Here is a 144179-nt window from a genome sequence, read left to right as displayed (position 1 = left end):
AAGAAAGAAATGTGTAATTTGGGGAAAGAGCTCCCTTCAGATAGTAAGATAAGTACTAGTTCCAGTCTAACATGTACATCACACACACCCACACCCCACCAAGAAGAGACACAAGTTTTTATTATGCAGAGTAAGATCATAAATCCGAACATAAGCACATTGATTATAAAGCTACAAGCTTAGAGTGTCATATCTTTTCAACTCTTCATCAATTCAAACTGAAATTCATCTACTGAAATCATCTATATGAGGCTGTTAAGTGTTTCAGACTATATACTCATGTCTTCTTGGAATTTACAACCTATGTCAAGGGGCAGAAAAATATTATCTCTTCTTCATGATGAGTCTTAACAACAGTATGTGTGTCCTTTATTACTGTTACTTTTTTTTGGCTTTTTTTTCCCCTCAAAAGGCTACCAAAATAAGTTACACAAAATACAGAATTCAGTGGACTGTATTTTAATCTGTTTAATTTAGAAAGTTTCAAACATCTCTAGTTGTTCATCAATAGAGACAAGATTACTCTAAAAAGCTCAACATTTTTCTATAGTGCCCATAAATATGCTCAACATTTTTATATATATACATATATGGAATATATGTATATATACACATTAATGTATAATATATGTATATACACAAAATAATGTATATACACAAAAATGTGTATATATAATTATATACACAATTATATACAACATTTTTGTGTATATACATGTATATACACAAAAATGTTGAGCATTTTTATGTATATATACTATATATACATATATACATATACATACATATATACGTATATACATATACATACATATATACATATGTATATATACGTATATATACATAAAATGCTCAACATTTTTGTGTATATACATTATATACACAATTATATACAACATACGTATATATATGTATATATACATATACATGTATGTATATATATGTATATATACATAAAAATGCTCAACATTTTTCTATAGTGCCCAATAAAATAGAAATGTGAATCATTTTTACAGTAACTAACAGAAATTAACTTTGATGAAGCTGTTATCAACTCTCATTTTTTAAATAGGGTCATTAGATAGACTTGGAAAACCCCAAAATATTCTCCTGGTGCTTAAAAATTTCTACATCTCTATATATTTTAGCCTTCTTGTGAGGACAATTTGCTTAGGTGGGGACTTAGGAAATTCAAGATGGTAATATGGTTTCTTCCATGGCCAGAAGAGAGAAGAGCATATCAGAAGACTGTTTTTCCTGAGAAGAACTTCCTCCTGCTTCGCCTTTTGGGACAATGGGGAGAAGTCCTTTCACCTCCTGTTCTCCATGAGCAAAGATTCGGTCTTCTTTCCTAACTCCCATCCCCAGGGTAAGCCTTGCCTCTTTTGTCAGTATAGACAGTCCTGAGGGCCCCCAAGCTCTCTGAATGATGAGGTTAGGAAGAAAGTCACAGGAGGCTGGTTCACTGAAGGGCACTTTGAATCGATTGTTAACATGTGTTCGGTATGCAGGTCAGTGAATGCTGGGAGTGGGCTCAGGTGGCTCACTGAAGAAGGTTACTTCCTTGGGCTACCTTTGACCTCAATTTAAGCAATTTATTTGTAGTTGGGATAATGTAGTGATAACATGACCTTAAAGTAAATTGAACAAGCCCATTAACAATGCAATGATCACCCATTACGAAGCCCATTTTTTACAGGAAATCTACATTTAGGTCTTGGGTAGAACTTGATAGGGACCAAGATGGTAGAGGCATGGGAAGAAATTGCAGAAACAAGGTTTGTTTTCTGAGGAATGAATGAGTCAGTGTTCCCAACACTCCATTTCATTAATCAAGCTGGCAGGAGCACCAACAAGCTTCATCACAAACAAACAATTAAAATGGCAAAAATAATACATCTAAATTCGTGGGAAGTATGGTTTAAATTTTGTAAGATTTTAACATACTCTTAATGGATTCTTTACTGACTGTGCCAATGATATGTTAGGTAACACTTCTTTGGACAGAAAAAAAAATCTCAAGGATTTACTTCTTCATTACAGACTGTATATCCCTTATTCTCTTAAGAATCTTACTTCTCAGGTTTACTGAACTACACTGATGCACTTATGAAACTAAGCTCATCTCAATTATTCTTGTTCATGATGCTAAAAATGAATTCCTTAAGGTCATATTGTGTTCTATTGTCTACACGTTTTGTTGTGCCATTCCCAAAAAGCTCTAAGTAACTAAGAATGATAAGGGTAAACAATGAAATCACTGAATGAAAATCATATGTAATATTTCAAAAATTCAGAGAATCAAGGAGTGTTCTTTTCATTTTACCCATAGAATATGAAAATGATAAAGAAAGTCAATGACTAATCCCAAACTCTTGCTCCAAGAACAGGCAAGTGATATTTTAGATGGGTATGGATGGGTATCTAGAACATTCAATCTCTAAGCCCTAAGCCTTCAACACCTCTGTCTCCTACATTGGATGATTCAGTGCTACAGTCTGGTTTACCTAGTCTCCACTTACCTGGAACTCTTGCTTAATTAATCTATTATGTATGTCTAACAAGAGGACTTTCCCAGAAATGCTACAGCCATCTCCTTCTTGTGAAATACTTTAGAAGAAAGCTCTTCCTCTGACACCTTATTCAGCATAATAGTGTATCCTGTGTAGAATAATATTACATTTTTCTAAGGATTGGTTATCTGGAAAACTCGACTATCCAGATCACAACCTTGAGTAAATAGGAAGATAAAAGGTCAGGTGAGCCACAAAAAGAATCTAACAGAATATGCTCACAAAATCTTACGTCTTTTACCCACAGAAAAATTTCTCTGGCCATCACTCAGGGCTTATTTAGTTTGATTTTAGATGCAATTCTTCCATGTTAATCACCCGGCTTCTTAGTCACATCAGAAGGAAAACAATAGATATACCAAGGGTAAAGAGAAGGCTGAGCCGCCTGGGTGGTTCAGTGGGTTAAAGCCTCTGCCTTCCGCTCAGGTCATGATCCCAGGATCCATCGGGCTCTCTGCTGCTTCCTCCTCTCTCTGTCTCTCTCTCTGCCTATTTGTGATATCTATCTGTCAAATAAATAAATAAAATCTTTGAAAAAATTTAAAAAAAAAAGAGAGAGAGAAGGCTAAGAGAAACAGACGAAGTAGCAATAACCAAAAATAAACCCAATAACTGCTTTGGATGCAGAAGTGAGAACTTCAAAACATCTGTCAGAGTAAAAGCCACGCCATTGTGAAGCAGATTACAAAGGGAGGGTGCAGACAGGCTTCTGCCTCTCAACCTCCCCTGAGGCCTGGGGAACAGAGTCAGCGAGAATAGGTGGTATTATATTTTGAATTCACCAAATAAGAAGGCAAAAATGTGTACCACCCATTCCGTCATGGTTTCCCATAAAAATAGCTTCAATAGAGAATTTCGTTCATTCATTTCTTAAATAGATTGAGAGTGTTTATCGTGTGCCAAGCTCCCCACCCACCACCCCCTGCCTTTTGGTTTTAATTTTAGATAACTGAGCGCTGGAAGATCAGCTATCATCCTAAGGATATTCTCCGAGTTAATCCTACACTAAGCCAGGCCATAAAATAGTGGGTCACTGAGCCAACCCACAGCCTTCTCCTTTCTGCACTCTGCAGCTGCCTCAGGCTACTCTCAATGGACTGTTAATGATGTGACAGAAAAGGATGATGAGCCACAACCCAATAAAACCTACTGCTTCAGCTACTGTGAGAAATGACAGATACAAGGACCTGGGAATGTACTTCTCTCTGTTCTTAATATAAGGAACAATACTCTCCTTTTTAAGTTATGGGCTCTACGAATCTCGTAACGGATTGCCTTTCTTATTTTGTCTTGGTACCACAAAGCTCAAAACTAAAACTAGTGATTCCACTTCTTTTTTTTTTTTTTTTTAGAAATTTATTTATTTAAATAATCTCTATACCCGTGTGGGGCTTGAACTCATGACCCCAAGATCAAGAGTCGCACGCTCCTCCAACTGAGCCAACCAGGTGCCAGTCCACTTCTTAGTAATCTAGGGGATTTCATGGGCATGATTGTGTGGACTGCATTTTGTTTCCAAATTTCTTTTTGCTATGTTGTTTATTTTTAAAAATTTGTGTAGAATGTAGCATGTGCTAGACATTGTTCTAAGCACTTTACAAATATTAACTCAATTATTTCTCATAATTATGCTACTTAGTAGGTACTATTATATCCACATAGAGGTGATTAAAAACTGTGGCACTGAAAGATTAGTTATCACATAGGTTTTTAATCTACATAAAATATTTTTGGAAAATAAGAAAATATATAGTAATCCATAAATAATAAAATTAAGGGGAAAATACACTTATGGATACATATCTTTATTTCCCATCAATGTCCAATATACAAGAGATATAAATACAATGCTTAAATTCAAGTGATTTTGGGGCGCCTGGGTGCTCAGTGGGTTAAATTCAAGTGATTTTAAATGTTTATTGGATTCTTGAGGCCATTAAAATACACATTGATCTAATCAAAGACCCTGGGGTGGGAAATCAGTAATCTGATGCTTCAGAGCATACTGCGTCCTGGCCTTCTGAGGGATGTGCTTCCCACCTCTTTATGAGGAATCTACAGTACCTAGCCCCCTGGGTGGCTCCGTTGGTTAAGGTTAAGCATCTACCTTGGGCTCAAGTCATGATCCCAGAATCTCAAGAGAGGGTCCTGCTTTGGGGTCCTACTGAGCAGGGCATCTGCTTCTCCCTTTGACCCTTCCCCCTCTGGTGTGCTCTTTCTCAAATAAATAAAATTTAAAAAGAAATCCATGGTCCCTATACATGCCCTGGTGAATGGCCTCAGTCACTCATTACTTAATGGTGTTATCTGTGCCTGAGATTAAGTATTCTAAGTCTTCAAAAGTCCTGAGAACCTCGGAACAGAATTTTCCTGAGTATGCTAAGGATTCTTTTTGAGGTTTTTAAGTGCAGCATACTGTGAATACTTCCTTGAATTATTAAAAATCATGGGACATCTGGGTTAATTAGCAGAGAAATCTGAATGAATCTTTTACTCCCAAAACACTTTTTCTCCTGGGTTGATATTATGCCCTTGAGTTTAACTCTGGACAATTCAGCAGAGGCATTATGGGCTCAGGTAAGACTAATCCCACTACAAGAACAAAATGGTAAAAAAGATACTTTTTGACTCTTTATTCCCTTTGAAATCAACCCAGGAATGAATACAAAACAGAGAGTCAATTTTTGATGACACTAAAATAAATTCACATTCCTAAACCATATTTAAATCAGAAGTGAATAGTGAAATGGTCATGCATTTACAGATAAAGAAAAATCCCCATGTTGCATCACCACTTCCTCATATCAGGGAGATCATATGATAGTTGTCTTTCTCCGCTTGGCTCATGGGGGCTTAAGTGGGTAGGAGAAGAATCCATGAAACAAGATGGGATAGGGAGGCAGACAAACCATAAGTCACTCTTAATCTCACTAAACAAACTGTGGGTTGCTGGGGGGAGGGGGGTTGGAAGAAGGGGGGTAGGGTTATGGACATTGGGGAGGATATGTGCTTTTAGGTAAATTGGAAGGGGAGATGAACCATGAGAGACTATGGACTCTGAAAAACAGTCTGAGGGGTTTGAAGTGGCGGGGGGGGTGGGAGGTTGGGGTACCAGGTGATGGGTATTATAGAGGGCACAGCTTGCATGGAGCACTGGGTGTGGTGAAAAAATAATGAATACTGTTTTTCTGAAAATAAATAAATTGGAAAAAAAAATAAAATAAAATAAAGAAAAATCCCACATAGATACAGTGGAAAGCAAGTCAGTTTGCCTGGAAGCATTTCTGAAAGCCTCAGGAATGGGAGTAACAAGGTATCAAGAAAAGCCTGGGTGATTCTGGCAACTAAGAACCCAAGTCTCCAGTCAAAAACTGGCCTAGAGAAACAACCTAGAGATAAATACTTCTGGAGAAGACCAAGAAAGAGTGACAACTGGGCACCCTACTGACCTACAGTGAAGCTTGTCCACTGGGTCAACAAGACCTAGCAAGCACGTGAAGTTTTCAGTGAGCCTGAGTCTTCACGCCTAAACATGAATGAGAGACCTAAGGTCACCAACAGGTCAAGGGACAATGCTTCATGAATGAGACCAACCCCCCACTTTCATCCTACCCTCCCCCCAATCCTAACCTGAGCTTAAAAGGTGCTGGGGAAGGGGAGAGGAGGATGGAAAAGCAAAATACAGGGAAAATATTTTCATAATCACAGCCAAAGAACTGAGATCCATTTTTTTTTTTTTAAGATCCTGAGAACAAATGAGGAACTCTGGAAAACTAAAAATCTAAGACCAGGATTCAAGATACTACTAGGAGAACTGGAAAGTAAATCTAAGAAATCACCAAGAAGACAGAACAGAAAAACTAAGTAATGAAAATAGGAGAGAAAAGGTTTATTTTATTTGGTTTGATTTTACTTAGAGTCTCAAACCTGGATGTGAACACGGACTCTCAGCAGTTGCAGAAAGACTAAACTGAAAAATAATTTGGAAAAGACAAAGCAGACTGCAGAATGACAAGCAAATGAAAACATGAAACCACTCCTGGTGGGGAAGTTGGGCAAAGTCATACAAAAAGTGTCACAGTGCACTACTTGTCCATTTAAGAGAAATATTTGAGAATACTAATGGAAACACTCCCTGAATTTAACTAAAACTTGTGCTTGCACGATATTGGAAAGAAGAGGTGGATGAAAGAAAAAAGAGGGCAAAATTATAATCTGCTATAAAAATAGAAAATGCTTAAAATTGATGAATTATGAGAAAGCAATAAATATATAAAAATACACTGGTAAGGGGCACCTGGGGTGGCTTAGTGGGTTAAAGCCTCTGCCTTCGGCTCAGGTCATGATCTCAGGGTCCTGGGATGGAGACCCACATTGGGCTCTCTGCTAAGCAGGGAGCCTGCTTCCCTCTCTCTACCTGCTTCTCTGCTTACTTGTGATCTCTGTCAAAAAAAATTAATAAAATCTAAAAAAAAAAAAAATATGTATATATATACTGGTAAGTGCCAGGACAAAATCTTACAATTTAAGGTGGTTGCTTTTGAAGAGTGGGTTCTGCTGTGAGGGTCATAGGAACTGTGTGGAGTTTTTTGAAGCCTTTCCTAATAAAACTTTTAAAACAGGAACATGATTATCCTAAAAACTGAAAAATTCAATTACTACATCTACATAAATTCCTTAGATCACAAAAATGACTATCCTTTGATAAATGGCTACCCTTCACAGAACACATATGGATAGTATGATGATACATCATAAGGAATTACCCAGGTAACAAAGTGAAATTTAAGGTAGTACTGGTCAAAACCTAGATCTGGCTACATTTGAGGCTGTTGGCACACGTCCTCTGTCAACTTACACGTCTTTGGATTGTTTGAGTTCTACTTTTCTGAAACACAATACGGAACTGTTAGTCTCTGAAGTAAATGCTTTAGGACAGTGTGTTTCAAAGTTTTTCCTCAGAACCTGGACGGTTTCTCAGTTCACTAAGTATCCTCAGTCTGATTGGCAATTAAGATATTTTTTAATGCTTACAATTGTTTGCATGTATTTCACAAATTTAAGCATTATTCTTTTTTTTTTTTAATTTATTTGACAGAGATCACAAGTAGGCAGAGAGGCAGAGAGAGATAGATAGAGGAGGAAGCAAGCTCCCCGCTGAGCAGAGAGCCCAATGTGGGGCTCCATCCCAGGACCCTGGGATCACGACCCAAGCTGAAGGCAGAGGCTTTAACCCACTGAGCCACCCAGGCGCCCCACATGTATTTCACAAATTTGAAATTTATAGTGAATTTTAATTTTTGCTCAAACTTCTTTATGTTCTAACAGTTTCTAAACTTTTAGAGTTGCACAAGCGCTATTTGGACTGATCCCAAAATCTTGCTTAACATTCAACTACATTGAAATATTGTCTGTTCAAGGTGTTTTCAAATCCATTGAGGATTTTCATTTAAATTTGTTCAATTTGAATTTTTCATCATTACCATCCTAATTCAAAGAAAATATATCCATAGCATGAAGTAGTTCATTAAAGATTAAAAGGAGGGATGAAAGTGGTTAAGTACTGTGACTCATAAAAAAGGTAGGAATATAAAAAGGAATATAAATATAAATATAAATCAGAAAATTGATCCATGCCAGCAGTCCCAAGGCGTTATCTGTTAAAACACTTGTGGGGCGCCTGGGTGGCTCAGTGGGTTAAGCCTCTGCCTTTGGCTCAGGTCATGATCTCAGGGTCCTGGGATCGAGCCCCGCCTCGGGCTCTCTGCTCAGTAGGGCCTGCTTCCTCCTCTCTCTCTGCCTGCCTCTCTGCCTACATGTAATGTCTGTCTGTCAAATAAATAAACAAAATCTTTAAAAAAAAAAAAAAAAAAACTTGTTTATGGTGGCATATAGCCCTAGAGGGTTTCATGTATAGTGACTGTTCTTGTAAACTTCACCACAGATTTGTAAAACTATGCAAAATAATGCCATCTAATACACAGTTGCTTAATTTTTTTTTCCCCCCCGGAGGGCAGATGAATGACCGAACTACATACTGGTATTTTATACCTGTCACCTTTTACAGCTGTGAAGCCTTTAAAACCAGGGGAGCCTGGGTGGCCTAGTGGGTTAAAGCCTCTCCCTTTGGCTCAGGTTGTGGTCCCAGGGTCCTGGGATGGAGCCCCGCATCAGCCTCTCTGCTCTGTGGGGAGCCTGCTTCCTCCTCTCTCTCTGCCTGCCTCTCTGCCTACTTGTGATCTCTCTCTCTCTGCAAAATAAATAAAATATTTATTAAAAATAAATAAATAAAAACCAGAAAAGATCAATGTCATATGATATATTGGAAAGAATTATTTTAAAAAAAAATGTTCAAACATGTTTTACCAGGTATCAATAACTTCTATAACATTATGAAAATACAACAATGTGATACTGCCTCAGAATGAGATATATAAGCTAGTGAACAGAATAAAGCAAGAAACTGACCCAAGTATACGTAGGAGCTTGATATATCATGGAGATCTGTTGAAAAGTTTTCTAAGGATGAAAGCACTAGTAGGCCTGGCTCTTATGGAGATGTTTCAGACACTATCTATTTACTGGCCCCACAATTCCTGTGGACTCACTGGCTGATCCCACCCACGTGGCCCAGACCCCCTCCTAAACAGCTAACCACACTGCCACACCTGACAGGCACACATAGCCATTGCCAGCGCCCTTTTAAAGTGCCTTATCTTCCTAGGTCTCCCAGAAGGTGACCTCAGCCAGCCCCAGAACACTTCCTAAACATCCCTGTCACTGGGGTCTAGCCCAGCACATTAAAACACCTATACAAGTTGTAGACAGACCTTGCAGCAAGCCCCACTGGAGGCCTGTCTTGCTCAGCAGTATGCTATAGCAGTCACAGCCAGGCCTGTAGCCAGCTATCCCAAGGGTTAACACCACACCCAAGTGGGTCCACAACAGTTGCAGCCAGGCCTCTCAGAGGGAGAAGCCGGGGTCAAGCCCCAATTACGAGTGCCCAATAGCTGTCACAGCCAAACAGACAGCTGCACCAGAGAACAGTCCTACAGCAGTGAGTCTGCAGCAATCACAGCCCAGCTACAGCAGGAAGGTGCATTCAGCCCACACAGGGGGGTCCTGGGACAGCTGGCTCAGGCTACAAGAAGGGTTTGTGTTACTGAACCCCAGGTGGGCTGCTGAACCCTTTCATGTTTCTGCCTGCCTCAGGCACTTAAAGGCCACTCCTTTAAGATAGAGAGATATAACTGATCTACCAAATACATAGAAACAAACAGTTAGACAAAGTTAAGGGACAGAGGGATATGTTCCAAATAAAAGAACAAGAAAAAAAAAAAAACTTCAGAAAAAGAATTAAAACCAAGATAAGTTACTGATCACATAAAGAGTTCAAAGTAATGGTCATAAGGACCTCAACAAAAGAATTAAGGAACACAGTGAGAACAGTGATAGGAGCTATAAAAAAGAACCAATCAGAGTTGAAGAATATGAAAACTACACTAGAGGCGATCAATAGCAGATTAGATGACACAGAAGGACCAGTCAGTGAACTGAAAGACAGTGTGATGGAAATCACCCAATCAAAACAAAGAAAAATAGGAGGAAAAAAAAAAAAAAAGAAGAAGATAGCTTAAGGGAACTCTGGAAGAACATCAAATGTATTAACATTCACAAAATAAGGGTCCCAGAAGAAGAGAGAAAAAGGGTGACAAAAACTATATGAAGAAATATCAGAAGAAAATTTCCATAATCTGGTGAAAGAAACAGACATCCAGGGGTGCCTGTGTAGGTCAGTCAGTGAAACATGGAACTCTTGATCTTAGGATTCTAAGTTTAAGTCCCACATTGGATGTAGGGATTACTTAAAAAATCTTAAGAAAAAAGAAATAAACATCTGAATCCAGAAAGCAGTAAGAATCCCAAATAAGTTAAACTCAAGGAGACCCACATTAAAACACATTATAATCAAAGAATCAATAGTTAAAGAGAGAATCTTAAAAGCACCAAGAGAAAAACAACTACTTACATACAAAGGAACTTAAAGAATATTGGCTAATTTTTCAGCAGAAAATTCATAGACCAGGAGGAGTGCAATATATAAAAAGTACTGAAAAGAAAAAAATTATCACCAAGAATACTCTACCTGGCAAGATTATGACATCTGTGTAAAATTTAAAATTTTAAATTCAAAGAGAGATAAGGAGTTTCCCAGACAAGCAAAAGCTAAAGAAGTTCATCAACACCAAGAAATTTTCCTTACAAGGAACATCTTGTAAGACCTTGCAAGAACTGTTCAAGAGACCTCTTAAAATGAAAAAAGAAAAGGTCCTAATTAGAAAGAAGAAATTTATGAAAGAAAAAAATTTCACTGGTAAAGTTAAACATATAGTAAGGGTAATGGATCAACCACCTATATAACTACTATGGAGATTAAAACAATAAAGCAACAAAATAATCTAAACCTATAATAATTAGCCAAGGGATACATGAAATAGTGAGATGCAAAATAGGACATCAAAAACTTAAAATGTGTTGAGGGAGAGTAAAAATGTAGTGCTTTTAGAATGCACTTGAACTTAAGCGACCATCAAAGTAGACTGCCCCACATATAGGACATTATATATGAACCTGATGCTAATCACACATCAAATACCTATTACAGATACACAAAAAATAAAGAGAAAAGAATCCAGGATGGCTCAGTCAGTTAAGCCCTCTGCCTTTGGCTCAGGTCATGATCCCAGCGTCCTGGGATTGAGCCCCAAATGGGACTCGGCTCATGGGAGAGTCTGCCTCTCCTTCTCCCTCTGCCTGACACTCTGCCTACTTGTGCTCTCTCTCTCTTCTCTCTTTCAAATGAATAAAGTCTTTAAAAAAGAGAGGGAGAGAGAGAGAAAGGAATCCAAGCATAACACTAAAGAAACTCACCAAATCACAAGGGAAGAGAAAGACCAAAAAAAACAACAACAACAAAAAACAAAAAACCCAAGAAAAAAATCAACAAAATGGCAATAAGTACATATCTATCAATAATTACTTTAATTTTAAGTGGACCAAATGTTCCAATCAAAACACATAGGGTGGTTGAATGGATTTAAAAAACAGAACAAAACAGACCCACATATGTGTTTCTATAAGAGATTCACTTTAGATCTAAAGACACACACAAACTGAAAGTGAAGGGATAGCAATTTTCCCATTCAAATATAACAAAAAAACAAAGCTGGGATACTAATACTTACATCAGGAGAAATAAAGACTGTAACAAAAGACAGAAAGAGGATATACCACTTGTGAATATCCATGCACCCAACACAGGGACAACTAATTGTATACACTTGATCTTAGCCAAAAGACCAAGAAGCAACGGGGGCAACTAAATGTATACAGCAAGTACTGACAGACATAAGAGAAAAACGGACAGTAAGACAAGACTAGAGGACTTTAGTACCCCACTTGTATCAATGGATAGATCATACAGACAGAATGTCAATAAGAAAACGTGGGTCTTCTATGACATCAGGCTAGATATCTGGCCCAATGTAATATTATATAATGTTATATATTATATATAAATATTATGTGTAATATTTATATAATAAAAATAATACATAACATTATATATTATAAATAAATAAAATTTATTTATTAATACATTTATTAAGATGAATTTAATGGATTTATATAGAACATTTATCCAAAACCAGAGGAATTTACATTCTTCTAGATGCACAGAGGGCATTCTCTAGGACAGAGTAGATGTTAGGCCACAAAACAAGTCTCAATAAATTTAATAAATTTAATAAGATGAAATCTGAGGGGCATCTGGATGGTTCAGAGGGTTAAAGCCTCTGCCTTCAGCTCAGGTCATGATCCCAGGGTCCTAGGATCAAGCCCCTTATCAGGATCGGGCTCTCTGCTCAGCAGGGAGCCTACTTTCCCCCTCTCTCGCTGCCTGCCTCTCCGCCTACTCGTGATCTCTGTCTATCAAATAAATATATAAAATCTTTTAAAAAATGAAATTTAATTAAGCATCTTTTCAACCACAGTGGTATGAAACTAGAAATCTATTCTAAGAAAACTAGAAAAACACAAACATGCAGAGGCTAAATAATATGCTATTAACTAACCAATAAATCAATGAAGAAATCAAAGAGGAAATAAGAAACAACCTTGAGGCAAATGAAAATGGAAACACAACTTTCCAAAATCTATGGAACTAAGCAAAACTAGTTATAAAAGGGAAGTTTATAGCAAGATAAATTCAAGAAATGAAAAAAATCTCAATCTTAACCCTGCACCTAAAGGAACTAGAAAGAGAACACAGGTTGGTAGAAGGAGTGACATAATAAAGATCATAGCAAAAATTGTGAAACAGAGACTAAAAACAACAACAGAAAAGATCAGTAAAACTAAGATGGTTCTTTGAGAGGATAAACAAAACTGGAAAAACCTTCAGTCCAACTCATCAAGAAAAAGGAGAAAGGGCCCAGAAATACAAAAGAACAAGAATACTACAAACAAACCTATGCCAAAAATGGGACAGCCTAGAAGAAATGCATAAATTACTAAAACACAATATTCCAACACTGAGTTAGAAAAAAATGCAAAATCTTAACAGATTATTAATAATGGATAGAATCAGTAATCAAAACACTCTCAACAAAAGTCAATGACCAGACAGATTCTAAGGTGCAATCTATCAAACATTTAAAGATGAGTTAATACCTCTTCTTCTCCAACTTTTTCAAAAAAAAATAGAAAATGAGGAACTGCCTGGGTGGCTCCGTTGGATGAGCGACTGCCTTCGGCTCAGGTCATGATCCTGGAGTGCTGGGATCAAGTCCTGCATCAGGCTCCCTGCTTGATAAGGAGTCTGCTTCAGCCGCTGACCTCTCTCCTCTCATGCTCTCTCTCTCTCTCTCATTCTTTCTCTCAAATAAACAAATAAATAAAATCTTTTTTTAAAAATAGGAAAGGAAGAAAACTTTCCAAACTCATTCTATGAAACCAGCATTACTTTGACACCAAAACCAGAAAAAGATACTGAATAGAAAATTACAAGCCAATATCCTTAATGAACACCACTGTAATTGTCCTTAACAAAATATTAGTAAACTGAACTTAATAATACATTAAAAGGCTCATACACCATGATTAAGTGGTATTTATTCTAGGTATTGCAAGGATGCTTCAATAATCACAAACCAATCAAATCCCATTAACAACAAGAAGGATAAAAATTTTATGGGGGGGTATCCGACCCAGGAAGCAAGTCAACAGAACCCCAAAATGAGGTGAAGGAAGATCCCAGGTCCATCAAGCTAGAGGCACCCCCCACCCCAAACCATCTGTAAGGCTTGGAAGAGACCCCTTAAAGAAGATGAAATTGGAACCTAATGTGTTTGTACCTAATGTGTTCAAACATATTAATTGAAGAGTCACGCAATTCAGGAGGCGTTTGGGACTGAATTGAGTACATGAAACCATGTAAATGATAAACAAGACACTTAAAAACTCCGAGGAAGACAAGACGTGTCGATGAGACAGAATAACCACGATGTCCCCCATGATGGAACATGGTTTCTGTTTAAAGTGATATCTGTAGAGGGAAGACCAGCATAGGAACTCGAGGTGGGGCTTAGATGGAGGGGAAATTGAACTAAATCCTCTTCTTTCCAAAGGAAAAGTTCATAATTAATGCCTGAAACTGTAAGATTGAGAAGGAGCCATACACACATTGTAATGAGGTAAGTGTGGACTACAGCCATAAAATCAGGTAGGAGAATTAAAAAAAAAAAAAGAAAAGAAAAGGCTAGTAACCAATGTGAGAGGTGAATGAGTCAGACAGAGGACTACTCTTTTTCATAATAGATTTGTGGAGATATTTAGGTCTTTATACTATGTGTACTTTTCATTTCAATTGAAATTAAGAAGCATATTTCAAATAGTCGACATGCAGACTACAAAATCATATCTATTGTAATATAAGAAAAAAATTTTAAAAAGGTATGAATTAAAGACATTGATTTGGAGCAAGAAATTTCTTCCTTGAGCCTTAAACAATGAGTTTATTTAGATAGAAATGAAATTTGGGGCTTGCATACTTTTCAGCATTCATCACATATGCTTAACTCTATTGATTTCCAAGTCCAGAGGGGAGAAAAGCCCTGTGTTTCGTTTTAAAGTAGTTTGGACAATGATCTTATCTAGCTTATGTTAAGACTTCTCACAGTGCACGTGATTTCCAGATTGTCTTATTTCATATGTAGTATATCCTCAAATAGTTCTACCTGAACACATCCTCGGGGCTGAAGACGATGCTAGTTTTCCTTGCCCACTCCCTGTACCTAACCAGCTTTCACCCAATTTATAAATGAAACGTGTGTCCCTCACTCAGCCCTAGTCTTACCACGGGACAATGCCATAATTTGAAAAAAACCTCTGGAGCATCAAGCCACGGGACAAGTCAAAATACTGCTTAAGCAAGTGAACATCTCTAATGAATGGGTAACACTCAACTTTACAAATCAAGTAGCTTTCAATTCTTTCTTACCACCATATAGGAGATTCTAAACCAGTGGTCAACTACCAGACCATTAAAACATTTCTGATGATCATCATTGTGACTGTCTGCATATGACAGGGGACGAGTTTAGGGAGCTCTGTTACTGCCTCAACAAAACACCTTCCATTTCTATCTACATATTTATGTGACTGTGTGTCAGAGTAAGACACACAGTCACATAAATATAATACAAGAAATATATAATACAAGAAATAAAATTGATGTTGAATTCTGTATCATTCTACAATAAATATATCCTCATCTATCTCATCAATATCTACATTTTGAGTACAATTTACTTCTTAGGTTTAATCATAATCAACACTTATATTTATGCTATCACACTTAATTATGTATTAATAATAACTAATAATTATGCTTACTTGAAATTTTTCTAGACTCTTCCAGTTTGTATTTGTTGCAGGAAAGTTTTGAGAAGTCAATCCAGAAAAACCTACAGATACATATGTTGTGATGGGAGTGGAATTTACACAGAAGAAAGTAGAAAAAAAAATTTCTATTTTTCCTTATAATCTTTTTAAGGATTACAAAGGTGTTCACTTTTTAATTAGTAAAATTAACTGGGTGCTCAGTCTGTTAAGCATCTGTCTTTGGCTCTGTTCATGATCTCAGGGTCCTGGGATGAAGCTCTGCCTCAGGTTCTCCACTCAGCGGGACATCTGTTTCTCCACCTCCCTCTCCCCTCACTCGTTCTCCCTCTCTTTCTCTTTCTCTCTCTCTCTCTCAAGTAAATATATCTTTAAAAAATAAATAAATAAATACAAGGACGAGGCCAGGCAGGGCAGAAGTACCACCCATAAAAAGCACAAGTTCCTTGGGTCTGCCCTCCTTTGCTCACCACTATCTAACTTTTAAATGGATGGTGATGGCTACCAAATTGCCATGTATTTAGATTTCTTTGCTATATGGAAAAAGTTATATGCATTTTATTTTAAAAGGTCAGTATATAAAATATATCAGAAATGATCTTTTGTTACATAAAAATTATGTCCCTATCTGGAAAATTTTTAGATACCAACTTAAATAAAGATATTTAATTTTAAAAATCTTTTTTAAAAAATATTTCATTTATTCAGTTGTCAGAGAGCGAGCGAGAGTGTGTGTGTGTGTGTGTGTGTGTGTGTGTGTGTGTGTCTCAGGACACTGAGATCATGACCTGAGTCGAAGGCAGCCACTTAACCAACTAAGAGACCCATGCATCCAAATTTTAAAAATCTTAAATTTAGTTATCAATTCTCTGAGGGGATTCACAATTTTTGAAATTATTTTTACAGGTCTGAGAGCATAAATTTTGCAGAACACCTGCTAAGGTTAATGGGTAGAGTCACACCGCCCTCTTGTGGTTATGATGATGGAACGCATAATTTGGACATGAGGTTTTTTGAAACACAGGAATTCCATTTTCTTCTTGTAGCATTGAATAAATAGCAACTTGTAGAGATCTCACATATTCTTACTAGTTTTATGAAATGTGAGTACACTGAAAGGATTTTGAAAGTTAAAATATGACAACCCAAATGGATCCAAAAAATCAGCTTACTTGCCTTCAATAATTGTCATTCGGTATTGACTAAGTAACAAGATTTCCCCTTTCCACAGACATCCAGACCATCCATAAGAGTCCAGAGACACAACACAGACAGTCCATCAGCTGAATGCAACATCAGCCTATAGTTTCAGGTTGTTGTCAGGACAAATATGGTGCTTTAACTTTATTCAAGCCTCTGCTCAGCTCCTTCCCTTCTCATCCCCTTCCTCCTACCTCTTCCCCAAGAGAACCAATGCGCAGGTGCTGTCAGCAACTAGGATATCCATTATAGAGGACATGTAGCATAGTAGATGGAGCAGGGGATAATGAAACTTCCAACAACAGTACCTGAATTTTGATCCCACCCATCACTACCTGTGATCTTGGTAAAATTCATAGGATTCTCCTGGTGCATTTGTCCAATAGTAAAATACCAGCCTCACAGATGCCATGTAAAACCGTTTACAACCATAAAAACACGTAGGTAACATGCTCAATAATAACAATAAACTGTAATTATTGCTCTTTTACACCTGAGGACTATTAGGCAGTCCGCCCATGAGGAGGATACAGATTATAGTCCCAGGAGGGTCACCTAGGGTATCTTACTCATTTTTATTTACTTAGTCACAGCAATGCCATCACATGTATCTTCCTAAGTGTTTTCTCTCCTACTCTGAGAGAAATATTTCACCCTTGTTTATCTTTATTAAACTTGCTCCTCTTTTCCCTTCCTCAGGTGATTGATCCTGGTTTATGATGAAAAAACAGATGCAACCTCCACGAATACTGACCTGTCAGCAGTCACAGCCTGGTGGCAATGCCACACTCACTTCTTTTGCTATGGAGAGGACCAGTTTCTCCCCATGTAATCTCAGACTCTAGCACGCTCATGTTCATGGAGGCTTGATCAGCGCAATTACCCCTCTCCTATGCAGCCTGTTGTCTCCCTTTCTAATGAAATATATCCTCAGGTATTTGCTTCTCTTTCAATCAAACAACCTCCACCCCCAAAATAAAAACTGCCTTTGTACTCCACATAACCCTGTAGATAACAATTTCTTTCTCTGTTCCCCTTCATCATTAAACATCTTGGAAGAGTTGTTCATAGTCATAGTTTCTATTTCCTCACCTCACATGTTTTCTTCAGTCTACTCTTTATGGAATAATGTCCTTCTCCTTGACTGAAACTTGACAAGGTCAGAAATTCAATTCTGATACCAATTCCAATACAACTTGCTCTGTTCTTAACAGATTCCTTAGCAGCTTCTGACAGTTGACAATGCAAAATGAGAAGAAAAAAAAAAGTAGGGTATGTGTAAATGGTATCTTAGGGATGACTTGGTGGTAAAGAATAAGAACTCACTCAAAGTAACTCAAATAGACAAAGATTCATTCTTTAAAAAAAAAAAATCTCTATTATCTCACCAACTTTTGGGACAGGAAATACAGCCAAGCCCTATAATGTAATTCATTAGGCCGCTCTGGGGATGCATAGTCTCTTGTTCCTCCTGCTCTCCCCATCTCTTCATTCTTATGCTCCTTTGAAGATTTCCGATATAGAACTTTCTAGGTCAAGAGTCCCTAAGTCTCTCACAGTAAATTTCCATAAGAAAAACCTGATTAGTGCAAGTTTGAAGTGTACATCTTTTCTCAGTTAGCACCAGCCAAGAAGTGGCAGGCTCACCATGAGGGTTAATTTTTACATCAACTTGCTGAGGCTATGGCGCCCAGTTGTTTGATCAAATAATAGTACAGATGCTGATGTGAAGGCATTTTTAGATGTGATTAATATTTAAGTGAGCAGACTTTGAGTAATGCAGATTAACTCCCTCCCCCAGAATTTGAGTGAGCTTCATTCAGTCAGTTATAAGCCTTGAGAGCAAAGATGGGTTTCTCAAAGAAGAAGAAATTTCTCAAGTCTGTAACCCTAACTTTCCAGCCTTCTGACTTGTCCTAAGGATTTTGGACTTACCAGCGTCCATAATCATGTGACCCAAGACCTTAAATTAATCTCTCCCTCTCTCCCCTCCTTTTCTGTATTCTTCCTTCTCTTTGTATAAATACAGGTAAGGTGACAGGAAAGGAAGTAGGTATGGATAGAGGAGATAGACATTGATTCTCTGGAAAACACTGACTAATACAGTCACAAACAGCAAGTTTTATCATAGTGGTCTCTGTTATTGGAGATGAGCAGAGTGGCCCCAGCTGTATTATACATATGATTACCAGGGAATCTCAAACTTATTTATATTTATAGTCCATTGTGCATGCTCAAGTAGAAATTTGCATATGCATTAACATCTGTTCATTACTATTTAATATAACATCACCAATTCAAATATTATTACCTAATAAATATTTTAATCTCTTCTTTAAAGAACTGCCTATATGTTGACATTTTATAGCTTCAAAGACTAGAATTAAAATAGAGAAGATTCTTTGGAACCCTCTGCATTCTTGGAGGGAGAGAGAGGCGAAGGTTTAAAATATCCTATATATCCATCTTGGAAGGCAAGATGGTGGAGGAGTGGGAAACTGAAATAACATTAGGTCCCAGGAGTTCAGCTAGATGGTTATCAAACCATTCCAAAAACCTATAAATTTGACACAAGATCAAAGAGAAGAGGAGCAGCAATTCCAGGAACAGAAAATCAACCACTTTTGGGAAGGCAGGACATGTGGAGAGGTGAATCCAAAGCAATGGGAAGATAAACTGTGGTGGGGAGTGGCTGGCTCCCGGCAAGCAGTAGAGCAGCAGAGCACAAAGTCAGAACTTTAAGAAGTCTGCTCCACTGAGGGACATCACTCCAGAGGCTAAGCAGGGGTGGAGCCCTCATGGGGACCATGTGGTCTCAGGACCTGTGGGGTCACAGAAATACCAGAGGTGTCTGAGTATGACTGAGCTGCCGGGTATCAGAGAGGGGAAGCTGGTTACAGAGACAGAGCTGAGGAGTGAGCTCTTAGCTCAGGGTTACCTTAAACCATGTCCAAGGCATAGTTGGGCCACTGTTCTTTGATCAGGGACCCTACAAATAGCAGATCTGGGGAGACTTTCTCCTTTCTCCTCTGGGAGGAGCAGTGAGGGAGCACTTGACAGGAATCTGCTGCGTTTGGGGACTCCAAATGGGGCCGTGTGTCAGTGATAGAAACTCAGTCACAGGCTGGGTGAGCACAGAGCACAGCCAGAGACCAGGGAGACAGGAGGGATTGAGCACTCTTCTCTGAAGGCGCACTGAAGAGTGGGGCCCCGAGCTCTCGGATCCTCTGGGTGGGATATTGGGAGGTCGCCATTTTCATTCCCAGAGCTCTACGGAAAGCACTCAGGGAACAAAATCTCCCTAGAGCGAACATGAGCAATTTATTTAGGCCGGCCCCTGGCTGGGGTGGTGCAATTCAGCCTCCAGCAAAGACATTAGAGAATCACTACAACAGACCCCTCCCTCAGAAGATCAGCAAGAACATCCAGCCAAGACCAAGCTCACTCATCAAGGAGAACAAAAGAATTCCAGAGGAGGGGAAAGCAAAGCATGGAATTCTTGGCTTTCTCCCCATGATTCTTTAGTCTTATAAAGTTAATTTTTTTTTAATTTTATTTTTTTTAAAGATTTTATTTATTTATTTATTTGACAGAAAGAGGTTACAAGTAGGCAAGAGAGGCAGGCAGGAAGAGAGAGAGTAGGAAGCAGGCTCTCCAGGGAGCAGAGAGCCCAATATGGGGATTGATCTTAGGACCCTGGGATCATAACCTGAGCTGAAAGCAGAGGCTTTAATCCATTGAGCCACCCAGGCGACCCTATCTTTTTTCTTATTCTATTTTTTTAACCTTTCCTCTTTCCTCTTTTAATGTTTTAACTATTTTATCTTATCAATATCTTTTCAAAAAATCTTAAATTTTCATTGTTATAGTCATATCTTATCCCTTCATTGCATTTACCCTTATTTTTTTAAATAGATACAGGTTTTTTTTTTTCTTTAAAATTTTGGGATACAATTTCTTCTAATAGATCAAAATATACCCTAAATCTAGCACATGACTCTGTTCTAGTCTCCAGTATGATCGCTTTCTCTTCTCTTTTTTTTCTAACCAACTTATCAATTCCTTTTTTATTGTCATCTTTATAACCATATTCCATCCCTTCATCATATTTATCCTTATTTTTATATATACATAAGTTTTTCTTTCTTTAAAATTTTGGGAGGTAGTTTCTTCTAAAAGACCAGAATACACCCAAAATCAAGTGGGTGGCTCTGTTTTATTCATTTTATATATATATATAAATATATATATATATATATTTTTTTTTTGTTTGTTTGTTTGTTTGCTTGCTTGTCCCCCCCCCCTTTCTTCTCCCCTGTTTTGGGTCTCTTCTGATTTGGTTAGCATATATTTTTCTGGGGTCTTTGCCACTCTTTTAGTATTCTGTTCTCTCATTCATCTATTCTTATCTGGATAAAATGACAAGACAGAAAAACTCACCACAAAAAACAAAAGAACAAGAGGCATCACCAACAGCTAGGGACCTAATCAATATGGACATTGGTAGTATGCCAGAACTAGAGTTCAGAATGGTGATTATCAAGGTGCTAGCTGGGCTCAAAAAAAGCATGGATGTTACTAAAAATCCCTTTCTGGAGAAATAAAATCTCTTTCTGGAGAAATAAAAGAACTAAAATCTAACCAAGTTGAAATTAAAAAAGCTATTAATTAGGTGTAATAAGAAATAGAGGCTCTTACTGCTAGAATAAATGAGGCAGAAGAGAGAATTAGTGATGTAGAAGACCAAGTGGTGGAGAATAAAGAAGCTGAGCAAAAGAGAGACAAAAAACTACTGGACAATGAGGGGAGAATTCGAGAGATAAGTGATACCATAAGACAAAACAATATTAGAATAATTAAGATCCCAGAAGAAAAGAGGGGCAGACAGATAGAGAGAGAAAGTAGGAAGCAGGCCTAATATGGAAATTTCCCTAATATGGAAAAAGGAATAAGCATCAAAATCCAGGAGGCATAGAGAACCCCCTAAAAATCAATAAGAATAGGTTCACACACCCATCATCTAATAGTAAAACTTACAAATCTCATTGACAAAGAGAAAATCCTGAAAGTAGCTGGGACTAGAGGTCTGTAACATACAATGGTAGAAATATTAGATTGGCAGCAGACCTATCCACAGAGACTGGCAGGCCAGAAAGGACTGGCACCATACATTCAGAGCACTAAATGAGAAAAAATATGCAACCAAGAATACTATATCCAGCTAGGCTGTCACTGAAAATAGAAGGAGACATAAAAAGATTCCAGGATAAATAAAAATTAAAAGAATTTGCAAGCACCAACCAGTCCTATAGGAAATATTGAAAGGGGTCTTCTAAGCAAAGACAGAGCATAAAAGTAATAAACCAGAAAGGAACAGAGACAATATACAGTAACAGTCACCTTAGAGGCAATACAATGGTACTAAACTCTTATCTTTCAATAGTCACCCTGAATGGAAATGGGCTAAATGCCCCAATCAAAGACACAGGGTATCAGAATGGATAAATAAACAAGATCCATTGATATGCTGTTTACAAGAAACACTTTAGACCCAAAGACACCTCCAGATTTAAAGTGAAGGGGTAGAAAAAAATTTACCATGCTAATGGACATCAAAAGAAAGTTGGGGTGACAATCCTTATATCAGATAATTAGATTTTAAGCCAAAGACTATAACAAGAGATGAGGAAGGACACTATATCATACATAAAGAGTCTGTCTAACAAGATCTAATAATTTTAGATATCTAACATGGGAGCAGCCAATTATATGAACCAATTAATCAAAAAATTAAAGAAACACACTAACAATAATACAATAATATTAGGGGACCTTAACACCCTTCCTCACTGAAATAGATGAATCATCCAAGCAAAAGATCAACAAGGAAATAAAGGATTTAAATGACACACTGGACCAGATGGACATCACGGATATATTCAGAACATTCCACCACAGAGCAACAGAATACACATTCTTCTTTAGTGCACAAGGAACACTCTCAAGAATAGATTGCATCGTGGGTCACAAATCAGGTCTCAACTGGTACCAAAAGATTAGGATCATTTCTTGCAGATTTTCAGACCACAATGCTCTGAAGCTAGAACCCAATCACAAAAGAAAATTTGGAAAGAACTCAAATACATACAGGCAAAAGAGGATCCTACTGAATAATGGGTCACCAGGAAATTAAAGAAGAATTGAAAAATTTATGGAAACAAATGAAAATGAAAACACAATTGTTCCAAATCTTTGGGACACAGCAAAAGTGGTCCTTAGAGGAAAGTATATAGCAATATAAGCTTTTCTCAAGTAACAAGAAAGGTCTCGAGTACATAACCCAACTCTATACCTAAAGGAGTTAAAGAAAGAATAGCAAAGAAAGCCTAAGCCGGGTAGGAGAAGAGAAATCATAAAGATCAGAGCAGAAATCAATGAAATAGAAACCAAAAGAACAGTAGAACAAATCAAAGAAACTAGGAGCTGGTTCTTTGAAAGAATTAATAAGATTGATAAACCCCTGGCCAGACTTACAAAAAGAAAAGAGAAAGGACCCAAATTAATAAAATATGAATGAAAGAGGAGAGATCACAATCAACACCAAAGAAATACAAACAATTATAAGAACATATTATGAGCAACTCTACACCAACAAATTTGACAATCTGGAAGAAATGGATGCATTCCTAGAGCCATATAGACTACCAGAACTGAACCAGGAAGAAATAGAAAACCTGAACAGGCCCATAACCAGTAAGGAGATTGAAGCAGTCATCAAAAATCTCCCAAGAAACAAGAGCCCAGGACCAGACGGCTTCCCAGCAGAATTCTACCAAACATTTAAAGAAGAATTAATACCTATTCTCCTGAAACTATTCCAAAAAATAGAATTGAAAGGAAAACTCCCAAACTCATTTTATGAGGCCAGTATTCCCTTGACCCTAAAACTAGACAAAGACCCCATCAAAAAGGAGAATTACAAACCAATATCTTTAATGAACACAGATGCAAAAATTCTTACCAAAATACTAGCCAATAGGATCCAACAGTACATTAAAAGATTATTCAGCATGACCAAGTGGGATTTATTCCTGGGATTCAAAGTTGGTTCAACATCTGCAAATCAATCAATGTGATACAATACATTAATAAAAGAACTAGAACCATATGATACTCTCAACAGATGCTAAAAAAGCATTTGACGAAGTACAGCATCCTTTCTTGATCAAAACTCTTAACAGTGTAGGCATAGAAGGTACATACCTCAATATCATCAAAGCCATCTATGGAAAACCCACAGTGAATTTCATTCGCAATGGGGAAAAACTGAGAGCTTTTCCTCTAAGGTCAGGAGCATGGCAGGGATGTCCACTATCACCACTGCTATTCAACATAGTACTAGAAGTCCTAGCTTCGGCAGTCAGACAACAAAAAGAAATAAAAGGCATTCAAATCGGCAAAGAAGAAGTCAAACTCTCACTCTTTGCAGATGATATGATACTTTATGTGGAAAACCCAAAAGACTCCACTCCAAAACTGCTAGAACTCATACAAGAATTCAGTAAAGTACCAGGATATAAAATCAATGCACAGAAATCAGTTGCATTCTTATACACCAACAACCAGACAGAAGAAAGAGAAATTAAGGAGTCGATTCCATTTACAACTGGACCCAAAACCATAAGATACGTAGGAATAAACATAACTAAAGAATCAAATAATCTGGGGCACCTGGGTGGCTTAGTGGGTTAAGCTGCTGCCTTTGGCTCAGGTCATGATCTCAGGGTCCTGGGATCAAGTCCCGCATCAGGCTCTCTGCTCGGCAGGGAGCCTGCTTTCCTCTCTCTCTCTCTCTCTCTCTCTCTCTCTGCCTGCCTCTCTGCCTACTTGTGATCTCTGTCTGTCAAATGAATAAATAAAACCTTTTAAAAAAAGAGAATCAAATAATCTGTATTCAGAAAACTATAAAGTACTTATGAAAGAGTTGAGGAAGACACAAATGGAAAAACGTTCCATGCTCATGGATTGGAAGAACAAATATTGTGACAATGTCTATGCTACCTAAAGCAATCTACATATTTAATGCAATCCCTATCAAAGTCCCATCCATTTTTTTCAAAGAAATGGAACAAATAATCCTAAAATTTGTATGGAACCAGAAAAGACCTCGAATCGACAGAGGAATTTTGAAAAGAAAGCCAAAATTGGTGGCATCACAATTCCAGACTTCAAGCTCCTATTACAAAGCTGTCATCATCAAAACAGTATAGTACTGGCACAAAAACAGACACATAGATCAATGGAACAGAACAGAGAGCCCAGAAATGGACCCTCAACTCTATGGTCAACTAATCTTCAACAAAGCAGGAATGAATGTCCAATGGAAAAAAGACAGTCTTTTCAATAAATGGTGTTGGGAAAATTGGACAGCTACATGCAGAAGAATGAAAATGGACCATTTCTTTTCACCACACACAAAAATAGACTCAAGATGGAAGAAAGACTCAATGTGAGAAAGGAATCCATCAAAATCCTTAAGGAGAATGCAGGCAGCAACTTCAACCTCAGCTGCAAAAACTTCTTCCTAGGTACATTGCCAAAGGCAAGGGAAGCAAGGGCAAAAATGAACTATTGGGACTTCATTAAGATCAAAACCTTTTGCACAGCAAAGGAAACAGTCAACAAAACCAAAAGACAACTGACAGCATGGGAGAAGATATTCACAAATGACATATCAGATAAAGGGCTAGTATCCAAAATCTAGAAAGAACTTATCATACTCAACACCCAAAGAACAAAGAATCCAATCAAGAAATGGGCAGAGGACATGAACAGATATTTCTGCAAAGAAGACATCCAGATGGCCAACAGACACATGAAAAATTGCTCAACATCACTGAGCATCAAGAAAATAGAAATCAAAACCACAATGAGATACCATCTCACACTAGTCAGAATGACTAAAATTAACAAGTCAGGAAATGACAGATGTTGGTGAGAATGTGGAGAAAGGGGAACCCTCTTACACTGTTGGTGGGAATGCAAGCTGGTGCAGTCACTCTGGAAAACAGCATGGAATTTCCTCAAAAAATGGAAAATAGAGCTACCCTATGACCCGGCCATTGCACTACTGGGTATTTACCCTAAAGATATAAATGTTGTGATCCAGTGGGCATATGTGCACCCGAATGTTTATAGCAGCAATGTCCACAATAGCCAAATTATGGAAAGAGCCTAGATGTCCATCAAGATATAAATGGATAAATACACACACACACACAATGGAATACTGTGCAGCCATCAGAGAAATGAAATCTTGCCATTTGCAATGACGTGGATGGAACTAGAGGGTATTATGCTGAGTGAAATAAGTCAATCAGAGAAAGACAATTATTATATGATCTCTCTGATATGAGGAATTTGAGAGGCAGGGTGGGGGATTGTGGGGGGTAGGAAAGGAAAAAATGAAGCAGGATGGGATCCAGAGGGATAGAAACCAGAAGAGATTCTTAATCTCACAAAACAAACTGAGGGTTGCTGGGGAGAGGTGGGTAGGGAGAGGGTGGTTGGGTTATGGACATTGGGGAAGGTATGTGCTATGGTAAGTGCTGTGAAGTGTGTAAACCTGATGATTCACAGACCTGTACCCCTGGGGCAAATAATACACTACATGTTAACAAAAATAATTTTTTAAAAAAGATTTTAAAAAATCCTATACATAAGAAAAGTTCATTTGAAGGGGGAAAGAGGTGGAAAACCCAAGGACAAAAGTGAGAAGGATTCCAACTCCCTTTATGACATCAGGTAGTCACCAGTAAACCTTTACTCTTGCCTCCTTCTTTCTAGAATAGCAAAAACAACCTCGAATTCCATCCTAAGCATTCATCTAAATGCTAAAATTACTGAAGAAATATAGATGAGGTGCTTTGTTTGGTGTCTTTTTTTTTCCAAATCATTTATAATTAGAGTAAAACCATGACTAACCAGAATTCTACTGACCAGAAAATGAGTGATGCAAAATCTGAGGTGAGGAGAGACGATCTGAGGGGTTGATTAAAAAAAAAAGCAGAGATCAAGGTGCTAGCAGACACCTGGCCTCTGAAAACAACATTTGGGCGAGGTCACCATTCAGGGACAAGGAGGTGAAAACCATCCACAGAAATAATGTACTTCAAGGGGCAAAGGTCCGTGGGATTGCTAAGGGTGAACATGCAAAGAAAACAAGTAGAGCTGGTACATTTTTACATTTTTACATTTACATTTCTAACAGAGAGAGAAATCTGACATGAGGGAGATAAAACATCTGCTACTGTTTGCCTCTCCGTGACATTTTTCCTCTCTCATTCTTGCTGTCCAAGTCTTAGCTTAGCTTACCTCACTTCACTGTGGAAAGGGGGAGCTACTGCCAGCTCCAGGGTAAATCCCAGTTGAGCTAAACCAATCACTTGTCCTCCATTTGTTGTGCCACAGACTGGGCTAGGCATATGCACACGCACATAGAGGCATACAGTGCTGGCTGATGAATTATTAGGGGAAACCCAGTGACTTCTGAGAAAGGTACCTGTGCTGATAAAAAAAAAAAAAAAAAAAACACAGGAAGAGAAGCCCTGGTTTTGCTACATGATGCTTTTCTTAGAACAGCAAAAGCAGCAATGCAGTGATGAAGGATATGGTCTCAAGGAAGGCAGAGTAACAGAGGAAGTAATCTGGGTTCTCAATTACATCACTCAGTTGTTGGTAATTACCCTCGACAAAGTACTTTGGAACTATGGGAGGTCAATTCCCCTCAGTGTTCAGAACAGTTGAGAAAGATTTTCTGTTACTTTACTTGCTGCCCGAAGTGGAAATTAATCCTTAAATACAGTCGGTGTTAAAATCAAGGCAAGTGAGAATCAACAGTGTCAAATGCTCTCAATAATTCAAGAAGAAAAATCACTGGTCTAGATGCAAACTGAAAGGGAAAAAAAATAAAAATCTTAAATTTTGTTTAAGGTACATGCACTAATTTAATGCATGCAGCTGAGAAGGAAATTCTATGCATGCTTGTATTACAGTAAAATCAGAGAAAAAAGAATGACAGAGTATGGGATTTGGTACAAGGATTTGAACTTATCGATTGTGGGGGATGCTTAAGGAGTCTCTGAAAGGCAGCTGACCTTGCATGTGATGTTCGAGTTTGACGAGCATGTGTCAGACAGAATGGGAAGGGAAGACAGACCTAAAGTGAGGAAGAGGGGAAGAATCCCAAACTCACAAGCAAGAGCTGAAGCCAACAAAACAGACTGAACAAAATCAGTCCATTTTTATTGGTCCTCACATTCATTGAGGGAGTATCCTGCAGGAAGTAGGGCCTTTGATCAATCCAAGGGGTCAGAAACAGGTGCAGTGCTGGCCACTGCCCATGCTAGGAGGTGAGTCAGCAGATAAGTGACAGGCTGCATAAAGTACAAAGGGTGCCTCTTCATTCTACTCTCCAGATCCCCTCAGAAATCTGCCTTGTGGTCCAGCCTTATTGGCAACATGGAGAAAAGGGAATTCTCAGGAATGTAAGGTAGACTAACCAAGTTGACACATAACAGAGTTACCCACATTTGCCAGTCTCATGAAAGAAAGAAAGTCTGTATTATCGTGCTATTGCTTTTTGCTAATCTCATAGAATGGCCTTTGGAAAGACCATTTGATATTTACATGTCAGTAGCAGACTACTAGAGTCTTTTCAGACCACTTTTTTTGCAAAATACTTGCACCTGCTCAGGCCCCTTCCTATTTCAGTTAGAAGTTACAAATAAGGGACCATTTATCACCACTGGACTATACCCTGAACTTGCTGTGTACGGAGATAGTGAGAAGATAAATACTGAAAAGAGTTGCTTTTAGAGATACACATTTCTTGCTATGATGTTAAGAGAATTCTACCAAACTGGGGTCCTTTACTCCCAATTTTGCTCAGATATATCAAAAATACTGTTGTCTCAAACCAGAAAATTTAACCCCATAATGAGGGTCATCTAGAAACAAAATAAGGTGAAAAAAAACGCCTAACACCTGAAAAACTTATTTTGCCAAACATGTTTTCCCATGTTATGACTAAATGAAAGACTAAGCAGCAAATAAACCATAGATATGCTCAGGGGGAATCTTACTTCCTCCCTCTCCTTTTGGCCCTCCCCGTGGCTCACGTTCTCTTGCTTCCTCACTCACTAAGTAAAATCTTTAAAAAATAATTTGGGTTTGGGCGCCTGGGTGGCTCAGTGGGTTAGGCCGCTGTCTTCGGCTCGGTTGTGATCTCCAGATCCTGGGATTGAGCCCCGCATCGGGCTCTCTGCTCAGCAGGGAGCCTGCTTCTCCTCTCTCTCTCTCTCTCTCTCTGCCTTTCTGCCTACTTGTGATCTCTCTCTGTCAAATAAATAAATAAAATCTTTAAAAATAAATAATTTGGGTTCAATTAAAGATATCATGTAGAAGTTAATGATAGATAATAAATTGGGAGGAGATATTTACAATATCTTAAACCAGCGAAAGACTTATTTTCTAGCATCCCAAAGGAATGATAATAATCAATAAGAAATCAACAATAAAATGAGAAAGGCAATAGGAAAATGAGCAAACTAAATAGGCAATTCACAGAGGAAACTCAAAGGAATATAAAATACAGGAAAAGATGCCCAAATTTGTTAATCCAGATGTGCTAGTAAAAATGAAAAACTTATAAAGGACATATGAAAGGATGCTCAAGACCCTATATTATTAGGGATATTTGTCAATCAAAGTAACAAGAAGATGTCCCTACACACCTATCAGAAAGGCCAAAATCCAAAACACTGACACCACCAAATGCTGAAAAGGACGTAGAGTAATGGAAACTCTCATACACTACTGGTGAGAATGTACGACAGGGCAGTCTCTTTGAAAGACAATTTGACAGTTTCTTACAAAACCAAACATACTCTTACCGTATGATCTCTTTGATATTTACCCAAATGAGTTGAAAACTTAGGTCCATACAAAAACCTGCACATAAACATGCACATGAATGTTTATTCGAAAGCTTCATTCGTAATTGCCCAAACTTCGAAGCAACCAAGACCGTCCTTCATTCAGTATGTGAAGGATAACTGAACTGTTACATCTAGACAATAGATTATTCTACAGCACTAGAGAGAAATTAGCTATCAAGCCATGAAAAGATAGGAATAAACTAAGTTGCACATTACAGAATGAAAGAAGCCAATCAGAAAATGCTACATACTGTGTGATTCCAGCCCTAGGACAGTCTAGAAACAGCAAAACTATGGAGACAGTAAAAGGATCAATGTTGCCAGAATCGAGGGAAAGGAGGGACGAAAGACAGAGCATGGAGACTTTTTAGGTCAGGGAAACTGTTGTGTATCACACTATAATGGTGGATACACGTCATGCATCTGTCCTAACCCACAGAATATGAACCTGTAAGATCGGGAACAGGACAAGGATGTCCACTCTCATCACTTTCATTCACCACAGTACTGGAAGGCCTAGCAGCAATTAGACAAGAAATAAAAGGCATCTCAATCAGCAGAGAAGTAAAACTGTAACTACAGTAGAGGGTAACTACATTCAGGGTGGTGAGCGGTGAGTGATGCATGTATTTGCAGATGACATGACACCATATGCAGAAAACGCTAAGTACTCCATCCCAAAGCTATCAGAACTGAGAAATGAATCCAGTAAATCTGTAGGATATACAGCTAATACATAATAATTACTTGCTTTTCTGCACACTAATAATGAGCCATCGGAAAGAGAAATTAAGAAGCCACAGTCAACTGCAGAAAGAATAAATATCTGGGAATAAATTTAATCCAGGAAATGAAAGACCTGTACTCCCAAAACTGTAAGACAGTGATGAAAGAAATTGACAAAGATACAAATAAATGGAAAGATATATCATGTTCATGCATTAGAATATTGTTACAATGTCCACACTACCCAAAGCAATCAACAGATCCAATGCAATCACTATCAAAATAACAACAGTATCTTCCACAGAACTAAAACAATCTTAAATTTGTATGAAATTTTAAAAGACCATGTATAGCCAAACAATATCGACAAAGATAAAAAAGCTGGAAGTATCACAATCCCAGATTTCACAATCCCAGATATACAATAAAACTATAGTAATCAGAAGAGTATGGTATAGACACACAGATCAAAGGAATAGAACAGAGTGTCCAGAAAGAAACCCAGACTTACATGGTCAATTATTCTATGAAAAGGAAGCAAGAATATACAGTGAGGGAAAGGCAGTTTCTTCAAAAAATGGTGCTAGGAAAACTGTACAGCTACAAACAAAGGAATTTGACTGGATCACTTTCTTGTACCATACACAGATATAAACTCAAGATATATTAAAAACCTAAATGTAAGACCTTAAAACTTGGGCAGTTAACTCTTAGACATTGGACTTAGCAACATTTTTCTGTATCTGTCTCCCCAGGCAAAGGAAACAAAAGAAAGAAAGAAAAAAAGGAATTGGGACTATGTCAAACTAAAAAGCTTTTTAACAGTGAGGAAACCATCAACAAAACTGAAGGGCAACCTACTGAATGGGAGAGGATATTTGCAAGGGATATATTTTTTAAGGGATTAATATCCAAAATATACGTTGAATTCATACAACTCAACACCAAGACAACAAATAAGTCAATGAAAAAATGGCCAGAGGACCTTAAGAGACATTTTTTCCAAAGAAGACATTCAAATGTCCAACAGGTACATGAAAGGATCCTAAGCATAACTAATTATCAGAGAAATGCAGATCAAAACCACAATGAGCTATCACTTCACGCTAGGCAGAATGGCTAGTATCAAAAAAGACAATCCTCTTCCAGTGTTGGAGGGAATGTCAACTGATGCAGCTACTATGGAAAGAGTACACGAGTCCTCAAAAATTAAAAATAGAAATACTATATGACCTAGTAACTCCACTATTGGATATTTACCCAAAGAAAATGAAAACACTCTTTTGAAAAGATAGGTGCACGCGTTTGTTAATTGTAGCCTCATTTATGATAGCCAAGGTATGGAAACAATGTAAGTGTCCATCAAGGGATAAGTGGATAAAGAAGATGTGTATGGGTATATATCTATACACACACGTGTGTATACACCAACACACACACAATGGAATATTTCTCAGCCATAAAAAAATGAAATCTTTTTTTGTGACAACATGGATGGACTTAGAGGTTAGTAAGCTAACTGAAATAAGTCAGAGAAAGGCCAATACCAGACGATTTCACTTCTATCTGGAATCTAAAAAGTGACACAAATGAAAGAAAGTAATGGATTCATAAATACAGAGAAAAAACTGGTGGTTCCAAGAGGGGAGGGAGGGTGGTAGAGTAATGGGCAAAATAGGTGAAGGGGATTAAAAGGTACGAACTTCCAGTTATAAATAAATAAGTCAAAAAAGTAATAAAAATAACATATTAAGTCATGGGGATGAAAAACACAGTACAGAGAATATAGTCGACGAACTTATAACAGCACTGTATGGCGACAGAGGGTAACTACATTCAGGGTGGTGAGCGGTGAGCGATGCATGTACTTGTCAGATCAATGTATTGTGTTCTTGAAGGGAATACAATTATGTCAACTATACTTCAATGAAAACAAGCATAAAAAAGAGTGTAGTGAGGCGCCTGGGTGGCTCAGTGGGTTAAAGCCTCTGCCTTCAATCAGGTCAGGATCCCAGGGTCCTGGGCCTGAGCCCCGCCCAGGGTCCTGGGCCTGAGCCCCGCCCAGGGTCCTGGGCCTGAGCCCCGCCCAGGGTCCTGGGCCTGAGCCCCGCCCAGGGTCCTGGGCCTGAGCCCCGCCCAGGGTCCTGGGCCTGAGCCCCGCCCAGGGTCCTGGGCCTGAGCCCCGCCCAGGGTCCTGGGCCTGAGCCCCGCCCGCATCAGGCTCTCTGCTCAGCAGGGAGCCTGCCTCCCCCTCTCTCTGCCTGCCTCTGCCTACTTGTAATCTCTGCCTATCAAATAAAATAAATAGAATCTTAAAAAAAAAAAAAGTGTAGTGAGGAAAGAAGGAAGGGAGGGGAGGAAGGAAAGAAAGAAGGCCTGACCCGGGGAAATAAACTGCTGAAAAAAGGGAAAAAGCCGTCAGAGGCCTCTTCATTTCCTCCGCCCCCACACGATTGCTCTTCCACTCTGCGCACCCCCTGGTACCCTTCACGTCTCCGTTCCAGCTCTCTTGCTGAACTTCTCTTTTTCTCAGAACCTCTCCCTGTCCTCCTCCTCAGAACTCGTTAGAATCTGCCCCTTTAAAATGAGACCCTATGAAGACTCTAATGTTAAATCCTTAATTTTGCATATCCCCTGGACTAAAATTTTCCCAAAGCAAGCAAGTTTCCCCACAAATTTGCGGAGGAGAGCTGCCTGGGGGTGCTCAAATAGTTAAGCGTGGGTGCAGGTCATGATCCCAGGGTCGTGGAATGGAGCCCCACGGTGTCTCCCTGCTCGGCGGGGAGTCTGCTTCTCCCTCTGCCTCTGCCGCCCTACCTGATTGTGCTGTCTGTCTGTCTCTGTCAAATAAATAAATAATTCTTTTTTTTTTTTTTTTTTTTTTTAATTGCTGAGGAATTTAACATAGTTGTTTGGACTTACCAACCTGGTTTCTCAGACTTCAGCCCTGGAGGAAAACAGCTAAGCAGGACGATTCTGAAAACTTTCTGAAGCTGCAAATGAGAGGCCAATCCCCTGTCCTCTTACATGGTCATGTTTGCAATCACTAAGTGACTTCACCTGGCAATTTCTAGGGCTTTCCTGAAACCTGTTGACTGGAATAAGATTCAGGTTTGCACTCAGTGAGCCTGTGCACAACTCTTACATTTGACTCCAAATTGTTTTTAAGGAAACCTCTAGCCTTTTACCATTACTGAATCCACTCGGGTTGGCTTCGGCTCTGTGTTCATTAACAGGCTGAACGGAGATCTTTACTTTCTAGTTAAAACGACCAGGATGAAATGGGAAACCACGTCCACTCTAGCTTGGGTTAAGTGAGTACATCTGCTCATCCTCCACCTAGGCGGTTCAACTAAAAGGAAATCCACTAAAATCCTTAATTTTCAACTCCAACAAATGGAGGCCCCTAAACGAAGCCAAACTTTGTCTGGTCTTTGTCTTACTGCAAAAGCTAGGACACTGGGAGAAAGATTGTTACCCATTTAAGCTCTCCAGGAGCCTTCAGCCCTCCAACCAACCTTTTCCTGATTACAAGACTCTGAGGAACTATAGGAGCATTTCTCCATCGTTCTCCAGGTTGGAAATGAATCTGTTTACTGACCCTGGAGCTGCACTGTTGGGAGTTCAACGTCACTGTTGTTATCAAACAGTCCCTGCCTCGATGGATTCAAACGGTTCAAATACCAGGGTTTCTAATAAACTTTAGTGCATTCCTGTCCCTAAACCTATTCCCTTTTATTTACACCCTCTGAGAGATGCTCAACCTTTTCTCCTGACTTCTCTCAGCCCTATCCCTTTATTGGGCCAAGATTTCTTAGAGAAATAACACGCTAAAATTTCTTTCTCCCAAAAGGGGGAGATACTTCTAGAATTTGATAGTAGCAACCAAAATAAGGCAACCAGATGAATCAAATAACCTTTCAATATCCTTAAGTGCTCCATCTGAGACAACAGGAGACCCAGTAGTAAGGATTCTAACTGTGGATCCCTACTCAATAGGCTGTAGGGCATCAAGCCCATAATAAAAGATTATAAGATTCAGGGGCACCTGGATGGCTCAGTTCATTAAGCAACTGCCTTCAGCTCAGGTCATGATCCTGGAGTCCTCGGATCGAGTCCCACATAGGGCTCCCAGCTCCGTGGGAAGTCTGTTTCTCCCTCTCACCTCCCCTCTCATGCTCTCTCACTCTGTTTCTCTGTCTGTCTCTCAAATAAATAAATTAATAAAATCTATTTTAAAAAAAAAGATTATAAGATTCAGGGCCTCCTTACTTCTGCCCTGGGGATAGGATTTGCCCATATCGCCTTACTTTTATTTAGGAAGGAAGACATTACAAATAGACTCTAGTACCCCAAGGAATGACCAAAAGTCCTTCCTACTTCTCCCAATATTTAAAAGCAGTTTTAGACGATACAGAGTTACCTGGAGGCTCTGGTTTATGACAAAATGCCGAGGACTTGCTTTCTCTGATCCCCTTCTCAGGCCTCTTCTCATGGAAGACCGCAACCACCTATTAAACTTTCAGCCTTAATGCGACACAAAGTCTTCAAGGAGGAATTGCAGTTTTCTCAAACTAAACTTTGCTATTTGGGGTACCTAATGTCAGAACAAGGACTATATTTAAATCCAAATATACACCTTGAACTTACTCAAACCCAAACCAAGTGCCATTTACAAGGTTTTCTTGGTTAACAGGTTACCAACTCTTATGTACTGACATTTGGAACTGTGTTTAAAAGGACCAAAATGGTAAATATTATGCTGAGTATGCTGATCCGAAGGCTTTGGAAGTCATCAAATCTTTGGAAGTCCCTTCTGCCCTTGGTTATCTTGGCCCAACGGTCTGAACTGTCTTAGGCGGGCTTGCGTTTTAGCTGCCAGCAAAACCGCATCTACCTGTATGACAATAGTGATGCCTCTAGAATGCCACCAAGTACACGGCTCTCCAAGGAACCCACAACCAAACTTCTGTCGTGGTCCACGGAGATGTTCCTTCAAATGATAATCTAGAAAAGTTGACTAGAGATGCCCAGCCATTGGCCCTAGAAAAGGAAAAACAGTATTGGAATTGTAATAATTGTTCGTTTGGTTAAAACAAGAAAATTCTGGCTTAGGCCAAATGGTAATTCAGTCCTTCCAGAGACTCCAAATTTCTCATTACTGATTATATCCATGCATTGAATCACTGGCGTTCTGAAAAAATGATTCTTTCTGAACAGCAGTGGAGGGGATATATTAATAAGGCTGCAAGGAGTGCCTGCTTTGCTTGCTTGTTTTTTTTTTTTTTTGGCCTCTTGCTGAAATACAATTTAAGAACACCTGTTCATACTGCTCCCAAGCACTTTAAATTCCTGAATGGAGGTTTGATATTTGGGGCACCTCATTTCAGAGCAAGAAAAGCTCTTGATCTACTAGAAAAGATCATCCCAACCTGAAGAACTCTTCTCTGGACTTCGTCGTGCTGGGGGAACTCCCTTCACCGAGCAGGTTTTCGACAGGTCCGTGCTGTTTGGTTGGCAGGTTTTACAACACTTCACTGTGTTGTAAATTAGCAAAATTTGCAGAAACCCTTCAAATATCCTGGCCAAAGGCACTGCCATTAATCCCTAATCTCTAGTCTACTCCTTTTGATGATATCGTGAACACCTGATTGTTAAACTGTGCTTTAGAAGAACGATCTTTACACAGCGTCCCGAGGGGACAAAGACTTTAAACATCTCACCTTGCAGCTCAGATTTTGTCTATTGGAAAAGATCTCTCCAGAAAGACTTCATAGTGCAACTCTGTTGGAAAGGCCCCTTTCGAGTACTGTTAACCAACCCTTATGCAGCCAAACTCCAAGGAATCGACTTTTGAGTACATGTGTTGGATCTAAAAAAAAAAAAAAGAAAAGAAAAGAAAATCACCAAACCCTGACTGATCCTGCACACCAACTGGTGGCCTGAAAAATGGATTTCCAGGAATTGAAACAAGTGAAGGAGAGAACTTTCCCCAAAATGACAGAAGCCTGGTTCTGTTTACCTTCTCCTTGTTGTTACTTCTTACCTTATTTGCTTCGTTCCTTTCTTGACCCAGTCTGTTGCAAAAAAGATGAAGCCTCTCTGACCCGAGGTTCTGTTACCAGAAACTCCAATCTACTCATAATGTCAGGGATCCCTTGGTTTTATCTGTAAGCAATTTCTGTTTGATCCCAAGACTTATCAGTTTAGGCTGTTAGAGTCAGAGGCTCTCATCCCTGTTTTAACCTTCCTCTAACCATAACCTTGCATGCTCTTTAGCTGGTTGACTTCAAGTCTGGCTCATGGTTTAAAACTATTATATACATACAAACTGGGGTCATTATTCTGCTATATAATCATTTTTGAATTTTGCACCTGTTGCCTGTCAAATCTCTACAGAAGTGATACACCCAGTAGGGTGCTTTTAGCTCGGCACTCACAGATATTCTCCAATGCTTCCAACTTTTTAAATTTTTTTTAAAGATTTTATTTATTTATTTGACAGAGAGAGATCACAAGTAGATGGAGAGGCAGGCAGAGAGAGAGGAAGGGAAGCAGGCCCCCTGATGAGCAGAGAGCCCAATGCGGGGCTCGATCCCAGGACCCTGAGATCACGACCTGAGCTGAAGGCAGCGGCTTAACCCACTGAGCCACCCAGGCGCCCCTGCTTCCAACTTTTTAAGGTACAGACCTCAAATGGGAAATGCCTAAGAGTTCTCCCTCATTACCTTTCTTGTTACTCAAATGTGGCCTCACAGGTTTGAAACCTGTGCATTTTTTCCCTCTGATGTAGAACAGGACAACCAGTAAATGTCCTTCCTGGCACCAAGGGAAAAAAACCACTAAATATCAAAAATCTAATCTTGAGCAGCAATGTTTTGAGCAAAGATCTTAATCAGAAGTAGGAAATGTAAAAACAAATAAAAGAAACCTCATGTAAGATGGAATCGGGAAACCCTGAAGCATGAGCTTTCAGGCAATGCTAGGCACCATAAAAAGCATACCTTGCATTTCCAACAAGAAACTTACTTTACATATCCCAGCCATGGGAAGGAAGAATTTCTCCTCATTTGGCAATAGCCCAGCCAATGAGAACTCTGAAACAGCCCTCTCAGCTTTCTCCTTCCTTCTGTAAAAGCAAGCCCCTCTCCTCTGTTCTCCAGACATGCCTCTGGTCCACCATAATTTGCTTGTCCTGAAATGCAATTCCTCTGCTATTCCCGAATAAACTCATTTTGCTAATAAAATAGCTGGCTCTTTTGTTTAAGGTCAACAAATATGAACGACTTAGAGCAGCTACAACAATTTGGGAAATGTACAAAGTTCAAGCACCTGACTTCAAGAGTTAGAAAGAAATAGTAATCAAGACTATTTTATTTTAGCATAGGGATAGGTAGTCAGTAGAATATACAGAAATAGATGCACACATGTGGTCAACCGATATATATATATATATATATATATATATATATATATATATATATATTTTTTTTTTTTCCAGATAACTCAGTGAGGAAAATTGCTCTTCTTTGGAAATGATGCCAGAGAAACTGGATAGCCACACAGCAGGAAAAATGAGCCGCAACCCCTAGCTCTTATCCTACAGAAAAATAGTACAAGAAAATATTTTTGACTGTGGGGTAGACAAAAGCTTATATGGATGGGATACAAAATGTATGAAATATTAAGGGAAAAAATTGGAAAATGGACTTCATTAAAATTTAAAACTTGTTCTTTGAAAACTACTCTTAAGAAAAAAATGGCAAGTTATAGCTTTGGAAAAAGTACTTACAATACATACATCTAATAAAAGACTGGTATTTAAAATGCTTACAGAGGATATTGATAATCTGAGAGGATAATGAGAGCAGCGAGCATATGCAAAATCTCTAGCTTCTGCTTCATTTTGTTGTGAACCTAAAACTGCTTTAGAAAATATAACCTAGGGGCGCCTGGGTGGCTCAGTGGGTTAAAGCCTCTGCTTTCGGCTCAAGTCATGATCCCAGGGTCCTGGGATTGAGCCCCGCATCGGGCTCTCTGCTCAGCAGGGAGCCTGCTTTCCTTCTTCTCTATCTGCCTGCCTCTCTGCCTACTTGTGACCTCTGTCTGTCAAATAAATTTTAAAAAAAAATATATATATATATAACCTATCAAAAAAATCCCATAATCTATTTAAAAATAGTACAGAAAAAATGCTTATAGCTCAGTAACAAGAAAGCAAATAATCCAACTACAAAATGGGCAAAAGATTTGATAAGTATTTCACTTCAGACATATAAATACCCAAAGGCACATGGAGAGATCAGTATCAAATTAGTTATCAATAACGTGCAAATTAAAACCATGTGACTACATAACATAACTATTATAATAACTTTAAATAAAACCTACCATAGCTAGTGCTGGCAAAGATGCAAAACAACAAGTGCAACTTTCATGTATTGTAAAATGGTACAGCTATGTTGGACAAGTTTGACAACTTCTTTAAAAGTTCAGTGTTTAGCATATGATTTAGCAATTATTTTCCAAGGTATTTATCCAAGAAATGAAAACATATGCACAAAACAACTTGTAAAGGAATGGTCACAGAAGTTTTATTCATATGAACTAAAAGCTGGAAACCCATTAAGTGAGCAGTAGAGCCATACAATGGAGTATTATACAGCAATAAAAAGGAAAGAACTACAGATACATGCAATAACAGGAACTAATCTCAAAAACACTTTGTTGAACAAAAGAAGTCAGACAAAAAGTGTGTGATTTTACTAATTTACTTATTAAACTACATATATACCTAATCTGTAGTCATATAAAGCCAATCAGTAAGTGGTTTCCTGGGCACAGTTCAAGTATGGAGATTGACTGGGAAGAGTGCAGTAAAAACTTCAGGAAATATTCTGTATCATGATTATGTTAACGTATACATTTCTCAAACCTCACCAAATTGCACACATAGGGTGCATGCAATTTACTGTAGGATGTATATTATGCCCAATAAACTTGACTTTAAAAAATCCATTTTAGGGCGCCTGGGTGGCTCAGTGGGTTGGGCCGCTGCCTTCGGCTCAGGTCATGATCTCAGGGTCCTGGGATCAAGTCCCGCATCGGGCTCTCTGCTCCGCAGGGAGCCTGCTTCCTCCTCTCTCTCTCTTTGCCTGCTTGTGATCTCTCTCTGTCAAATAAATAAAATAAAATCTTAAAAAAAAAATCCATTTTAGAGTGCCCCTTCTTAGGATACAGTTATAAACATTCCTCCTAATTCTAACAAGAAAAAATAGTTAATCTAAAAAATCATAGTTTTATTTGAACCCATTAGAGAGTAGAGACCACCAGACAACAAAGTGAACTGAATTCTAAAAAAAAAAAAAATGACAACATTCTCCAAGGGAAGCTGATCTAAATGAACCATATATTAGGCAAGACAAAAAGAAAGAGTGCAAAAAGCAGTAAGAATAGATCAGTTAGAGGCACCTGGTTGGCTCAGTTTGAACATATGACTCTTGATCTTGGGGTCATGAGTTTGAATCCCATGTCCGGTATAGAGATTACTTAAAAATAAACTTAAGCCAAAAAGAAGGAAAAGAGTAAGAAACCGGTTAATATTTAATGCATTTTTAAAGAATAACTGTGCACTAGACTGGTGCTGTACTTTGCAAAAGCAGCAGAAACAGAGATGCTACAAGAAATGTTAAATTTTTGAAAGAAACACATGGATAAAGTCCATCTGTCCAAAATACTAACCAGCAGCTTGAGATAGTTCAATTTCATCATTAAATCCCACCACATTAAAAAAAAAATAAATCCCACTACAAGTTGTTTTTTGATGGTTTCTCTGATTAAAAAGTACTATATGAGGAAGTAAAAGTAGAATAGGTAATGAAGGTGGCAGTCTCCAATCTGATTCCATGATTTAAGAAGTTGTACAACAGGTTCATATATCCCAAGAATAAGTACTTGTGGTTATTTAAAGAATATTAAAAAAATGTCATTTTTTTAAATACTCAGAAATCTAAGATTAGAAGGGAACTTCCTTGACAAGATAAAGGTCATATACAAAAAGCTATGGCTACTACCATAATCAGTGTTGGAAGAACAAATTTATCCCAGATGGAAATAAGGCAATGAATGTCCATTCTTACCAACATTATAAAAAAGATCTTAGGAAGTACATTAAGGCAAGGGAAAAAAAGGCATAGAAGATTGCAAAGATACAAATAAAACTTTTTTCACAGAAGATATGATAATCTATGTAGAAAATCTCAGAGATAATCTGGAAGAAGCTATTAGAACTAGTTATTGAGTACAGCAAGGTTACAGGAAAAAAGTTAATTCCAAAAATCAATAAATACTTAAAAATTCAAATTAAACAGGCACAAGGATGGTTCATCAACTCAGCATTGGACTCCTGGTTTCAGCTCAGGTCATGACCAAAGGGTTATGGGATTGAGTTCCCCCATCAGGCTCCATGTTCGGCTAAGAGTCTGCTTGGGATTCCCTTCTTTTTCTTCCCCTCCTTCTGCCCTCCTCATGCTCTCTCTCAAATAAAATCTTTAAAAAAATTGTAAAAAAATAAAAAAGAGCATTTATAAAAGGGATGGTTCTAACAATTTATGTAGCCAGATTTGTATAGTGAAAAAATCACAATGAGAGAAATTAAAGACATAAATAATGGAATACATACTGTGCTCCTAAGTAAAAAACTGTCGATATTTTCCAAATTGATTATATGCTCAATATAATCTCAATCAAAATCCTAGCAGACTTCAGTAGAACGTTGCAATTGGACTCTAAAATGTATGTGGAAAAGCAAAGGAATTTAGAAGGCCCTAACAATACTGAAGAAGAACAAAATTTAGAACTCACATCACCTGATTTCATAATTTATTGTTTATTTAAAGAAAGATTGTATTTATTACTGAGAGAGAGAACATTGAGAGCCCAAGGGAGGTTGGGGGGGGTTGTTGGCAGAAGGAGAGGAAGAGAGATAATCTCAAGGAGACTCTGTGCTGAGCACAGAGCCTGAGATGGGACTCGCTCCCACAACTCCGAAATCATGACCTGAGTGGAAACCAAGAGTTGGTTGCTTAACTGACTGAGCCACCCCGGTGCTTCCATAATTTACTAAAGTGCAATAATCAAAACAGTGGTAAGATGGTCTTTTCAACAAATAATATCCCAAAAATAAAACCAAAAACTGAAAACAACCCCACACATACCTTTTGTTCATACTGTACATTATATACAAAAATAAACTTGAAATGGATCACAGACTTAAATACAATTCCTAAAAATATAATCCCTTTAAAAGAAAACATGAGAAAAATCTTTGTGATCTTGAGTTAGGCAAAGATTTCTAAATGCAAAAAAGGAACCACAGAAGAAAAAAGGGAAAAACTGGGTTTTATAAAAAAAATTTTTGAACTCAACCTTTCAAAAGATACTGTTAAGAAAATTAAAAGACAAGCCATAGGGGCACCTGAGTGGCTCAGAGTGGGTTGGGCCTCTGCCTCCAACTCAGGTCATGATCTCAGGGCCTTGGGATCAGACCCCGCATCAGGCTCTCTGCTCGGCGGGGAGCCTGCTTCCCCCTCTCTCTGCCTACTTGTGATCTCTCTCTCTGTGTCAAATAAATAAATATAATCTTAAAAAAAAAAAAAGAAGAAGAGGACAAGCCATAGACTAGGAAAAAAATTTGCATTTATTTGATATGTGAATTCTATAAACAATATTATTTATAAAATTGGAAAAATTTTTGAAGACTAGAAATAAGAATGACAAACACATTAAAAGATGTTGAATACCATTAGTCACTAGAGAAATGCAAATTACTTGTTACCACTAGACACCTACCAGAATGGCTACATGAAAACAAATAAAAACAACAAACACTACAGTACAAAATGCTCACATGGTTAAAGGGTAACAAGAACTTTCATCTATAGCTAGTGGGAACATAAAATGGCATATCTGCTTTGGAAAATAGTTTGGCAGTTTTCTTATAAAATAAAACACGTACTTTACCATACAACCTAGAAGTCCTACTCCAAAGTACTTCCAAAGTTTAGAATACGTCTACCCAGAGATTTGCATGTGACAGTTTATTGCATCTTTAATCATAATGGCCAAATAACTGGAAGTCCAGTTGGTGAATGGATAAACAAACTGTAGCACATTCAATATGAAGAATGGCACTTAAAAATAAAAAGTAATGAGCTACTCTCAATGCAAAAACACAGATGAATCTCAAAAACACTATACTAAGTGAAATCTTGGCTCGAAACTTATATTTTGTATGACTCCTTAAAATAACATTATGGAAAATGTAAAACTGTAGGAACAAATCAGTGGTTGCCAGGGACTAGGTATTGGGAAATTAGTATGGGATAACTTTTTTGAGGTACTGAAAATGCTTTTGTATCTTAAATATGTTGGTGGTTGAACAACTGTGTAATATGTCAAAGCTTATATACAATGTATACCTTAAAAGGATGCATTTACCTTATATAAACATGATCTAAATTTTTAATGGGAAAATATCAAAAACCAGCCAGAGAGGGAATTTTTTGGCTATTTCACCTTAAAGACATGTTTCTCTTGCTTTATGGTGTTTTTATAAGTTGTACTCTTTCCTTAGGAGTAGAATAGGACAGTCTATCATGCCACCAAAAAACATTTTTCCTATCAAAAGATAAAGGAACAGACATATTAAAATGTTTTATATTTTTCTATTACATACCACATCTCTGAATATCTTTTCACAAAGTATCATTATCTTTCTAAGCAGTCATAAGTTACAAAAACAAGTTTTTCATTTATATAGAAGCATAGTGTTTTAAGAGGGGAATTAACCTGTTATTATTCGTCAATAAAATAAATATTAAAATCCCTAAAATCCTATTACTTGAGACCTTTAATTTCTAGATGAGACTTAGGTACTTCTATATGTTTCAGGTGATTTTTATTAGTTGAGTTAAAAAGCAAGAGATAGTAAAAAGACTCTAGTAATAGAAATACTGATAGGCATATAAATGTTTCCAAATATACCAACAGATCAGGTAATAATTGAAAGACAAAAGTTTAATAATTCTTGCCACTTATGGGACATGGCATTTCTGGGAAAGAACCAAAATAATGAAAAAAATGCAATTGATACATGAGGCATTGTTTTAGGTACTTGGGTTACCTCAGTGAATATGAAGTCCTTCCCCTAAGGAACATACATGTTCACGAGGAAGCAGCCAGTGACAAATGAAAAAAAGAAAAAGAAAAAAAAAAAAGTCAAGCAATGACAAGTGCTAGAAGGAAAAGAAAAGGGATTAAAAAATGATTGATAGGGGCACAGCACCAGTTTAGAGACTTGATGTGACATGTGAGCAGACTTGACTTGAATTATTTAAGTGAGGGAACAAGTTTTGTACAAATCAGGGAGGGATAAAGGCTTTCTTGACTAAATGACCAACAATGCAAAGTCCCAAAAGTATTCTTTGGGGTTTTCTAAGCAATAGGAGTAGTGTGAGACAGAAAGAATAGAAATAGCTAGGGATTAAGTGCCACATATTATAAAGTTATGATTGGCAAGCCCATTCATTTATCAAAAATTATGGAAGATTGGCCGTTGTTTTGTTCCAAATTATGGAAGATTGGCTGTTGTTTGATGTCACTGGTGGAGAAGGGCTGAGTCTGGTTTTACATACTTTCAGATTAGATACCTATTAGATATCTAAGTGGAGATGAGTTCAGGGGAGTAGTTGAAGCTGAAGATATTCAGCACAGAAATGGAAAGATTAAAGGAAAACAGTAAAGTTGGTGAGACAGAGGACAGAAATAATAAAAAAAAAACCATTATGATAGTAATACCATAGGTTTCCAGAAAGTACCAAGAACTGGTTGAGGCAAGACCTGATCTAAAAATAAATAAAACCACACCTAAACTCAGCATAGTGAAATAGAAGAAAACCAGAGACAAAGCAAGTTTTGAACGGTAAAAAGAGGAAAAAAACAATGTGTCAGGTCAATTCCACAGCTTATCAACAGACTAGAAACCCAAGAGTAGTCTAAAATAATAAAACTACAATTCAATCCACATTTCTGGCAGATAATGTAGATCATCAATGCAATCAATATTTTAGCTCATTTAAGAGAAGCATTATGAACTCAAGTTTTGTTTGGAGACAACCTATACCATTTCAATTTAATATTTAGATCAACTCAAATGCAGATTGGGACATAGAATTAAAAGCATCTTATTCATTTGGGAATTTGAACTACCAGTCTTATTTCAAAATAAAGATGGGTTAAGTTTGGTGGTTTTTTGTTTTATTTTGATTAAAGGACAAGGTGACTAATGGCCTTTTAGGATAGAAAATATGGCACATGAAGTCCCACTGAAGAATTTGTATAGGTATTTGGAAAAAACCTGGAAGTATATTTTAATCCTACTTGACCAAATAATCTTATCTTTGATTCTTTAATGTAGTTAGTATCTCCTATCCTTAGGTCTTTCTTTATAAAGAATCTAAAGATATCCTATAATAAAATCAATCTATTTGGTTCTTAAAAAAAGAAGAAAAAGTTAGCATAAAGCATCAATCAAATCAATTACTATAGCCATTGCCAGGCGAAAATATAATTTCAATTGTTTTGTTTTAAACTTTTAACAAGAAGTTTTTTTGACATTATTTTGCCTCGGGATATTTTTGTTGTACTGTGCCTAGTTGCCTGTCCTTAAACATTTTCATCACAAACCTTGCATTAAGTGCTACAATATATGAGTCTTGAACTTCAGTAATGGGGTCTGATAGTTGTTTACATTAATATCCTTAAATATCAATTTAGAAACATTTAAAATTTTTTTTGCATTACTTGTTAAGTAACAAACTACTTAAAATTTTAACAAGCCACATTTATGAGTTCGTATTACAATTTCAAATGAAGATGGGTAAGTCCAAAAGAATCCCATATTTAAAAATTAGCTGCTTTTCCCTACCTACCCTTACTCCCAAATCACTGTACTTCTTGCAAAACAATTACAACTATAAAACTCTATTATTATTTAGTCAGAAAGAGTAATGAAGATAGGAATTACGCTAATTACCCCAGTGCATATTCTTTAAATCCCACAGAAATGAAATCAGTATCAATCAGTGTATCTATACAACCCTTTCATTATTTAACTAGAAAAATGGATTACAGAAATTATCATATATGTAACTTACCATATTTCATGCAACTATAAAGGTTTGTTTTATTAAGCCACTTACTCTGAAATTAATGAATCATTCACACTCATTTTCGACAGCTTTCCAGTCTAAAATTATTTTCTAACATATCCTGAACAAAGAATATTTTCTTTATAAGCAAAGAGGCCATTGCTTTTAATAAGAATCATTTATTGTATATTATTAAAGTGGAGGTTAACTGGTACAGTACTATGCATAATCTCTCACCCTTGAAAATTTAAACACAAATGAATAAAAATAGCAAAGCAGAATGAGCATGTAAGACAAAATTTAAGCATATTTTATAGAGAATGTTCCCTGTTATATCTATGCACTAATGTTCTTCTCCATTGTGTCTTAATAAGTTCATGGCTTATTCCTTTTCTACAGGATTGATGATTTCTTACAAATAATGAACATATTTTCCATCAATTAATGTTACAAACAGTTTTAGATTTTTCATTCAACTCAACTAATTAAGTGACTGAAATATTCAACTAGATATGTCATTAAGAAATTAAAGCCATTCCATTGCCTCAAAATATGTTAATATTGTTCTTCTATGAAATCTGTACAATAGGATATAACACAAATATCCCAGCTACAAAATGAATTAAAAATGCCAACCCTGATCTGTTTTCTGTGTTAATATTACAATTTCATTAAGTATTGTATTTCCTTGTTAAATGATATCTTATGGAATAATCATTTATACTCAATATGGAAAAAAGTGGAAAAGCTTAAAAAGTATACTGGCACTAAACTGTTTTATCACTTTTATATTTAATTATAAATTAATGTTTAAAAACTGAGTTACTTTTGCTATGTTATCTGATATGCCAGGGAAAAATAGATTATTATTCTTCAGGGTAACTAAAAGTGGTATCACTACTCCCAAAAAAGGGGGACAGGGAAGCTTTGTTTCGTACAGATAAAATCTTAGACCTAAATAGATAAAAGAAAAAGGTCTAAAAAATACACCCATCTATGAATAAATTTCTGTAGACTGTTCCCACAGTTAATCAACAGGGACACATTTAAGAATATTATAAGCATATACCAATATACTTATATTTGTTGAAGTTAAGATTCAAATTCGCTACAGCATAGCACACATCCAATGTATGCCACACTGATTCAAAAATTCCCACTGAATATAACAAAATAAAAATCTGTGAATAAATATAAGGCGTTCTAAAATAAAATCTGCAGGAAACCAACAAAAGTCCAACAAAGATTTCTATGATCTCAATTTTACTTCATAGATTGTTCATATAGTCTTCAAAATAGATTTAGTTGTAGTGCCACACATTGACAATAGTTAACTGCTTACCAAAATACCTTTTTCCTGGTAGCTAAACATTATCACTTTAAAAAAAAAAAAAAAAAAAGTTAAGTGCTTAAGGGAATAAGAATGCAGCAGAAAATTACAGGAGCCCACATATCCTTTTTCTTAAATTTAATTTGTCATATATAAGGTTTTTATATACAATCAGTGTGCATTGTAACAGTTTATATTAAAAGTCAATCAAGTTTATCTAAAATGTTACCTGGCTGCATAGCACATTTGACATTATTGCCCACATGAAAAGGGAAAACAAATGGATTTACAATAACTTTTGGCCATTTTGGATTCTGAAAAGTGTTCATACACCTACCCTTTTAAACCAAATGCATCTGAAAAAAATGTTTCCAGAGCATGCAGTTTAGATTTTACATATTATCTCACCATTTTGTTACTACAAACACAGTATTTACTAAAAAAGAAAAAAAAAAAAAAAGAAACAACATATATCTAATAAAATAGTCAATATAAAAAGAGGACTAATGGAATTAAGTGGCCCCTTTCCCCATTTTTTACATTCTAAACAATGATTCCATCAGACAAATCATTAAAAAGTGTTATTACACTGATATTTTCAAATGATAAGAAGGCCTGAGTTGGTAGGGAAAGGAACAGTCAAAAAAAGCCTGAGAAGGGAAAGGAAGTAAGGAAAGCTCATTTTAATCCATTTACAATAATTTACAGCCATTTGTGTGTATGTGTGTGTGTAAAAAGGCATAATAATAGATCACAAACAGGAAATTCCTGGCTATTTTACAGATATAAGTACAGAATTTAAATATTCAAGCTTGTGATGAAAAGCGGCAAGGTGGTCGCAGTGTACAATGTAAACAAGTAGCTTTGGAAAGTGAACAAAGTCCTTGAGTGTTTTTTCTTTATTAAGAAAAGAACTCTCTTTCATTCCTTCCTGAAACATGATCACAGGTCAGAGTAAAGTTCATATACAAACATAATTTAAATGGAGGTCAGTCTAAAATCACTGACTTAAAAACAGTTTTATCCAGCCTATATGGAAGGGCAGTGTTGAGGTCCCTGTAATAGTAAACATTTTCCATTTCTTTAAAAAAGAAAAAAAAAAGTACTACAGTATTTGTAGTACAGTGCAGCATAATCCTTAAATATAAAAATATTTTCTCTTCTGTTGGGATAATAGACCTTGCATCCTGGAAAGAAGTAACAATACTGCTACTGATAGAAGATCTGTTTATATCTTTCAAGTCATGTAAGGCAATTACTGTGTTGGTTTATGATATATGGCTAAAAGAAAAGTCCAGAAAGACAAAGTATCAGTTTTTGTTATGTTTTCCGACTACTCCAGGTATGCTCAGGTGTACTTTTATGTTCAACTGAGTGTTCAAATGGAGATCTGGAGCCATAAGATCTCTGATCTAAAGGTGATCTGGGGCCACTACTGGAAGCTCTGTGGTCCATTTGCCAATCTGAATGATACCTATAATCCCTGGAAGATTTATGGTGTGTATATTCAGAACTTGCCCGATGGTCTGAATGTAACCGATGATCTGAATGAGAACGATGATCAGAATGAGATCTATCCTTTAAACTTCCTTCCAAATTTGACCTGTGATCTCTACTCCTGTGATCATCCAGTTTTCTGTGTTTCTCTCTATCACTGTAATACCTAATAAAAGATAAATGAGGGATTAAATTAATAATGTGAATTTAAAATTTCCAAATAAAACAATTAAAAAATAGAACAAAAATACTTTAAGGCATCTTCTTAATTGGATATAAGCTCTGTGTTTCATTACAGAAACTTCCTAAATAAGCTTCAGTCATTGGATCTATCTCTGCATGCCTTGCTAGAAAAATGATTCAATTCACAAAACTGAAGTGAATCATACAGAATACCTCAGGCAGCAGCTTATTTTATATGCCCATTTTATTTTTTAGTTATTTTTTTAATATTAAATAAAATTTTATTTTTAGTTAAAATAACATACATACATACATACATAACTTATACATGGTATCACATTAGCTTCAGGTGTACAACATAAAGAGATTTGAAATTATACACAATATGGAATGCTCACCACGGTTCAGTGTAGTTACAATCAGTCACCATACAAAGTAATTACAATATTGACTATTCCCAAGCTGTACTTTATATCCCGATATAAGTTTATATTTACATAAATCCATAAATTTATAATTTTAATATATTACATAATATTATATAATTTAATATATTAATTATATAATATTTAATTACCTAAATTTATTTTTAAATTATATAAATTTATTAATATAGATATATAAATTACTTTTATATTATAATTATCTGAATTTATATAAATTTATAACTGCAAGTCTATACCTATTAGTCCCCTTTACTTAATTCACCTATCCTCCCAATGGCCCCCCTCCCTTCTGGCAATCATCGCTTTATTCTCTGTATTTATGAGTTTTGTTTGTTTTTCTGGTTTTTTTTTTAAGATTCCAGACACAAGTGAAATCACATGGTATTTGTCTTTCTCTGTCTGAATTATTTCATTTAGTTCAAATGCCCATTTTTCAACTGGCTGCTACTATCCTATGCAAAAGTTATACTAATGCATTTAAGTTGTCTGGAACTGGAGATTAAGATAACGATACAGAATACACTTGAAATCATAGCCTTTTATGAACTTTTAACCAGAAAAAAATAAAGACCTCTAAAATGCAGTCTGTGAACTAATTTGTCAGAAGAGAATTTTCATTAGTTGGGGAAAGGTTATTGTTATAAACAACATAAAATTATGTTCCATAAACCTGTGAAATTATAAAAATTTACTACAACAAATAGATCCTTTTGTTTTGTGTGCCTCTTCTAATTCTAAGAGCAATTCCAGAATTGATGTATTTATGACAGTGCTTCTATGACAGAAGAAATTATTGCAGTGAGCCTAACTAAAATGAAAAAAAAATCTACTAATTTCTCTATTTCTGATCTTTACTTATTCTTCTGTTTTATCTTTTGCTCTTCATAATTATAATTAACTGATTAAAGTATTCCTTTATCAAATAATATATTTTGTGATTATATTAGGTTTTTTACTACTTAGTTTTCAAGTAACAACAATAAACAGAGAAAACTTCTGATTTCAAGACTTCCCAGACTGTTGTGATTAAATATAAACTCAGTAAAGGGTTTTCAGATCAGTTAATTTTTCCCGTTTTTTTTTAATGGAATACAAAACTCCCCCCATCAAATTTCAGTCATATTCCACTGAGCTTTTATTTTAGTCTATTATTGTATTTTGAAGAGTATTTGAGCCAATAATCTCCTAAAATCCACCAATAAAAATGAATCTTATGATTTATTATAGCACTCTGATCTTAAATTACGAATTAAAAAAAAATTTATAGAAATTCAGTTCTCAATATTAAAAAAGGACTATGTATCAATTTTTTTATTTGTAAACAAACACCTTTATTTCACTTATGATTTGTAATGATTACCTGAATACTAAACTGAATGATACAAAGTCGAGTATTGCAAACTTAAAAAAAAAAAAAAAGATATGAATAAGCAAAATTTCAAAACTAATTGTCCAGTTTACCTGCTTTCTTGCTTGTAATGATCCCAGTCACGATGATCTTTACCATTACTAAAAGAAGAATAGGGTCTTTTCCTAGAGTCACTCTTTTTATAAGAATCTCCCTGATGTCGGTCTTTATGATGATCATGATACTGAGATAAGTGTCTATCAGATGAATAACTGTCCCTGCTGCTATCATCATGATTTGTATTCTCTTTTAATCTTTCCACATCTGTTAGATAAAAGAGTACAGCTTTGGTTAATGACGCGTAAAAACAAACAAAGAGAAAACAGACAAAAAAAAAACATGGTACAAAAGTAACTTTGCTGCTAGATTATAAGAATGCCTAATTCAACTCCAGAAAAAAAAAAAAAAAATCAGTTGTTCAACAGTTAAATACTTTAGAAATGGTCTCTAAAGGCAGTGTAGTAAGGCCTACAAAAGGGTTATTATATTCTGAAATGTGTAAAAATACAACTGAAAAATTTAAGGCCCATTTTCTTCTCAGACTATACTTTTGTTGCTCTTGCACCCGCAGAACACATTATTATTAGATTTATTTGTTTTAAGATTTATTTGACACAGAGAGAGATAGAGAGGAGAGAGCACACGCAGAGGGAGCGGGAGAGGGAAAAGGAGAAGCAGGCGCCTTGCCAAGCAGGGAGCCCAATGAAGGGCTTGATCCCAGGACTCTGGAATCATGACCCGAGCTAACGGCAGATGCTTAACCAACCAAGCCACCCATGCATGCCCGAAATAACATTTTTTAAAAATACATTCACTTTAACAATTATTCTATAAGTTCTAGAAACTGACAAGAGGTTGATTTATGGGAAGATTAATAAGCTAAAAGGATTACTGTTTAAGATAACAAGATTTGATATAAAAATGTGGGTATTACATAAAACAAACCTGAAAGAGGAAAACAACTTTTAAATTTAGTCTCTAAAACAATTAGTAACACTTACCTGGATTTCTAATCACTTGAGCATTCAAGTTGCTGTTCTGGTCATTATTTTGCTAAAATAAATGCAGATACGTAAGAATCTTTAAAGTGGCTTCAAATACCCTTACAAAATTGGAAAAAGAAAAAAAATAACCACCCTAAAAAGAAAATCCTGATGTTGAAAGAAGTCCTCATATATTAGAATGTATAAATGTATCACTTCCAGATACCTTTTTTAAAAACAGACTATCTGTCCCATGACTTTCTTTAAAATGAAAAAGTTTTATTTAAAATTGAAAGAATTCGGGGGGGGTGGGAGGTTGGGGTACCAGGTGGTGGGTATTATAGAGGGCACAGCTTGCAAGGAGCACTGGGTGTGGTGAAAAAATAATGAATACTGTTTTTCTGAAAATAAATAAATTGGGAAAAAAAAATTGAAAGAATTTTAGACTTACAGAAAAGCTGCAAAAAAAGTACCTAGAGTTCCCATATGCCTTTTACCCAGCTTCTCCTAATGTTAATATCTTACAAAAAAGCACAGCATAATCAAAACTGAGTAATTAACGTTGGGACAATACTATTTTCTGAACTAGAAACTTTATTCAAATTTTACATTTTTCCAGTAAAATCTTTTTTCTGCTCCAAGACCCAATATGGTATTCATATGAAAAATGAGTTTTCATGTTATCTTAATCTCCTCCAATCTCAGACAGCTTTTTAGTTGTTTTTTGTTTGTTTGTTTGTTTGTTTTGTTTTCGATGACCTTGACACTTCTGTAGAGTACTAGACAGTTATTCAATATAGAACATCTTTCAGTTGGGGTTTGTCTGATATTTTTCTCATGATCAAACTAAGGTATGCATTTTTGCTAAGAATTCCACAAAAGTGAATGTACTGAGGGTTTATGCTATTAACCCTGATCAAATGTTTAAGGTGGTTTTAAAACACTTTGGAGGAGATACCCTTAGACTATGCCAATATCTTGTTTTCATGACCACTTATTTAAGCTTCCTTCAGAAGATCCTACCTGTAACAGCATTTATTGTGCTCTAACACTGATTTTGCATTTCCTTCATTCCTTCTACATTTATTAACTAAATTCTTCTATATGGAAGAATGTCTGTTTTAATAACATAAACTAACGGAAAAAATATGATGCATTAATTTACCTGAGATTCCTGCCGTTTTTTAATAGCATGTTTGTATAATTTATGTAATTTTCTTGCGTCAAACTCCGTAAACTTAGATACAAAAATCCACAGGTTTCTAGAAGAAGAACAGGTAAATCAATCTGGTGGAAAAAATTAAGCCTTTTCATGGAACCCCTAACCTCTAGACAGAAACACACATACACACATACTTGGCCTTCTATGGAACAAAGCCTAAGGACATTATTTCTAGTATTTTTAAAAACTTTATATGGTTCAGACTCCAATCTTTTTAAGTAATCTCTACATCCAACACCAAACTCACAGCCCTAAGATCAAGAGTTCCATGTTCCAAAGACTGAGCCAGGCTGGTGCTCCCATATGAATAAGACTCCAAATGAAATTAAACATTAAGTTTTACTTCTCTTCCAAATCCTTTCATTTTATAATCTTTTAGAATGAAAAGTAGTAATCCATCCTCATTTGAAACCAAAAAGTTATAAACTTACAAATCAGGAAGGGACTCATATCATGGGCTCCTATTACTATAAAAGAAATAACCTATGTTAGTAGTCTGACTAAAGATACCATCAGATAGTGTGGATTAAGCTTGTTTAAGAAGGGTCCTAAAGAATGTGTTAAAGAGGGGTGTCTGGGTGCCTTTGGCTCAGGTCATAATCTCAGAGTCCTGGGATCAAGCCCCATATCAGGCTCTCTGCTCAGCAGGGAGCCTGCTTCCCCCTCTCTGCCTACTTGGGATCTCTGTCTATCAAATAAATCAATAAAATCTAAAAAAAGAGAATGTGCTAAAGAGCAACTGTATGGGACCCATTAACAGAGAAACTTTAAATTTGGATCTTGAATATAAAAAGATAATGTGGCTATATTTCCCTTTAAGCCTAATAAATATATATAATTGAACTTTACTGTATCCCTGTTCTATAGTTCTGTGGTTTGGGAGTCATCATGTGAGTTCAAAGAGCTTGAGATGTATAGAATTCTGTTTTATGGTATTTAAGGAAAGCATTAAAACTCTAGTATATATACTCCAGCTATAAATAAAAGATTAAGGCAAATAATATAACATAGTACTTTATGATTATTTCCTCTCCTTCATCATAATATCTTTTTTTTCCCCAGATTTATTTATTTCAGACAGAGAAGAGAGCGTGAACAGGGAAAGAGGCAGAAGGAGAGTTCTTGATCTCAGAACCCTGAGATCACAACGTGAACCAAAATCCAGAATCAGATTCTTAATGGACAGAGCCACTCAGGTGCCCCTCCTCATAACATATCGTATCATTCAGTTGAAAAATATACAATGCCTTATATATAGTTTATAAAGGGTTTCAAGTACAGATGATGTTATTTTACAGATGATTACTAGTAATCTGATAGGACTAGTAAACTGATAGGACTGGGTTGTGGTCATTTTGAAGTATTCCTAACTTGTCTAGTAGCTTGGCTTAACACTGATCTGGATCTGGTAGTCATTAAGTGATTTGTATATTATAGCAGCTCAGATTTACAAATTTTAAGATCAATTGTGTTGCTGCTGCTTCTAAAATAAAGGGGAAAGTAAAAGTCTGCATTTTATATTGCTTGATAAAATTAATTTTTACAAGGCTGTATACTTACACCTAGCAGATGAATTGCTAAATTTATATTAACAATAAATTTATTTATTTGGTACTGCAAAATTCTAAAGTTATTACTAAGAAAAATTTGGAGAACTGTAGAAATTTCTAAAAATAAAATGCAGCCTGAATTTTAATAGAAGTTTCCACTACCTTTTTTTTTTTTTTTAAAGATTTTAAGTATTTGAGACAGAGAGAGAACACACATGAACACAGGCAACAGGCAGGTAGAGGGGCACAGGGAAAGGGACAAGCAGACTCCCCACTGAACATGGAGCCCAATGCAGGGCTCAATCCCAGGATTTTGGGATCATGACCTGAGCTGAAGTCTGGTGCTTAATTGACTGTGCCACCGAGCCAACCCTTCACTATTTTGTGTTTAAAGGAAGAGGTGCCACCTGTGGCTTATCATGATGTATAATTAAGCAATCATTCACAAATACAAAGTTTTAAAGTTAAAGGGAAAAAATGAAAACAATCGCCCTCAGGCTACCTCTTTAAACATTATTTTGTTACCTAAACTTCAGAATAAGAAACTGAAATAATAAGACACAAATAGATGGTTACATAATAACAAATTTCATGTTTCCTGAAAAGCACATCACTTACTTTCTCCACTGCTTGATTTGTTCAGGATTTGCATACTCTTTCAAACATTCTGTGATATGGTCTCCAATTTTTATTAAACACTGTCTAGTATGCTCCAATTGTTCTCTTTCTGAAAGGCCTTTTTCAGGCCTATCAAGTTGTTTCAAAGCTGCTTTGACAGGCCTCATCCTTTCTTTACACTTTAAATATGGGAAAATAAGAACACGTATTAAAAATAAGAATTCAACAAAGATCTATTTTCTTCAATACCTGTATAGGAGTAAATATAATACTATTTGATGCTAAAATAAGCATTAAAGCTTGCATCGCAGCTCTTAAATATCAGGGTTTTTTTCTCTCAGATTTTCTTCAGAAAGTAAGGTTTTCCACTATCATTTAAAGTCAATCTTTATGTATGTTAAAGCTTTGGGTTTACTTACCTTCTATAAAAATGTTACTTTATACCTTGTAACACATTATTAAGCAGTCTTAAACACAGAATGTTAAAAAATAATGTATCTCAAAACACAACTTAGTATCTTAGATTCACTCTAATATAGAATAAAATGTAAAAAATAAGGATCTTCATAAAATAAAAATGCTGGCAAAGCTATTAAAACCAATGTAGCTATAAGTATAAACTGTCTATGCTTCTAAACCTTTGGGACAAAAGAAAGTAGCTGAAGAATTTTGCTCTTATATTTTGGCTGGTCAGGAAACTGGGAATGCTTGATAGGAACCAACCTTTTCCAATGCCTACATATCACTGGCATGCCAATAAAAGGATGATATATCAAAAACTGTATGATTTAGTTAAAAGTCTAACATGTGCAATAAAAGCTATAACCTTAAGCCAAAACTAAAATAAGAGTATTACTAAAAAAATCAAACTATACAAATTTTATTTATGCATACAAATGCAAAACAAATGTAAAATGAATAATGATATCCTCAAGAAGCAAAGCTGGGTCAGTTCCCAGAATGTTAAGGATGGATCAACTACAGAAAATAAATTTAGCTGAACCAACATCATTTAAAGAAGAAATCCTCATATCATTGCCATGGAAGGGCCAGTCTTATTAAGTATCTATATATGTATGGAATCGTTTCTGAGTATTTTATTCTGTTTTATTGACTTATTTATCCAAATGGCTTGGAAGTTATCCATCTTCTGTCAGGAATAATTTAAATAATATTAGAATTACATGCTTTTTAGTTAAAATCAGAATTCTGCCAGGCCTGTTGTCTTTTTTTTATTAAGGGAAAATCTTTTCCTTTCTAATTTCCAGCATTACTCCTCTCTGTTCTCCACATTTCCTGCTTCTTGCTCGATTTTGGTAGTTTATATTCTGCTAGAAAATGAGTCATTCAACATATGTAATTTGAGTGCATACCATGTTCTAAGCATTATCCCAGACCCAGGAAATAGAGCAATAAATAAAAGAGATCTTGCTTTTGTGGAACCTGTACTCTAGTAGGAGAAAACAGCCAATAAGTAAACAAGATGCAGTGTGTTGGATGGTGACAAAGAAAAATAAAGCAAGAAAAGTAGAGGAATTTCTACTTCAAGTAAGACTTCAGAGAAGAGTGATGTTTGAGCATCTATCTAAAGAAAACGACAGAGTAAGCAATTTTAAGCAGAGAGAAGAACAGGTGCATATGTTCTAAAAATTGAAAGTTCAAAGGAATAGTATAAATGCCAGCATGGCCGGAACCTAAAAGTAGCAAGAGATGATGGGAATAATAAACCAGATGCAGTATCTTTTAGCCTATTATGAATCTTTCATCCTGAGTGAGGGAAAGCCACTCTTTGAAGGATTTGAAGCAAAAAAATAAGCAGGGGTGACTTTACCCTCTCTATAACAGTCATTATCACTCTGGCTGCTGTGTGTGGAGTATGCGCTGAGGAATGAAAAGGGTATAAGCAAAAGATGAGTGGGAGCAGTGAAAAATAGCTAAGAAGCTTTTGAAATAATTGAAGGCAGAGATGGATATAGCTTGAAGTAGTATGGAAGAGCCAATATGATTTGCTCATTGACTGACAGCGGTAAAGAAAAAAAGAATTCCTGACCAAAATCTATGCTAAGGCCAAGGCCTGAAGTTGGGAATTGGAGCAATGATAACCAATATTGACAAAGCACTTGCTAGGTATTAGAAGCTATGTGTTGTGTAAAGTCATTTCATTTAACTTTGCTAGTAGACCTTTGCAACACTATTTATTTTACTGAAGAAACTGAAGCTTAGAGTGAAATGACATCTGTCAAACCCAAGTCTGACCTCAAAGGCTGTACTCTTTCTTAACTGTTAAATTACATAGGATATTGAGGAGACAAATCAATAAGACACAAAGAAAATCAAGAGGTGTCAAATTAAGCAAAGATGTAAAGGAAAATGAAAATCAAGAAAAGACCACTGAATTTAATAATCAGAGCTACTTCCAAATAAAATTTATATAGCAGTAAAATCCTAATCATGTGAGCTCAGAAAGTCTGGCTACAGAGTCCATGTTGAAAACTATTCCATTCTTCTCTCCATAATACAAGCGATTTTAAGATCAATCATAAAAGTTGATGGAGAAGAAACTCGTGCATTGGGCACAACAGGAAGTTTTCCATTTCAGCAGTTATATGAACCAGTCAGAAGACTAAGGAGGAAATGTAGGCAAAGAAAGGTGGCAAGAGGTACTATTTCACCTAACCCAGTAATGAATAGGCAGAGTAAGGGCAGCAGTTCAAAAGAGTTCAGTCTTCACTTCAGAAAAGCAAAAGCACACCACCACCTCCCTATTTCCACCCAGTAGAGAGGCTTTTTATTTTATTTTTTATTTTTTTATTTTTAAAATTTATTTATTTATTTATTTGTCAGAGAGAGAGAGCACAAGCAGGCAGAGTGGTAGGCAGAGGCAGAGAGAGAAGCAGGCTCCCTGCTGAGCAAGGAGCCCGAGGCGGGACTCAATCCCAGGACCCTGGGATCATGACCTGAGCTGAAGGCAGTGACTCAACCGACTGAGCCAGCCAGGCGTCCCTAGAGAGGCTTTTAAAAAAAAAATCAACAGAAAATGGAGAGAGGCTAGATTAAGAAGCAGGTCACAAATAGAAAGGTTAACCTTAAAAAGATGCTGAGGGATCCCAGCATGTAAGAGATAAAAATGAAAAGTCCAGAGATATGTTCCAATAAGTATGATGGAAAACAGGAATAAGAGTAGCTTATTCTGACTGTTTCCAACATTCTTAAGGATTGGAGGGATGTAAACAGGCAAAAGTAAGAAGGAGAAAAAAACTGGAGGTAGGAACTACTATACTTAAAGAGCATGAAAAATATCTGAAGGTGTATTAGGGCATGCCATGGAATTATCAGGAATGAATAAATAAATGGGTTCAATGATCAACATTCTCTAGTTAGGGTACAAAGTTGAAGAAAATGGGAAAAGAAGGTAACCGGGGCATCCAAAACGGTGTAGGAGGTAAAACAAAAACGTAGTTTTAGAAGTGAAAATTTCCATCTTTCAAGTATAGCATTTGATTAATACTAGCAATAAAACTGACTTAAGATTATACCAAAACACCAAAAAGATTCAGATTCTAGAGATCCTAAAGAGAAAGTATTCTTTTTTGTAAGATTTCATTTATCTTTTTAGAGAGAGAGAGAGGAGAGAGAGCACGTCCAAGTGCGTAAGAGGGAGAGGCAAAGGGGGACTTTGATGAATATAAAAGCATTGACAGCATGTAAACCTAGTATTTCTTAGCCAAGTTGTTAGTTAAAGTGGTCTATGAATCTGTACTAGTTCACAAGAAGGAATAGGCAGAAATTTTAGAAACGTTTCTATGAATTTGACAATGTAATTTTATGTCTACTAAATCTAGTAATACAATGGGGCTTACATTTTGCATTTTCCCCTTATTTTCACTTTTCTAATGAAATAATTTCACTAATTGTTTTTTTTGTACTTTCTAAGAATACTGGTCTTTAAAAGATGGGGGAAAAAAAGCTAGTCCTATTCTATAGATAAGAAGCAATGTTACAAAGATAAAAGGTACAGGAACAGGAAGTTTATAATTCTAAAGCTGAAGGGGAAAAAAGTTTGCTACAAGCATTCCCTAAATGCCTCTCCTTAAAGTCTTTATTATAGAGCTTTTCCAAGTTAATTCTAAATTTAAGAAAAACTTCAAAATTTAAATCTATTGCCTTTATCAATCAGAACTGTAGTACTACCCAATTCAAATACACTTCTAAATTAAAAGCTCCAGAAGATAAAATTGCCAATTAAAATACTGTATGAATTCTTACTAATAACCAGCAAGTCCACTACTTACAATGCTGAATGTCTTCTGATCTAGCTCTTCAGATTCTTCAGATATGGGAACTGGTTCACCACCTGCAGTGATATGAACTGGAGCATCTGACACTGAAGATTTCTTGGATCTTTCCTTGCTATCAGACTTGGATTCGCTCAACTAAAGAAAAAGAGAAAATAAAAACAAAAGTCCAACAAAAACAAAGGAAAAATGATTAACACTTCCGGAAGACAATTACTGTCTTACTTTATTCTACAGTGATTTGTTCACATTCCACACTCTATTTTATCTTTCTGGAAACCAAAAATGGATCCACTCTGTAATGTTACCACTCTGTAATGTTTTTTAAAGGTAAAGCTTTAAAAACAAACAAACAAATATTTTTCTCCTTTTCTAGATACCCATATGTATTTTTAAAGGACTTGGTTATTCAGGCTAATTTGGGATGATAGGCAATTTATTTTCCTAAAATGTAAATATGCTGATTGTGTCACTTTCTAAGTTTATATTATGATTTGCATACCTTTTCTTCCTTTATGTCTTTTTCTTTCTGTATAGCTTCTTTTACTTTGTTTTCTCTTTTCTCTTTAAAATCTTTTTCCTTTATATCTTTCTTATCCTCTTTTTCTTTTAGCTCCCTTTTAAGTTCTCTTTTATTCTCTTTTTCTTTTGCTTCCCTCTTTTCTTCTGATTCCTTCTTTATAAAAACATCTGGCTCAGGTCTTTCTTCACTGTCTCTTTCTGTTTTAATTTTTTTATTTGGATGTTTCACAGAAGTGATCTCATCCTGAAAAGGGCAAGTATGGCCAATGTATTACTAACCAAATCTTGACAAAGACTAATTTCTTTTCTTTGCAAGACTATGGATTGCATGTACGTGGATTCAGAAAGAAATAACCCAGAATCCCGTTAATAATGATACATGCAATGTTCCCTTCCTATAAAAACTAAAGTAAACCAGTCCCATTCAAAATTCAAAATAAAATGAAAGGAAACAGAACCTCATTTAAACGACTAATGTTTAAAAAGGAAGGACCTCTGCTCTATCCCTCTTAGTCATGGGTAGAATTCTGTTTCATACATGAGACTACGTAATGAACTACAAATAAGGAACTTTAGTACCTTAAAGTAAAATTTCAGGTCTTAGTACAAATTTTAAATATTAAATATACTAAAGCATGCTATGTGCCTTTCTAATATAAATATAAATATATTAGATATTATAAATATCCTTCTAAAACACATTCTTACCTTTTCATCATCTTCATCGGACTTCTCTGAAGGCAGGGGTGAAGAATCACTCTTTATTTCTTCTTTCACTTTTATAGACTTCATTGCTTTATTCTTCTTAGCTCTTGCTTTTCTCCTCTTTGACCCTCCCTAAAAATAATTATTTTTATTCTAAACAAATCCACAGATTCAGTTAAAAGAAAAAAAAAAGATTCTTGAATACTAAATCTAAAAAGCTAAAAGAATGGATATTCCAACCCAATCCTTAGTCTAATCACAATATGCTACACCAGTCTTAGAAAATCAACAAAAGTGATATAACTTAATGAATCAAGTACATATTATGAATAACAGGAACTAACGACAATTAATCATTCCCTTAAAAAAGGATTAGAGAAAAGCAGAAGCTGAAAGAAACAGAAGGAAGGTTTTTCACCTTCCTAAATTACTATTATCTTAAACTAAATTTGATCCTACCAGAGATAGCATTACAAATATTTTTATTGGTACATAGGTAGTTACTGACATTGTGGTTATAATGCAAATGGTTAGAGGCTGTTAGTTTCTAATCACCTCCTCTTCAGTGTATTTTTCCTACTATTTTGGACCCCCTGCCTCTAATAAATAAGCTCAGTGTTCTTTATGCTGTACCTTTAGCTCTCCAATACCACCAAATAAAAGATTAATAGAGGCCTGATCTCTTAAAAAGTACACCACTTTAAACAGCTTGCCCCCAGTACCTATCCAAACATTAGGAAAAAAACCTGGATCCCACTTCTGAAAAAAGGACATAGCAGTTTTAACAGGAATGCAGAGAAAACTTAGGGCAAAATGTCATCAAATGCAATTAAAGTTATCAAATTACAGAAAAATACACTTATAAGGTCATATTAGCCTCAGATATCTAGGGCTTTCAGTAAATAAACTAAATTTATCTTACTGAAAAGTAAACTGCTCTTTAAGCATCTAAATTAACTTACTGCACCAGAAAGCCTCTGAGCTTCTTTTTTGGCCAGATCTCTACTAAGTAATTTGATGAGGTAGTCCGCACGTGTCTGCAATTGCTTTGCTTGTGGTTTTTTATCAGGATCATCTGGAAGGATCTGGAAAGAAATTAATTTTTTCAGGTTGTTTTTAATAAATAATATGAGAAATTTATTGCCTATATATAAGGCTTACACATTTAAAGAAACACATAATTCACTGCAAGTTATAACTATTAAAATTTGAATGCAATAAGAATGAAAAATAATTTTTTTATTTATACCTACACCATAGCAAAGATTTCATTTGCCTGGGCATGAGTTCTAAATAAATACATGAAAAAAAAAACCCTCCATTCAAAATAATAATATAAAGTGTGAGGTTAGAAATTTTTTTCAAATGTCCAAGTATATTTAGCATCCAGTGTTATTAAACATTATTTTTAGATTTCTTCCCTCTCTTAGTAACAGTATATTTAACTATAAAGTATACAAAAATTCATCAAATACAATGTATCAGCTATGTATGTGACCTAAAGCATGTACTCTGAAGAAATTTTTACATTGGGAATTTAAGCTATTCAAGTTTGGCTTCACAGATAGCAAATGATATAACACCAATATCAAAAGTGACTGTGAAGAAGTAAAATATAAAAAGATATATGATAATAAGGCAATGCTTCCAGTGTTTTCCAGTCTAGGCAAAAAAATGATTTTAGTTGTGGTAGTATCAAATCACTAAAACCCCTAAACACTGATAATTTTAAGAAAATCATTTTGCTCTTGAATAATGTGACAGAATGAGAATTTTACTTTAAACCTACTAATATGAAGAAAAATAAACCTATGCCCTAATAAAAAAATATAATTTCAGAGGTAAAGCAAAATCTGAGACATTCAAATTCAACCCCTTCATGAAAACCAAGAAGCCAAGGTCATACAGCTAGTTGGAACCTTGGTTTCCTATCAATTGAGTTTATTTCTAACATAATTTAAAAGCAAAAATCTAATTCAGTATCAGTAGTCAAGAGAAACAAGAAATATATAAGTACCTTGTGTGTTAAACTGAGGTCAGGATCCATTTTAATCATTTCCCAGCTTCCATATCCATATTCATAGATACCAATTAACAAATTGGAATCATCTTCTTTGCCCCAGTCTATATCAAAATGAGCTGCCTTTGTGTGGCATGGGATCGTATACCTGTATCAAATAACCACTTTCAAGTTTATAACTGCCATATTTTTTTTTAAGATGTTATTTATTTATTTGACAGAGATCACAAGTAGGCAGAGAGGCAGGCAGAGAGAAAGGGAGGAAGTAGGCTCCCCACTGAACAGAGAGCCCAATGCAGGGCTCGATCCCAGGACCCTGGGATCATGACCTGAGCCGAAGGCAGAAGCTTAACCCACGGAGCCACCCAGGTGTCCCTATAACTGCCATATTAAAAATTAATTTTGAAGGACATATTTGAGTTATTGGAACTTCAAAATACTATGCCTTATTTATTTTTAAAAACATGTCATTCAAACTAGCCAATGACATAAGACTTATAACAAATATACAAATTTGAATTATTGAATAACAACAAATAATTTACAATGGATAAAGTAAACAACTCACTGCTTTCTTTCTTCTGGATCTGAAGGAATGGATTTGTGCAATGGTATTAATTCTTCTTCGTGGGAGATGACGAGCTTGGCATTCACCTGTACACCTGATATTCGGAATGTTGGACCCTTCACTTTTCCAAGTCTACCACCTTAATTTTTTTAAGACATAAAAAAATGAAATATACAATTCTACAAAATACAAAGATATGCTATTACTTATATTAATAAGCATTACTATTTAACTGTATTTATAAGTATTACTTATTTATATTACTGAGGGGTGGCACTTGCTGCAAACCTTAAATTTCACAAGATTTTTCAGTACATACTATAGAGATTACAATAAAGCAGATATGGATTCAAAGAAAGCATTTCACAGAAAGTATTTCCATAAATGTTTTATCAATTGCACAAGATACATCTATTAATACTCTTACCTTCTAAATAAGTGTTCTAAGCATAATTTTTTTCAGTATACATTACTAAATCTTAGCTAAATATTTTCATGTAAGTAAATTACAAAATAAGCATAATTAAATAACTATGCCCAAAGCCATTATCACATAGGCACACTATCTTTTCCCAGCCATCTATACTAAAAATACAGAAACCTCTGATATTAACAATTAGTTAGAATACATCAGACAAAGAGAATCTACTGCTTTCAAGAATACAATTGTTACCCATTTCCTATTACCCAGTATGGTCCTGCTTTGTTTTTCAAAGCATCTTTTAAGAATAGGTAAATACCCTCCTAACTCAGTAAAAGCATTATTTGAAACTTCCATTTACCTCTCTTTTTAAATCACTCTAATATTAAATTAATTAATTAATTATATTAATATAATATAATTAATATAAAGTGATTAAATCACTTTAATATTACCTGTTCGTTCTGTTCCCGAAGAATTATCCTTTAAAGCTTTAATGCAACCATTATGCACCAATTCTCCTAATCGTCGGAGGTCTGTCTCTGACTTATCAACTAATTCAGCATCCCGAGCAATTGCATCTAATCTGTTAATGAAATAATACAATTTTCAGGTAAATATGGAGAATAAAGTGGTAGCATTTAAGACACAGTAGTTTCACTCTACCTCAACCATTACATGTCACTCTAGATGCCCTAAAAAGTCTAGTTCACATAAATGGCACAAGATACATAAAAAAGGAGTTCAAATTTAAAAAGTTGGGAGGAAAACAATTTATTTATGCATTTATTCAAGAGTAATAAAGATAACAAATTCATTATAAAAAAATGGTATGCTTCCAACTTGAAGATTATATAATAATTCTATAAAGCTTTTCATAACCGATCAAATCTTAAATTCTAAAGTGGCTAAACATTGTAATAAAGATGACCCTTGAACACAGGCTTGATCTGGACAGGTGCAATTATATGTGGACTTTTTTTTGATAAATATAGTAACTCTAAATATCCAAAATAAAACAAAAAATATCTTTAAGAGGGAGTTCTAGAGAGAAAAAATAGAATTGAGCCAATTTGAGTCTTTGCCACTGTATATTCAGACATCCGGCCTTCTACAACAAAGGACAAAGAATATTCAAATCACCAACAATTATTGAGATTAACCATTAACTTAAACACACACACACACACACACACACACACATACACCCCTGTCCTGATAAACTAAATTTTAAGCATGAACCTTTAGGAACCTTTAGGAAAACTTTGTAAATGATTTTTAAGCAAATTTAATGAAGTAGTTAAAGCCAATAGTAATATATGTAAATAAAGCTGAAAGCACATAACACACGTCCTGTGATTCTAAGAATGAAATATTTACCTTTCCAGAGGGCCACCAAATTTCTTGTAACTCTTGATAAACCTAACAGAAAATAAATGTTTGGTTTAAATGTGTTATCCATTAAAAAATAGATTTATAAATATACAGAAATAAGAAAACAGCTGTTAGTGCAAAAATTAATTCAAGGCACTGTTACTATTAACACAAATGAAGAAACTATGCTAAAGACAAAAATGTTAAAACATTAATATATACCAAATAAGACAAGACATATTTTAACACCCAGCATGATGTTTAGAAACCAATATAAATAAAACAATAGAAGCTAAATTTTATTTTAGAAATTACTTTATTATTTTCACAAGACAAGTTCAAGGCTACCACAGGAAGTATGTCCAGAATTATCAACCATACTACACCTCCTTCACATTCCAAGTATTGATAAAAGTTTACTGAATAATAGCTTTATTTCAGATGTATGGTATAATACCAACAATGGAAAATAAAAATTTTACTTAAGAACAAAGCTACCAAGTGGTTGATGGATGAGGGAAAATATCCAGGAAAAGTAGAAGCTGAAATGTTCTTCAACTAAAGACAGAAAGTCCAGCAAATCAGGTGGTCATAAAAGTACCCTTAATAAAATCTAACAACATATTTAGTTTCTGGTAGAAAGAATGAGGAAGAACTTTACCGGTCAGGTCTATGATTTAAAAGAAAAGAGTTAAAATGGCTTGAAAGAAATAACAAACTCTCAAAATATAACAGTAAGCAAACCTTTTTACAAATTTCATAAGCAAAAATATTACATAAACAAAAGCAGGCTGATATCCCATTCCCCTTATATAAATGTATATAAAGAAAAACATATTTGAAAGAAAACTGTAATTTATCCTACATGACTATCTTACCTCAATTCTTACTTGGACATATCAGAAATGCTTTTAACATTGCTACTTTCAAAAAGCAAACCTCCTCAGTGTTAAAAAAAAAAAATACTAGAAAAATATGGAACTAAAGTAGTCCCACATAAAAATAGTAATGTTGGGAGTCATAAATGCAGGAAAAAATTTTAATAAATAAATCCAATGTACTAAAATATACGCTCATTATTCAAAAGGGTCACTATTCTGAACCACATTAATAAAACTAAAAAAATTTAGCAGTCTAAGTAGACTAACAATAAATAACATGCAGAGATTAGATATCAAACTTTATTTTCCATAGCTATAATGAAGACCCAAAAGCAGAACCATCCAATTCCTACACAATTATCATATATTTGCCTCCTCTAAAACCTTCATTTTAATTTTGATAATTATGGAAATTTGTACATTTAAATTTCACCTTCTAATAAAAGCAAGTTGAAGTAAAATAGTCTTATGTCATCTTACCGCCTAATTTCTGCATCACTAAATCCTTTGATATTCTCTCGAGGAATAGTCCGTGGTCTTCCACGTTTCTTTGGCCTTTTCCTTTCTGAGATCGAGTCACTATCAGATCCAGAATATCTCCTACTTCTACTGCGCCTCCCTTCACTTCCATTAAAACTAATCTGGAATTGGAAAACAAAAATTTATCCTACCTTAGACTAAAGAAGCCTTCTAACTCTAAGAGCAAAGAAAACATTACAAAAGAAAAGATTAAGAGAATTAACAAATTCAAATGTCTGTATATCAAAAATTTTTCTATAAATAAAACTAAAAAAGCCAACAAAACAGAGAAAAACATGTCAGGTTAATGACCAAGAGTTATTAACAGCCCCAAACATTTTTTAAAACACTCTTAGAAAGAAAATACAAAATTGTCTTTTTTTTTTTTTTAAAGATTGATTAGAGAGAGAGAACGCTCACATGTGAGAAGGGGAGGGGGAGAGAAGAGGGAGAAAGAATCTCCGGCAGACTCCCTGCTGAGAATGAGGCTCTGATGCCAGATCTCACAATCCCTGACATCATGACCTCAAAAGAAACCAAGAGTCAGATGCTTAACCAACTGAGCCACCCAGGTGCCCCCAAAATTGTTCTTCTGTAAAAATGAGAAAAATTATTAATAAGCGATTAATCAAATAGCATAAAACATAGAATTAACCTCAATGGTAATTTTTTTAAAATAAGAATTAAAGCAACAGTATTTATAACACCAGCTATTTAACAGAAATAGCAAAACGTATCTTTATAACTCTCTGGAATTTTTCTAAAGTCACAGTGCATTTTCTGAACCCCTAATATGCTGAAAGCTAACTTAAAGTAAAAGACAGTAGTCAGTTCTTCCTCATTCTAACCTCCTTTCATCCTTTCACAAGAAGCAATATAATGCTGTGCTTCCTGTGTACTATAAAAGGAAATCATCATGGGGTTGGCAGAAATAAACACTAACAAGAAACTACATACATGTCACTTTCAGACAAAAGACACTTTTTTTTTTTTTTTTGGCTCCACTTCTGCCTATTGATAGGATGCCCCAATCCTAACAACAAATCTCAATTACAAAATCCTAACTCCTCTTATACAATCACAAGGCAATCTAATAGTCTAAAATATAAGGAAATACAGCAGAGTTTGTAAGAAAAGAAGAAACTTGAGCATTGGTTCGCCTGTGAAAAGCATGAGTTATAAGCAGGCAAAAGAAGTTAGCTAAAATTTGCTAAAGGCTTCATTTGGGTGACTATAAGAATATAGGATCCCTGGAAATGAAAGGCATGGAGAATACAACTTGCACCCCCTCTCAGACATTCCTCTGCAAAACTCCCAACAGGTGCTCATGAGTAACACTGGGCAGGAGATAAGAAAAAACTTTCTTTCCAGATGATGGCTTGGAGAACGAGAGTAGCTTTCTCCACACTGAGGGCACCTCACCAAAAGACACAATACAGTTGCAGGAAAAGAAAAAGAAAACAAAACACTCTACCCCTGGGGGAAGGATAGCAGAACAATGACTAAGCAATTCCCTCATTTGCCTCAAACTCAAATTTTAAGGAGGCACCAAAAAAGCTCAGTAATCAAGACAAATAATCTTGTAATTGAATATTCTAAAAAACAAAAGTTAATTCAAACAAAAAAAAATCTAGTGTTGAAGTTTCTTTCCTTTTGTTGCAGGATCTCATGTAACCTGGCATGACCCTGTTACCATTATTTAAAATCTCCTATTTTGGGACGCCTGGGTGGCACAGTTGGTTGAACGACTGCCTCCGGCTCAGGGCGTGATCCTGGAGTCCCGGGATCGAGTCCCACATCAGGCTCCCAGCTCCATGGGGAGTATGCTTCGCTCTCTGACCTTCTCCTCGCTCATTCTCTCTCTCACTGTCTCTCTCTCTCAAATAAATAAAATAAAATCTTTAAAAAATAAAAAAAATAAAAAAATAAAATCTCCTATTTTCTTCATTTGGGTCATAAAATAAACAGCAATAAACTTAAAAATTCACATCACACAAGGTATGCTGATGATGACAGAATTAAACTAGAAATCAGTAACAAAGATAATCAGAATAGGGGGGAGGGGGGTTGGGAGAAGGGGGGTAGGGTTATGGACATTGGGGAGGGTATGTGCTTTTGGGTAAATTGGAAGGGGAGGTGAACCATGAGAGACTATGGACTCTGAAAAACAATCTGAGGGGTTTGAAGTGGGGGGGGGGGAGGTTGGGATACCAGGTGGTGGGTATTATAGAGGGCACGGCTTGCATGGAGCACTGGGTGTGGTAAAAAAATAATGAATACTGTTTTTCTGAAAATAAATAAATTGGGAAAAAAAAAAAGATAATCAGAATATCTCCCAAATATTTGGAAATTAAATTAAACTCTGTAACAACAAAAAAGAACAAAAATAAACCAACAAAAAAATACCTACGGGTCAAAGAGTACTTCCATAAGGCAAATTAGAAAATACTCTGAAATGAATGAAAACGAAAACACAACAGGTATCAGGTATCAAAATTTACAAGATTAAAAAAAAAAACAGTGCTTACAGGGAAACTTATAGCATTAAACACTGATAATATTATAAAAGGAAGGTTTTGATTAAATTCTTAAGACACTAAAAACAGTAGAGCAAAGTAAAGCAAAGCAAAAAGAGTAAAAAAGAGCAGAAATCAATTGAAACAGAAAAAATAAATGAAACCAGGGATGATTTTTGGGGGGGAATATTATGAATAACTTCATGCCCATAAATTCAACAATCTAGATAAAATGGACAAATTCCTTAAAAGAAACAAACTGCCAAACTCACTCAAGAAAGAAATATTGTAAATAGTTCTGTATTTATAAAAGAGCTTAGAGTTAAAAATTCTAACAAAGAAAACTCCAAGCCTAGATGGTTTTCCTGACAAATAATGCCGAACATTTAATGAAGAATACCAATTCTATACAGACTCTTCCCAAAAGCAGAGGAGGGGTAAACACTTTCCAACTTATTTTATGAGACAAGAATTATTAAATCAGATGAAATACTACAAAAGGAAACAATGGACCAGCATGCTTTATAAACAAAACCAGATCAGTCCAGGTATGAATACCCTTACAACAACAGACATAATCTTTTAAATTAAAAGATCACCTGTTTTGCACAGTTTCTCATTCTTGGAAGCATATAAATTTCTTCAAGTTCCTTTTGTCTTTCTTCCTCTTCTAATCGTCTTCTTTGATCTTCTGGAATTATTTCTTCCCAATTCTTTGAATTTCTTTCTGGTTCCAACTCAATGTCATCCTCATCCATATTTGAAAAGTTGGCAACCTTAAATTCCAGAATTTTAACAGAATAGGCATTAAAGAAAAACTCATTCTTAAATTATATTTTGCATTTTAGGGGAGAGGGAGTGATATACCAGAATAAGGCAATAAAACCTAAATATCCTCAGGACAATGAATATGACTATGGATTAAATAAAAAATGACTGCTAAGCTATCTATATTCTTTATTAGTTCTTTATTATTTGTTATTTTTTTTTTAGGTCAAAGTAGAATAAACCAAAAGACTTATAGAATGATTCTCTTTTGTCCTGCTGCTCAACAAAATCAGTTGACAGACCAACAATATAATTTATAGTAACATGCTAAATCATCTTTTGCAGAAAATAGCACACCAGTCCATTAAGTACAAAGCGCTATAGAACAAACCAATATTCTTATTTTTATCATCATAAAAAGTAGTACAAAGAGTTACTAACAAGACAAAAAGAACTCCGGGTCCATAGATAACCTTAGGTTATCTTGGGTTCCTGGTTTGTTCAATGTTAAAAAAAAAAAGGAATAGAAAGAGCTCACTAACTTCTGTGAAGATTAAATAATATACTGAAGGAACTATGAAGACTGGTACACAGAATGGATTCATTAAAGCTAACTGCCAAAAGTGGCACATAAAACTTACAAAAACTGGATGAAAAAACCCATGCTTATCCTGTGTTAAGAGATGATACTACAAACAGTGTTCATCCTCTCATGTCTTTATTTATTTTAAAGATTTATTTGAGAGAGAGAGAATGCAATAAATATTTGTTGAATGAAAAAATGACGCAAACTGAACTGCTCTTCTTAGAAACTCAGTTCTAGGGTTATGGCTACCGAGGAACTTTCTTCTTTACACTAAACAGCTTACTCTATGAGGTTGGCTGACTTACTCTGCTTTAGGACTCCTTGCAACCTTTTAGCCCTTACCAGACCAGGGGTATTTATAAGTACTAATAGGAGCTCATTGCTTACATGGACTGATTAACTTGAGTTTTCTTAGGTGTGACAATGCTTAACTTAATCTAATGTCAAAAATTGCTCCAACAAACATTAGCTAAAAGCCTTCCGTCATAGAAATCTCCATTAGAGACCATGTTCACTCATTTACCCAAATATTTGAGGATGTGCTATTTGCCAAGCACTTTTTTAGAAGCTAATTAGAATAACAGTCCTCCTCATTCCACTAAATGTACCTATTCATAAATGATTTGGTCCTTTTCAAAACAAGTTGCTACTGGTTTCTCAAAATAAGGGAGAAGAATTTTCAAACACATAGCAAATTTTAAGACAAAAATCTTAAGAAATTATATTCACTGTGATTAAAGAGATTAATAAAACATGAAATGACAAAAAAATAATCACTCCCTCTCAATTTAGATAATTTGAAGGAAAAATTAAAAAGAAAAAAAATCTACCTTGAACTGGGAAAGCAACTCATCTCCTACAGTTAAAGGGCCTGGTTCGTTTTCATGAGTTTCAGCCCTCTTCAAGATTTCATCTATATCCATTTCCTATAATTAGAAAGAAACTTTAAGTATACTTTAATATATTTTGAAGTAAATATACCTCATAAGTTTAAAGAAATGGCACATTTTGAGGAAAGTTTTTTTTTACCTGGGGCTCTTGCTCTTCTCCTTCAGGTTCCTTAAAAAGTTCCTCAGCGCCAAACTTTAAAATGGCTGATAACTCTTCTTTATTGAAAGGAGTAGAACTAAATAAAGAAAGACAAATAAAAATGCTTAATATTAACAGTTAACAATTTAGTACTTACACTGCACTTTCATTCATTATTGACACAGTCAAATTTATGTAAGTTATGACAGAGTTAGACATGTGAAGTACTATAAGATCACTTATTTTAAAAGATAAGAACTTGAAACCTGGAAATTAAAGGAATTTCTCCCCCAAGATTTATAAAACCTGAGTGGTGAAATCAGTACTGAATGTATGCTTTTGATTAAAAATTACTCCAGTGCTTTAAAGAATTGAAGAATTACAATACTAAATATGATACATCAAAGATCTGCCTGTACTATGTAACATTTCAGGAAAATGAGTGTAAAATGAGTCTACTTTTTTTTTTTTTTTTTAAATATTAAAGTAACTACCAGGGCTCAGTTGGTTAAGCATCTGTTTTTGGCTCAGGTCATGAACTAAGGGTTCTGGGATACAACCCCGTGTCATCAGGCTCTCTGCTCAGCGGGAAATCTGCTTCTCCCTCTGCATCTCTTCTCCCCTGCCCCGGATTCATGTTCTCTCTAACCAAAAAAAATCTTAAAAAAAAAAGAAAAAAATTAAAGTAACTAACTACCTTGAGGGGGCAGAACCTGTATGTAGTACTGTCTTCCCAGTTGTGTCCATTCTCTGAATTACAAGGTGATCTAAAACCATCTTCTTTTTGGCCCTTTCAAGTATATCCTCTTCAACTGATCCTTTCGTAACTAGACGATAAATATTCACCTGTAAAGAAATGCATGATGAAACATAAAATGTAGTAAAAAGGATTCACTTGCTAACGAACACCCAAATACTCTACATAGAGGAAAGCTCATCCTACGTGAAATTTTCACTGGTCAAAATTAAAAAAACCCAATATATATAAAAGCTAAACTTCTTCAATTTAAAGATTATTTTGAAGCTGTGTCCTTATAGTTTGGTCAGGAGATTTTATTCGCTTGTTTTTTTTTTTTAAAAAAGCAATGATGGGGCGCCTGGGTGTCTCAGTGGGTTAAAGCCTCTGCTTTCAGCTCAGGTCATGATCTCAGGCTCCTGGGACTGAGCCCCACATTGGGCTCTCTGCTCACTAGGAGCCTGCTTCCCGCCCTACTCTCTGCCTGCCTCTACAGCTACTTGTAATCTCTCTCTCTCTCAAATAACTAAATAAAATCTTTAAGAAATATACTTAAAAAATAAAAAAATAAAAGCAATGACAGTAATTTTTAAATTATTTTTTAGCAAAAAAAAAGGTGGGAAAAAGTGGTAAACATATGATAATTTACATCAGTTATGTTAATTCTGATTAATATTTCATATTTCATATAATCCAAAATTCTGTGAATCATTTCCCATGTTAAAGATGAAACCCTGCCATAAGACAAAGCTTTCCAAAACAAACAAAAATTAATGTGTAGATATTTTGCCCTATTTCTCAAGACCAGCAGTTCTATATAAACAGTAGGACCATATAGGGATATTCTGAAAATTTATGGGGACATTTTCATAGTTTTTGAAATCATCAGGTAGGTTTTCCAGTACTTAAGAGCAGAGGGACCTGAGACTAAATTAGACATTCTGCATTAAACTGGACATTCAGGCACAAAGAAAAAGTATCTTGAGTCTTTCAAGTCTTATATATGATTTTTAAAAACTTTTAAATTATTTTAGTCTAAATTTGATTCCATTTTAAGGTAAACAATAAAAGAGTTTTAATGAAGTTCTAATTCACACACTTTTTCCCCCAGCATTTTAACTACTGCATAAATCAGTAGATAACAGGGTATCATTTTATTTAGATCTCTATCAAAAATTATTTCCAAATGTGTATAGTACTGGTGTCACCAATAAAATGCATCTGTATTACTCATCTATACTCATTTTGTAGTTGCTGCATATAAATATTTAATAAGAGATATGAAATACCTTGTGTCAGATTTAGAACCAAATACTAGTAAAACCATAGGCACGTGCTTGATGTCACATATATGTGGAATTTGAAAAAAACTAAACAAATGATCATAGGGGAAAAGAGAAGCAAACCAAGAAAGAGACTCTTAACAACAGAAAACAAATTGATGGTTACCACCTTGGTGATGTGGGTGGGGCATTAAACAGGTGATGGGGATTACGGAGGGCCCCTGTTGTAAGGCGTACCACGTGTTGTATCGAAGAGTTCAAGCACTATAATGTACACTTGAAACTAATAATATACTGCATGGTAACTGGAATTTAAATAAAAATTTAAAAAATAAAAAACACCGAGGAACAGGAAGCAATCTTATTATAATACACCAATAGTCAAATAATAAATACAGCTCAATAATCATTAATAAAAATATGTACCCATATTTATATATTTTAAATGTGTTAAATGATAATTATATTTAAAAATATAGTTATGTTTATATCACCTTTTTTTTAAAAGTTTTGTAACATAAATGTAAGAAATCTGTGTTACCATCATTTTCATGATCTTATTCAGATATTCTTCCCAAAGGTCTACCATGCAACTTTCTATAGTATTTTATCTAACTGGTTCTTCTAATGTATCCTTTATTTTCTATCACCTATTGGAAGATGTGGTGGCCTTTAATCAGTATCTAAGTAGTATAAATGGAATGAGTCCAGCCATGTGTTAAGGATTTCAATACATGAAGGTTTAGTGCAATTAACCACTATGCCCCATCTCATTCATAAAACAGGTCTAATTGGACTATTCACAAGGTCCAGCTCACTTATAAGATTACCTTACTTCCTCACCATCTCCTCTCTGGCAGTCTGTAATTTATCTTGGCATGCTATTATCCCTACTTCAAGTGCACCTCTCTTTATAATGTGCAAGTAAGTGTTATGACCTAATTTTAATATTAATTTCTATTCCCTTATGCACCAACATACCCCTGGATCTTTCCTTCCTTGGTGCTTCCAATGGACAATGAGTTCTGCTCTTATTTTCTCATATATGTAGCTCTATATATTAAAATACGTATTTTTTAAAAAGGTTTTGGGTTGTTGTTTTTTTCCTACCTAAATTGCTATTAGGGCACTCAAATTATTTTCAAATTCATGCATTCAATTCAAGGAAAAGGAGGTGCTAAAAAGAGCTGATGTAAAAGTAGTCACTGGGTCTGATGATGTTAAGAACCACTACTGTAAATACAAGCTTTCAGTAAGGGGTATGCAATATTGTTCCAGAGTATAAAAAATTACATAAAGAAGCATAATATATTTCTGATCAGAGTTTTATGAGAATTATTTGGGCAAAATATTTTTTCAATTTAAAATTATGGACAAATTTTTCAGTAGAAAACATGAAATCTTTTAAAAGGCATTATAAATGTGCCCATAAGTCTTTCTGTTGTTTGTTATCTCCTGCTTTGGAGAAGTTTGAGAAGCACTACTCTAGACGTAGGTAAATGAATTAAAATACAAAGAACAAGGCATCAGAATGATGACAGGTGGTTTTTCTCAAGGCCTATTATAACAGTATCAGAAAGCTATATAAAAACTATAAAATCAGAATGGCTTTTTTGCAATCTTATAGGCAAATGGATAAAATACAGGTTAAGAAAGAGGTAGCAATATACTAAAGAAAATCTCTTTCCGTAGTTAAAATAAAAACATTTTGAAGTTTAGGTTATGAAAAACAATTGGTACTCTATAGCTGTAAACAAAATGTATGATTAAAAGAGAGGGCATAAACCTATTTGGCAGTTACTTCAATTCTGCCAGATCTTCTTTTGGTAAATCTGAATTCCTTAGTATTTTACATGTTAAAGAGCAACATGACTGTGTTCTAATGACTTGACCAGGAAGATAAACCAAAATCACATCCAAACACTGATGATAATAAAAAAAGAACACAAAAGTAAAATTAAAGGAAAAAAAAAAAAATACCTGTTTCTTCTGCCCAATTCGATGAGCTCTAGCCTGTGCCTGAAGATCATTTTGTGGATTCCAATCAGAATCAAATATAACAACAGTGTCAGCGGAGGCTAAATTAATTCCCAAGCCTCCAGCTCTTGTGGAAAGTAAAAAGCAGAAATCCTGTAAGGAATTATAAATAGGCTCGATTTATTAATTAGAGACTGTGATTAATTAGAGAATTTAATAATTTATTTTTTTGAATTTAGAAGTATTTCAGCAATAAAACTAAAAAAGTAGTTTTAAAAAATACTAAAATACAAAAACCTCTAGCAAAACCAGTCAACAAGACTCCTAAATACAAATATACATGGAATAATATACACCAAATTTAAAAAATTCTAAATGAAAGTGGGCTAATTTATTCTGAATCAAATTAACTGTCCTATGCTGAAACAGTATTATAAAGAAAGGGTAAAATTCTTCAGATTTACAAGAGAATATTAATTTTTTAAAACCTCACAAAGCAAAACTGGGTAACAACAATATGATTAAAAAAAAAGTACAACTAAAACAGTGATTAAAATAATTCACAATTTTAAAAGCATTCATACCTCTGATCCTTCAGCATTAAAATGATCTAGAGCTTGTTTTCTCAGCTCCCCTTTTATTGATCCATCTAATCTCTAGAAAGAACACAGTAAAATACTGCATATAACCAAATCAAATATTTTAAAATGATATTAAAATCAACAAGATTAAAATCATTGATACTTAATCAATGAAATTTAGTATGAAAAGGCTATACTGCTTTTGCTAAGACTGTAACAGAGTATAAGGTACCTAAGAGGAAAGAAGACAATGTCCAGGCATTTTGTCTCTCAAGTCTGTGCTCTTTTTTTTTTTTTTTTCTTTAAGAAACAAGTTATATTATCAGAATTACTAACTCATAACCCAGTGAAGAAAACTCTTACCAATTAGAGTACAGTGTTGCGTACAGTTCTTTTTTTTTCCCCAATTTATTTATTTTCAGAAAAACATTATTCATTATTTTTTCATCACACCCAGTGCTCCATGCAAGCCATGCCCTCTATAATACCCACCACCTGGTACCCCTACCTCCCACCCCCCCGCCACTTCAAACCCTTCAGACTGTTTTTCAGAGTCCATAGTCTCTCAAGTCTATGCTCTTAACCACTAAAACTATTTCTCCAGATTATAACAGTAAGTAATGGCAATGGCTACCATTTCACCTGAGTCTCAGTGTAAGAAATACACTTTACATATGAATGAGTACACAGCTGTGTACAGTGTAAGAAATACACTTTACATATGAATGAGTACACAGCTGTGTACTCAAAGCAAGTTACATGAAAACAATGTACCATGATACACTCTCATATATTAAAATCTATTTCATTCTTTCAAAATATTGGTACAACTCATTAAATTGATTCCCAGATCCATTAATTAGTTACAGACCACAGTTTTATAAATGCTGATTAAGTCCAGCATGGTTACCGGACCAACAGCCATCAATGTCACCTGAGAAATTAGAAATGCAAACTTTTGAGCCCCATCCCAGATCTACTGAATCAAAAACTCTGAGAACGGGATCCAGGGACATCTGGGTGGCTCAGTTAAGTGTCTGCCTTTGGCTCAGGTCATGATCTCAGGGTAATGGGATTGAGCCCCACATTGAGCTCTGCACTCAGTAGGAAGTCTGCTTCTCACTCTCCCTCTGCCCCTCCTCCCTGCTCATGAAGGCTCTCTAATAAATAAAAACTTTAAATTTTTTTTTAAAAAAAGAGATAGAGAAAGAAAGGAAGGAAGGAAAGAAAGGAAGGGAGGGAAAGAAAGAGGGAGGTAGATCCACCAAAACCCCCTGATTAAGTATGAAAGTCACTGATTTGGGGCACCATGGGTTCTAGTCAAATAGCCTGCATTTGGGTGTCTTCAGTATTCATGGGTGCCTGGACAAGCGATCTTAACTTTTTACCTTGTTCATTTCGTTCTCAGGGAATTATCATAATAGTATATTTCCCTCACAAATTCAGAGCATTCAGTGAGAGAAAACAGTAAAAACACTTAGCTCAGTATTGGATATATACTGAGTGCTTACTAAACACTTGCTGAAAATATAGATTTTAAATACTGCTATTTGTTTCCTTTTCATTAACAATTACAAAAAAAACCAAAACAAAAAAAAACTTTTAAAATACAGTGGCTATATCATTTATTGAAATATAACTAGACCGAACGGTAAAGATAGTTTTCTCTGGGAATTAATCTGGGAATGAGAAGGCATAAGGGGCACAGAACTGCTGACAACAAGCACTTCTTTACTCTATTGTTTTTTTTGACCATGTACATATACTAGTTGGACTAAAAACAACCAAGAAAGAGTTGAGGTGGGCACGGAGGGGTGATAGGGAGAAATACAATGGTAGCTTAAGGGTAGTTTCTTTTTGAGGGAATAGAACATTCTAAGATTATGCTGTTAGCTGCCCAACTCTGTGCATATATTAAAAATCACTTTATTGTACACTTTAAATGCATGAATTGCATGGGAAGGAAATTACATCTCAATAAAGCTGTTACAAAAAACAATGATACTTTTTCCATACTTTTCTCCTAGCCTGAATGACTATATATTTCTCAACCATGTTCATAATCACCAAAAACCTGTCCTTCAAAGCAGACATTACCAGAGTTGTAATGTCATTTTTATGTATAATTACCTGCTTAATATCTATCTCCCACATTATGATTTAAATTCTAACAGAGCAGGAATTATGTCTGTTGAGATTCATCCTTATAATTCTGCTTCTGTTTTATTTCCTGCAGTAAATATAAGTCATTAACTAGTTACTGGATTGAAGTTCACTAGGTTCTAGGGACTGTTCATAAAGGATTAAATAAGGATTAAACAAATTATTAGAAAGTACTGAGATTAGCACCTGTCTCTTAACATTAAACACTCATTCATGTTAGCTTCAATTATACTGAATAGATTTCAAAATAAATAATGAATAAATGTAATATAAGACCATTTGGTCTTTAGTACCTTCCTTAGAGTCATCTGTAGTTTTATTCAGCAAGCTATGTATCAGAGTAACTATAAGAAAATTATTCTTCAGAATCTGTAACAGTCCGGCCATTTCAATTTGAGCACAGAAGTACAGAATTAAAATAAAAATTAGAGAAAAGAAAAATCGCTTTGCTGCTAAATGTAAGGTCAAAAAGGAAAAAAAAAGGAATAACAACAAATAGAAATCCCACCCCCCCAACCCGGGGAGGAAGAGAGAGAGAGGAGAGGGCAAAGGCAGAGGTAGACAGCTCCACAGCCAGTGCAGAGCCTGACTTGGGGCTCAATCTCATGACCATGAGAGGACCTGAGCCAAAATCAAGATGCAGGAGCTTAACTGACTGAGCCACCAGGCACCCCACAAATAGAAATTTTTAAAATAGATAACAGTATCTTAGAAGTACAGTTTATATAAAAATCTATACAGAAGAATTTCAAAGGTAATTGTGTAGAATACACTCAAGAATCAGATAAAATTTTTTAAAAAATCAGATAAAATTTAAGTCAACAAAAAAGAAAAAATGAAATGCTTACTTGAAAGGGGAATTGACGATATTTCAAATATTCTGCAAGAATATCTAACATCCGCACCATTTGAGAAAAAATAAGAACTCTATTGCCTCGTTCTCTTAGACGAATTAACAGTTTGTCAAGAAGAATCAATTTTCCGCTACTACGGATTAAGTGCTAGGAAACAATAAATTACAAATGTTACAGCATGCGAAAAAAAATCAATCAAATTAAATAAATACTCCACTTAATACTTCATCTTCTTTAATTATTTAAAATCAAAATGCTATGTTTTTATAATGGTGGAATATAGTTTATTTCAGTTTTCAAAATGTTCTAGGACCTTTCTAGGATCACTCTGATCTACGCCAGCTAGGATTTTCCTTGTCATTTAGCACCTCGGTTTTTGTCATGTTTTGGAGGTAAGGGGATGGAGGGAGTAGTTTCACTTCACTGGCTAGTCATTACAACTACTTCTCCAAAAATCTTTGAAAAACAATATATTGAAAGAAGCAGCTACTAAGCAACTAAAGGTTTTAAAACAATAACAAAACATATTTGAATTTATACATATCAGTCACTAAACCTTGGACTTTAAAGCACTGCTGGAGTAGGATGGCAGTTGTGCCTTCTGCATACTTCTCATCCATCTTCCAGAAGTGACAGTTATGGTAAAACCTGAGGTTAAGATGTCTTTCTCAAGACTACCATTTGCCATATCACAAATTCAGCACATTAACTGATGTGAATTTCTGTCAATTAAGAATATATTAAGGGATTTCTGCTGGATAGACCTTGTTAGTCCATACAAATCCATTTTTAGAAAATGATCAAAATAATAAATTGAATAAATTATCATTTTAAAGGCTTTTTTTATAAAGACTAAAAAAGATTTATTTAATTATACCATAACCAAAGAGAAATTTTAACTAATACATTAAAGCCTTGTGCCATTTTCAGTTATAACTGCAATAAGAATTTCTAGAATTTTGTTTTACCACAGAGTAACAATATTTTAAAATCCTTACTTGTAAGGCCTCCTGTTTATTATAGAATTCATTATTATCTGGTGGTTTAATGAGGTAGCAATGGTTACAACATTTCTTTAGCTCCATCATAATGTTCAAAAAGCCTGAGGTACTGCCCTTGGAACCTTTGCTTAGGGCTTTGTAATTCCTAGTTAATATCCACCTGTTTAAAGAAAAAAAATAACACAAAAATGAGGTTCAGCACAATACTTACCAGGATGAATTCTAAAATAATGAAAAAACAATCAAGCACCAAAGCAAAACTGTACCAATACGAAGTTCACAACTTGATATACAACAGACCAAATCCCATTCACAAGACTAACGAACTTCATTCATAAAATTAATGAGAAAACACATAACTTGTTATCTGAGCAATATACAGTAAAGGCTTAATGTAGCAGTGAGTATAGTGTATTAATCCTTTTTCCCCCGAAGTTACTTCAAAAATAGATCAACTATGATCTATATTAACCTTCCTACAAATTTTATTACATTAGGCAACCAAAACATAGACATGTAAAAAAACCTCATGAGCATACCTGGTTTACCCACATTGCCTTCTCTAAATTACAATTAAACAATATATATACAACTTGTAGAAAAATTATGGGTGGTTATTTTTATCAGTCCAAACTATTTATGTAACTATATAACATTTCCTCTCACCACAATATACTTTGTCTTCTAACATCTTTTATTTTCTTCCTTTCTATAAAGGTTAGTCTGGGAAAGGACCTGAAACAATTTTATCACTGATATGCCTCAGAATGATATGGGGGGGGGGCAGGGAGTAGGAATAGCTAGAGATAAAATAAGACTGGCTGTGAGCTGAAAACAAACCCGAGGGTTAATTCATGCAAAAAATATATTCCTTTTCATGTATGGTACTTACAGCTTTTACCATGAAATAAATTTTTCAGAATCCAAATGCATGTATACAGCAGTGCATTTTATGCAATTAAATGTTTAAATAGCTTTTAGGACAAATATTACCTTTTGATTCTTTGAAGTAGAAGTAGTATTGTATAGATCTTACATACAAATTTATCTTAAGTATGATTAATATTCCTCAACGGGGGGCCTAAAATTTTAAATTTCTTGTTCTGGCTTCTACGTTTGTCAATTATGTAATCATCATAACTACAAAATAATGCCTTAGTATCACTAACAGGTAAGTATTATTAACACTTAACAGAACCCTCTATATGGTAACAGAGCACAAAACAGAGAAACACAATTAATCATGATTAGTATTAGGTTACCCATGGTCTTGAACATGCCATTTAATTTCTTTGCTTCAAGAGCCTATAGAATAAACCTATTCTAAAATTCAACAATTGTTACTACTTTAAGAACATACTACAGGGTTGGGGGGACACTTCAATGAGACAAGGTTACAGGGGGTTATTTAGAATTAAATGTCCAACATGTGGTCTGTTTACGGCTTACTTGTAATACTGTTTCTGTAAAGCACTCATTTCCATTCTTAAAATCTGCTCAACCTTGGCAGGAAGAGATTTTTCCACATCTTTTTTAACTCTGCGTAACAGAAATGGCTCAAGCTCCTTGTGGAGGCTTGCATAACCATATTCTCTGCCTTTTCCATGTTCTTCTTCAAAATCTTCCCAGGAAGAAAACCTTAAAAATGTAAGAAATGGAAGAACTACTGAAAAAAAGTCATTGAATATGAGATCTTTGAGAGTACTCATATATAAACAAAATACAGACTTTCAATAAAAGAGATTTGCTAATATTAGTCACTTCTAAGAACCATCCTTTCCAAGAAATCTGTCATGTATCCAAAGGTGAAACAAAGCTGTTTTATAAAATTATGATTCTCTTTGAATTAAAGATGTTAAATAAAATTAAAGTATTTTCAAATACAGGATTTTCATTACAATATTTCTCAAAGAATTTTAAAATTCTGAAAAAAGAATTTGTCATCTTGAACACGTTATCTGACCTTTATTCTAGTTTTCCTCATTTAGAAAAAGGAATTATTATTGTTATTACTGCTCCTATTAAATACTAAGAAGGATACTGTTTCAGTTTTCCAAATGAATTTTATTTTGAACAAGGGCAAAATGAACTATAGTAATTTATTACACATGACTTAAACTTATTTACAAAACTGAAAAAATATTAGAAATATGAACTGCTGCATGTCACTTCCCTTTTTAATTTTCCTTCTTAAAAATCTGCGGTCTAATGTTCTAGGGTAATTAAACTTTTTATGGACCTTATTACCTACATTAATTATTTTACTGTGAAGCGTAACATATAAAACTAATATTAAAACTATATATCCCAACTTATCTTACTTTTCTGGCATAATGAAATGTAGCAAAGACCAGAGCTCTTTGAGGGAGTTTTGTAGAGGAGTTCCAGTAATAAGGAGACGATGATTGGACTTAAAGTCTATTAAAGTTTTATACAGAAGAGAGTCATCATTCTTTAATCGATGTGCTTCATCTACACCTATAAACGCCCAATTTAGACCTCCAAGGAATGCCTTAAAATGAACAGAACACAGTTAACATTTTAAGAGAAAAATTAAATTCAAATTACTAAACTCAGGCAAACTGAAATTAAAAGCAAACTTTTTTCAAATAAAAATTATATATTTCAAGATTTATTGAAATCCTCAAATAAAGTAACTCAACATGCAAAACAAAGTTCCTTCGATGATGAATTCACTCATTGGAAAACAGAGAAAGGCAAATAAAAGTTTTTACTAGCTTACACATTCAAAAAGGAAAAAGAAAAACAATCGTATCATTAAAATAGTATCATTTAAAATTTTTCACAAGATTTTTAGCTTAAGGCCAGCAGAAGCCTCTATTAATGTCAATTTAGAGAAAGAAAATAGGATACAAATTTGGACATGTCTTATTCCAAGTGTAGAAATAATTTACTGTATGATTTTTATATCATAAAAATAATATATGGATCTCCAATATATAAATGTGGGTCTCTGACTTAAAACAGAGGCAGGCCTCATTCTGCTCTTTAATGGTTGCATAACCTCTTTTGAGACAGAATTTTTCTTTCCAATAAAATAGAAAGAGCAGTATCTTATAAAATAGATGGGAATTACTTGAGATATGAACTATAAAGAACTAAACAGACAACATCTATAAAGCATTTAGTATAGTGCTTCACCCAGAGGTAGCGTAATTCTTCCAGGTATTTTCTTCTCTTTAAAGATCTTACAAATCAACACATTATACCAAACTAGTTTTATATAAGTCAATAGTTGGTAAACTTTTCTTGTAGAGACCCAGATGGTAAATATTTAAGCTTCTTGTAGACAAATGTATGTTGGTCTCTGTCACATATTCTTTGTTTATACACCATCTAAAAATGTAAAAACCATTCTTCATTCAAAAGTTAGGAAATATAAGCCAGATTTGACCCAGAGGATGTGGTCTTCTGACCCATGATTTATCTTCTCATCCTATCCACAATATATGGTAAAGCAAAAATTAATATACTCCAAACAGAAAAGCATAGGTAATACACACCTTATCCTTCAATAAAATTTCATAAGTTGTTAAAAGTATATTAAATTTTAACCGTTTGGTCTGGGGATGCATCCATTCATGAGTTCTTATCTATCAAGAAATTTTGAAGATAATTTTAAGACAAACATTAAGAAAAGTACACTTTATTTGAGTACCTAAAAAAAAAAATCCCTCCAAAATACAGAAAAAACTGTTTGTTTAAATAATAAAATCATTTTCATTCTTAACACAGTCCAACAAGCTATAATCATCTTACTTACAAATAAAAATATAAACAGCACAGCATTTCAAAGCATATAAAAGTAAAGCAGACATGTTTTTAATACATACTTCCCACTGAAGGAAGTTCTCATTTAATAAAACATAAATGATTAATTCATTTTATAACAGCATTTATGGATGAGATACAATATACAGGTCTGCTTCACAATATTTAGAAGGAAAGTACTCTGTAGAGGTACAGATCAAACAAAACTGGCAAAGCATTAAAACTGTGAAGCTGGAGATGGACACAAAGGGATTTATTATACTCTTCTGTCTGCTTTCATGTATATTTGAAACTTTCTATAAGAAATTAGAAAAATATATATATTACATAAAGTAACACTCAGCTAAAAATTATCTTTTATTACAGCCAATTGTACTGAATACTTTGTGGCAAGTTTTATACTAGAAACTAGGACTATAAAGACAAGTGTGTCTAGATTTCTAAATTTGTGAAGAAACAACTTACCATATTTCTACTGTTAATGTCACCTAAATAAACCACAGCATTCATTTGAGAAGCCCATGTCTGAATTTCCCTTTGCCAAGAAGTAAGAGTGGAAAGTGGTACCACTAACAGAAAAGGTCCATATAATTGATGTTCATGAAACAAATAGTTCAGAAATGAGATCGTCTGTATTGTTTTTCCAAGGCCCATTTCATCAGCAAGGATGCAACTATTTCCTCTACAAAATTAAGAACAAAAATTATGTATACAATAGATTCAAATTTATAAAGAAACCTTTTCACATAACCCACGTACAAATTTAAACAGTTAAAATTAATCTGAAAGGTATACAAATATACCACTTTTATTAGCTATCAATAATAAGTAAAGGCTTCTGCAATAGTATGAGAGAAGTACACAAAGTTTGCCATTTTAGTCCAAAGGAAGCTTAAAGAATAACAATAATATGAAGTAGTGCAGCACTTAAACAGGTTAAACTCAAACGCCACTGGATTTTCTTCTTAGTATTATTAAGTATTACTTACATACTAAGGAAATTCAAAAGCCTGCATATAAATACCAAACGGTCTTTATCCTTGATATTGGTGTAAATCTTTTCCAAATCCTGTATTTGTAAAATTCGTATGCCCTCAAATTAAACAGACAATTCAAAATATACTTACTTGCACCAAGAATGAGCAAGCCAATTTAAACCATTCAGTTGATAATCTCTTAATTCTAAACTCTCATGTCCTCCAATATAGGATGGTTGCTTTTTTAGGGCTACAAATCTTGGTCTTTGTTTTAATACCTTTAGTAGAAATAAATGAATAAGAAGAACTATCAAAATGAAAGAATTTTTAAAGATCAAAATCTTAGCTTTTACCATAAATTCTGAAATTTTATCTAAAATTTCAAGATTCAAAATCTCAAGATTCATTCAAATAAGACTGTATTCTCCTACTCTAACAACAATGTACAATGAAATATTTTGCCCTCCTTTTTGGAGAAAAAAATGACAGAAATAAATAAGTTCCTACTGAAATACTTCAGTCTTACACAGTTCACAAGATAGAGCTATCTTAAATTCATTCATTTAACTGCTGGTGCAGCCCTGACCTAGAAATAAACCATACAACTGGCTTAAAAGAAATCTCTGATTTCTAATTTACCATTATCAATTTAATTCAATCTTATAGTAAGAAAACAAATTCTAGTAGTATACAGACCCTCAAAACTATGGTTAATAATGTCTCTAAGTATAAAGATCTTATATTAGGAAAGGTAGTCCTGGGTACTACTTCTTTTCTTATGGGTATGTCCCTCTTTTCTTTCCCACCTTCAGAGAAAATATTCACTACTTTTTAAAGCAAGCATATACATCTATTTTCTAGGGAATTTCCCTTATTTGGTCTCCCCAAGACACTCCTCAGAACTACTGCCACCAATTTATCACCTTCCTGACCGTTTCACTCACCAAGGCTAAAAGACAGCACCACATCTAAGACCACAGAGCAATCACCAGAACACTCTTTCCTTTAAGATCTATCAACCAAGCAGTTCCCTCTCTTAGCTTCTCTGAAATCAGGATCTAACTCTCCATTTGGGCTTGTAATATTTATGATGTGTAAATACTATTTTCAATTAGTTAAAAATTCCAAACAATACTCACTTTGCAATCTTTAAAAGGAGTGGTTTTTGATTGATTCCTGCTAAAATACTCATCTATGCATGCTTGAAACTTTTTGGAAATTAGAGCTCCATCCTCCCAGCTGCACTCTGAGTATGGAAGGCCCTGCCATTTACAGTAATAATCGGGATAACCAGCTGCTGACTTCTGATTGGAATGAGCTGTGAGATAAATCAGATATTTATTTATTTTCACAATGCATCTTATCCAAGGACTAATCTTTAGTAAAAAACTACATAAGCAAAAATCAGTCATCTGGTTTACATTACCCTATTACAGTAAGACTAAACTACTGTATTCGATGTGTAAGCAGTAAATTTAAATTTTTTTCAGATCAAGCATGGAAAGATAAAAGTTCAATGAGAATCATTTATTACTAACCAATTATTCGTTCCACAATTTGATACTGTTTGTGTAGATCATCTGTAAGTTCTTGCTGGCAATTATAATATTCCACATCTTCTGGAGAAGCATTTTTCAACCTGAAAGATTATTAATCCACAAATAGACTTCAAAATCTCCCCTAAATAACCATTCCCCCATACTATCTGTAGCACAAAATCTCCCATTTGCCACTTATCATGTGAGTCAGCTGAATAATGAAGAAACTGAAATAGAAATAAAGTGAAGCATCATTAATTTTTAATTTTAAAAATGTATAATTTATAATATATATGAGACACATTCTACATGATTATCATTAACAAGAAGTTCAGACATGGCTATTCCCAAAAGCTTACCTTCAAATACAATTTAAATCTATAAATAGTTATTTTAGGTCATTGCATTTTTTAAAAAGATTTTATTTATTTATTTGTCAGAGTGAGCACAAGCAGGAGGAGTGGGAGAGGGAAAAGCAGGCTCTCCTCTGAGCAAGGAGCCTAATGCTGGGCTGTTATCCCAGGACCCTGGGATTATGTCCTGAGCTGAAGGCAGACACTTAACTTACTGAGCCACTCAGGCATCCTTTGGGTTATTGGACTCTTGACTATGTATTCCTTATTAACAAAAACCTTAGTAATCATCTTTGAACTGTTAAAAAATTAAGTAAAATATAAAACATATTTACCATCTTTTTGTTTCCTGATCTTTTTTCTTATAGTTATCCAATTTTTTCATTCCTCTAACATTCTGCTGCTTAAGGGTTTCTTCTGTCTCCCAAGTATTGTGAATATGGGACCATCCTTTCCATTTAATCAAATATTGGATCTCGCCTGGTTCCTTGTTTTTTTCAAATCCTGCATTTGGGTCACCATCTGCTTCAACTGCATAGATGGTTGTAGTAGCACCAGTAGCTGAAAAAGAAAACACAATACATTCCATGTAATTCTGTTAGAAGACTATTTCCTTCAACTCAAAAATTCAAGAATATGAATAAAAATATATGTTTTTAAATAAGTAAAGAATCAGTGTAGAGAATGTAAGGATAATTGTATTACACATACATAAAAGAAACTCCAAATTTTAGAATGGAAAGATTATCTAATTTAATCACCTCAGTTTTAAAATTAGAAAAAACAAGGTCAAAAACCAGTGGCACACCTAAACTCATACAGCAATTTATAATAACCAATGACTGGCTGCCTGATAACTGGAAATAAAATATGGAAAATCACCTTTAAAAACTCCAAAATCATTTTGTTGGAGATCTGTACCCTCATGTTCAATGCAGCATTATTTACAACAGTTAAGACATGGAAACAACCTAAGTATCCCCTCAACAGATAAAGAAAATGTGGTACACATATATAATGGAATACTATTTAGCCACAAAAAGGAAATCCTGCTATTTGCAACAATGTGGATGAATTTGAGGGTATTACACTAAATAAAATAAGTGAGAGTAAGACAAATACCATATGATCTCACTTACATATGGAATCTAAAACAAACAAAAACCTCACAGGAAAAGAGATCATCAGATCTGTAGTTACCTGGGGCAGCCAGCAGATGCGTGTGGGGGTTAATAATGTAGATGTATACAAGCTTCCAGTTTTAAGATAAGTAAGTATTGGGGATGTAATGTACAACATAATGACCATAGTTAACACTGTTCTACAATTTATTTGAAACCTACTCTAATGGTAGATTTTAAAAGTTATCACAAAGAAAAAAATTTTCTCTTTTTCTTCCTCTTATTCTATCTATTCTATGAGATGATGGATAAATATAAACTAAACTACCTGTGGTAACAATTTTGCAATGTATGCAAGTCATGCAGTCAATCTTAAATTTATACATTGTATGTTGTATCTCGATAAAACCAAAAAAAATGCATGTCAAGATAACTAAAAACCCACAGATTAGAGATGAAAGAAAAAACATTTAAAAACAGCCAAACTATCTGTGAAACTGAAAGTACCTATATAACAACCATTATTTAGGTATGACAACAAAAAAACTGAAATACATAGTTTATAAGAATTTTTCTAATTGTCCGCAATGAACAAAGTCAGGTTAAGTGGATTATGTGCAAAGAAAATATTCAGGCTAAGCAAAGTATATTTTCCACCCTCTTCGCTTTCAAAACTGAAATAACTTCAAGAAATACTTTATTTACTTTAGTAAATATTACTGAAATAAACAAACAATAAATATTTTTTAAGAAAATACCTCCTTTTCTCCCAATCCGACAATCCATAAAACGTTCTATTGTTTCAAATTCTTCTTCCTCAGGTTGAGGAACATCCTCTCCACAGACCTCCAGTAGATCATCAGAATCTGTTTTCATTTCTTCATCTTCTTTATAGCTAACATTGACAGTTGCCTGGCGACGAGAACTTCTTTTATCATTATCATAATCTTCTTCATCATCTTCCTCCTCAGATGAATCAATCTGTCTCTTTTTTTGTCCAAGAATTTTCTTCCCATTTTTTGCCTTAGATCTAGGTAGGGAAGACCAGGGGATAGAGGTTTTTCACAGAAACACTAGCATATAAAACAAGATGCAAGACACTATATACAGAAAGAGTACCGTCTGTAACCAACAATTTTCAGGATCAAATTGAAAACATACTATACTTACCTATTTTGAGGTTTTCTGCTTTTAACTTTGTTTTTTGGCTCATAATCAGATTCTGTTTCATCACAACTGCTTTTATCTCTTTCTTCTTCAGATTCTGAATCTGAACCAGACTGAGATGGAGATCCTGACCCAGACATTTGCCAGTCTTCACTGTATATAGAATATATAAAGTATGTTTGTTTATCCTTACATCGTGTAGCAAATTTATATATCTGATAAAAGTGCAAATATATCTGATAAAAGTACAAAAAAAAAATCAAACTGAACTACATTTCAGTTACTATTAAAAAAGCTGTTGCTTTCACCCACACCAACATATTAACATGTGAGTAGAGTAAAAAAAAAATGCTAGAAAATATTCTTCACAGATTTCTCCCATAACTGTAGAGTTTTGTTAATCATTTAGTTACACTTCAATGAATGGCAAATAAGGAAATGTTATTCTGATTATCTCTGTGGATGAAAACATAGTATGCTATTTAAATGAATCACAGGGTTTAATTTTGAAAATCTTGTATAATTATATTTGCCCTCTCTAAAAAAAAGATTCTAATCCCTTTCATTTTAATTCTCTGGAGACTGTGATTTTTAAAAATATACACTCTGAAACTGATTTTTAAAGTAGTACATGTTCATTAAGAAGCCTAAAATATAGTATAGAAAAATGTGTATTAAAAAAAATCAGTCCAGTTTAACCAAGAGTCAATGAGCAGCTTACCTTTATTGCTATTTTTAGTCTACTCAGTCTATTTAATTCTAATACACATGTAGAGAAAAATTACTGGCTGCACATGTTAATATTCTACTATAATATAAACTTCAAATGGAAGATACATATTAAATTCTTATATATACACCATATCCTTTTCTCACAGCTACTGCTTCTACTCCATTCCTCTGTATCTCTTGTGTCAATTATAACTTTGTCAAGAGTTACATAAGCAAGCACATATGCTAAAATCTGGTTTATGATAAAAACATGAGCAGCAATTTCTTTTTTATCTTGAGATCTTTTTAGAGCTTGCAAATGAGAAGTAGCAATACGTAGAATATATGAAAGTATCTCCAATTCACTATTTTTTAGAACACAAATTACAGTGATTTTTATATTTAACCAAGCCTACCCATCATCCTAAATCATTAATTTTTAAAAATTATTTGGCTGTACCTCTGCTAAGTTTACAAATTACTAACTCAGTGGTAAGAGTTTAGAGAGCTGATGAGACACAGTAGCTGAAAACGTACTTCATAAACTAAAAGACAGATCTGAGGAAATTAGCCAGAATGTAGCACAGAAATAAAGGGATAAAAAAACATGATACAGTAAGATTAATGAAGATGGATGATCCAGCAGATATATAAAATAGATATAATCCAATATGACTGATATATATTAATAACAGTACCAGAGAGATTTACAGGATAAGAAAATGTCCAAAAAACAGGAATCTTCACATTAAAGATATATGAGTGAATAAAGTGGAATAAATAAATAACAAATCCAGACCAGACACACCAAAGTGAAACTACAGAATATTCAAGACAAATAGAAAAATAAGACCTAAGACAATGGAATAATATTTTTGACAAAATGAAAGAGAAAAAAAATCAGACCATCAAAGTAACTGAACTGAGAATCTGAAGTACTCTTAAACACCTTCTGAGTCAGGATGTTTAGGAAATTATAGTGAGTTTCTAAATGAGTTCTACATAGAAAGTAAATTTCACATGCAGATGAACAGTAAGATAGCTATTAACATAAATAACAGAATTACCTAAATTTCTACCGGTCCCTATACTTCTACATAGTTTTCCCAAGTTATTAAAATTTTCTGATTTTATGACCAAGTAGAACTCTGGAATTTAAAAATACAAAGGAGAGAGGGGTTATAGAAGATAAACAAGTGGCACAAAAACCTCAAGTCCTCAGAGAAAAATGGATATTAAAAATTAATAGTTTAAATTAATCTAATAAGATGCCATGAGCCAAGAATTTACATAATTCTACTTTTGACAATTTTTCATAAAGATAAGAAACACAACATCAAAAGGTCTTCCTGATATGACAATGACTGGCTGAACAAAATGACATACTCTTTATGTTTTTTCCTTTTGACCTCATTCGATGAGTCATCAGAATCTTCACTGCTGGAGGAATCCTACAAAGAAAAAACAAAGCTAATGTTATTAATGATTAGAATTTGACCGTGGTATCAAATTTTTGCTTGTCATACTATTTAACATTCACTTTGCTAATAACACTATATATATATTAAATATATAATGTATAATATATATACAATGCTATATATATAATATATAATAACTATATATACATATAACTATATATATAACCATGTTGTTATATTTGTACCATTAGCACATGAAGTAATAGCATCTTTATTACAAATTTATAACACAGCCATTGAAATTAGGTAAATAATCACAATGTCAGCATTTTATGCAACACCTTAAAATCTACCACCTCTAGAAACCGTTATTCTTGCCTAGTATGGCCTCAAAAAGGAATTGTAATGGTTGGTATATTCAAATTTGGATTTAATATGTTAATATTAAATAGGAAATATATACTTTATATTTATAAATATATGTGTGTTATATATGGTAAAAATATATAAACATATATTTAAAATAATATATTAAAATAAAAATATTTTTAAAATTTAATATTATCCTGTCCCATTAGACAGTTTTTGATAGAGTTCTTTCTGAATGTTTCTGTACAAACACACATGCTGGTGTACTTATGTGTGCACAGGAACTATACTGTTTGTATCTACAGCCTATTCTTTTAAAAAAAGATGTTGTGACTTATTCATATTCTATACAAATGATTTAACAGACACGTTTGTCTGTATATTTTCACAGTATTCACATTTAGTTTATTTCTAATTTTGCTGTGATAAGCAAATGTACACATGTCTGTTAAGATTAATTCCTAAAAGTGGAATTACTGGATAATAACATATGTATATTTCAAGGCTCTTGATACACATACTTTTTTCCTCATCCTTTCAGAACACTGTGATAATTTCATAAAAACCTACACCTAGTTAAATGATTGGGCATAATATCTACTTTTAAAATAACTTACTTATTTACTTATTTGTAAAATAAAGTAAAATAATTTACTTATTTACTATATTTACTTATTATTTACTTATTTGACAGAGACATGGTGAGAGCGGAAAACAAACAGGGAGAGTCGGAGAAGGAGAACCAGGGCCCTGGGATCATGCCCTGAACCACCTAGGCATCCCTAAAATAATAGCTTTCATGATGAAAACTCACCTCCTCTGTTCCACTATTAGATGAAGCCTGATGCTGCTGCTGCTGCTGCTGCTGCTGCTGCTGCTTCTTGAGCATTGCAGATCTCTGCACGGCCAGTATACTAGGGCTAGATTTCCAAAACTGTAACAGAAATATAACCAGTGAAGGATGAAATTTTGAAAAAAAACAAAAAAAAGTTAATTTACTGAACAGCAGTACCAGCATTATCACTGCCTCCAAATAATAAGTTAAGACTCTTTTCTGTAATCACATTATGTGTAATACAATATTATGGCAATTAAAATAAAATTCTGAGCTTTAGTTGCATATAAAAAATTTATGGTGTGCTGAGTTCATAAACAATGCTAATCAATATATTCTTTGGTGCTCCATATTATTTTCAAAAAATAAAGTGACAATCTGTGACACTTTTGCTACTGGAAAAGTAGCTGTCTGGTTTTTTAATTAATGTGAGGTGAAGATGAAGAGCTTGAGTCAGAATGCAAATCAACTATGTCACTAAATATATAGTTTCAGTTCAACTGACTTTTATTTTCATTATTTACTAGACAGTAAGATTTTCTCCATGGCAGAAGTTATGTGTTGATGTACATTCTGGCCCAAAAATCTTATCATGACTGGTACTCTAAGTAACACTACTGTATTCTATTATGAGGAATAGACAGGTTTTAGTAAATCTTGTATTAGCCTTTTTCAAACAGAATGACCCTTAGCCTACTCTACCAAGTTATCTTCAAGGAAGCAAGTTCTCTTAGATTCCCCTATCAGCAATAAAGTATCTCCTTTGAAGATCTTGAAAATAAAGATCAGAAACTCTAAGATTAACAGAAAGATCTCATAAAACCTTTAATTTTTATCCAGGAGACAATGAATATTTATGAAACTCAGTTTCTGCCTTAGAAAGTGTTTATTTTGTACTTGCTTGACCTCTTCTCTTCCAGCCAATCAAGTCCACAGATACTTTACGTTTGAGAAAGTAAATTTTCATGTTTAAAATCAATGTTTTCTAAAAGCTAGACTAAGAATGTTATAAAATTTTCCCAAAGTAGTACAAGAAATCAATCTTTCAGGATACTTTATTTATTACCTCAGCTCCATCAACTTTCGGTGGTTTTGCTTGGACTTTGTTTTCTCGGGAAGTGTCTGATTCAGACTCTGACTGACTGCCCGATTCAGATCCGGATTCAGAGTCACTGCTACCTGACTGGCTACTGCTTCCATCACTACTGCTTCCAGAACTTGAACCAGATCCTGAGCCCGAAGCTGACCCAGAATCATCATCCGACTGGCTACAATTTGAAAATAAACAGATTTCAAACAAAATTTATTAGGAATTTAATTTTCCATGAAAGTCAGCAGAAAGCCTCAAATCTTTAAGCCTCATTTATTTCATATTTCAACATTTCATAGCCAAACAGATAGAAAAAAGAATATTAATCTATAATAAATGACTTACTTTGTAGATTTAGTACAGTTTTGACAAAAACATAAGCCATCAGATCACAATCTTCCTCCAAGATACTAAGTAAAATCTATCAAACACAAAATCCTGAGCTAGAAACTTGGGAAAACAAGAAATTGAAGCCATATAGTCCCTATCCTTAAAAGGCAATTTAAACATAAGAACTCTAACGAAGAAATTGTGTGAAGAAAACAATTAATGTACTGAAAATTTTCACAGTCGTAGTTAGAAAAAAAACTAGTTTCTACTTGTTTTTAAATTATACCTGTACTCTACCATTCTGGGGGAAAATAATTAATTAAAATTAAGCTATGAAAAAGGGTGTCTGGGTGGCTCAGTCAGTTAAGCATCTGCCTTTAGCTCGGGTCATGATCCCAAGGTCCTAGGGATTGAGTCAACATATCCGGCTCCCTGCTCAGAGGGGAATCTGCTTCTCCTTCTCCCTCTGCTCCTCCCCCAACTCATGCTAACGCGCACTCTCCAATAAATAAAATCTTTCAAAAAATTTTTTAAAATTAAAAAATGAAATTAAGCTATGATAGAATATAATTTACTAAAAGAAAAAAATCAGTAATTGCTTCTCGGAGTATCACTGAATCTCTCATTTATTCCACAGTAATAAATCTGAAATAGTAAATTCTCACAATCTTTCCTAACCTCTGTATATCACATGTGAAAGCAATTAAGTTCATTGAGAAACCACCTTTTTTCCCATTACTAATTTTCAGTCCAAAGTAGTCTAGAAATGGTCAGGACTATACAGGTGACTGTGTAAATTACTATTATTCCCAAGGCCATTTGTTCACATAGTGTTTACATCTGAATTGTTGAAAACCAGGGCATTAAATTCTTTATATACACGTTTGATTCACCTTTTAATGTACTTTCACCTAGCTTTTTTTTTTTTTAAGATTGTATTTATTTATTTGACAGAGAGAGACCTAGCAAGAGAGGGAACACAAGTAGAGGGAGTGGAAGAGGGAGAGGCAAGCTTCGCACTGAGCAGAGAGACCTATGCCAGGGCTCGATCGCAGGACCCTGGAATCATGACCTGTGCTGAAGGCAGACGCTTAACGACTAAGCCACCCAGGCGCCCCTAATTTCACCTAGCTTTATGACAAACAACAGATAATGTAGTTTATGTATACACAGTTCAACTCAAGCTTCATCATCCTCTGCTGTAATTTTCAGAAATACCACCAGATGGAGGTATTATTCTAAAGAAATAGACTGCAGTATTAAAAGTAATTCCTTTATAAAAATTTCTCCTTTTCTAGAGCAAGGAGTTTAGTTTTCACATGGAAACACAGACATAAAAGTTTGAAAGAAGATTTCTGATTCCAAAAGTTAGATATAAATTAAATGCTTAAAATGCAAACATTTGCATATCTCAAAGTCTAAGAATTGAGTAGAATAAAATTTTCACAGAAACAGAAAAAATCTGCCTTTTAAAGTCTATGATATCAAGACCACTTTTTTAAAAAAAGATTTATTCATTTATTTTAAAGAGAGAAAGAGAGCATGGATGCAAGTAAGAAGAGGAGCAGAGGAAAAAGGAAAGAGAATCTTTAAGCAGACTCCCCACTGAGTGCAGAGCCGAAAAGGGGGGCTCAATCTCTTGCTCCTGAGATCATGACCTGAGACAAAATCAAGAGTCAGAAGCATAATCAAATGAGCCACGCAGGCACCCCACAATCACTTTTGCCAAAATTTTAAACCATTGGTCACATGGTCCAGAGATCCAAAATCAGCACAGTGCCTTGTGACAAACCAACTCCACTTACCATATTTTACTTGTGTCCCTTCTGAGAAATTTCAGCACGAATACTAAGATACTTTTCCTGACACACAATTTTATTTTTCCTTCAACCCACTTTCATTTACTCAGTAAACTTTACAGAGACAATATCATGTATTAAGCACTGGCAAGACCAAGAGCATACAAAATCCTTACCATTAAAAAACCTCTAACTTCAAAAACAAAACAAAAAATCTCTAACTTCATATGGAGAGACAGTCATGTCAACCAGTAAGTGTTGTTCTGTGCTATTTTAAGATAAGTGATCTAGGTGTATAGGGAGCACTACATATACAAGCAAGTCAAACAGAGTAATTAGGAAACAGAAAAAATGTGTGATTGATAGAAAAGGAGAAATGCTTGTAAGCTTCTTGAAGACACCATTTTATTTTTTTCCAGAGTACTTAACCACAGAACTTTACACAGGTAAAGGTGCCCAACAGAGACTCAAAATATAGGTGGACAGGAATGACTGAATTTGGGGGGCTATCATGGGCTATATTCTTGATTATGTCTTGATGAGTCATTCGGATGAGTGGCTAGTCAAAATTCTTTGTTAATAAATCAAAATTCTAGGGGTGCGTGGGTGGCTCAGTGGGTTAAAGCCTCTACCTTCAGCTCAGGTCATGATCCCAGGGTCCTGAGATCAAGCCCCGCATAGGGCTCTCTGCTCAGCAGGGAGCCTGCTTCCCTTCCCCTCTCTCTGCCTGCCTCTCTGCCTACTTGTGATCTCTGTCTGTCAAATAAATAAATAAATAAAATCTTTAAAAAATAAAAAAAAATCAAAATTCTAAGTGAAAGGAGGAATCTTTCCCTTCATATTCTTTAGGTTATAGTAGTTCTGACTGAAGATAAAAGCAAACAGCCTGAATCCAGGTTACTCTAATGGCAAAAACCTATTATAGAATGTATTTTACCTTATGTATTAGAAATATCAAGTACTTATTTTATCTAGTTGTTCTTAGTAGGATTAAGAATATACAAAGATTAAGTAAGAAATAGTTTATACTGCCACAGAACAATCTCTAGAATACAGTTAAGTAAAACACAAACAAAAAAGCAAGATATAAAACAATGTTTATAGTATGCTTCCTTTGTATAAGGGAAAAATACACGTTATTTGCTCATATTTTTAAAATAGCAATAATGGCAGTATATGACAACAATTAAAGTTAAAAATGGTTATCTACAGGGGTGCCTGGGTGGCTCAGTTGGCTGAGCAACTGCCTTCGGCTCAGATCATGACCATGGGGTCCTGGGATCGAGCCCCACATCTGGCTCCCTGCTTGGTGGGAAGCCTGCTTCTCTCTCTCCCTCTGCTGCTCCCCCTGTTTGTACTCTCCCTCAACCAAAAAATAAAATCTTAAAAAACAAAAAAAATGGTTATCTACAGAGGGAGGGACAGAGGAAGAATAGCAGGACAAGGTTTGAAATGGGAGTCATCAGACTGAAAACATGTAAATGTTTTACATAACTTTTTAAAAAAGAAAATCCTAAAAACTTTAGGAAAAACAGAGGTTCAGAAAAAAAAAACTATATTCAGACAAAAAATTTTGAGCTAAAATTGTTGAAAAACTCCTCCCTATTAAAGTAATTGTTTCAGCCCACTCCTGTAAATGCTCTTTCCAGAATAAAAATCTGGGCGTGGCCAGTGTTTCTATAACAAAATGCAAACACCTATGAGGGCTTTCAGGAATTTGTCTTTGCCAACCTATTTCCAGCCAGTTTCCCACTTAAATCCTTAGTTCTAGCAATGGCAAACTACTTGTAATTCTGAGAGCCAGTTTCTCTTCCCACTTCCTGCTTTTGCTCACGTCTCTTTTTTTTTTCCTCACTATAGAATTCCTACTTCAGCTTCATCTCAGAGGCATTTATCCAACATTTTTCCTGACTCCATTATTCTCAATTCAACCTTAAATTAGGTATCTTCCTCAACACTTCCAAAACGTTATGTACATACCACAATCTTGGCTGTGCATACACTTTGTAATGAACGCTGTAGTATTTTTGGTATCCTATCTTTCATATTCTACTATGTTTCAAGAGAGTTGGAATTTTTACTTGTTGTCCTTTGTATACTGAACACCAAATGAAGAGCTCAGTATCTTTGATGGGTGGTTGGATGTACATATAAACAAACAGATCAAAGATAATATATGGGTTCAAATGCTTGTATAATTCACAAATATATTTGGTCTACAAGAAATATTGCTGAGCTCCAACTAATGTTCTATTTATTTAGGTAACAACCAATATCAATAATCTATACAACATAAGTCACATAAGAGTTTACTTAAGCGTTATCCTTATTATATTAAATCCCGCTACCACATTACAATTAAGTGGTGGATTAAAAGAAATACTGTATTACCCACCTTTGTCAATTTACAAAACAAAACCCACCATAAATTTATGGGCACTCTGATAAATTGCTTTCAGAGGGTAAATTAAATAGGAATACAACATTTAAATAATAAAATAGCAATTCAAATTAAAGTCTCTTTGCAGGCTTGTTTTTATATTCAACTTCAACACAAACAAGAGAGCAATGTAATGAACTACCATATATCTAAAAACCAGCTTCACAATTATCAATATACCAATCTTGTTTCAAATAATCCAGCTTCCCAAACACATACAATCTCGGGCATTTTAAAATTTGAATCCATAAATATTTAGGTAATACAAATAAAAAGTTTAACACTATTTTTAAATATCCACAATACCAGTACCATATCTTTAAAATACCACTTACATCTGAATTTCAATATGAAATTAAACATTAAATAATATTAAATATCTAGTTCAGTTTACCTCTTTAGTCACAATTTTGTTTCTTCAACTGACTAAACAGGAATCCAAGCGAGATTCACAAATTGTACTTGAATCATATTTTTTTAAGTTTCTTTCATTTTTTTAAGTTTTTATTTAAATTCCAGTTACTTATTATACAGTATAATATTAGTTTCAGGTATACAGTATAGTGATTCAATACTTCCAAACATCACCAGGTACTCACCACAAGTGCACTCCCTAAACCCCTTTGCCTAGTTAACTAATCCCTCCCCCCATCCACCCCACTTCTGGAAACCACCAGTTTCTTCTCTGGTTAAAAATCTGTTTCTTGGTTTGCCTTTTTTCCTTTGCTCATTCATTTTCTTAAATTCCACATATCAGTGAAATCATATGGTGTTTTTTTTTCTCTGACTCTTTAAGTTTCCTTCATTAATGTGACAGTTCCCTCTTCGTTTTCTCTAGCAATTTATTTTGTGGAAGAAATTAGGTAGTTTTTCTTGCTTTTTCAGATTTTGCTAACTTCAACCCTGTGTTATTAACACATTTTCCTGGCCCTTATAGTTCTTGTAAACTCTTAAATCAAGAGACTCAGATTCAAATTCAGCTTTCCTTAGCAAGAATAATTTTTGAGTTGTTACGGACTTCTATCAGAAGAATCTTAAGTTTGGCTGTCCTTTTTGAGTGAGGTTAAGTTTCAGCTATGGCACTTTCAGCCTTATCTATTCATCACACAGTTTCCTATAAGCTCTGTATCTAATGTTTTTAGCAGCCATTGGTCATGATTGCTTTATCACCTATTTATTTAGAGGCAGTAAAATGGTGATCTATCTTTATTTACCCATTATATAATTTCATTAATAGGTGGAATACTTCTGTAATGAGAAACTTTGGTAATTGTTAACCTTAAGGTACAGTTCATACATGAAAGCCATTTTCATTTCTCTTCCTTGTCAGTTTTTAAAGTTAAATTGCTAGCATCCTTTCCAAGTCAATCAATAATTTATCTGTCTCATTAACTCATGGATTTGAATTATCTGATGAATTTTAATCCACTGTATCATTGTTGATGTCCAAATTGTCCCATCTTTAGCCAACAGGAAACCCTGTTCTGAAGGGTTTATTAGTTCTGAAGTCCTTTTGACAAGAACTCAAGTACTCTTTGATAGCTTCCTCACCTTCTGGTCTGACAAGAAGAACCAGGCTCATCTTGCATATTTCAGAATATAATTCAGGTATTTCATCAAAAGCCCTGCTTCTGTTTAGATTAGAACTTAAATTTCAATCTGAGTCCTAACTGAGCCTATAACTAGTGATTGGTCACTTTTTAATTTTGTTTTCAGGGGCTCCTGCGTGGCTCAGTCAGCAAAGCATCTGCCCTCAGCTCAGTTCTTTATCCCAGGGTCCTGGGATGCAGACTCCCAAAGGGCTCCTCCCTCAGCAGGGAGCCCACATCTCCCTCTGCCTGTTGCTTTCCCTGCTGTGCACTCTCTCTCTAACAAACAAAATCTTTAAAAAGTTTTGTTTTTAATGGAAGGTCCTAGAATAAATACTTTAAGAGACAATGCATTAAGAATTTATACTAGCATTTCCAATATTAATTTGCAGGGTTTTTATTTCTTTAGTTTTATATTTATAATATCACTTGGGTTGAGTTTTTTGGTTCCAAATAACATTAAAAAAATTACTGTCTATCTTAGATTATATATAATAGTTCCAAAATAATACCGATATTATTAACAACATGATTACTAAATATCAAGATTTCTTTACAATTCTTTTTGTCCTTCAGGAATACACACTCCTAGAATCAAATTATTGTTTTAAAGTCACCTGAAATAGTTTATTTCTATATAGCCACCAATTTGGCTTACCTACAGTCATTTGCTTTTTTTTTTTTTTCATTTTAGAGACTACTTTTTTATTCATCTCAATTTAATCTTGCTTTATTATCTACTTGGGTCCAACTTGAGTTTACAGAAGTTAGTTAAAATCTACTATCCATCCTTGTCTCCTCTATACTATGTCCTTTCTCCCTTATGGTTCTTTTTTAAAATTTTAAATTTATTTTCCCTTTTTTCAATGTAAGCAAATTGTGCTTAAGAAAGGTATGTTTCCGGGCGCCTGGGTGGCTCAGTGGGTTAAAGCCTCTGCCTTCTGCTCAGGTCATGATCCTGGGGTCCTGGGATTGAGCCCCGCATCCGGCTCTCTGCTCAGCGGGCGCCTGCTTCCTCCTCTCTCTCTGCCTGTTTCTCTGCCTACTTGTGATCTCTGTCTGTCAAATGAATGAATAGAATCTTTGAAAAAAAAAGAAAAAAGAAAAGAAATGTATGTTTCTATCCCCTCTTTTATAAGTAATCATTAACATATTAACACTATTAAATAAATGATATATTATATACATATATATTGTATTCTAGAGATCATTCCATAGCAGTAGATATGTTCCCCCTTCCTTCATACAACTGCACATACTCCCTTTCATAGAATCATCACCGTTCCAGCTTGACCCTCAATGATGAACATGCTTTGCTTCCATTCCTGTGATATCACATTGATACAAAAAGATGGCCCTTTGCATATCTTTTTGTATTTATGACAGTATATCCTCTGATTTGCTATTTATTAACCAATATAAAAACATCCACTTTGAAGTGTTAAATTTGTAATCACATAGCACCCAGATCCTGATAGCTAAGTACTATTCTACACTTATATGAACTGAGAGACCTTTCAGAAATGGCAGATTCTAGGGGTGCCTGGGTGGCTCAGTCAGTTAGGTGTCTGTCTTTGGCTCAGGGAATGATCCCAGAGTCCTAAGATGGTGCTCCACATCAGGTTCCCTGCTTAGTAGGGAGCATGCTTCTCCTTCTCCTCCTCCCCAATGTTCATGCTCTCTTACTCCCTCTGAAATAAATAAAATCTTAAAAAAGAAAAAAAAAATAGCAGATTCTTGGGACAGGAAAATAAAAGATGAATCTAAACTATCTTCCTATGCCAAAAAGCAAAATATTTGGAAAGGAAGGAAAAGAAAAAATGGGGACATGTTAAAAAAATAGGAAAAAAACAAAACAGGACACAGGAACCACCCTGAAGAAACTTTCATTGGCCAAATTGACCTGAATATCAAAAGAGATCATTAAAAAGTTATTCCCCAGTAAATAAAACAGGAATCCTTGAGTCCATTCTGATGATAAGTAGGTAGGTAGGTAGTTAAACAAGAAGAAAGACAGGGGAGGGTTCTGATAGGGCTCTGAATGACAACTGATTAATGTGACCAGGAGAGCAGTGTTAGAAAATTACCGTTTTGCAATCATTATAGAAAATAGGTTTAGGCAAGAATCATCAATACAAGCTAAATCCAAGGAAAGAGTCTGATGAGTAGATATTTGTAGTTAATTTCTCAGAAACTGCTTTTTAATATAACAGATAAATTTGAAAATAGTTGAAAAACCAGGTACCACCTTGTCCTGATGATCAAAACTAACATCAATAGGGACAGGCAGAAACATGAGCCTCTAGATATACTTTTGAGAGAGATGTATCATCACTTACACGGTATTCTAGCCAGGGATGCATATGGTAGACGATGCATAACTTAGATCTAATCATAAGTGAACATAAGACAAGCACAAATTGAGAAATACATTCTGTAAAATAACTAGCCTATCATCTTCAAAATGCTAATGTCATGAAAAACAAAGAGAAGTGTTACAGATTAAAGAGACGTGACAGCCAAATGCATTATGTGATCTTAGACTGGACCTGTACTGAAAAATGATAAGGATGATTGACCATAATGGAATAATGACTAAAGATTAAAGTATTATATCAATGTAAACTTTTCTGAATTTATTAACTATACATGGTATCTGTAAAGGGGTACCTTTGTTCTTAGAAAATATATATTGAAGTATCAGTGCCTAAAGGGGCATGATTTTTGCAACATGCTCTTAAAAATTTCAGGAAAAATAAATATGTATTACATTATGTATCATGTATTCAGATATTAAAAAAAATTAAAAGTAATGAATCTGGGCAAAAGATACACAAAGAATTTCTTGGTACTATTTTTGCAACTCTTCTGCAGTCTTCACTAGTACTCCTTCTCTATTTATCCTTCACTTCTCCAATCAAGTTTTTCTAGATCTCCACTGATTACATAAGATACATAGGCAGGATGTCTGGCACTTAGTACAATGCTTAATATAAGCCAGTTGTATCTTAGGAGTGTTACTACTTAAATCTATCTCTACTCTCTAGAACTCTATTTGACAGACTCAAAAAACATGTGACTCAATAAACAGCTAATACTACTACCTCTCTGCTTTTTATTCAAAAACATCATAAGCCTAAATCTTTTATGATTTTCTTGTTCTTTCCTCCTGGTTTCTCTGCTTCTATTCTTCTTTTTGGGTTTTTTCTTTCTTAAGTTATCTAACTTAAAATTGTTAATGGGAAAATAATTTTGAAGAATCAGAATATCTAGAACACTAAAACTAGGTCCATTGTCCACATGCTCACAGTTGTCTATATCCAAGTAGCATTGGTTCCTTACAATGATGCCTATAGTCACCAAATCTTTATATGATCTTCACTAGTCACCTCCCCCAAATAAGTATCTTATACCCAGACATCTTCTTTCATTTACGTTATCTACCTGGCCCTTATGGCCCTTTCCCTCATTTTACTCTAGACAAAATTTAATAGCACTTCATAGATTTCAAAATATCTTCATAACTATATTCCAATTTATCTTTGCAACAACAAGAAAAAGTGTCCTTGAAGGTACACAAAGAAATTTTTCTAGCTTCTTTCCAGAGGAGGCAAGCCTTCCAGGGTCCCAACTTTAAAGAGACTTAATTCCCTAATCAAATACTTAATTTCAACTCCAACCTCAGACTCCTATTCAGAGACCATGTATATTTACATCTTTTTTACATCTTCCCTGTATTGCCATGTTTGCTCAGAGCTTACTGCTCTTTAAAGACTGCTGACTTTAAGGTCCCTTTTGTTCTGGACATGAAGGTTTTCTCTGAAGTTCAGCAATGCACTTACTTTTCACCCATTTCCCCAATTTTATTTAGGATTTTCATGTGTTTGTGGGTAGGATATACTTTACTTTAGGAGAATCTATGTTAGCTCAGCCTTGCATTTGACAGAATAGCAACACCACCTCCTTGTTCTGTGCTTTACTCTCCACTCAAATCAATCCTTTAAAGAAAATACCAAGGCCTAATGGGTAGATGAGAAGAACATATTCTCAAGTGAATAAACAAAGATTCTTCTATATTACAAGAAAAAAAATGTTCAAGTATTTTTTTGCTTTTTTTATCACAGAAATTGGAAACTATGTCTGCAATGGCACATAAAGGAATAAAGAATAAAATGTGAATGATCTTCTAAGAAAATGGTAACAATGAGCAGCTGCTTTCCTTACCATCAGATAAAAGAAGAAACTGGCCCTGATAAAGGAACAGGAATAGACTGAAAAGCCAAGAAAGTGGTATAGGACTGGGGGCGGGGGGAGAGAAGAAATAAAGAAAGAGTTATTGGATGGGTGTAGAAGTACCAAGGAGCAATAAAAAGAAACTCTCAAAACAATAGCAGGGAAGGAAAAAACAAAAGGCTGTGTATTCAAACATATGTCAGACTGCCTGTATCAAAGGCTTACATCAATGATTTCTCATTTTAATTCCATTAATAATGTATTCTTTTATTTTCTTCTTTTGTCCCTAGGACATCAAACATCAAGATTTTCCTCCTTGTATATGCCATTTCTCCACTTTATCATTTTCAAAATTTTTTAAACTGGTCATAGTATTTAGATGGAGTAGACTCTAAGGAGGTAGGGCAGGAAAGCTATAGGATACACTGAAAAAAAGGTAAACTGATTTTCCACAGAAATATTAATAGAAAGTTGTATGCCTGACAAACACAGTAATACATAAACAAAGAAAAGTATTAACTATTTTAAGGAATAAACATACTGCACTAAATTCTTACTTCATGCCTTGTTCCCGCCCCTGATTGCTGTTTAAGAGTCAAAACCATTCAAAAGGACTTCTTTGGGGGAATTCTGAAAGAATTTTTGAAAGACACTTATGGGGAAAATTCAGAGCTAACCTGATGAGTGCTCTGAAGTTCAACTTTTTTTTCCCTAGCTTTCTAGCTCCTTCTTCTCATTGTTATTATATTTATATATGTACACCCATTAGACAAGCCTCAAGTTTCTGCCACATGGGAATAATAAACATACTTAAGGATTACTGTGAAGATTAAAAGAGATATAAAGCATACAGTCTGACATATTATAGGAACTCAACACTGACGACTATTAGGAAAAAAAAAAGTTCTTTTTCCTGAATTCAAGATCAGAATTATTACTCCAAGGACTACTTTAGCTTTTCTTCAGAATGTCATAACTGTCAATGTAGATATCTAAAATGCCTGTGAGTTAAACATACAGGTATACTAAAGTTTTCAATACAAATTGCTTAATAAAAAAAGGAAACATCATAATTACTATTTGGTGCTCTATGCCAGATCCTGGGTTCTAATTTAATCCTTTCACTTTCATATAATAAACAACTGAGGCTCAGAGAAGAGTAAGTGACAAAACCAAATACCAATACTATTATAACAAAAGTGTACAAATGATGAATACATATAAAGAAAGAAAATTAAGAAAAATGAAAGCTGCTGATTTCTTAGTATGACAGGAGTGATTTATTTTGAAATAACATTTCTTTCTATTTGTGCCATATGTTTATAGGCTCTTGCTCGTGTCTACTTGCTCCACCTCACTCACCCAAGATCCATTTTGTCTAACCTTTAGTAGTACATAACCGTCCTGCAGTTTTCACTGCTATATGCCCAGCTTTCAGCTAGATGTGGCCATGTAAACAAGTTCCATCCAACCAAAGGGATATGGCTAAAAGTGATATAGGATTTTTACATCACAGCCTTAACAAAGTGACTTGCCTTAAACCCTACCCCTCCCTCCCCATTTTCTTCCTGCTGGCTGAAAATGGCAGCTCACAGAGCAAGGGAAGCCATGTATTAAGATTAGGAATAGCAAAGCTGTCCCACGGGCCACAGTACCTTAAAAACCCCAAGGGGTAAAGCTCACTGAGAATGAAAAAGAAGTAACTATTTTGAGCCCCTGTGTTTTGAGGATCAGGTCTTACTGAAAGAGAATAGTGTAAATTTCTGGCATAGAGAACACCTTAACTGGTTCTCTGATATACTATAATAATGTTAAGGTAATAAACATTTTTTGAAAGAAGTAGTTCTGTACATAGATAATGTGAATTCATTGGCTCATCTCTTCGACAAATACTGAGTAAGAATTTCTAGTAGAGACAAAATACCATGGGAAAAAGTAAAACTTTTGAGAATTAAAGATATTAAGATGGACCGATTCCTCATTAAAGAACTAGAGTTGAGGGAAATGGAATTAGGGGCAAGGCTTTGTGGAAGGAGTGATTTAGAGCTCAGTATAGGTAGTATTCCCCCTACTTTTCACTCTAGAGAATGATTTCTCTCTGAAGCAAGAGATAAAACTTTCGGCTCTAACATTACTCAAAATTATCATACTCTTTATGTAACCTTCTCCAGTTTCTCCAGGCACATCACTGTTCCAACCCACAAATTCACAATATTTTGCTCATATGTTTTTAGTAACGCCTTCACAATATTATAATTATTTGTATACATGTATCTCTTTTTTAAAAAAAGATTTTATTTATTTATTTGACAGAGAAAAAAAGAGCACAAGCAGGGAGCCAGCCAAGCAGGGCTCAATCCCGAGACGCGGAGATCATGACCTAAGCTGCAGGCAGAAGCTTAACCAAGTGAGCCATCCAGGTGCCTCATGTATCTTTCTTCTAACTATATCCTGGAATTCATTAAGTCAGAGACTTCAATAGTTGTTTTTATAGACCATTATTCACTTCAACAGGACTAGAGAAAAAAAATACGGAAATCTGTATGTACTGAGGAAATACTTAAAACAAACAAAAAAAAAGTATTAGTGGCCAAAGGCAATGGCTTTCAAAATTCTAGGACTATCTCGTATATGTACATTTCCTATCATGATGCAGTATACACATGCACGTGCATGCACACATTGGCATAAAAGTTTGATGAACTAGTACTCTAAAAAAGGTACACTGTATTTTCTATTCTAATTTACACTATTCTCTTTCAGTAAGAATGGATCCTAATCCTTTAACATACTATGACCTACTATTTAAAATGTATTACCCTAGAGTAGTCATTTAAAAAATGAGAAGGAGTTCAGCTAGATGGTAACTGAGACCATACCACCTTTATTTTAAAATCTGTATCCACTTGATTTTATTATAAGCCATTAAATAAATACCAAAGGTTTGAGAAAACCTGGAATATATCTATCCATCTGTATGGTTCTGAAAACCAACTAATACTGCTGCTATGGCTAAGGAACCCAACGGTTCCTTTTAGCATTCTACATTACCAATCCAAGTCAAAATGCTACTATAAACTCAAAGTACAGTATGCTTCTACCACCTTAAAGCCTCCAACTGAATAAACGATAATAAAACTGCTAGAATTAGATGCTAGAAAGGGTCACATTTAGCATGACTAATTTTAAAAATGACTGGGTTTAGTCATGTTGAATATGAGTTAGACAGTAAACTCAAAATTTCTCTACTAAACATTCAGAGAATCAGATGAGAAATAAAGGCTACTATATATACACTTGCAAGTCGCTAAATGTTAGTTTCATAAAATACATACAAAATTTGTTATAATATTAAAATTTGTTTTAATAGCAATACACATCTCTAATTCTGTAATTTTGTTGTTTTTTTTTTAAAATGGGGAGGAGAGAAAAGGAGAGAAGGAGAGAGAGAAATGGGGGGAAGGGTAGAGGTAGAGAGAGAATCCTAAGCAGGCTTTGTTTTAAAAAAGATTTTTGGGGGCGCCTGGGTGGCTCAGTTGGTTAAGCAACTGCCTTTGGCTCAGGTCATGGTCCCAGAGTCCTGGGATCAAGTCCCACATTGGGTTCCCAGCTTCATGGGGAGTCTGCTTCTCCCTCTGACCTCCCCTCTCATGCTCTCTCTCTGTCTCTGTCTCTCTCTCTCTCAAAATAAATAAATAAAAATCTTAAAAAAAAGATTTTTGAAATTATGTATATGGTTTTTTTTATGTCAATGAATACTACAGCAGAACAACTAAGTTCTCAGGACTATATGCTTTACTTTCCAACAAAGTTATTTGTAATTTGGTATTTCATCAGTCTGCAGATACGTAGGAGTGTGCTGCACATAACAACTACCTCCATTTACAGTAAGCTGTTCAATTAAGAAAAAAAGTGAAATCATCAATGTAGTATAATATGACTGAGATAAGCTACTAAGTTCAATCCTTTGGTATAAAATATAGGGTAAAACTGTTATAAAGAAATTATTTATATTTTTCATACTCATATACAACTGTAATTCTTTTCTTATAAAATTTCCTTTCAGATCAAACTTCCTCCTTTTATTAATGGAAGATTTACTCAATTAGAAATGGGAATACTGTAGTAGTTGCATCGAATGGCAATAATTATAGTATGATTATATAATCTATATAACTATAATTCTATAGAACTATAATCTACTTCAAGCACAAAAAGAATAGTCTCCTTTTGGGATATTCAGACTAACTCCACTCTTGTCCTATGGCCCCATTCCTTCACATAATAGTTCTTCAGCACAGTATTTACTGCCATCTAACAACATTTTCCTGGGTATAAAAGTTACTCTGCTTTTTCCCTAAGCCTATCAAAATGCCTCACCATCATAAAAGTCATGTTATCAGAACTTTAAACATGCAGAAAATCTAAGATCACCACAGGTTTACACATCTCTTTGAAAAAACCAAACTTCATTCTAACACTGGGCTTGATAGAGAAACTAACCACTTGTGGGCACACGGTGGCTCAGTTGGTTAAGCAACTGCCTTCGGCTCAAGTCATGGTCCAGGAGTTTCAGGATCAAGTCCCACATCGGGCTCCCTGCTCAATGGTGAGTCTGCTTCTCCCACTGACCTCTACCCTCTCACGCTCTCTCATAGTCTCTCAAATAAATAAAATCCTTAAAAAATAATAAACTAACCATTTGCCTTATGATCAAACTTCTCTGACTCCCACCTTTGAACTGCAGCACACTATTACCTCTTTGTATGAACTATAACCACTTGATACTGCAAATATTTAAATCTGGTTTCTTTCTTCACTATAAACTTCACAGGAGAATCTCCAATTTAACATCTCATGCAATCTACCACAAAGTTGATGCTTAATCATCTAAATTAAGTGTATGAAGACAGAGAACTGTACTTCTGAAAGCAGAAATGAGAGATGTGAAATAGCTAACATGAATGGTTTTCATTAGAAAAGAGCTTCTCACTATTTTTGTGCCTTATGTCTCATCTCTGAGAGATAGGTACTGTAGACACTAGATGCCAGAAGCCAGTACTGTTTAGGCAGAGCTTACCATCTTTGTACTTTATTCTCAATGATAGCTTAGATCTCAATCTATCCATACCAAAGTACTCTGAAGTGCAGTTTAACATTTAAAGCTGACTTTTGACTAAGCAGTCACCTCATATCACAGCGACAGATAAGATACTTTAACTATAAACAGCAATTTTTTCAGTCTTCATATGTAAGAACTTGATTCCGGTACAATAAATTCCTGGAGTACCTCTTTAAAACCAGTGGCTCTGACAACCCGTTTACATGGGTATTACTCTCTCAACACATGTTACATTTGTTCAGCTATCCTTCTCTTTTTCTCCTTCCTTCGCTTAGGACTAAACCATTCAATAACTTCAGCATAACACTGAATAAACATCAGACTGGAAAACTGCAAAGCCAGCGTGTCCAACACATTATTAGGGAACTTACACTTATTTATTGGGGGACTATGACTCTGTAAAAACTTTCCTCTCCATCCCACTTCTGACTATATACTATTTGTTCTTGCTTCTTTCCACACTACATCATTTCTTACCATTAAGGTTACAAAAATTAAAAGAGTTCCATGAAAACTTCCCATATAGCCCATTACATTACTCTAGCACTTTGCTCAATTCCATTTTCTTCCACCTCATTTGTTACCTATATGGTTTCAAGAATCTGAACATACCTAATTGTGTGTTAAAACCTAGCTACCGTATTATCACCTCTAAATCATAAAAATCTTTCTTCATTAACATGGCATGATACTGAAGGATCCCAGGTGAATAGCTTCTCCTATATGCATATGAATTGAATATGCATATACATCTCCTGGGAATCTTGTCAAAATGAAAATTCTGATTCAGCAGATCTGCGTCAAAGTCGGGAACTTTTAGGGTGAAGGAACAATTCTGCCCAGTAATGGAGTAGAGGATAAATGATTCTGTGCATTTTTAAAAAACACATGAAACTGCACATCAGAGAGTAAATGTAATATATGCAACTTTAAAAGATCAACCCATGTGACCGAAGAACAGAGAATGGAATGCAAACTGTGCCAAATGAATCTAACTTTATTACGAATTTATGACAACCACACTGAAGAGGGTGGGAGGAAGAAACTAACATTAGTAACTTTAGAAAACAGTGTTTTGACTAGAAACTGTAAGGCTAAATATCATATAAACTGTATACTGTACATAAATACTGTATTATAATTGAGAAATTTATTTCTTCTGGGACTGTAGCCTAAAAATTCTAAAATTGCTTTACCTGCATCTGACCTTGAAGTGCATGATGGGATGGTGGTTGATAAGAGCCAAGTTTCTCCCTGAAGGAGACTGCTATTATAAAGGAGCAAGAAAGAGGGGCGCCTGGGTGGCTCAGTGGGTTAAAACCTCTGCCTTCGGCTCAGACCATGATCTCAGGGTCCTGGGATAGAGTCCCGCATCGGGCTCTCTGCTCAGCAGGGAGCCTGCTTCCCTCTCTTTGTCTCTCTCTGCCTGCCTCTCTGCCTACTTGTGATCTCTGTCTGTCAAATAAATAAATAAAATCTTAATAAAGAAAGAAAGAAAGAAGCAAGAAAGGAAGGTTAGGATGAATCCTGTAGTACAGAATTAGACATCAATACAAACTCATGTCCACCTTAATATGCATACTGATAGAGATGCACAGATATACATAGATATACTAGAGATACGTAGATATACATGGTTTAGTATATATACATATACTATCTAGCTTATCTGCTTTTTCCACTGAGAGGACCTAGAAGCAGTGATACCTGGGTAGCAACAAGCATACCTAGCACCCAAGCCTTGGTTTCTAATACCCTTTTCTCCAATAAAAGGATCCAGGGCTCTCTTCAATCCAGGGCTGATTCTAGGGCAAAAAGATAGAGGAGTATGTAAAAAGGATACGGAGGCAAACTGGAAAGATAGCACCCAATGGGCAAGGCTAGAACAATTTGAGCAACAAAATAAACCACTTATTGGATTATAATAACCCAAAGCATAAAATTCACATATGGAGGTCCAGGCTTCTATAAATGAATGAGTAAATAGAGGAGAAAAGACTCCTTTACAGAAGAATTCCACTTAATGTATATAGATACTCTCTGTCAGCAGGAGATGGAGCTTAATTCCAACCTTCCCCCCAACCATTTGAGAGAGAGCTAGACATAGTCACTTGCTTCCAAAGCATACAATGTGAGGGAAAAAAAAGCATCAACTTAAAATAGAGAACCCCAGCAAATATTATGTTGGCTATGTGATGATGGTTAATATCATGTGGATACTACCCTTCCCATGTATGTGACTAGAAGAGCACTTCATCTCTGTGATACTCTTTCCAAAAACTGATAACCCCAGTTTATCCTAATAAAAACATCAGATAAATCCCAACTGGGGGATATTCCATAGGATACCTGGCCAGCACTTTAAGACTTAAGGAAATCAACAAAAGACAAACTCTCACAGACCAGAGGATACTGTGGAGAGTTGACAACTAAATGCAACATGGTACCCTGGATTGAATCCTGGAACAGAAATGGCATTAATGAAAAACCAATGAAATCCAAGTAAAGTGTGGAATTTAGTTAGTAGTTTTTTAAAAAAGATTTTTAAAAATGGCTATAAATCTGGTTTCCCCTTCTGGAGAGCAGGAATCATAATACTGCAAACATCACAGGAGTTTTATGAGGATGAACGATGATAAATTCATGTAATAATCTGTACACTACGTGTACCATGCCTGGTTCTGTCAGAGTAAGAGTCCAATAATCATTGCATGCCACATTATTATCGATTCAAAAGAAACAAAATGTACTCAATCTCTTGCTGGCATGGGCCATGACACCATCCTTTGGGGGTTCCCAGGGAAAAAAATAACAACATCAGTAACAAAAGTAAGTGGCTAGGTGATGAATGACTCCAAACAGTTCCCTGTGTGTGTGTGTGTGTGTGTGTGTAGCTATACACACACACACACACACAGGAATTTAACATGAACAAAAATCACTTGGAAACCTTGTTAAAATGAAGATTCTGATTCAGGGGGACAGGGTTGGGGCCCAAGGTTGTACATTTCCAACAAATTCACAGTTGATGCAATGTTATTGGTCCAAGGACCATAACTGGAACTTAAACTTTTCTATTTACGCATTTTTTAAATTTTCTGTAAAAAAGATAAAAAGATAAAAGGTTTTTCTATTTATTCTTTACCTCTTCCCTACAACGAAATACTCTTGTTTTTTTTTTATTTTATTTTTTAAAATATTTTATTTATTCATTTGACAGAGAGAGAGAGGTAACAAGTAGGAAGAGCAGCAGGCAGAGAGAGAGGGGGAAGCAGGCTCCCCACTGAGCAGAGAGCCTGACGCGGGGCTCAATGTCCGGACCCTGAGATCATGACCTGAGCTGAAGGCAGAGGCTTAACCCACTAAGCCACCCAGACGCCCCAATACTCTTATTTTTAAAAACAGAACCATACCAAATGTAACCCATCACCATGATCTTAAATAAGCAACTACCTTAGGAGTATAAAAAAGGGACAATTACACATTAACATTTGCCTCCACATTATCTCATGCCTATGTAGATAAAAGGAATATATTTGAACCTCAAATCATACACAATTCTCTTGTCCTTACCAGTTGAAAGTCTCAAAACTTTACAGTAACCTAGATTAATTACAATCCTAGACAATACTATGAAAATTCTAATTCAGTAAACTGTACTTGGAGAGAGAGTAACCTATTAAGTTCCTGCTTAACAGTTTATTCAATTTTCAAAATGTTAAGAAATGGTACTTAATGTCAGATCATCTAGGATCATGTATAGAATATTTGAGGAAAGAAAAAAACTAATAGGAAAAAATGAAGAAATTACATAGAGCTGAAAAACAGGGATTAATAGAAAATGGTATAAAAGAGATATACTTCCCTGCAAATAATTACATCATGGGAAAATTTTAAAAACCAGTTTCCTTAACTGAATGATTTCTAGCCATTCTGGTTTTGTGATTTCATGTTTTCCTGCCTTTCTTAAAATATTTCTTAGCAGAAACATTTGAAATTTAAGAATGAACTTTTTTTTAAAACTCTGAGATAACTGCAAAGTCAGCTCAGAAAATACCATTTAACTGATATAGGCTTTAAAAATCATTCAAGTTTACTTAGTGGAAAAAACTGACTTTGATGACAACAAATCTTTCTGGTATGAATGTACATAAATGCAACACATCAAAAATGGTGCACCATAGTAGTTTTCAACAAGACACTAACAAATAAATACATGGTAAAGAAACATGGCCTATGTTCAAATTAACTTTGACTTGGTGTTATTAAATTTAAAAGGTCCTTTTTTTTTTAATTCTTTTTTTTTAAAGATTTTATTTATTTATGACAGAGAGAGAGATCACAAGTAGGCAGAGAGGCTGGCGGGGTTGGCGGGGGGAGGCTCCCTGCTGAGCAGAGAGCCCGATGCAGATGTGGGGCTCCATCCCAGGACCTGGAGATCAGGACCTGAGCCGAGGGCAGAGGCTTAACCCACTGAGCTGCCCAGGTGCCCCTTAACAGGTCCTTTAAACTAGGGGGCTTCTCAAAGCCTTTTAAAGAAGCTGAATTTCTATAAAAGGAGATTTTCATTTAGAACATTTCCACTGATCATATTTCCTACTCTTTGCTTACAAGAAACACTTTAAAAGTTCAGATCCAAAGACTTTTGAACTATAAAACATTAACAAAAATATTTTCTATAAGCCAAGGAAATTTGTGTGACAGAGTTCTTCAAAATAAATATAAAATTTACACACATATATATTTAAAACATATGTAAATATTAAATCAAGCATTGTTAATGCTATGAAAAGCTATAATGAAATAAAAGAATTCTAGGAATCAGGTTAATAAAGCTCAACTGCCAGTCACAGATTCACCATAACAATGGTTAAGACCATTGTAGCACATCACTAACAGTCTCCCTTACTCTGTAAAAATTTTTCAAGAGCATCATATGTAGATGCTAATTAAAGTAATTCAAAAAATTATCAAATTTACATGTACAATTTTAGATTATTAAAAATTAATCTGCAGGCTAGAAGAGAATTTGTTCTGCGTAGCAAAATGTGACTATATATTTACATGTACAATTTTAGATTATTAAAAATTAACCTGCAGTCAAGGAGAGAAATTGTTCTGAGTAGTAAAATGTGACTATGTATTTCTGGTCTTCATCCACAAATTATTCCAGGATTAAAATCATTCAAGAGAACTTTAAAATAAAAAGTCTAACCAGAATTTGGAAAACTTGATTTTTTTGTCTGGTTTTTTTTTTTCCTCAAATCTACATAGCCAAGAATCAGTACTTTGAAATCTTCCAAAAACATCTTTAGAAAGCTTAACTTCAGTTATATAATAAACTTTGCACTGAGTTTAAACTGATGTGCAGGTGCATCCTGACCCACATTTCTTTGTAAATAAGTTTCAAAATTGTCAGTTATAGCATAGCTAAAGAGACATCTTCCTGTGTATTCTTCCTTCTTTCAGTCAGTGGTCATAGACAGCTTTCCACATGGAAACAATCAAAAACCATTTTTTAGTAGAAAGCTAATTATAACATCTAAAAATGTCAAATGACTCCCTGCTTAATTTTATTTCATTTCATAATGGAATTTCCACAAAGGAAGAAAGAAAATCTAAAGCAAAAATCCATTTAAAAATTCTACCCAATAAAAATCAAGTTTTACTTTAAAAACTATTTATAATATGTTTCAATTTTAAAAGCAGAGCATATTTCTCCTCTCTTCACTCTATAGTAATATTCATAGTTACTAGAAGTGTTCTGTTTTTTTGCGGGCAGGAGGTGGCTGGGGAGAATGGTGGTTGAGGGTTGTTAACAATGACAGTGGAGCAAAGGAAAAGGACAGCATAACAGCAGTAAGGAAGAAAATGAAAGCAGATGAGAAGCAGGTCTCCCTCCTGATAAACACCAAGGCAGTTGCAGGAACAAGATAACTTGACAACCACACTTCTCAGAAGCATGTAAAACCTGTATACTAGAAATAGTAACTGAGAATAATTAGGGAATATGATTTGCAGTTATTTTAAATAAGTATGCGTTGCAAAAGATTCCTTTAAGTACATCTGATTTCACAGGGTTTAACTTTTTTCACTTATACTACCAAATCTATCTCACTACTCCCCTCTAGATATGGCAGCAAAATACATAAAACATTATTAGAACAAATAAGGGCTCAGAATGTAACAGCACATGACCTCTCTGAATACTCAACTAGAGGATTTATTTTCAAGAGTCTTATTTCGTAGTTTGTGAGTAGTTTAGTTCCTGTTTCCTCTAGAAATTTCTACCTATTAACCATCTCATTGTTCACTAACAAATAAAAGAATGTGTACAATCACTTACTATAGTCAATTTACCTGTAGAGATTTGAATCAAACATGAGATTCAAAACTCTTCCAATTTAGCCTCTCAACTCTGTTGATTCTTCAACTCTTATTGTCTAAAACCTTATTATACTTTGTGAATTAAGTAGTGAGGTGAAACTTCAAAATCATTTAGTTCAATTCTTTTTTAAAGTTGAGATCGTTCAGAGAACTAGTTAATGCAGTGTCAGCTCAGGTTTTGTAATGTTTAGACCAATACCTGTTCAACTAAACAATGCTGCTTTCCATTATTGCTCCTTTCTCTCTATGATGTTTTTGTTATACAAACAGTCCACCTGTGAAAGCTAATAAACTAAAGTACACCTAGCATGACCAGAAAACACCAAGTTTCAAGTCAAATACTAGTAACACTGCTTTCTCTTCTACCAATATTATTTCTGCAACCCTCCCAACTACCAAAACTTTCCTGTTTCTTGTCCATCACATTTCTCTACCACCATAATTAAAGTTCCAGTTATGTAGTATTCTATGGTACCTAAAACATGATGCTAATCATAGTAAGCAAATATATACTGAGGGCTTATTATATCAGAACTACTTTAAGCCCCTTCCACATAACACTTCACTATTCTCAACTTTAAGATAAGTAATACTGTAATTCATATTCTATAAGTGAAAAAGACAAAACCTCAGAGGTAAAGTCATCTGCCCCAATTTAAACAACTAATAAAAAGTAGAACTGGGAAAAGTAATCAGGGTGTCTGACTCTGATGTTCACACCTGATCTCTACTGATAAGTGTATATAACTACATGGACTCCATCAATGTGCAGGTAACTCAAAATCTGGGGGCTACAGAAGAATTTAAAGTCTTTGTATTTGAAGAGGTTTCTTACACATTAAAATAGCTTAATACGTCTTATTCCCATTAACTATATCTTCTTTGCAAAGACATGGCTCAAGTAACTCATTCACACATAATTAAAACTGAAATTTAAAAAGAAAATCAGAGGGGTAAAAAGGGTTGCAGCAATATTCTAACAAACGTCCCAATCGGCGTTGGCTGAAAGAACTTTTGCACTGATAGAAATGTTTTCTATCTGTGCTACAGATCATGGTAGCCATTAATCACATGTGGCTTTCAGCATTTGAAATGCGTCCAGTATGACTGAATGATTACATCTTGAATATTCTGTAATTTTAAATAGTTCAAATTTAAATAGCCACATGTGGCTAGTAGCTACTATACTGTACAGGAAATGTATGGATGACAAAATGCCAGAAAAAAGGTGAGTAAAGAACTTCTTATTGCCTTTATTTGGAAAGTGCACCAATAGTCAAAGCTATTAAAGGGTCTCTTTTTACTTGGTCTAGTTTCAGTAACTGACCAAATAATATAAACTTCCTAAGAGATTTAAGTCACCTAAACTTTCCATATTTAAATTCAACTTTGTATATCCCAATAAAAAAAAAAAATAAAACCTATATTATCAACAAAACTTCATGTATCAGAAATTTTTTTTTTACTGTTTGGATAACTCAGAGGAAGAATCTGATCTGGAAACTCTGCCACCTACTAGGAAAACTAAAGAGTCATGCAAGTTTTACATTCTCTTCATAATAAATACTTGTAATAAAGTGCTTACCTTGATTCTCCACTACTGTTTCTAACACTTTCTTCATCACTGTGTCCATTCATTGTAAATACCAAGAAGTTTTAAAATAAAATATAAATCTTCCCAGTTTAAAAGATGAATACAAATATGAACTCCTTAAACATCAAAAATTCACAGATGAATTTTCTCCAACATTCATAGGCTTCCTGGGCCCTTTTTGATTCACCTAAAGAAAATATATTGAGAAAGTAAGAAAATTACCTATAGAGGAAAAGATGAGTAAGTCTATTTGGAACTTCTACAAATCTACCTAGGACAATTAGAAATGGTAAGGGAGGAGTAGGGGTCTTTCACTCAAAATACTTAGGCTTCTATTAAATACATTCCTGACTACTTACTAGAATTTAGTACCACTGTTTATTTTTGACAGAAAAAATTAAAATACATGTGGAGTGATAAGACTTTTAGACTGACTGCAACTGTGTATCAATGCACATATATAAACATTCCAAACAGATAACTAAAACAAAGTGATAGTATGTAACATATACATATCCCAAGAACAGAAAATGAAGTCTTATTAGATACTTGGTCAAACAAATGAAGGGGGGGGGGAATTACCTTTAATCAAGCACTAATTCCTATTACCCAGAACTTCATATACCCAAGTGGGGGAAAGTTTTGAAAATGCTCACATGAGAACAGAATATAAGTGTATCATATAATTTCAGGGGAAAATGTATAGGTCAAAACAAATGTGTTCCTTTCACAAGTAAACCAAGAATGGAGAGATAAAATGTAAATAGTAGTTATCCAGTCTGGACTTGCAGCGGTTCCATTAAAAAAAAAAAAAAAAAAAGGTAATAGAATATACACTAGGATTAATTAAGAAATGGGCTTGGGATAGAAATCATGAGCCAAGACACAGCATTTCCACCTTTCAAGATTTCAGTCCAACACTGGAGAGTCACCTACAAGCCATCCACGAATAAACAAAGGAGATCTCTGGCAGGGGAGGGAGAGGAAGAAGCGGGGGAAGGAGACGTCAGATCCTTCCCCAGCCAGAAAGTACCGAGACAGGCGCCTGAGAGCAGAGCTGTCCGCCGACCTCAGCAAAGAGAATTTACTCCTACGATTATTTCCACTCCACAAAAAAAAAGAGGGGGAAAATACGCTGTTGCCAACCCAATTATAGTAAACTCTGCATCTTGATCGGAATTTTATTTCTCCAGAGACTACAGTCCAGTAGACTGCAAGAAACGGTCATCCAAAAAGTAACTATTCCACGCAACATTTATTCTTAACGTTAAATATTAATTCCAACTAGTCAAAGACCTTTACTATTAAACAATTGTGTCCTAAAAACCTAGGTACTCGAACAAACTGCCGCTTACCCAAAGTCTCTCTTCAACGAGAAAGTTCACAACTCTTTTCGTTCTTTCCTTTTCACTCCTTTCGCCCCTCAAAATGGCTTTCTCCGTACAGTGAAACTTCCTTTTCCCCCTCATCTTCCTTCTCCGACTAAGTCCTCTTTCGGAGACTTAAGGGTGTGAGAAACACCCTTAAGTTCTGAAGCTCCAGGCGCAAGCAGCTCTGTCCTGCCTTTCACGCGTCCTAACAATGACTCTTTCCCCTAAGACGCTAAACCTCTTTGAATCTTCCTTCTCTGCGCCCGTCTTTTAACAGTTGCTCCGCTCCTGCTAAGTTTTCAACGCGGTCCTTGAAAGGAGGCTGGAAACCATCCTCCTCCCGCATCCGTACTTTGCAGCTTCGCTCCAATCAGCCTCCCAACCAGATGCACACCACCACCACCACCCCCCCAACCCTGTCCCTCTCCCGGCCTTCAAGCCGGTCCCGGGGTCTCTCTTCCCGCCTCAAACTTCCCGCAGACCCGCCCCGCGCCCTCCCGGGCCGCCGCCCCCTCCCCCTCCCCGCCGCTCCCCACGTGCTGGGAGTCCGGGTCGCGGCGGGACTAAAGCACCCGGCAAGTGCTCGCCGCTCTGCCCTCGCCGCTCTCCCCTCGCGGCCCGGCCAGCCCCAAGCCGAGGAGGCCCAGGCTCGACTGCCCGGCTGCCCGACCGTCCGGCGCGAGGATGCGCTCTTTGGCGCCGGCCTGCGCTCGCCACTCACACGCCCCCTGTGCTCCGAGCCCGTCAGCCACTGCCGGCCCTCACAGAGCCGCCCCGGCCTTCGCCCGGCGCTCGGCCTCTGGGCCGCCGCCCGGGAACCGCGCCGCCCCCGCCCTCCGCCTGGCCGGCTCCCGTCCTCCCCGCCACATCCTGACCCGCCCGCCGCCCCCTTTCTTACCGGCGGGCGTGCAGGCTTCGCGGGGCGGAGGGAGCCGACTCGATCGGCGGCCTCCCCCGCGCCCGGGCCCGCGGTCTCTGCCGCTAGTGAGTCCTCGGGCTGCGGGCGTCTCGGGGTAAGCAGGAGTCCGTGAGAAGGAGGGGGAAGGGGAAGGACGCGGAGGGGAAGGGGAAGCCCCGGGCCGCGGCACCAACGCGCGATCCCCCGCGGAGCGGATCCAACAATCAATTCATTATTGAAGCACCAACGGCGAAGGCAGCAAAAGCGAGAAGTAACGAGCCGTCGTCGTCGCCGCGGCCACGCGCGCGCTCCCGCTCCCGCCGCTTATCGGCTCCCGGCAGCCGCCATGACGCCGAGAGAGCGAGCGCAACCGTCTCCGTCGTAGCCGCCTCCGCCGCCGCCACCACCGAGGTCGCCGTCGCCTCCGCCTCCCGCGCGACGTAAGCTCCTCTGCTCACTCCCCTTCCCCACTGGGCGCGAGGCGGGCCGGCGGGCGGACGGGCGCGCGCACGCCGAACACCTCCGGCAGGCGCGCGGGCGGTGGGAGGGGCCACGTTGTGGAGTCGTGGGGTATAGAAGGAAAGCTATTGGTGCTGAGGCGGGCCCAGGGTGAGTGCGCGCACGCGCGGGAATGGGAGCGCGCACGCTGGCCGCGCGGAGGCCGCCGGACTCTGGCCACGACCGTGGGTTGCTGATCCTTGCTCGGGCGCCCTCTCTTAGAGGCCGGGAGTTGAATTCCGGGAAGTGGGAGCTGCAGGCTCGCTCCGTGCGGGTATGGACGCTACTGTCACTCGGAACGATTACGCAAGGACATCGCGACTGAGAGACTGAGAAGCTACGGGGGAAGCCGGGGGGTGGGGAAACGCTAAAAACTACGTTGGGGCTGGGGTGCCGCGGGAGGCCAAGTTGGATAAGCCGAGGGAGCAGGGTCTTGCGTGGAACCTGGTTGCTCAGGCCCCAAACCATCACTCCCTCCGACCAGTCTGAGCGCCTGTCCAGAGGGGTGGGGAGGGGGCTGTGCGTCACACCAGGCAGCCTGGGAACCCAACTGTTGGGCAACCGTGGTCACCTCCGGCCGCCTCCTACGCTTAGGCGGCCTGTGACACGGGCTTCCTCCGGGGACTGACACCCAGAACGGGCGGGGCTCTTGAGGAGATGGGGAAAAATAGAGACCGAGTTGTTGACCTCCTGTGACACTTCATCTGTGGATAAGCTTTTACGACCTTCCCAGGTCTCTCTTCCTGGAGGGCGGGGTGGAGGGTGCGGTGCGGACTCGCAACAGAAAAGCAACTCCGGGATGTTAGTAACTGTGTCGGTTTAACCTGCTGCAATTTAGTTGACGGTTTCTTTCATAACTGTAGCTGCGGGCCTGTTACAACCCTTTGTAAGTGTGGAAGGAAACACCTTTCAAGCATTGGTGTCTGGCTTCACTCTTCTTGAAAGCATTTTTAAAATCAAAATTCTTTTATACTTTTTTTCCCCCCAGTCCATTGATCAGTCTTGACTCACTGGAGGTTAATGATAACTAATGATAATCAGAGAGGTTAACTCTCTAATCCTATTCGCCAGTGATTGGATTTGGTGCAAAGTCCCAGCTTCCAAACCAAATGAGTTTGAATGCGGTAGCTGCATTCCCAAAATAATTCTTTTCGTCTGTAGAAAATTGTCATGTTAGTCCGCCAGCTGTTGAAACAGTTTGATTTAAAGCCTTCGAAAAGATCTCAAAACATAATTCCAAATATGTATTCATTGTATGGAAGTGTATTCACCCGTGGGAAGTAGGGAAAGGCAAACAAGTATACATGGTCTTCTCAGAAAAAAAAAAAAAGTTTATTATGAAGTGGTAAAATGTAACACTACCGTAATTTGTAAAATGATGTGTGCTCAGCCTCCCCCCTTTTCTTTTTTCCTACTTATTAAAGAGCTGTAGTGCTGGGCTGTGAAGAATAAGATTATAACAAATATCCATTTCTGAAGTCCCGAAAAGTAGGAACTAACTGCTAGTTTTTAATGTTATGCTTTGAAAATAGGATAAAGGTGCTTTAACAATAAGGTCTTCCTGTGTCTCAGACTAATTTCTTTATTGGATTACTAGCGTGGTAAGTAAAAGGAAAAAGCCCCAGAAAAACAGTAACCATTGTAGATAAAGAATTTTGTAATCAGAAGAATGATTCTGATAATAAAGACTTGAATTATATCTGTACTACATTGTATCATCTTACAAAAAAGAATTTATGATTTATATATATACATATTTTTTTTTTCTGAAAGCACATCATAAACCTTTTAAAACTGCCATTTGGATGTGATATACTACACATAAAGTCTATAGACCCTTTTTTTTGTTTTTTTGCAAAATAAGTCTTAAATTTATAATGAAATACTAAACCTTGGAGGTTTTTATTTCTGGTAATATCATAATATACTTTATGACTCCACAGAATTTTAGAATTACTGTTGAGAATGTGGGGTAATACAGGGTAAGTGGAAAATGGGAACAATCTTGCCAGTTAAAGTTTTTAAAAGTTATTTGATGAATAAGGCAAGATATATAATATATAAGATATATAATAAGTCAAATAGTTTGACCATTTGTTACCTGCACAGTTAGATTTTTAGTTTAACTTTGTTTGGACAAACTCTGTCTTTATTTCTATCTGTTCGTACTAAAAGCAGTAGTTGATAATCTCAGCCCATGACTAGCAAAAATCCTTGAAAATTAATGTCAACCAGGAAGTCTTGATTATTTCCCATTTGAGAAATTTCATATTCTTTGGAAAGCATGTTATTTTTACAAAATTTAGGGCAGTATTTTGTGGGTTCTTGATTCTGATTTGCTCTGTTAGGACTAGTTACTGATGGGTACCCATAGGTGAAGATAGATTGAAAACCACTTATCTGGAATTGTGGGGTGTTCAACATAAACACAATGATAACTCTTGCTTTTCTCATGAACGTTTTGGGTGCCCAGATAGGATTTTAATTCCATAATTATGTTCTTATTGCCCGGAGGATTTGTGTATGAGAAGCTGCTAAAACAATCAGAACAGTATTAAAATAGCCTAGAGGGGCGCCTGGGTGGCTCAGTGGGTTAAAGCCTCTGCCTTTGGCTCAGGTCATGATCTCAGGATCCTGTGATCGAGCCCCGCATCAGGCTCTCTGCTCCACAGGGAGCCTGCCTCCCCCTCTCTCTCTGCCTGCCTCTCTGCCTACTTGTGATCTCTGTCAAATAAACAAAACAAAACAAAAATCTTAAAAAAAAATAGCCTAGAAACTAAACTTCTGTCTTCATACACCAGATCCTTTCTAAACAGAGAAATGGGTTTCCAAATATACTTAAATTTACCAAGTCCTTTATAAATAGGACCCATGAAATTCTAAATCACCTTATATGAAAATCTACATTTTCTATTTTTTTAATCATTAAAATTATATGACAGGATCTGTGGTTCCCAGTGTTGGACAGGGGGCAGGAGTCACTAACTGAGGAAATTTTTTCCTAACTATACATGCTGGACACTCCGATTCCTTTCCTCTTCTGCTATGCAGAATTTCTAGGTTCTAGATAGTGTTTAGAAATTTTTTTTCTGGATTTTTCAGAAATCCACCAATGGTTTATTCACCTTGCTTATAGCCATTTTATATGGGCTTTTTGCTGATAAATCCTTGAATCAAGTTAAACTTCAAGTGGAAAATTCTTAGAGGTGATACTAAGAGGCAACTATATATATATACACACACACACACATATGTATAAATATATATAGAAAACTATATATAAAGATTCTACTTCCTCTAATTTCAAAGTTAAGTGTGCCCAGAGAGTAAGAAAAGTAAGTTTACTAACTAGTATCAAATTGGTGCATTGATGCTGTGTTATTCCTCTCCTGCAGATCCTTTAGTTACTGTTTATTTTACCTCTTGTATGTCATTTTCACCCTTTCTTTGTCTCCACTACTTTATTTTTATAAACCCACTTTCTCTGTTTTTCCCTTTAGCTCACCCTGTAGCTTCCTTCAGACTTGAAATTAATGAAATCACTCCTTGCTTTAAATACACATTTTTTACTATTTTACTTTATTTTATTTTTTTTAATTTTTTATTTTTTATAAACATATATTTTTATCCCCAGGGGTACAGGTCTGTGAATCGCCAGGTTTACACACTTCACAGCACTCACCAAAGCATTTTATTTTTTTAAATACATATTTTTAAATATACTGCAAGTTTGCATACATTATATTTTAATTAGTCTTTTCATAGTCTGACTCCAGCATTGCCTTCCATCATTCCTAGGAGACACATGACACTCTAGCCACACATTCCTTCAAGTCATTAGAAAGTTAACCTTTCCCTGGGGATAAAAATAAATTATATGTTTTATAAAAAATAAATTTAATTAAATTAAAAAGAAAAAGAGTTAACTTTTAATTGTAAATGGATATAGCCCATCTATCTTATGAAGGAATCTCTTACAGGTTTGATTTGAGTGGAGACTCTGTGTCCCCAGTACACTATTATTGACATTTGTTGACATTTTCAATAAATTGAGTATCAGACATTCTGCTCGGGTGGGGGATGATTGCCTTGGGATTATAATAGAGAAAAAAAAACAGATACTCTGAAGAGTTAGAGTCTAATAGAGGAAACCATCATACTGCAAAATCATAACTGAGAAAAATGGTATGAAGAATCGATCATGTGAGAATTCATAATGGAGAGTCCTAGTCAGAATAGTCTCCAGGGGTGCCTGGGTGGCTAAGTTGGTTGAGTGTCTAACTCTTGGTTTTGGCTCAGGTTATGATCTCATGGGTTTTGCGATAGAGTCCTCTGCTGGCCTCCATGCTCAGTGCAGAGTTGGCTTGAGATTCTCTCTCTCCCTCTCCCCCTTGCACTCATGTGCTCTCTCATTCTCTATCTCTCTAAAATAAATCTTTAAAAAGTCTCCAAAGGAAGCAACATCTTTGGAGAACCAAAGAATTAATATGGAGAAGATAAGCAAAAGAGAAAAAAGGAGCTTATCAGGTGAAAGAAATAATATGAGCAAAAATTCTGGGCCAGAGAGATTAGGTCAATTTATAATCCAGTTTGCCAAGGATAGGCATTTTTTACTTTCAGAAGTGCTCTGGTTTGGACTGCAAGGAGCACAGTACTGCTGGAACAGACAGAACTGAGGAGATGAAGCTGCATAGGAGCCAGGCTCTTCAGGGCCCAAAGCCAGGTAAAGAAGTGGGTTTGATCTTGGTGGCTCAGTTAAGCGTCCACGTCTTGATTTCAGCTCAGGTCATAATTTCAGGGTTGTAAGATGGATGCTGGGCATCAAGCCTGATTGGGATTCTCACTCTCCCTCTCTAAAAAAGTAAGTAATAAAAATTAAGTGTGTCCTTTTCTTGGAACAAAGGGAGCCTTTGAAGGATTTTAAACTGTGGTAATGGAGGATTTGCAAATGGGAAAATTTACTCCAGCCTTTAAAAATTGGTGGCATGTCAAAGAAAAAACAATATTCTTAAGTGAATTTGACTAAAGATAAATAATTTGATGGACCAGGGTAGTGTCACAGAAGAGTGAGTGGTTTTGGAAGGAAACGTCCACAGGATTTGTCAATGCAATTAGATTCAGGATTAGGAGAAGGAGGAAAGCTGCGCATACAATAGAATGGCATGGAACTGAATGATAATAGCATTCCCTTCAATGGTAATGTATTTGGAGTCGGGTAGGTGTGAAGATCATAAATTTGGGACTTACTAAGTTTCTCATACCTTGTCAGAGTCTTTGGTATAGAAGTCTGGAGCTAAGAAGGGAGATTTGGACTGAATAAAAAACTGTTAGGTATGTAGGGAGAAATTAAACTCTTGAGTATATGTGAGATAAACTTGGAAGACAGCCTAGAAGTATGCAGTCAAGAACTTCAATTAATTTTTGGCTAGGTGAAGGAAGATGAGCTGGATAAGGAGTTGCAGATGTCAAGGGTGTTGTGCAATGGATAACAAAGACATAAGTACTTCAAGGAAGGAGTGGTGAACAGTGTATAATGCTGTTGAGAATCACTGAAATAAGGTCAGCATATCCGTTGGATTTAGTAACATGATGAGCATCTGTTACCTTAGAAGTGTTTTGTTGGAATAATAGGGCCAGAAGTCAGATTGGAGTGGAATGTGATAATTGAAGTGGATCATTTAGTTTAAAATCATTGACTTTGACTTGGGAGGGAATATTGTCGGGGAGGGTTGTGGATTTTTATTTGTTTAGGTGAAAGACTTCAGATGTTTCAAAAACAATGGGAAATGTCCTTTTGAGAGGCTGATTAGAGAAGAGTTAGTGATAATTAGCTGGAAGGATTAACAATTATTCGGAGAAGGAAATACATTAAAGGTCTGATTTGGGGAAAAAGTAATTTTTTCAATCGGGAACTAAACATTAGATACCACTGTTTATTGTTTTAAAGATTTTATTTTATTTATTTGAAAGAGAGAAAGCATGATAAGAGAGAGGTCAGTGGGAGAAGCAGACTCCCTGCCGAACAGGGAGCCCTATGTGGGACTCGATCCTGGGACTCCAGGATCATGACTCAAGCGGAAGGCAGTTGTCCAACCAACTGAGCCACCCAGGTGCCCCATCCACTGTTTATTGTTATGGGCTCCAGGTGGTCATCTGGTGTGATTTGAGAGTTTCTGCGAGCCTTCTAGTCTCCACATTTATGTATGCCTCATATTCTACTAATTGAAAATCGTTCGTAGAAATCTGTTTTAAAGCATATACTTTTGGGAAGACAAATATGTTAAGTTTTCAACTGTGCCAAAATTTAGAATTAAATATTGGGTAGCTCTACAATAAAAATGTTTAAGCCCTACCTCAAGAGATTGCATTCCATTGTTTTAAGGTAGGGCCTTGGCCTATGCATTCTTTAAAAGCTCACCTTTTTTTTAAAGATGATTCTGTGCTATGGCACTGGAAAACTATGGACATCATTTTATTAATACTGTACTGACTAAAAGTAGTTTAAATGAAGTATAGAGAGTCCAGGACATTTATTTTTTTAAAAGATTTTATTTATTTATTTGACAGAAAGAGATCACAAGTAGGCAGAGAGGAGGAAGCAGGCTCCCTGCCAAGCAGAGAGCCCAATGCAGGACTTGATCCCAGGATGCTGAGGTCATGACCTGAGCTGAAGGCAGAGGCTTAACCCACTGAGCCACCCAGGTGCCCAGGATATTTATTTTTTATAATAGTGGTTAGTAATAGGCCAAGGGGAGATTTTGCTCCACTGGTGACATTTGGCAACATCTGGAAACATTTTTGGTTGTCACAATAGAATGGCAGGTGCTGCCGACATTTAGTGGGTAGAGGCCATGGGTACTGCTAAAGATCCATTAATGTACCAGACAGACCCAACAACAGAATTATCTAGCCCCAGAAGACAGTCGTGCCATTGTTGAGAAACTTTGCTATAAAAGATGTCAAGCTAAATAGTTACTTTTTAGTGAAATCTTCATGGGTAGGGTTGTGGTTTGGTAAGGGTGCAAGCGAAGGAGGATCTACCCTACCCATCAACTTAGCCTGAACTCAGCCTTGCTCATATTAGCAACAAAAGAACCTCAAACAAAACACATGTGCAGAACAAAGAAATGTAACTAGCACAATAGACTGATTATGTTATTTTCCTTGTTTAAAAGAAAATATAGTATAACTGAAACTCTTATTGCTGGTAGAAGTGTAAATTGGATTGAAAAATCAGTGGCAGTATCCATTATAGCTGAACTTAGGTCTACCCTATGTCATCAGTTTCTGTCCCGACATATATGAAAGTTCATCACAGTTTGATTCATTACGGCCTCAAACTTGAAAAAAGTGAAGTATATCCATACAGTGAAATACTACCCATCAATTCAAAAGAATAGATCGCTACACACAATAGCATGGATAGATCTCACAGGTATTGTGTTGAGTGAAATAGACATGAACTCATATTATGTAATTCCATTTATTTATTTATTTTTTATTTATTTATTTGACAGAGATCACAAGTAGGCGGAGAGGCAGGCAGTGAGAGAGAGGAGGAGGCAGGCTCCCTGCTGAGCAGAGAGCCCAATGCGGGGCTCAATCCCAGGACCCTGGGATCATGACCTGAGCCGAAGGCAGAGGCTTTAACCCACTGAGCCACCCAGGCGCCACTGTAATTCCATTTATATAAAACTTTAAAACAAGCAAAGCTAATTTGTGGTGATAAAAGGATAGTAACCTCTCAGGGCACAGGTATTAGATGGAGCATAGGTGATGAAATGATGGAAATGTCCTTCCAGATCTTCATCTGGCTGGTTATATGAGTGTATACATATGAAAAAGTTTAAACTGAACATTTCAATTTTGTTGACTTTACTGTGTATATGCCACATCCCCATTTCTTAAAATTAGGGAAAGAAACTGGGAAACCTAATTTTGAACTGCTTGAAGTCTTGTGTCTCAAGTGCTTGGTTAAATGCAGGGTTAACTATCTAATACATTCACATTGTGAACAACTGCAGTGCATTGTTTAGTGAAAATAAATTTTGATTTTGGAGTCAGATCTGGTTTTGAACCACTGCTTCATCCATTATTATGACATTGGTAACGTCACTTATATTGGTATTTTTTGTGACTATGGAAGAACAGAAGATCAGTGAGTTAAGAGAAGTATAGAAAAAAATCCACTGTAGGGGTGCCTGAGTGGCTCATATGGTTAAGCATCTGCCTTCTGCTCCTGGGATCCAGCCCCATGTTGAGTGCCATGTCAGACTCCTGGCTCAGCTGGAAGTCTGCTTCTCCTTCTGCCTCTTCCCCCTGCTGCTGCTGCTGCTCTCTCTCTCTCTCTCTCCCCCCTTTTCTGTAGCTCTCCTTCTCAAATGAATAAATAAAAATCTTTGAAAGAAAAAAAAAAAAGAAAAATCCACTGTCTGTTTTATTTTGATTTTAGCCTTATTTCATGATTCTCCCACACCACTGAGAAAAATTCACAGATGTTCCGGGTGGGCCTCAGCAGCTGTATGTGTATGAGGTAACTTAATGCCTCTGTCTTTAGCTAGGGTGAACAATTACCTCCTATCTGGACCAATCAAATTATCTTGAGTAAAACTGGGATCGAGAATGTTTATCAGATAGTTAATTTGTTCTGAGAAAGGAAGTTGGGTCAAGTCTGCCTTATTTGGGAGCAGCACGTGGAGAATCCCAGTTGTGTTGCAGAGTAAGAATGATTTCACGTTACTATGTCGCTCAGTGTTCTAAGTGTTTTAATTTTGTGAGGTTGACCCTATATCCCCACTTTACAGGTAAGGAAGCTCAGAAGCTTGACTAAAGTAAATATGTATTGAAGCTAAAATAAAACTCGGGCTGTCTGACTCAAGTCTCTGCTTTCATGAAGTAGTGCTGACCTGTTAGACACAGATGTAAGAGCTGCCTTGGTTCCTGACAGGTTTCCATTTCTTGATCTCAGTCTCTTGAAAGGGTTGGGTTTGCTTCCTATCTTTGAATTATTTATCGTAATTTATCCTTATAATAAAATGTCATGTCTTTGCTTAAGCTAGCTTAAGTGGGCTTCTGCCAGATGCAACTGGAAGAATATTTCTCCAGTTTGACTGTGAATGGAACAGAAAATAAACCTCAGATAAACTGAAGCTGGCTGAGTCAAGGTGGAATAGCAGGCAATGAAGACTTGCTTGCCCTGAAATGGGAACTTGTTAACTTGTGTTAATACAATTGTGAATCTTTTACCCAGGCTTTCTCCAATAGTATCTTAGAACTCAGAGTATGTATACACTGAGATAAGGCATTAGAGAACTTTCTAGCTACATTAAAAAAAAAAAGTCAAATGCCTTGGTTACTATATGTAGAGTTTTTTAAAAAGTACATTAGAAAAGAGAGATGTTCTAGGGGCACCTGGGTGGCTCAGTGGGTTAAGCCGCTGCCTTCAGCTCAGGTCATGATCTCAAGGTCCTGGGATCGAGCCCCACATTGGGCTCTCTGCTCAGGAGGGAGCCTGCTTCCTCCTCTCTCTCCACCTGCCTCTCTGCCTGCTTGTGATCTCCCTCTGTCAAATAAATAAATAAAATATTTAATAAATAAGTAAATAAATAAAATCAGGGCACCTGGGTGGCTCAGTGGGTTAAGCCTCAGCCTTCAGCTCAGGTCATGATCCCGGGGTCCTGGGATCGAGCCCGGCGTCAGGCTCTCTGCTCAGCAGGGAGCCTGCTTCCTCCTCCCTCTCTCTCTGCCTGCCTTTCTGCCTACTTGTGATCTCTATGTGTCAAATAAAATAAATAAAAAATCTTTTAAATAAATAAATAAATAAATAAATAAAATTTTTTGACATAAATAAATAAATAGATAAATAAATGAAATCTTTTAAAAAGGAAAAAGAAAAAAGACATTCTAAACAAAGTTCCTAGATGAAATTTAGTTGTACCAAATTTGGCCATTTATGCCAAATTTAGCAGATTTGACAATTACTTGAAGCCAATTTGCCTTTGATCTGAGAATATAGAAACAGACCAAGAAATTAGTCAATGGAGGGGCATCTGTGTAACTCAGTTAAACCTCCCACTCTCTTTTTTCTTTTTCTTTTTTTTAAGATTTTATTTACTTATTTGACAGAGACACCGGGAAAGAGGAAACATGAGCAGGGGGAGTGGGAGAGGAACAAGCAGGCTTTCCGCTGAGCATGGAGCCCGATGTGGGGCTCAATCCCAGAACCCTGAGATCATGACCTAAGCCAAAGCCAGATGCTTAACAATTGAGCCTCCCAGGAGCCCCAGCATCCCACTCTTGATTTTGGCACAAGTCATGATCTCAGGGTTGTAAAATCGAGCCCCGCTGGGCATGGAATCTGCTTAAGATTCTCTCTCTCCCTTGGCCCCACTCTCCCACCCTCCCCCCACAAAAAAGAAATTAAGTGGTTTATTGAATCACAACATTTTTTTTTTACCACCTTATTTCTAACATTGAAGTTTACATTTACATTTACACTGAAGTTTTACATTTCCAGGAAGCGAAATTTTGGTAATAGCAATAAGACTCTCAAGAAGGAGCAAACGATATTAAGGTATTCCAATTTCTCAGTTCCCATCAAAGCATTTTTCACTGCCATCCCCTTCACAAAAGTGTGATGATCCTTTACAAGGTCTATCAATAGCTACTAAGATCGGAATGCACTGTATGTGTGGGAATATTACTAAATGGCAAACTGCAAGTTGCTGTATGCACTTTTTCTCTTGTTTGCTTTGAGGCTAAAGCAGCCAACAATGAAGATGGACAGAGTCCCAGCTGTTGCTAAGAAACAGAAATCCAGAAGAACTGACAACTTACGGTGAAACCTGACCCACTAAGTTCTTCAGCTTTAGCTAAATACAGATCTCCCTAAAAGAAAATTGGCAGGCAGTTCTCCATAGTAAAGCAGTTGCATGTCATAAACCCCAAAGTGGACTCAGACCACAGACTATCTCAAACCCCCAAGCACCTCTCATTCTCCAGTACAAAACAATCTGCACCAGCAAAAAGTGGGTACCCTTGCCCCAAGTGAAGAATCTCAGTGTCCTTTGTCAGGAGTGGCTCTGGAAGATTGTAAAAGAGAATCCAAATTACGTGCAGCCAGATATCCTAATAATTGACCAGGAAGTGGGTCCATTAGCTCATGCCTTATAAGATCTCAAGGCCTATTATTTACCATCCCACTCCTGCTGAATATAATATATAATTTAGTTGAACTTGTTGAATTTATATTTAGTCCACAAAATACAGCATTAATCCAAGTATTTCTTGGGTGCTTTTTATATGCCTACCCTTGGGGTAGGGACATGGAAAAAAGTGCTAAGATGGACAATGGGTTTTTGCACTTAGAGTACCATTCTATTTGGGGGGAGGGAAATAAATATCATTAAGGAAATAAGGTTATAAATTGGGATGGGTTCTGCAGGGGAAGGGTGAGGTTATGTCAGAGAAATTTAAAAAGGAGGCAAATGGAAAGAGCAGTGGGGTGGTCAGAAGAAAAGTCTTCAAGCCGTAGGTGGTAGAATGAGGCTGCACTTAGTGTAGGAAGAACCATGGGAAGAGCAAGAAGAAGAACAAATGCAAAGACCCTAGAGTAAGAAGGGGTTTCTTATATGTGAAGAACCAAAGGAGGCAAGTATAGCTGAAGCATAGTGTATGAGAAGTTGATACTGGACTCAAAAACACATTCAAGGAACCTCCTTTTATGCAGGGCTTTGTGGCCTATGGAAAGCATTGCAGTTTAATTCCAAACGCAAGCAGATACTATTGAAAGGTTTTACACTAAAGAGTAGCATAATCTGATTTACTTTCTAAAAGATTGCTGTAGCTTCTATGTAGAAAAATAGATAATAGTAGCAAAAGTGAAAGCGGCTCTCTCTAACTCCCCACTTAAAAAGCTAGTCTAATGTATAATAGCTGTTAGGTTTAGAGGAGTAGCTTTGAAATGTAGAGAAAATGGAATTAAGATTAATTTGGGTTTTAAGAATGACAACATTTGAGTTGAGGTCCTCATTTATGATACATTAGTATCTAAATATATCGATAAATAGCTAACAAGAATATTGTTTGGGAATATGGAGATAAATATCAAAGAGCTAGGCATGTTGAAGGTATTTGAGAGTAGGGAGAGCTGAGAGGGAAATGCTGGGTTTTTTTGTTTTTTTTAATAAACTTCAATATAATTTTTATATAAAAATTGTGTGTGTGTGTGTGTGTGTACACAAAACCTTTGCTGTGAAAAGGTTAGAGAGCAGTGTGATAATAGATGAAGTAAGTCAACAGAGTATTTCTTTTTAGTTGAAAATACTGATATATGTTGGTAGACTGGCATGAATAATAAGCAGAGAATGAAAATTTGGTGAAGTGTAGTAGACAAATGGAATAACTGAAGGAGCTAAACCTAGAAGAGAAAATATAGGTGTCAAGAGTTACAATTGCTCATGATAGGGAAAATGATACTGTTTCAATTCGAACAGAAAAGAAGGCTGAGAAGGTGAGTACAGATGCAGAGAGGTTTGGATATCTGTTGGAATGAAAATGAAGTAAATCCTCTCTGATGGTTTCTGTATTCACAATCAATTATGTATGAAGTAGGATCATCTGCTGAAAATGAGGAGAGTGAAGGAGTCTGAGGTAACAGGAAAAAAAGATGACATTTCTACCTCAGAAAATGTGAAGATGAACTTCCTAGGGAAGCATAGTAGGACTGCCAGTTTGGCTTGGGTGTTCGTTTGTGGTCTGTGGTCATGAATTTAGAGAGAAATGAGTCTGCTAATTGTATGATTTCTTTATTAAGTAGCTTGGATCTCTGCACAAAGAATCAGATTGAATTCAAGCAGGTTTGAGATTTTGTGAAATGATTTCAACAGAGAGAGATGGGAGCCAAGGCACTTGATTGTGCTTCAGAAAGAATGCTTATATGATGAAACATGAATTCCACACTGGGTAAATGTGGGAGTGAATACAGGTAATTAAAAAGTAGTGGGAATGGAGGAGGGTCAATGAACTAGAGATCTGTAAGAAGCTAAAGACTTCTAAAGTGAGTCTAAATTAGGAGGTGGTGGGTGGACCAAATAAGATGTTCAAAATTGATATTTCACAGGTAGTACAGTCATCACTACTTACATGGTCCAGGGTTGGTCTAAGATATGAATTGAGGTTGGTGATGGTCTTTGGAGACGATGAAGGCTAAAGAACATTTTCCAGTTTCCAGTAAAGAATAGAAGTGTCTACTCTATGATAGCAGATTATAAAATCAGAAACTCTTCTTGGATCAGTAAGAGAAAGGACAACACAGGACAGACCTCTGCCCCCAAGATTGGTGAGACAAGCAAATACACAGAGTCATGGTTTACCTGAGCAGAGACAAGCAGAAAACACTGGGAACAAGACCAGACTAGGAAAATCTGAACCATAATTGATGAATATCTAGAGGCTTTGTGTAAACAACTCTGAATTAAAAACTTCAGGGGACAGTCATAGAGGGGTCCCCCAAATATTATGAGATTTACCTCCAAGAGCTTGACTAGGTTCCCACAATAAATATCTAACATGAATCCCCTTATGCTTTCTGCAGGGAGAGAGGACAAGAGCCATTCAGAAATATTCCAGACCATTCTGTTCTTCTGAACAAAGCCTGTCCTCAGGAGAAACTAGTTAGCCAGTGCCTAACCAGCTGAGGTCAAAGCCTAACTGACCTAAGGGAAGGGAAATATCCAACTCCTATCCACTCTAGTTATCCTGTCCCACCGCAAGGGAATAGAAAAAACAGAAACACTTGTAAGGTTCACAGTCTGGAGACATAAGCACACTAAATGACTGAAATCTAATCACAGCACTATGGATTGCTTGTCCTCCACCAACACCTCAACACCACATCACTAAAGGCCTATTTACAGCAATTCCTTTTATCCAGTATGTTATGTCCAACTATCAAGAAAAAAAATTCCAGGTATATCAAGAAGCAAAACAAAACAAAACAAAACAAAACAAAAAAACAAAAAACAAACAAACAACAACAACAACAAAAAACAAAACAAAAAATACCATAATTTGAAGAGACAGAGGACAGAGTAAGCATCAGACCAGACATGGCAGAGTTGTTGGGAATTATTAATCAAAGAATTTAAAACAACAATGATTGATATATTCCGAACAATAGATAAAGTAGGCATCATGCAAGAATAAGTATGCAATGTAAGCTGAGAGATGGAAATCCTAAGAAAGAAACAGAAATGCTACAGATTTAAAAACAGAAACAAAAACACTGCTATTGGGTGGGTCAGCTACATATATTTTGAAAGTCACTGAGAATGATCATAAATAGTGTTGGAAAGGGGAAATATGAGCGTAAACCAGAAAAAAAGTTGTCAATAAATAGAAGAATGACTAGAAGTGAACAGCTGTACAGGACTTGACCAGTAATCAAGATCATCACATCATCTTTAAAGGAGCTTATATTCTTGGAGACAAGAAGGACATGCCCCAGATCCTGACCCTGAGATCCACTATTTAGGGGCAAAGAAAGTCTACAGTTGAAAAGAATATAGTTGAGTCATTATTAATTTAAGACAGCCTAGACTCATTTAATGCTAAGAACGTAGGTCCTTATTTGATAAGGACACATCCTATTCAACAAGCATATGTGAAACATCTAGGTATTGTGCTATTTGTTTTAGATGTTTGAGATACAGCAATCAACCAAGAAAGCCAAGTCTGTGCTTTTTTTTTTTTTTTTTTGAATCTGTGTTCCTGTGTGGGGAGCCAGAAAGTAAACATATGTTCTATCTGGTAGTGTTAAGCGCTATGAAGAAAAAATACACATTTTGAGAGGGCTAGAGGGTGATGGGGATGGTATTTTAAACAAGGTTACAGAGAGCTTTTCTGATAAGGTCATAGACATGTGAGCCAGAAACTGAATAAAGTGAGACACTTGCAGATATTTGGCAGGGACAGGGGCATTCTGTGTAGAAGGAAGATCAGGACAAAAGCCTAAGGCCAGAGGGTACTTATTATGTTTATGAAACAGCAAGGAATCTGATTTGAGTTCAGTGCGGGGCAGCACTCACATAGTAATTATTTGTTTGTTTATACTAATTTCTGTATTAACACTGAGGAAGTAAAAGTGCTCATTTAGCTAGAAGCTTCTCTATCTCTATTCATATTTTAAATTCTCCATAGATCTTAATTTTTCAGCCTGGAAATGTGAAGTACTTAGACATTTGGCATCACATAATAAGGCATAAATGCTTTATTTTTAAAAAAGTTAAAAATCCATTAGATTTTATGATTTCTTAATATTAGTTATTATTGTGGTTCACCTTTTTTTTTTCCTGTGATGAATGAAGATCACTTTAATTAGAGGAATGTAAGCAAAAATTACATGGGATGATCATTTTATATAGGTCACCAACAAAACTTCCAGAGGAGATAGTAGGTGAGCCTACATGATTCATCTGAAATAAGTAAGAAAAATAAGTACAAGTACTTTGTCTAAGTTTGATGTTCTGTTGGTCTTAGTGGTTAAATGAACATCTAGTCATTAATAAATAAAGCTGATTGCACATTTTCAAAACAATTCAAGCTTCTTTAAAAAACAAAAAACGTAGGCTGAAGAATGCAGTCTAGTGGAACTGCTATGAGGAAGAGTGTGGCAGCCAGTAGCCTGCTGATTTCAATAACTTCCATTTTGGCTCCATCCCCCACCCTCCTCCTAAATCCACTCTTCACAAAGAATCCAGGGGGTGTCTTTACAAACATTAAGCAAATCCTTTTGCTCCACTGTTTCACAGCCTTTCAGAGAAATCCAGCCTTCTTTCCACAGTCTTCCAAGAGCCTGGATGACCTGCCTCCAGTCTTGCTCTGCAGTCTTACCCCATCATTCTCTCCCCTACTCATCCTGTCCCGGTCACTTGGCCTCCTTTCTGTCCACAAGCCTGCCAAATGCTTTTCCCCCTCACAGGCTTTTGCTCTGGTGGTTTCTGGGCCTGGAATGCTGCTCTCAGCTCTTCTCCCGCAGGCTGTTCGTCATCCTTTAGGTCTCAGGTCAGATGTCACTTCCTCAGAGGCGCCTCTGAACAGCATTCTCTAACGAGGCTTTCTTCAGTTACTTTTTCTAGTTCCCTTGTTTATTTTCCTCATAAAAATAGCAAATAGGATTTACATTTACCTCATTTTCCTTGTCTTACTTGCCTATTGTTTTCTCCCCTACTAGAAGGTAAGCACCCCGGTCAATTGATAGGGTGAAACATTTGAAAAAGTTTAGAATATGTTAAAAGTAAATTTTGTAAGATTTTTAAGAGCAATTAAAAGTTACAGGTAAGGGGCGCCTGGGTGGTTCAGTGGGTTAAGCCTCTGCCTTCAGCTCAGGTCATGATCTCAGGGTCCTGGGATGAAGCCGGGCATTGCTTTCTCTGCTCAGCAGGGAGCCTGCTTCCCCCTCTCTCTCTCTGCCTGCCTCTCTGCCTACTTGTAATCTCTGTCAAATAAATAAATAAAATCTTTAAAAAATTACAGGTAAAGTATAAACATTCTACAGAAAAATAATAAAATTATAGTACCCTATTGCCATCTTTTTCATGGTTATCATGAAGTTAAATACGATTTAACTAAATATAGTGATATAATACCCTTGCAGTGGTAGGGGTGGACATAGTATGTGAGTGCTGAATGCTTATAGTGGAAGTTGGCATTGTTTGTTCATCATCCATTCCACCTTTTCCCTATTGCATAGTGGCCATGAAAACCACTTTAGGAGTCAGTCTGATTAAATTGATTAGTGTAATCCAATTGCCCTTGCCAATCTAATAATCTGAGGATGGGTGGTTCTGAGCCAGTAAATCCATGGCATTCCCTAGGTTATAGGGAATGGCTCAGGAACGAACATATAACCCAATTCATAGTAAAGATCTATAAGGGATTCGTCTAGATATTCAGAAAAAGAAATCTTCTTTATTCTAATCTGAAAAATCAGAGAATGAATCTCTTTCTTCCTTTGGATATCAGCTGTGTTAGCATGAGACCAGGAAGTACTACAGTCATTTGCCCCACGGGAAAGGCAGTCTATGGATGGGACATCATTCCAAGATATAGAACTGAGGCAACCACAGAGAAATGGAGCTAGTGTCACTGAATGAAGTTGACTCAGGTTCACAATAAACTCCGGACTTTGAATTGTGGAAATCAGCACAGTTCTTACTTCTTAAATGGGGTGGGATTGGTATTACTAGAAGTTGAGGCATCTTACCTGAAAAAATCCCTACTTTCTCCTAACAAGAGACATTATCCTAAATATGTAAATGAAGAAATAGCTTTCAGTAAATATTGTTTTTTTAAAAGATTTTATTTATTTATTTGACAAGGAGAGAGAGAGGACACAAGCAGTGGGAGCAGTTGGCAGAGGGAGAAGGAGAAGTAGGCTCTCCGAGGAGCAGGGAGCCTGATGTGGGGCTCTATCCTGGCACCTGGGATCATGACCTGAGCCCAAGGCAGATGCTTAACTGACTGAGTCACCCAGGAGCCCCCAAGTTAGAATTTTAAATTGAGCCCATTTTAAAAAATGATTTCTTTAATTAGTATCTAATATGGGCAATTTAAAAATCAAAGTATTTTTTGTTCTGAATGTAGAGAATGGTAATCCGGAAGTGGGGTACATAGAGTGAACATAAGAAGTCAGAGTCTTAAAGGATAAGAAATTTGAAGTTTCGTCTCTTTTTTTTTTTTAATTTGTTGGCATGAGTAGGGGGAGGAGCAAAAGGGAGAAGGAGAAGCACACTCCCTGCTGAGCAGGGAGCAGGACTCAAGGCTTGGTCCCGGGACCCCCGAGATCACAACATGGGCAGACGCTTAACCAACTGAACCACCCAGGCGCCCCTCATCTTTTTTTTTTTTTTTTAAGTTCCCAGGGGGTAATATCTAAAATGTATGTACTTTGTTACAGAGGTATTGAACAACCAAAAAAAAAAAAATACTGAGTGCTTGTTTGTTAAGATAGATTTCTTAAAACAAAATGGGCATTTTATACATATGGTTGTCATAGCCCGTTTCTGAGCAGTGAGAATATCGGCTTTTCTTTTTCTTAGATTGATATTGATGGTATGCTTTCTCTAAATAATATTATGGCCCCATGTTCCCCTTGTCAAATCTTTTCCTGTTTCAACATGAAGCAAATTTATTGCTCCCCAGTAGATTTTCACAGTGTTCTCATGGTCACTCCACATAAAATTCTGGATAAATCTTTGATACTTCCCTCCCCTTACTACAAATTCACTTTGCATCTTTTCTCATCCAGATTTCAAATGTCATCTGACATAGATTTCAGTGGAGTGTTTCAGTATCTTCCACAACCAGTTAATTTTTATGCAGGATAAATAGTTGGAGACACATCAAGTAATTTTTTCACTATAGAAGAATACCCACGTGCAGGGAAAGTAGTGGCTGAAATCCAGCCTGTATCTACTTGCTATGTACTCTGGAATTCGCTGCCAGCAAAAAAGGGCACATTTTATAATTCACACAAAGTTGCTATACATGTTATTGGTGACCAAGGTTAGAAAGGGAAATAAAAACAGCAACAGGAGAGGGTTATTGAATATATAATCAATTTCAACCAAGGTTTTTGGAGCATTCTCTGAGCGTTAAGCCCTGAGTCAGAGAAAGGAGGAAATCATTGGGCCTATGATGAATAGGGGGATTACAGGTCTGTTGAGTACCCCAGTTTGTTTAATTTTTTCCCATTTTCTCATTTGCTCTTAAATGTATACCACTATGGATAGTAATTTATGTAGTCACCCTAAAAAAGGAAGGGAAAATTAATTCTAGACTGAGTGGCATGACAGGAGGATTGGTGGGGGAAGGGACACAAGTTAGAAATATGACAGAAAATATAGTGACTCTGAGCTGGTGAAGGGACACACCACTTTTAAGGAGTTTTTATTTTTTATTTTTTTTACTTTCGTTAAAGATTTTATTTATGTATTTATGTATGTATTTATGAGAGGAATAGAGAACAAGCACCTACAGGGGAAGCAGCTGGTAGGAGGAGAGGGAGACGCAGACTCCCCACTGAGCAAGGAGTCCAACGCAGGACTCATGACCTGAGCCAAAGGCAGCCATTTAACCAACTGAGCCACCTAGGCACCCTTAAGGAGTTTTCATTTGTCTTCAGAGCAGTGAGAACTAATGATGTTTTGGGAGCAGGGAGATGGTAAGATCAGATCTGTTTAGTGTTGGTAAGATTTAAAGTACATTTCCCCTACCACTGCCTTTCCTCCCCACCACCTCCCACCATATACTCATACATGGGACTAGGAAGAAGGAAAGGAAAATCATGTCCTTTTTGAGTATAAACACCCTCATAACTGAGCTCCACTTAATCTTCAATCCACTATAACTCCTTGGAATAACCCACCCTCTCCATTCCCTCTGTAAAACACATTGCTGTCATCGGCAGCTTTTAAGCGCTTATATGTGGAAAGCTACTCTAGTGCAACATACATTTCTGCTTCTGTAAGTTGAACTGCATATTTTAAATTATGTATTTGTTCTTTTAAGCCTGTGAATGCTAGTTGTACTCATTGTTGCAGTTATATAATTGAAAAAAAAATACATAAACTGATGAACTAAGAAGGCAATCTAGTTTCTTTGAAACTTTTGTGGAATGATTTTGAAAAACTGAAAGTCAACTGGCTAAGAATATTCAGATAAATGAGGTATATATTAAACAGTTAAAAAAAAAGTGGAATAGCATAAACATCCAGAAGATTCTGCATTCAGTTTGCTTAACAGTATTGTTCCGTAAACAATTTGTATTACAGCATTATCATATACTGTATAACTGAAGCCATATTAATATGCTCTAGTAAAGGGACAGGCCAAGTCTGGTCTGCAGTCAAAACTACTACTTAGTTGGGCTTATAGTGGTATGGTCATTCTCTAGGATTCATTCAGTTTTTGCAGGGGGCAGACAAATGATAGGGACCATGTGTTAGGGTTCTCCAGAGAAACAGACTAATAGGATATATATAAAAAGAGATTTATTGTAATGAATTGGTTCATGCTTTAGAGGCTAAGAAGTCCCAAGAGCTGTACAAATAAGCTGGAGACCCAGGAGAGCTAATGATACAGTTCTAGACCTAGTCCAAAGCCCTGAGAACTAGAAGACATGATGGTGTAAGTTCCAGTCTGAGTCTGAATCCAAAGGCAGGAGAAGACTAAGAATTCAGGCAGAGAGAGAAAATTCTTCCGTTACTTAGCCTTATTTGTTCTATTCAGGCCTTCAGTAGATTGTATGAGTCCCACCCTCAGTGGGGAGGGCAATTTGTTCAGTCCACCTATTTGAATGTAAATTTGAATCCAGAAACACTCTTATGGACAAACCCAGAAAGTTTAACCAACTATCTGGGCACCTTGTTGCCCAGTGAAGTGGACACATAAAATTAACTCTCACGGAACACCACCCAGGCATCTTTATGATCTTTAAAACTAGTACCCATCTCCGCAATGCATACCCAAAATATGATACATTGTTTTTTCGTTTTGGGGTCAGAAGTACACTGGGTATTAGTTTCCAAGACTTCTAAGTCTTCCCCTCTGTAATAGCTTTTACTTAAAAGCTAAAACCCAGTATGGGGATTACTCCAACGCCTAGTGTGTCAATCATAATTATTACATTTAGGGATTGAAGAAATGAGCACTAGTTGTTTCCATATAAAAGTATACACTGGTGTACTTACTGTGAGTCCAAATTTGTCCAGGACTACCTTTATTACTTGGCTCTTATATATTCCTACTCTTAATAGGGAGGTCAAGAAAATATTCTCAGTCTCTAGTATTGATGTCAACACATGTCCTGTGTCTAATTTTCCTTGAAATGTCTGGACACTTCCTTTTCCTCAGTGTTCAGTCACCTGAGAAAATGGCCTAGGTCCTTTTGCGGGAAGGACTAGAAGAATCATTACAATATATATTTGCCATAGTGTTGTGGAGTCCTTTCTGCTAGAACCTGACTACCTCTATAGTCAATAGAATATTAATTCTAGTCTAAAAAATATTAGCTCCAGTCTGGGAACTGGGCAATGGGTCATGACACTTTTTACTATAGTGACCATGCTCGGTCTCCTCATTCATTCTTCCTTTCTTTGATTACATACATTAGGCAGTATTCTTATTGCCGGCCCATCATTTTTTTTTTTCTCTTAGGGGCACTTCTAGAAGACATCTCCACCACTCCTTCCAGGTTGAACTCCCTTGGCTATCATGCTGATTTCCTCAGTCATTATGATAATTGTGACATGCTGACTTCTGGTATTAAGTTCTGTCTTCTGGATCTACTATGCATCTGGGCCCCATCATTCCCATTGCTACTAATAAGCCAAGTTTTATGATAGTATCACCTACAATAAGCCCTGGTCTTTAGAGGTAAGCTGTCACTGAACTTCTTCATGAGGGTGATACCTCTCTTACCAAGGCATGCCCATTGGTTTTGGAGAACGGTGTACCCTCTGGCCCCTCTCATGGAACATAATCTTCCATTCTGGACTTCTGGCCTCACATAATATATCTACTTCTCTGATCTTTTAAATCTTACCCTCCACTGTCGTGTGTGACAATTTAGGCATTTCAGCATCTCTCAGCATAGGCCATTACTTTCTCCAGACTTTTAGGAACCATCTTTTTTTTTTTTTTTTAAAGATTTTATTTATTTATTTGAGAGAGAGACAGTAAGAGAGAGCATGAGCGAGGAGAAGGTCAGAGGGAGAAGCAGACTCCCCGTGGAGCTGGGAGCCTGATGCGGAACTCGATCCTGGGACTCCGGGATCATGACCTGAGCCGAAGGCAGTTGTCCACCCAACTGAGCCACCCAGGCGTCCCTTTTAGGAACCATCTTAACAGGAGATTTTCACCATCCCCTGGGACCCTGTCAGGTTGTGAATTCCCATAACCCAAGAATGCCAACAAGTCAATAGCTTACCCTTATCTACTCTTATGTTCTAGCTCTTTTGATCAAGTGCTCTGAAAACCTGCCCAAATATTCCCCTGTTTGGGGTCAGTATATGCTGACTAGTTCTTGCTGCCTAGCATATTCCCATGTGGTGTAGCAGCTATGAAAGAAGGTGGGCTAAGTTTCTTAGAGAGTCCTCTTTTGTTCAGAAGCACTTACTGTGGTGACTTTCTGTGTGGGGGAGTGCTAGCTTTTTTTTTTTTCTACTTTTTAAAAAGATTTTATTTATTTATTTGACAGAGAAAGGAGGGAGCAAAGAGGGGGGAACAGCTGGCTCCCCCTGAGCAAGGAGTCCTATGAGGGATTTGATCCCAGGACCATGAGATCATGACTTGAGCGAAAGCAGACACTTAACAGCTTAACTGCTTAACCAACTGAGCCATGGAGGAGTCCAGGAGTGCTAGCTTTTAACCAGAAAGGTGGTGGGCAACTTCTGTAGGTTCTGAGTGTTCATGGAAGTCTCTCAGAATCTTTGGGGGCATCCACACAGCTCTCCATATGCCTCGTTTATGAGGGTCCTGATTTTTCCAACAAGTTATCTACCCTTGGCTTCAGTTGTTTTTAAAGCTTCTTGATTAAGTTTTGGGTTTGGTGTTAAAACTTTTTCTGTTTTTCTCAGGCCAGGAGGCAAAGGTGTCTTTGGAAGCCATTAGGGAAGTAGTTTTCACTTGGTTAACTGCTCTCTGGTTTTCATTAACCTTCTGTAGGCCTCAGTGCAACTTAATAATAGCCAGCTAATAATAGCTTGTATCTATTGTTCATACACCTACACACACTTTTGAATTGCCCGCATTTTTGCCCCTGTCATGGCATTCCTCTGCTTCAGGAGAATCTCCCTAGTGACAACTGGTGAATGTTTTCTTAACTGGGCCACCACATTGTACCAGAGACTATCCAAGCCCCAGATACCACATGTGGTGAGGTTCACGAACAGTGGGACAGTTCAGATCCAGTTTCCCAAATCCCCTCTTACTGATTTCTTAGACAGCTCCTTTTACCAAGTGTCTCACTCAGGGTATTCCAAGAAACAGAAGATGGCACTAAGTTAGTTGTCCAGGAAGCCTATTGGAAAAAAGATGAAGGGAGAGAAAGCAGGATTGGGAAAGAAAGGTTTCAGATGACGGTACAAATACGACAAAAGCTCAGCCAGCACAATGCAGAGCTATGGAGCAATATTCCTGTTGGGGAAATCCTACATTGAGCAAAGATGGCTGGGCCCTAGTACCACCGCCGTCCTCAGTCATTGGCTGAGCAGGAGAGTTTGCCTCAGTTGGAATGCTGTATTAAAACCTGAATATACTGCAGGTAGAGGCAGTTACCTTAATGGCGTTAATATTGCAGCTGAATTGCAAGTTCTGTCTTGAAGGGAGATAGAAGCAGTACACTTCCATGGCTATCCTGATCTAGCTTGGAAAGGCTTAGGGGTGCCAGCAACTAGAAGCTGAAGAACTTGATCAAGGGGATGGGAAGGGAGGCTGAAATATGGAGTGCTGATTGAAAGTTGCTGAAGAAGCATTTTGAACACTACATCTCCTCAAGTCTGTATCATTAGGCAAAGGCCAACTGCAAAGTGGAGTTTTACGGGAACACAGTTATGCCCATCTGTTTACATGCTGCCCATGGCCGCTTTCTTGCTACAATTCAAGAGTTGAGCGAATCGAAAATATTTACTACCTGGCACTCTAGGAAAAAGTTAGCTGACTTCTGATCTCTTAAGTTTATTTACATCTATATATTTCTGTGGTAGAAATAATAAAAAATGGTGTGCCATGTTGCATCTCTTCCAAAATCTGCAGTCAGAGAAATCACACTGGTAGCTTGCAATTGGCTGTGGTGGGAGAATTTTTGCCATAGAAATAAGCAAATGCTGCAATTCAAGTCTTTTCCTTTTTGGAGAGCTGCTTGCTAGACACTGACTAGCAGCATTTATTGCTTCATGGTAAGTGCTGTGGACTGAATTATGTCTTCCCAAAATACATGTATTGAAGTCCTAACTCCCCATCCCTCAGAATATGACTGCATTTGGAGATAAGGTTTTGAAAGAGGTAATGAAGCTAATTCAGTGTGACTGGTGTCTTCATAAAAAGGTAATTTGGGATCAGATACAAAAGGGAAGACCATGGAAGGACTCAGGGGGAAAAAAATGGCCATGAACAAGCCAAGGAGAAAGTTCCAGAAGAAATCAACCCTGCTGACACCTTGACCTTGGGCTATTTTCTAAGCCACCCAATCTGTGGTGCTTCATTTGGGAAAACTAGTATAGTAAGTGACTCAAGAAAGTGTCAGAGTCTACAGAGAAACGTTAACTGAAATGATTTTCAAATAACATTGATCTCTTGAGTGGCTGCACCCCACTCTTTTCACCCCAAATTCAGTTGCCAGATCAGCCTTTTGTACCTCTTGAAGACCAGTTCCATTAGGAAATAAATACTATGTTACTGGTAGTACTATACTAATATTAGACTATGTATTTGAGTAGACTATTAGGCAAGGAATCTTTATGACTCCTTTGGGCATAAGTAGACTTTAAATCCTTATAAGTACTTTTAAAAATCAAGTGTTCTTGGGAAGATGCTAATCTATTTTCAGTTCAGATTAATACTATAGAAACAATAGTCAGAAATCTGTTTTTTGATGTAGATTTGCATTCGGTTAATAAATACAATCATTTACCCATGTATATTTCTTTTCTGTGATTTCAATATCTAAATAAGAGGTCAGTAAATGAAAATTGCTTTCCTTTTTTGACTTTCAAATATGTACAATATTAAAATATCAAAAGCTTGTTTAGAATTGTATGGAAAAGTAGTGAAAGTAGAGATGTT

At 36.0% G+C, this 144179-nt stretch overlaps 1 protein-coding gene across 3 annotated transcripts; it reads right to left on the bottom strand.

Annotated features, from left to right (window-relative positions):
• Positions 1-45825: 45825 nt before the first annotated feature.
• On the bottom strand, positions 45826-119215 carry CHD1 (chromodomain helicase DNA binding protein 1). 3 transcript variants are annotated; one of them, XM_044264969.1, is made up of 37 exons: positions 118839-119215; positions 116562-116757; positions 93053-93254; positions 91966-92085; positions 90748-90812; positions 88654-88803; positions 88242-88513; positions 86698-86923; positions 86010-86110; positions 85611-85789; positions 84622-84749; positions 83960-84176; positions 83227-83316; positions 82024-82214; positions 81152-81340; positions 79700-79862; positions 78696-78848; positions 75688-75759; positions 75107-75256; positions 71805-71953; positions 71108-71204; positions 70909-71004; positions 69324-69500; positions 66170-66330; positions 64815-64856; positions 63890-64020; positions 63014-63152; positions 62443-62593; positions 61388-61510; positions 60429-60557; positions 59701-59964; positions 59196-59336; positions 54904-55082; positions 52679-52775; positions 51532-51583; positions 50584-50794; positions 45826-48659 (listed from the first exon to the last, which is right to left on the bottom strand). In XM_044264969.1, exons 2-37 carry the CDS (start codon positions 116612-116614, stop codon positions 48317-48319), a joined length of 5403 nt encoding a protein of 1800 aa, XP_044120904.1. In that variant the 5' UTR covers positions 116615-116757; positions 118839-119215; the 3' UTR covers positions 45826-48316. The 3 variants fall into 3 exon arrangements, with proteins under 3 accessions (XP_044120904.1, XP_044120912.1, XP_044120920.1); XM_044264977.1 differs by lacking the exon at positions 118839-119215 and adding an exon at positions 117926-118342; XM_044264985.1 differs by lacking the exon at positions 59701-59964.
• Between the last annotated feature and the right edge of the window lie 24964 nt (positions 119216-144179).

The sequence above is a fragment of the Neovison vison genome, chromosome 1 (assembly GCF_020171115.1).
Source record: "Neovison vison isolate M4711 chromosome 1, ASM_NN_V1, whole genome shotgun sequence".
NCBI lineage: Eukaryota > Metazoa > Chordata > Mammalia > Carnivora > Mustelidae > Neogale > Neogale vison.
Note: the sequence above shows the minus strand (reverse complement) of the source record. Positions and strands in the feature narration are given on the sequence as shown.

What these genes read in the sequence shown, in the direction of transcription:
- CHD1 (XM_044264969.1), bottom strand. Translation starts at nt 116,614, where the DNA reads ATGAATGGACACAGTGATGAAGAAAGTGTTAGAAACAGTAGTGGAGAA. An exon ending in GAGAAGAGCAAGAGCCCCAG is followed by an intron (nt 71,005 to 71,107) that starts GTAAAAAAAAAC and finishes TTCTAATTATAG; the next exon opens with GAAATGGATATAGATGAAAT. An exon ending in CAAATCAAGCAGTGGAGAAA is followed by an intron (nt 52,776 to 54,903) that starts GTAAGTGATGTG and finishes TTCTTCTTCTAG; the next exon opens with AAACCTGTGGATTTTTGTAT.